The 103,838-nt window shown below is 38.4% G+C and overlaps 1 protein-coding gene and 1 long non-coding RNA gene across 15 annotated transcripts; one reads left to right on the top strand and one right to left on the bottom strand.

Moving 5' to 3' along the window:
• Positions 1–2,473: 2,473 nt before the first annotated feature.
• On the bottom strand, positions 2,474–16,213 carry LOC139960329 (uncharacterized). Of its 4 annotated transcripts, none has more exons than XR_011790471.1 (4): positions 16,199–16,213; positions 4,765–4,971; positions 4,246–4,513; positions 2,475–4,095 (listed from the first exon to the last, which is right to left on the bottom strand). It is a non-coding gene; the product is annotated as an uncharacterized lncRNA (long non-coding RNA). The 4 variants fall into 4 exon arrangements; XR_011790470.1 differs by lacking the exon at positions 16,199–16,213 and adding an exon at positions 15,973–15,987; XR_011790469.1 differs by lacking the exon at positions 16,199–16,213 and adding an exon at positions 15,754–15,768.
• A 25,103-nt stretch (positions 16,214–41,316) lies between these two features.
• Positions 41,317–101,815, top strand: LOC139960104 (uncharacterized). Of its 11 annotated transcripts, none has more exons than XM_071958209.1 (18): positions 41,317–41,633; positions 81,412–81,570; positions 87,172–87,233; positions 87,880–87,941; positions 89,795–89,957; positions 90,846–90,959; positions 92,071–92,157; positions 92,806–92,932; positions 94,646–94,790; positions 96,057–96,286; positions 97,436–97,546; positions 98,565–98,746; positions 99,096–99,373; positions 99,717–99,797; positions 100,043–100,114; positions 100,651–100,710; positions 101,256–101,324; positions 101,746–101,815. In XM_071958209.1, the coding sequence occupies exons 2-15, from the start codon at positions 81,522–81,524 to the stop codon at positions 100,092–100,094; spliced, it is 1,743 nt and encodes a 580-aa protein (XP_071814310.1). In that variant the 5' UTR covers positions 41,317–41,633; positions 81,412–81,521; the 3' UTR covers positions 100,095–100,114; positions 100,651–100,710; positions 101,256–101,324; positions 101,746–101,815. The 11 variants fall into 11 exon arrangements, with proteins under 11 accessions (XP_071814310.1, XP_071814311.1, XP_071814309.1 ...); XM_071958210.1 differs by lacking the exon at positions 41,317–41,633 and adding an exon at positions 62,730–62,750; XM_071958208.1 differs by lacking the exon at positions 41,317–41,633 and adding an exon at positions 68,068–68,205.
• The last annotated feature ends 2,023 nt before the right edge of the window (positions 101,816–103,838 follow it).

Raw genomic sequence — 103,838 nt, 5'->3', positions numbered from 1 at the left:
GAAATTAACAATGTACGGGAGCTTGTAAAATCAGGAATGTGAAAAGCCGAGCCAATGGTATTTTCCGGTGACACCTCGTTTTGTAAATACGATTTCACAACTTTGTCAATTAAGTGAGAAGGGAACTGATTTTTGCCGAGTGTGGACATAAGTCCTTTTAGGTCTAGGTCAAATCCTTTCCAAGATTTGTTGACCTTGTACATTCTATCCACTAACGTTTTAATGAGACCAATTTTGTAAGAATAAGGAATGAAACTGAAAAAAATTGGTTAGTAACCCTGAATACGTGACGTGGGCTTATGATAAATGGAAGTGTTGCAATGACCAATGTTGCTGACAAGCACATCCAAGAAAAGGTAGCGTACTGTCTTTTTGCTTCTCAATAGTGAATTTTATGTTAGGGTGCCGGGTATTGATAAATTGAAGAAATTGATGGCTTCACCCTCATTTTGGAAAAGACAGAAAATATCGCCAACATATCTGCGGTAGTGATAAGGTTTGGATAGGGCAGATGAATCATTCAGAAAGTGTTTCTCCAAATGACCCACGAAGAGATTTGCCAACACCGGTGCTAATGGTGAACCCATTGCCACACCGTCCACTTGATCATAGTAATTACCATTGAATAAAAAATGCGTTTGTGAGGTAGCAAACATGAATAGTTTCTGGAGATCCAGCCTTTCAATACCAATGCCTGGATTGTTATGCATATGGCATCGATTGCAATATCAACAGTTTCAGAAATTTGTTGCATCGTTTTTTGCATCGTTGACTTTTCTTGTGCAGTTGACGGACAATTTTGATAAAGTTTCATTCCTTATCATGTTTTTCATTGCATGAACTTTGTTTTCCTAAACACCTATTCGTGAGCCAATACCGTGAATGATATCCTTTTACTACTACACAAGATCTGGAGATATATGGAGATATGGGTACTACGGTGGACGTAAGTGATTTATCGAGACGTGAATTCCCTACTGACAAAGAACCTGGTTCCGCCCAGTAAATGCCATATATATATATACATATTCATTCACCCAGACATGTGCATATAACATATTTCATCTGAAATATAATTGTTTAATTTTAATTATTTATGATGAACTGAGCAACTCTTCTGAGCTAATTGAAGGCCTTTGCAACACAAGAGGTGATTATGAAAGGGCACGTGCATCAAACACTGCACATTTGTTTTCTCCTGCAACATTGAGATTTTCCAAATTGCAGTGTGGCATGGGTTTACTTCGCATTGACAAGAAATAAAGAAAGAAACACACACATAAATAAATATATATATATACATTTTTATTTCCTAATTTTTATTTATACAGGATACAAGCTTTGATGAATGCGTAGCAAGGAATCTTTCGTACTGTGTCCCAAAATTATTTCAATATCTCAAGTAGACCTATAATGGAATGACCTTTACCTCCACACTACAAACGATATTTTGGTTCACAGTGCTTTAGGACTTTGACCTCTGTTAACGAACACACACACACACAACTTTAGGTACACTGCTATTCAATAACCCCATGGAGGAAATATCGTGTGTGTGTGTGTCTGAATATATTCTCTATACCTACTAAGTACTATATCTATTACAATATGCATTTTCTGAAAATATGAAGGAATAAAAGAACGAGGGATTATACTGTAAAGTAAATTTAGATCTTAGTATACTAAGTAAAGAAAACGAGATACAGTTATTACCTATACCATACAGACAAGAGGTAATCTGTTTATAATTGACTGGGAAAACCATGGAGGTGTTCATGATTTTAACACACACAAATTATTTCGGTTATCGTGCAAACTTTAACATAACGAAAGTAAACTTCGTTATACATAACAAAATAATCATATACTTTGATAAACTAACTTTGCCCAATTTAAAAGATTGCAATACAAAATGTGGTGAAAATCATGAAAACCCCTGGACTAAAAACCCAATCTTTACCCCATTTAGATTTATAAGCGGACAACATGGCCACTAGGCTATGGACACTGATTAAATATCCAAAGGTTCGAAACAGGTACAGAGATCGGAATTCAACTGTAGGCATTTGTCACCAGAAATGAACGACAAAGGCAAATAAATATATATATAATTAAAATTGTAGAGATATAACATCAATAATCCTATATACAATTGTATATACAAGCCAAACACACACAAATAAAGTATATAGAGTAAATAAAGTAATAATGTAACTAGAGTAAATAAAGTAATAATGTAAATAGGGTAAAAATAATAATAATGTAAATAGAGTAAAAAAAGTAATAATGTAAATAGAGTAAATAAAGTAATAATGTAAATAGAGTAAATAAAGTAATAATGTAAATAGAGTAAATAAAGTAATAATGTAAATAGAGAAAGGTATAAGTAAATAAAATATAAAGTAAATAAAGTAAATAGAGTAAATCGAGTAAATCAAGTGAATCGAGTATATATATATATATATATATATATATATATATATATCTATATATATATATCTATATATATATATATATCTATATATATATATATATAATTAAAATTGTATAGATAGTACATAAATAATTCTATATACAATTGTATATACAAGCAACACACACACGCACCCACACACACACATATTGATACAATTCTATATATAATTGTATATACAAACCACACACACACGCATACATATATAAAAATAAATAAAATAAATAATTAAAGTAAATAAACTAATTTAAGTAAATAGAGTAAATATAAATAGAGTTAATATAGAAGATAATGTTAATAAAGTAAATAAAATAAATAAAGTAACAAATATATAAATAAAGTAAATGAAGTGAAATAAATTATATCATGTAAATATAGTAAATAAAATGTAAGTTTATAATGTAAATACAAATATATATAACTGTATATACAAACCACACACACATATACGCACACACACACCCACAAATATATATTAAATTATTAATAAAGTAAATAAACTAATTAAAGTAAATAGAGCAAATATAAATAGAGTAAATATAGTTAATAGGGTAAATGAAATAATAATGTAAATAGAGTAAAGAAAGTTATAATGTAAATAGAGTAAATGAAGTAATGATGTAAATAGAGTAAAAAGAGTATGGTATAAGTAAATAAAATATATAGTAAATAAAGTAAATAAAGTAGATAAAGTAGATAAATTAAATAAAGTAAACATAGGCACATTTGTCACCAGTTTCGAACAATGTGAAATATATATATGTTTTGATGACAAATATATCCTTACTCTATGAGATCTGTATTGAGAAGCCGGATCTCGAAAAGACTCTGTTATATGAAGTTGAACGACAAAGACCAATGAATGTATATATATATATATATATAAATAAAATTGTATAGATAGTACATAAATAATTCTATATACAATTGTATATACAAGCAACACACACGCACACGCACGCACACATATAGATAGAATTCTATATATAATTGTATAATACAAACCACACACACGCATACATATATATATATATAAAAAATAAATAAATAAAGTAAAGAAACTAATTACAGTAAAAAAAGTAAATAAAGTAAACAAAGTAAGCAAAGCAAATAACGTAAATAACATAAATCAAGTAAATCAAGATAATCAAGTAAATAAAGTAAATAAAGTTAATAAGGTAAATATAATAAATAAGGTAAATAGATTAAATTGAGTAAATAGAGTAAAACGAGTAAATATAATAAATGGAGTAAATACGAAGAGAAAAAAATACGAAGTAAAATTCTGATGTGGACATATACCATGAATTTTACGTTAGCAATTTAAGACGTGTAGTATTAAATAATGTGATGTCCTTCGATAAACCGACAAGAGATATGGATATTCCAGCTCTGCTTTCTCATTGATGTAGTAGTTACTCCTTGAAGTATAGTCTATACATCCTCACCCTACACAATTCACAGTGGTAAGTCGATCATATATCTTCGAGGTGGTTGCAGGTATTTTCTTCCAGTTCATCTTCATTGAGAAATTACGAGTTCACAGTGGTGGATTAACGATGGAAGGTCGATCAAATATCTTGGAGGTGGTTGCAGGTATTTTCTTCCAGTTCATCTTCAGGCTGCCGAGAAACGAGATTATATTACTCAAAAATATTGAAGCAAGCTTTGGATATGGGTTCCTCTCGTACATCTATGTTGAAGTATTTTTTAAAGTATTTTAGGACTATTAATCAATGCGTCATTTAGGAACAAATTTATCTGGTACTGACCTAGACTACTTTATACTATGGAGACTGGGTAGTAGATGGCAGAGTTTCTGGTGGCTGCTAGCGGTCACTTCATCTGGCGGAGGCTGCAATCGGTCACTTCATCAAGTGGAGGCTGCAAGCAATCACTGCATCTGGCGGAGACAACAAGCGTTCAGTTCATCGGGCGGAGACTACAACCCTTTCAGTTCATCTGGCGTTGGCTGGTGATTGGTGGCTGGTGCAGGTAATTCGTGGTTGGTGGATGGAGAAATAAACTTCGAACTTGGAACTAGATGAGAACAATCAATCATTTCTATTTAACATAATGCATTTATATGTTATGTAAACACGCATAAAATTCGCACAATAATCTATAGTAAAATCAATTGCAATACAAACACACATAAGTAATAATTATTTTGCTCATGGCAAAAGGCTAGTGGCTGGTGACTAGTGGTCGGTGGATGGTGCCATATTTTATTTTACTTAAAACACTCAACAAAATATATAGTAAATTCATTGAAATACAAACACACATACTTTATTTCTCTTTTGCACGTGCAAAAATGCCGGTGACTTGTAGCTGGCGGCTGGTAGTCGGTGGCAGCTGGAGCTTGATGATGGTGGTATTTGGTGGTTGGTGACGCCTGGAGGAAGGTGGCTGGTGGTCAAAGATGATGGGGCTTGTCGATGGTGGTATTTGGTGGTTGGTGGCTGGGAACGCCTGGAACATCTATATAATATAAACTAGAAACGAACAATTAGGGATTTCTTTAACTAAATGATGTCATACCCAGTCATACCCAAGACACAAATTATTGCAATACAAACACCCATAAGTTATTACTCTTTTGCTTGGTGCAGAAGGCTGGGGAAGGTAGCTGGTGAGTTGTGGAAGGGATGGTTGGTGGTATTAGTGGCTGGGAACGTCTGACACATCTATAAAATATAAACTAGAAACGAACAATCAGGCATTTCTTTAACTAAATGATGCAATATGTTTTTTTTTTAACACTCTTCAAATTGGCATATAAATATTTAAATCATTGCAATACAAATACACATACGTTATTACTCTTTTGCTCGTGGCAAAATTTTCTTTCGCTTTCCTAGATTTATCTGTCCAAGAATCGTTCTGGTCAATGGCAATAACACGCAAATTCTCAATTGAATGATTTTGGAGATTGAAGTGATTTGCAACAGGTTGGTAGATCTTTTTTGTTTTGATCGCCGATCTATGTTGTGTCATTCTCATTCTAAGAGTGGGTTTTGACTCTCCTATGTATTGCAAGTTACAAATATTGCAGTAGATGAGGTAAATGACATTTTTGGATAGGCAGTTAATTTTGTGCCGAATTTGGAACGTGCGTTTGGTTTGGTTGCTCTGAAAGGCCCCGGTCGAATCGACAAGTACGCACGTTTTGCAATTTTGTGTACAGGGCGATGATCCTGTAGTTTCTGTTTTGCTTTCCCCTAATGGGGTGTCATCCCGAAAGGATGCCCGAACTAAGATATCCCGTAGGTTGCTGGGTCTTTTAAAAGCGATGACAGGTAATTCTGGGAATACTGATTTCAGGCGTTCGGTGCCTTGAAGTAGGTGAAAATTCTTCTGAATGCCAGAATATTAGCCAGTGGTGGGAGACCAGGGTGGAATTCAGTAACCAATGGTACCCTTTTGGAACTGGTTTGACGAGTTTTGTACGTCAATGTTTCGGTACGGGGTTTGCTTTTAGCCTTTTTGATGGCATTTTCAATAGTACCCCGAAAATACTGTCTATTTAGGAGGTGTTGTGACAGTTCTTTAGTGCGTGAATCAAAATCGGAATATTTCTGGTACAGTGACGTGGATGGCAACTGCTTGGTAAGAGTTAGTTGTGCTTGTTCGTGGGTTTATTGAACAAGTCTGTTTTGAGTGAACCATTTTGTAGGGTCACGGTGGTGTCCAGAAAGTGAACGCCATGTCCAGAAAAATCAGCAGTGAATTTGATAGTGTGATGAAACGAGTTTTAGATTTGCCTCACCATGGGTCCATATCATAAAGATATCGTCAATGTAACGTAACCACGTGTGTGGTTTCAAGTTTTGTCGAGATAAAAATTCTTTCTCGAGGTTTCCCATAAAGATGTTGGCAAAAGACGGTGCCATTTTGGTACCCATTGCGGTGCCATGAATTTGGAGGTAGTGTTTGTTGCCAAATACCAGATTATTGTAAGTCAAGATAAGTTGCATTAATCAGGCATTTCTTTAACTAAAATGATGCAATATTTTTTTTTAAACACTCTACAAATTGGCATATAAATATTTAAATCATTGCAATACAAATACACATACGTTATTACTCTTTTGCTCGTGGCAAAATTTTCTTTCGCTTTCCTAGATTTTTCTGTCCAGGAATCGTTCTGGTCAATGGCAATAACACGCAAATTCTCAATTGAATGATTTTGGAGATTGAAGTAAATGAAGGTTGCAACAGGTTGGTAGATCTTTTTTGTTTTGATCGCCGATCTATGTTGTGTCATTCTCATTCTAAGAGTGTGTTTTGACTCTCCAATGTATCGTAAGTTACAAATATTGCAGTAGATGAGGTAAATGACATTTTTGGATAGGCAGTTAATTTTGTGCCGAATTTGGAACGTGCGTTTGGTTTGGTTGCTCTGAAAGGCCACGGTCGAATCGACAAGTAAGCACGTTTTGCAATTTTGTGTACAGGGCGATGATCCTGTAGTTTCTGTTTTGCTTTCCCCTAATGGGGTGTCATCCCGAAAGGATGCCCGAACTAAGATATCCCGTAGGTTGCTGGGTCTTTTAAAAGCGATGACAGGTAATTCTGGGAATACTGATTTCAGGCGTTCGGTGCCTTGAAGTAGGTGAAAATTCTTCTGAATGCCAGAATATTAGCCAGTGGTGGGAGACCAGGGTGGAATTCAGTAACCAATGGTACCCTTTTGGAACTGGTTTGACGAGTTTTGTACGTCAATGTTTCGGTACGGGGTTTGCTTTTAGCCTTTTTGATGGCATTTTCAATAGTACCCCGAAAATACTGTCTATTTAGGAGGTGTTGTGACAGTTCTTTAGTGCGTGAATCAAAATCGGAATATTTCTGGTACAGTGACGTGGATGGCAACTGCTTGGTAAGAGTTAGTTGTGCTTGTTCGTGGGTTTATTGAACAAGTCTGTTTTGAGTGAACCATTTTGTAGGGTCACGGTGGTGTCCAGAAAGTGAACGCCATGTCCAGAAAAATCAGCAGTGAATTTGATAGTGTGATGAAACGAGTTTTAGATTTGCCTCACCATGGGTCCATATCATAAAGATATCGTCAATGTAACGTAACCACGTGTGTGGTTTCAAGTTTTGTCGAGATAAAAATTCTTTCTCGAGGTTTCCCATAAAGATGTTGGCAAAAGACGGTGCCATTTTGGTACCCATTGCAGTGCCATGAATTTGGAGGTAGTGTTTGTTGCCAAATACCAGATTATTGTAAGTCAAGATAAGTTGCATTAATCAGGCATTCCTTTAACTAAAATGATGCAATATTTTTTTTTTAAACACTCTACAAATTGGCATATAAATATTTAAATCATTGCAATACAAATACACATACGTTATTACTCTTTTGCTCGTGGCAAAATTTTCTTTCGCTTTCCTAGATTTATTTGTCCAAGAATCGTTCTGGTCAATGGCAATAACACGCAAATTCTCAATTGAATGATTTTGGAGATTGAAGTGATTTGCAACAGGTTGGTAGATCTTTTTTGTTTTGATCGCCGATCTATGTTGTGTCATTCTCATTCTAAGAGTGTGTTTTGACTCTCCAATGTATCGTAAGTTACAAATATTGCAGTAGATGAGGTAAATGACATTTTTGGATAGGCAGTTAATTTTGTGCCGAATTTGGAACGTGCGTTTGGTTTGGTTGCTCTGAAAGGCCACGGTCGAATCGACAAGTAAGCACGTTTTGCAATTTTGTGTACAGGGCGATGATCCTGTAGTTTCTGTTTTGCTTTCCCCTAATGGGGTGTCATCCCGAAAGGATGCCCGAACTAAGATATCCCGTAGGTTGCTGGGTCTTTTAAAAGCGATGACAGGTAATTCTGGGAATACTGATTTCAGGCGTTCGGTGCCTTGAAGTAGGTGAAAATTCTTCTGAATGCCAGAATATTAGCCAGTGGTGAGAGACCAGGGTGGAATTCAGTAACCAATGGTACCCTTTTGGAACTGGTTTGACGAGTTTTGTACGTCAATGTTTCGGTATGGGGTTTGCTTTTAGCCTTTTTGATGGCATTTTCAATAGTACCCCGAAAATACTGTCTATTTAGGAGGTGTTGTGACAGTTCGTTAGTGCGTGAATCAAAATCGGAATATTTCTGGTACAGTGACGTGGATGGCAACTGCTTGGTAAGAGGTAGTTGTGCTTGTTCGTGGGTTTATTGAACAAGTCTGTTTTGAGTGAACCATTTTGTAGGGTCACGGTGGTGTCCAGAAAGTGAACGCCATGTCCAGAAAAATCAGCAGTGAATTTGATAGTGTGATGAAACGAGTTTTAGATTTGCCTCACCATGGGTCCATATCATAAAGATATCGTCAATGTAACGTAACCACGTGTGTGGTTTCAAGTTTTGTCGAGATAAAAATTCTTTCTCGAGGTTTCCCATAAAGATGTTGGCAAAAGACGGTGCCATTTTGGTACCCATTGCGGTGCCATGAATTTGGAGGTAGTGTTTGTTGCCAAATACCAGATTATTGTAAGTCAAGATAAGTTGCATTAATCAGGCATTTCTTTAACTAAAATGATGCAATATTTTTTTTTAAACACTCTACAAATTGGCATATAAATATTTAAATCATTGCAATACAAATACACATACGTTATTACTCTTTTGCTCGTGGCAAAATTTTCTTTCGCTTTCCTAGATTTTTCTGTCCAGGAATCGTTCTGGTCAATGGCAATAACACGCAAATTCTCAATTGAATGATTTTGGAGATTGAAGTGATTTGCAACAGGTTGGTAGATCTTTTTTGTTTTGATCGCCGATCTATGTTGTGTCATTCTCATTCTAAGAGTGTGTTTTGACTCTCCAATGTATCGTAAGTTACAAATATTGCAGTAGATGAGGTAAATGACATTTTTGGATAGGCAGTTAATTTTGTGCCGAATTTGGAACGTGCGTTTGGTTTGGTTGCTCTGAAAGGCCACGGTCGAATCGACAAGTAAGCACGTTTTGCAATTTTGTGTACAGGGCGATGATCCTGTAGTTTCTGTTTTGCTTTCCCCTAATGGGGTGTCATCCCGAAAGGATGCCCGAACTAAGATATCCCGTAGGTTGCTGGGTCTTTTAAAAGCGATGACAGGTAATTCTGGGAATACTGATTTCAGGCGTTCGGTGCCTTGAAGTAGGTGAAAATTCTTCTGAATGCCAGAATATTAGCCAGTGGTGAGAGACCAGGGTGGAATTCAGTAACCAATGGTACCCTTTTGGAACTGGTTTGACGAGTTTTGTACGTCAATGTTTCGGTACGGGGTTTGCTTTTAGCCTTTTTGATGGCATTTTCAATAGTACCCCGAAAATACTGTCTATTTAGGAGGTGTTGTGACAGTTCGTTAGTGCGTGAATCAAAATCGGAATATTTCTGGTACAGTGACGTGGATGGCAACTGCTTGGTAAGAGGTAGTTGTGCTTGTTCGTGGGTTTATTGAACAAGTCTGTTTTGAGTGAACCATTTTGTAGGGTCACGGTGGTGTCCAGAAAGTGAACGCCATGTCCAGAAAAATCAGCAGTGAATTTGATAGTGTGATGAAACGAGTTTTAGATTTGCCTCACCATGGGTCCATATCATAAAGATATCGTCAATGTAACGTAACCACGTGTGTGGTTTCAAGTTTTGTCGAGATAAAAATTCTTTCTCGAGGTTTCCCATAAAGATGTTGGCAAAAGACGGTGCCATTTTGGTACCCATTGCGGTGCCATGAATTTGGAGGTAGTGTTTGTTGCCAAATACCAGATTATTGTAAGTCAAGATAAGTTGCATTAATCAGGCATTTCTTTAACTAAAATGATGCAATATTTTTTTTTAAACACTCTACAAATTGGCATATAAATATTTAAATCATTGCAATACAAATACACATACGTTATTACTCTTTTGCTCGTGGCAAAATTTTCTTTCGCTTTCCTAGATTTTTCTGTCCAGGAATCGTTCTGGTCAATGGCAATAACACGCAAATTCTCAATTGAATGAATTTGGAGATTGAAGTAAATGAAGGTTGCAACAGGTTGGTAGATCTTTTTTGTTTTGATCGCCGATCTATGTTGTGTCATTCTCATTCTAAGAGTGTGTTTTGACTCTCCAATGTATCGTAAGTTACAAATATTGCAGTAGATGAGGTAAATGACATTTTTGGATAGGCAGTTAATTTTGTGCCGAATTTGGAACGTGCGTTTGGTTTGGTTGCTCTGAAAGGCCACGGTCGAATCGACAAGTAAGCACGTTTTGCAATTTTGTGTACAGGGCGATGATCCTGTAGTTTCTGTTTTGCTTTCCCCTAATGGGGTGTCATCCCGAAAGGATGCCCGAACTAAGATATCCCGTAGGTTGCTGGGTCTTTTAAAAGCGATGACAGGTAATTCTGGGAATACTGATTTCAGGCGTTCGGTGCCTTGAAGTAGGTGAAAATTCTTCTGAATGCCAGAATATTAGCCAGTGGTGGGAGACCAGGGTGGAATTCAGTAACCAATGGTACCCTTTTGGAACTGGTTTGACGAGTTTTGTACGTCAATGTTTCGGTACGGGGTTTGCTTTTAGCCTTTTTGATGGCATTTTCAATAGTACCCCGAAAATACTGTCTATTTAGGAGGTGTTGTGACAGTTCTTTAGTGCGTGAATCAAAATCGGAATATTTCTGGTACAGTGACGTGGATGGCAACTGCTTGGTAAGAGTTAGTTGTGCTTGTTCGTGGGTTTATTGAACAAGTCTGTTTTGAGTGAACCATTTTGTAGGGTCACGGTGGTGTCCAGAAAGTGAACGCCATGTCCAGAAAAATCAGCAGTGAATTTGATAGTGTGATGAAACGAGTTTTAGATTTGCCTCACCATGGGTCCATATCATAAAGATATCGTCAATGTAACGTAACCACGTGTGTGGTTTCAAGTTTTGTCGAGATAAAAATTCTTTCTCGAGGTTTCCCATAAAGATGTTGGCAAAAGACGGTGCTATTTTGGTACCCATTGCGGTGCCATGAATTTGGAGGTAGTGTTTGTTGCCAAATACCAGATTATTGTAAGTCAAGATAAGTTGCATTAATCAGGCATTTCTTTAACTAAAATGATGCAATTTTTTTTTTTAAACACTCTACAAATTGGCATATAAATATTTAAATCATTGCAATACAAATACACATACGTTATTACTCTTTTGCTCGTGGCAAAATTTTCTTTCGCTTTCCTAGATTTTTCTGTCCAGGAATCGTTCTGGTCAATGGCAATAACACGCAAATTCTCAATTGAATGAATTTGGAGATTGAAGTAAATGAAGGTTGCAACAGGTTGGTAGATCTTTTTTGTTTTGATCGCCGATCTATGTTGTGTCATTCTCATTCTAAGAGTGTGTTTTGACTCTCCAATGTATCGTAAGTTACAAATATTGCAGTAGATGAGGTAAATGACATTTTTGGATAGGCAGTTAATTTTGTGCCGAATTTGGAACGTGCGTTTGGTTTGGTTGCTCTGAAAGGCCACGGTCGAATCGACAAGTAAGCACGTTTTGCAATTTTGTGTACAGGGCGATGATCCTGTAGTTTCTGTTTTGCTTTCCCCTAATGGGGTGTCATCCCGAAAGGATGCCCGAACTAAGATATCCCGTAGGTTGCTGGGTCTTTTAAAAGCGATGACAGGTAATTCTGGGAATACTGATTTCAGGCGTTTGGTGCCTTGAAGTAGGTGAAAATTCTTCTGAATGCCAGAATATTAGCCAGTGGTGGGAGACCAGGGTGGAATTCAGTAACCAATGGTACCCTTTTGGAACTGGTTTGACGAGTTTTGTACGTCAATGTTTCGGTACGGGGTTTGCTTTTAGCCTTTTTGATGGCATTTTCAATAGTACCCCGAAAATACTGTCTATTTAGGAGGTGTTGTGACAGTTCTTTAGTGCGTGAATCAAAATCGGAATATTTCTGGTACAGTGACGTGGATGGCAACTGCTTGGTAAGAGTTAGTTGTGCTTGTTCGTGGGTTTATTGAACAAGTCTGTTTTGAGTGAACCATTTTGTAGGGTCACGGTGGTGTCCAGAAAGTGAACGCCATGTCCAGAAAAATCAGCAGTGAATTTGATAGTGTGATGAAACGAGTTTTAGATTTGCCTCACCATGGGTCCATATCATAAAGATATCGTCAATGTAACGTAACCACGTGTGTGGTTTCAAGTTTTGTCGAGATAAAAATTCTTTCTCGAGGTTTCCCATAAAGATGTTGGCAAAAGACGGTGCTATTTTGGTACCCATTGCGGTGCCATGAATTTGGAGGTAGTGTTTGTTGCCAAATACCAGATTATTGTAAGTCAAGATAAGTTGCATTAATCAGGCATTTCTTTAACTAAAATGATGCAATATTTTTTTTTAAACACTCTACAAATTGGCATATAAATATTTAAATCATTGCAATACAAATACACATACGTTATTACTCTTTTGCTCGTGGCAAAATTTTCTTTCGCTTTCCTAGATTTTTCTGTCCAGGAATCGTTCTGGTCAATGGCAATAACACGCAAATTCTCAATTGAATGATTTTGGAGATTGAAGTAAATGAAGGTTGCAACAGGTTGGTAGATCTTTTTTGTTTTGATCGCCGATCTATGTTGTGTCATTCTCATTCTAAGAGTGTGTTTTGACTCTCCAATGTATCGTAAGTTACAAATATTGCAGTAGATGAGGTAAATGACATTTTTGGATAGGCAGTTAATTTTGTGCCGAATTTGGAACGTGCGTTTGGTTTGGTTGCTCTGAAAGGCCACGGTCGAATCGACAAGTAAGCACGTTTTGCAATTTTGTGTACAGGGCGATGATCCTGTAGTTTCTGTTTTGCTTTCCCCTAATGGGGTGTCATCCCGAAAGGATGCCCGAACTAAGATATCCCGTAGGTTGCTGGGTCTTTTAAAAGCGATGACAGGTAATTCTGGGAATACTGATTTCAGGCGTTCGGTGCCTTGAAGTAGGTGAAAATTCTTCTGAATGCCAGAATATTAGCCAGTGGTGGGAGACCAGGGTGGAATTCAGTAACCAATGGTACCCTTTTGGAACTGGTTTGACGAGTTTTGTACGTCAATGTTTCGGTACGGGGTTTGCTTTTAGCCTTTTTGATGGCATTTTCAATAGTACCCCGAAAATACTGTCTATTTAGGAGGTGTTGTGACAGTTCTTTAGTGCGTGAATCAAAATCGGAATATTTCTGGTACAGTGACGTGGATGGCAACTGCTTGGTAAGAGTTAGTTGTGCTTGTTCGTGGGTTTATTGAACAAGTCTGTTTTGAGTGAACCATTTTGTAGGGTCACGGTGGTGTCCAGAAAGTGAACGCCATGTCCAGAAAAATCAGCAGTGAATTTGATAGTGTGATGAAACGAGCTTTAGATTTGCCTCACCATGGGTCCATATCATAAAGATATCGTCAATGTAACGTAACCACGTGTGTGGTTTCAAGTTTTGTCGAGATAAAAATTCTTTCTCGAGGTTTCCCATAAAGATGTTGGCAAAAGACGGTGCCATTTTGGTACCCATTGCAGTGCCATGAATTTGGAGGTAGTGTTTGTTGCCAAATACCAGATTATTGTAAGTCAAGATAAGTTGCATTAATCAGGCATTCCTTTAACTAAAATGATGCAATATTTTTTTTTTAAACACTCTACAAATTGGCATATAAATATTTAAATCATTGCAATACAAATACACATACGTTATTACTCTTTTGCTCGTGGCAAAATTTTCTTTCGCTTTCCTAGATTTATCTGTCCAAGAATCGTTCTGGTCAATGGCAATAACACGCAAATTCTCAATTGAATGATTTTGGAGATTGAAGTGATTTGCAACAGGTTGGTAGATCTTTTTTGTTTTGATCGCCGATCTATGTTGTGTCATTCTCATTCTAAGAGTGTGTTTTGACTCTCCAATGTATCGTAAGTTACAAATATTGCAGTAGATGAGGTAAATGACATTTTTGGATAGGCAGTTAATTTTGTGCCGAATTTGGAACGTGCGTTTGGTTTGGTTGCTCTGAAAGGCCACGGTCGAATCGACAAGTAAGCACGTTTTGCAATTTTGTGTACAGGGCGATGATCCTGTAGTTTCTGTTTTGCTTCCCCTAATGGGGTGTCATCCCGAAAGGATGCCCGAACTAAGATATCCCGTAGGTTGCTGGGTCTTTTAAAAGCGATGACAGGTAATTCTGGGAATACTGATTTCAGGCGTTCGGTGCCTTGAAGTAGGTGAAAATTCTTCTGAATGCCAGAATATTAGCCAGTGGTGAGAGACCAGGGTGGAATTCAGTAACCAATGTTACCCTTTTGGAACTGGTTTGACGAGTTTTGTACGTCAATGTTTCGGTACGGGGTTTGCTTTTAGCCTTTTTGATGGCATTTTCAATAGTACCCCGAAAATACTGTCTATTTAGGAGGTGTTGTGACAGTTCTTTAGTGCGTGAATCAAAATCGGAATATTTCTGGTACAGTGACGTGGATGGCAACTGCTTGGTAAGAGGTAGTTGTGCTTGTTCGTGGGTTTATTGAACAAGTCTGTTTTGAGTGAACCATTTTGTAGGGTCACGGTGGTGTCCAGAAAGTGAACGCCATGTCCAGAAAAATCAGCAGTGAATTTGATAGTGTGATGAAACGAGTTTTAGATTTGCCTCACCATGGGTCCATATCATAAAGATATCGTCAATGTAACGTAACCACGTGTGTGGTTTCAAGTTTTGTCGAGATAAAAATTCTTTCTCGAGGTTTCCCATAAAGATGTTGGCAAAAGACGGTGCCATTTTGGTACCCATTGCAGTGCCATGAATTTGGAGGTAGTGTTTGTTGCCAAATACCAGATTATTGTTGGTCAAGATAAGTTGCATTAATCAGTAGAGCTGATATTATTTCACCCATAATTGGGACCCTAAGCAGGTACTCATGCCCCGGGTCAGGGCACACCTGGGAGCAATAGTGGCTAAGGGGCAGCTCCACACTCCCCAGAACCTCAACTTTCCCAAGTCAAGGCCCCACTACTGGATGTAGTTTAGAGTCATACCCAGGACACAAATCATTGCAATACAAATACACAAACGTTATTACTCTTTTGCTCGTGGCAAAAGGCTGGGGGAAGGTAGCCGGTGAGTTGTGGAAGGTGGTATTGCTGGCTGGGAACGTCTGAAACATCTATAAAATATAAACTAGAAACAAACAATCAGGCATTTCTTTAACTAAATGATGCAATATGTTTTTTTAAACACTCTTCAAATTGGCATAAAAATATTTATATCATTGCAATACAAATACACCAACGTTATTACTCTTTTGCTCGTGGCAAAAGGCTGGGGGAAGGTAGCCGGTGAGTTGTGGAAGGTGGTATTGCTGGCTGGGAACGTCTGAAACATCTATAAAATATAAACTAGAAACGAACAATCAGGCATTTCATTAACTAAATGATGCAATATGTTTTTTTTAAACACTCTTCAAATTGGCATATAAATATTTAAATCATTGCAATACAAATACACATACGTTATTACTCTTTTGCTCGTGGCAAAAATCTGGGGGAAGGCAGCCGGTGAGTTGTGGAAGGTGGTATTGCTGGCTGGGAACGTCTGAAACATCTATAAAATATAAACTAGAAACAAACAATCAGGCATTTCATTCACTAAATGATGCAATATTTTTTTTTAAACACTCTTCAAATTGGCATATAAATATTTAAATCATTGCAATACAAATACACAAACGTTATTACTCTTTTGCTCGTGGCAAAAATCTGGGGGAAGGTAGCCGGTGAGTTGTGGAAGGTGGTATTGCTGGCTGGGAACGTCTGACACATCTATAAAATATAAACTAGAAACAAATAATCAGGCATTTCATTAACTAAATGATGCAATATGTTTTTTTAAACACTCTTCAAATTGGCATATAAATATTTAAATCATTGCAATACAAATACACAAACGTTATTACTCTTTTGCTCGTGGCAAAAGGCTGGGGGAAGGTAGCCGGTGAGTTGTGGAAGGTGGTATTGCTGGCTGGGAACGTCTGAAACATCTATAAAATATAAACTAGAAACAAAAAATCAGGCATTTCATTAACTAAATGATGCAGTATGTTTTTTTAAACACTCTTCAAATTGGCATATAAATATTTAAATCATTGCAATACAAATACACAAACGTTATTACTCTTTTGCTCGTGGCAAAAGGCTGGGGGATGGTAGCCGGTGAGTTGTGGAAGGTGGTATTGCTGGCTGGGAACGTCTGAAACATCTATAAAATATAAACTAGAAACGAACAATCAGGCATTTCATTAACTAAATGATGCAATATTTTTTTTTAAACACTCTTCAAATTGGCATATAAATATTTAAATCATTGCAATACAAATACACAAACGTTATTACTCTTTTGCTCGTGGCAAAAGGCTGGGGGAAGGTAGCCGGTGAGTTGTGGAAGGTAGTATTGCTGGCTGGGAACGTCTGAAACATCTATAAAATATAAACTAGAAACAAAAAATCAGGCATTTCATTAACTAAATGATGCAATATGTTTTTTTAAACACTCTTCAAATTGGCATATAAATATTTAAATCATTGCAATACAAATACACAAACGTTATTACTCTTTTGCTCGTGGCAAAAGGCTGGGGGAAGGTAGCCGGTGAGTTGTGGAAGGTGGTATTGCTGGCTGGGAACGTCTGAAACATCTATAAAATATAAACTAGAAACGAACAATCAGGCATTTCTTTAACTAAATGATGCAATATGTTCTTTTTAAACACTCTTCAAATTGGCATATAAATATTTAAATCATTGCAATACAAATACACATACGTTATTACTCTTGCTCGTGGCAAAATTTTCTTTCGCTTTCCTAGATTTATCTGTCCAAGAATCGTTCTGGTCAATGGCAATAACACGCAAATTCTCAATTGAATGATTTTGGAGATTGAAGTGATTTGCAACAGATTGGTAGATCTTTTTTGTTTTGATCGCCGATCTATGTTGTGTCATTCTCATTCTAAGAGTGTGTTTTGACTCTCCAATGTATCGTAAGTTACAAATATTGCAGTAGATGAGGTAAATGACATTTTTGGATAGGCAGTTAATTTTGTGCCGAATTTGGAACGTGCGTTTGGTTTGGTTGCTCTGAAAGGCCACGGTCGAATCGACAAGTAAGCACGTTTTGCAATTTTGTGTACAGGGCGATGATCCTGTAGTTTCTGTTTTGCTTTCCCCTAATGGGGTGTCATCCCGAAAGGATGCCCGAACTAAGATATCCCGTAGGTTGCTGGGTCTTTTAAAAGCGATGACAGGTAATTCTGGGAATACTGATTTCAGGCGTTCGGTAACCAATGGTACCCTTTTGGAACTGGTTTGACGAGTTTTGTACGTCAATGTTTCGGTACGGGGTTTGCTTTTAGCCTTTTTGATGGCATTTTCAATAGTACCCCGAAAATACTGTCTATTTAGGAGGTGTTGTGACAGTTCTTTAGTGCGTGAATCAAAATCGGAATATTTCTGGTACAGTGACGTGGATGGCAACTGCTTGGTAAGAGGTAGTTGTGCTTGTTCGTGGGTTTATTGAACAAGTCTGTTTTGAGTGAACCATTTTGTAGGGTCACGGTGGTGTCCAGAAAGTGAACGCCATGTCCAGAAAAATCAGCAGTGAATTTGATAGTGTGATGAAACGAGTTTTAGATTTGCCTCACCATGGGTCCATATCATAAAGATATCGTCAATGTAACGTAACCACGTGTGTGGTTTCAAGTTTTGTCGAGATAAAAATTCTTTCTCAAGGTTTCCCATAAAGATGTTGGCAAAAGACGGTGCCATTTTGGTACCCATTGCAGTGCCATGAATTTGGAGGTAGTGTTTGTTGCCAAATACCAGATTATTGTTGGTCAAGATAAGTTGCATTAATCAGTAGAGCTGATATTATTTCACCCATAATTGGGACCCTAAGCAGGTACTCATGCCCCGGGTCAGGGCACACCTGGGAGCAATAGTGGCTAAGGGGCAGCTCCACACTCCCCAGAACCTCAACTTTCCCAAGTCAAGGCCCCACTACTGGATGTAGTTTAGAGTCATACCCAGGACACAAATCATTGCAATACAAATACACAAAAGTTATTACTCTTTTGCTCGTGGCAAAAGGCTGGGGGAAGGTAGCCGGTGAGTTGTGGAAGGTGGTATTGCTGGCTGGGAACGTCTGAAACATCTATAAAATATAAACTAGAAACAAACAATCAGGCATTTCATTAACTAAATGATGCAATATTTTTTTTTTAAACACTCTTCAAATTGGCATATAAATATTTAAATCATTGCAATACAAATACACAAACGTTATTACTCTTTTGCTCGTGGCAAAAGGCTGGGGGAAGGTAGCCGGTGAGTTGTGGAAGGTGGTATTGCTGGCTGGGAACGTCTGAAACATCTATAAAATATAAACTAGAAACAAAAAATCAGGCATTTCATTAACTAAATGATGCAGTATGTTTTTTTAAACACTCTTCAAATTGGCATATAAATATTTAAATCATTGCAATACAAATACACAAACGTTATTACTCTTTTGCTCGTGGCAAAAGGCTGGGGGAAGGTAGCCGGTGAGTTGTGGAAGGTGGTATTGCTGGCTGGGAACGTCTGAAACATCTATAAAATATAAACTAGAAACGAACAATCAGGCATTTCATTAACTAAATGATGCAATATTTTTTTTTAAACACTCTTCAAATTGGCATATAAATATTTAAATCATTGCAATACAAATACACAAACGTTATTACTCTTTTGCTCGTGGCAAAAGGCTGGGGGAAGGTAGCCGGTGAGTTGTGGAAGGTGGTATTGCTGGCTGGGAACGTCTGAAACATCTATAAAATATAAACTAGAAACGAACAATCAGGCATTTCTTTAACTAAATGATGCAATATGTTCTTTTTAAACACTCTTCAAATTGGCATATAAATATTTAAATCATTGCAATACAAATACACATACGTTATTACTCTTGCTCGTGGCAAAATTTTCTTTCGCTTTCCTAGATTTATCTGTCCAAGAATCGTTCTGGTCAATGGCAATAACACGCAAATTCTCAATTGAATGATTTTGGAGATTGAAGTGATTTGCAACAGATTGGTAGATCTTTTTTGTTTTGATCGCCGATCTATGTTGTGTCATTCTCATTCTAAGAGTGTGCTTTGACTCTCCAATGTATCGTAAGTTACAAATATTGCAGTAGATGAGGTAAATGACATTTTTGGATAGGCAGTTAATTTTGTGCCGAATTTGGAACGTGCGTTTGGTTTGGTTGCTCTGAAAGGCCACGGTCGAATCGACAAGTAAGCACGTTTTGCAATTTTGTGTACAGGGCGATGATCCTGTAGTTTCTGTTTTGCTTTCCCCTAATGGGGTGTCATCCCGAAAGGATGCCCGAACTAAGATATCCCGTAGGTTGCTGGGTCTTTTAAAAGCGATGACAGGTAATTCTGGGAATACTGATTTCAGGCGTTCGGTAACCAATGGTACCCTTTTGGAACTGGTTTGACGAGTTTTGTACGTCAATGTTTCGGTACGGGGTTTGCTTTTAGCCTTTTTGATGGCATTTTCAATAGTACCCCGAAAATACTGTCTATTTAGGAGGTGTTGTGACAGTTCTTTAGTGCGTGAATCAAAATCGGAATATTTCTGGTACAGTGACGTGGATGGCAACTGCTTGGTAAGAGGTAGTTGTGCTTGTTCGTGGGTTTATTGAACAAGTCTGTTTTGAGTGAACCATTTTGTAGGGTCACGGTGGTGTCCAGAAAGTGAACGCCATGTCCAGAAAAATCAGCAGTGAATTTGATAGTGTGATGAAACGAGTTTTAGATTTGCCTCACCATGGGTCCATATCATAAAGATATCGTCAATGTAACGTAACCACGTGTGTGGTTTCAAGTTTTGTCGAGATAAAAATTCTTTCTCAAGGTTTCCCATAAAGATGTTGGCAAAAGACGGTGCCATTTTGGTACCCATTGCAGTGCCATGAATTTGGAGGTAGTGTTTGTTGCCAAATACCAGATTATTGTTGGTCAAGATAAGTTGCATTAATCAGTAGAGCTGATATTATTTCACCCATAATTGGGACCCTAAGCAGGTACTCATGCCCCGGGTCAGGGCACACCTGGGAGCAATAGTGGCTAAGGGGCAGCTCCACACTCCCCAGAACCTCAACTTTCCCAAGTCAAGGCCCCACTACTGGATGTAGTTTAGAGTCATACCCAGGACACAAATCATTGCAATACAAATACACAAAAGTTATTACTCTTTTGCTCGTGGCAAAAGGCTGGGGGAAGGTAGCCGGTGAGTTGTGGAAGGTGGTATTGCTGGCTGGGAACGTCTGAAACATCTATAAAATATAAACTAGAAACAAACAATCAGGCATTTCATTAACTAAATGATGCAATATTTTTTTTTTAAACACTCTTCAAATTGGCATATAAATATTTAAATCATTGCAATACAAATACACAAACGTTATTACTCTTTTGCTCGTGGCAAAAGGCTGGGGGAAGGTAGCCGGTGAGTTGTGGAAGGTGGTATTGCTGGCTGGGAACGTCTGAAACATCTATAAAATATAAACTAGAAACAAAAAATCAGGCATTTCATTAACTAAATGATGCAGTATGTTTTTTTAAACACTCTTCAAATTGGCATATAAATATTTAAATCATTGCAATACAAATACACAAACGTTATTACTCTTTTGCTCGTGGCAAAAGGCTGGGGGAAGGTAGCCGGTGAGTTGTGGAAGGTGGTATTGCTGGCTGGGAACGTCTGAAACATCTATAAAATATAAACTAGAAACGAACAATCAGGCATTTCATTAACTAAATGATGCAATATTTTTTTTTAAACACTCTTCAAATTGGCATATAAATATTTAAATCATTGCAATACAAATACACAAACGTTATTACTCTTTTGCTCGTGGCAAAAGGCTGGGGGAAGGTAGCCGGTGAGTTGTGGAAGGTGGTATTGCTGGCTGGGAACGTCTGAAACATCTATAAAATATAAACTAGAAACAAAAAATCAGGCATTTCATTAACTAAATGATGCAATATGTTTTTTTAAACACTCTTCAAATTGGCATATAAATATTTAAATCATTGCAATACAAATACACAAACGTTATTACTCTTTTGCTCGTGGCAAAAGGCTGGGGGAAGGTAGCCGGTGAGTTGTGGAAGGTGGTATTGCTGGCTGGGAACGTCTGAAACATCTATAAAATATAAACTAGAAACGAACAATCAGGCATTTCATTAACTAAATGATGCAATATGTTTTTTTAAACACTCTTCAAATTGGCATATAAATATTTAAATCATTGCAATACAAATACACAAACGTTATTACTCTTTTGCTCGTGGCAAAAGGCTGGGGGAAGGTAGCCGGTGAGTTGTGGAAGGTGGTATTGCTGGCTGGGAACGTCTGAAACATCTATAAAATATAAACTAGAAACGAACAATCAGGCATTTCTTTAACTAAATGATGCAATATGTTCTTTTTAAACACTCTTCAAATTGGCATATAAATATTTAAATCATTGCAATACAAATACACATACGTTATTACTCTTTTGCTCGTGGCAAAATTTTCTTTCGCTTTCCTAGATTTATCTGTCCAAGAATCGTTCTGGTCAATGGCAATAACACGCAAATTCTCAATTGAATGATTTTGGAGATTGAAGTGATTTGCAACAGGTTGGTAGATCTTTTTTGTTTTGATCGCCGATCTATGTTGTGTCATTCTCATTCTAAGAGTGTGTTTTGACTCTCCAATGTATCGTAAGTTACAAATATTGCAGTAGATGAGGTAAATGACATTTTTGGATAGGCAGTTAATTTTGTGCCGAATTTGGAACGTGCGTTTGGTTTGGTTGCTCTGAAAGGCCACGGTCGAATCGACAAGTAAGCACGTTTTGCAATTTTGTGTACAGGGCGATGATCCTGTAGTTTCTGTTTTGCTCTCCCCTAATGGGGTGTCATCCCGAAAGGATGCCCGAACTAAGATATCCCGTAGGTTGCTGGGTCTTTTAAAAGCGATGACAGGTAATTCTGGGAATACTGATTTCAGGCGTTCGGTGCCTTGAAGTAGGTGAAAATTCTTCTGAATGCCAGAATATTAGCCAGTGGTGGGAGACCAGGGTGGAATTCAGTAACCAATGGTACCCTTTTGGAACTGGTTTGACGAGTTTTGTACGTCAATGTTTCGGTACGGGGTTTGCTTTTAGCCTTTTTGATGGCATTTTCAATAGTACCCCGAAAATACTGTCTATTTAGGAGGTGTTGTGACAGTTCTTTAGTGCGTGAATCAAAATCGGAATATTTCTGGTACAGTGACGGGATGGCAACTGCTTGGTAAGAGGTAGTTGTGCTTGTTCGTGGGTTTATTGAACAAGTCTGTTTTGAGTGAACCATTTTGTAGGGTCACGGTGGTGTCCAGAAAGTGAACGCCATGTCCAGAAAAATCAGCAGTGAATTTGATAGTGTGATGAAACGAGTTTTAGATTTGCCTCACCATGGGTCCATATCATAAAGATATCGTCAATGTAACGTAACCACGTGTGTGGTTTCAAGTTTTGTCGAGATAAAAATTCTTTCTCGAGGTTTCCCATAAAGATGTTGGCAAAAGACGGTGCCATTTTGGTACCCATTGCAGTGCCATGAATTTGGAGGTAGTGTTTGTTGCCAAATACCAGATTATTGTTGGTCAAGATAAGTTGCATTAATCAGTAGAGCTGATATTATTTCACCCATAATTGGGACCCTAAGCAGGTACTCATGCCCCGGGTCAGGGCACACCTGGGAGCAATAGTGGCTAAGGGGCAGCTCCACACTCCCCAGAACCTCAACTTTCCCAAGTCAAGGCCCCACTACTGGATGTAGTTTAGAGTCATACCCAGGACACAAATCATTGCAATACAAATACACAAACGTTATTACTCTTTTGCTCGTGGCAAAAGGCTGGGGGAAGGTAGCCGGTGAGTTGTGGAAGGTGGTATTGCTGGCTGGGAACGTCTGAAACATCTATAAAATATAAACTAGAAACAAACAATCAGGCATTTCTTTAACTAAATGATGCAATATGTTTTTTTAAACACTCTTCAAATTGGCATATAAATATTTAAATCATTGCAATACAAATACACAAACGTTATTACTCTTTTGCTCGTGGCAAAAGGCTGGGGGAAGGTAGCCGGTGAGTTGTGGAAGGTGGTATTGCTGGCTGGGAACGTCTGAAACATCTATAAAATATAAACTAGAAACAAACAATCAGGCATTTCATTAACTAAATGATGCAATATGTTTTTTTAAACACTCTTCAAATTGGCATATAAATATTTAAATCATTGCAATACAAATACACAAACGTTATTACTCTTTTGCCCGTGGCAAAAGGCTGGGGGAAGGTAGCCGGTGAGTTGTGGAAGGTGGTATTGCTGGCTGGGAACGTCTGAAACATCTATAAAATATAAACTAGAAACGAACAATCAGGCATTTCATTAACTAAATGATGCAATATGTTTTTTTAAACACTCTTCAAATTGGCATATAAATATTTAAATCATTGCAATACAAATACACAAACGTTATTACTCTTTTGCTCGTGGCAAAAGGCTGGGGGAAGGTAGCCGGTGAGTTGTGGAAGGTGGTATTGCTGGCTGGGAACGTCTGAAACATCTATAAAATATAAACTAGAAACGAACAATCAGAAACAACAACAAACGAACAAACGAACAAACGAACAAACAAACGAACAAACTAAATGATGCAATATGTTCTTTTTAAACACTCTTCAAATTGGCATATAAATATTTAAATCATTGCAATACAAATACACATACGTTATTACTCTTTTGCTCGTGGCAAAATTTTCTTTCGCTTTCCTAGATTTATCTGTCCAAGAATCGTTCTGGTCAATGGCAATAACACGCAAATTCTCAATTGAATGATTTTGGAGATTGAAGTGATTTGCAACAGGTTGGTAGATCTTTTTTGTTTTGATCGCCGATCTATGTTGTGTCATTCTCATTCTAAGAGTGTGTTTTGACTCTCCAATGTATCGTAAGTTACAAATATTGCAGTAGATGAGGTAAATGACATTTTTGGATAGGCAGTTAATTTTGTGCCGAATTTGGAACGTGCGTTTGGTTTGGTTGCTCTGAAAGGCCCCGGTCGAATCGACAAGTAAGCACGTTTTGCAATTTTGTGTACAGGGCGATGATCCTGTAGTTTCTGTTTTGCTTTCCCCTAATGGGGTGTCATCCCGAAAGGATGCCCGAACTAAGATATCCCGTAGGTTGCTGGGTCTTTTAAAAGCGATGACAGGTAATTCTGGGAATACTGATTTCAGGCGTTCGGTGCCTTGAAGTAGGTGAAAATTCTTCTGAATGCCAGAATATTAGCCAGTGGTGGGAGACCAGGGTGGAATTCAGTAACCAATGGTACCCTTTTGGAACTGGTTTGACGAGTTTTGTACGTCAATGTTTCGGTACGGGGTTTGCTTTTAGCCTTTTTGATGGCATTTTCAATAGTACCCCGAAAATACTGTCTATTTAGGAGGTGTTGTGACAGTTCTTTAGTGCGTGAATCAAAATCGGAATATTTCTGGTACAGTGACGGGATGGCAACTGCTTGGTAAGAGGTAGTTGTGCTTGTTCGTGGGTTTATTGAACAAGTCTGTTTTGAGTGAACCATTTTGTAGGGTCACGGTGGTGTCCAGAAAGTGAACGCCATGTCCAGAAAAATCAGCAGTGAATTTGATAGTGTGATGAAACGAGTTTTAGATTTGCCTCACCATGGGTCCATATCATAAAGATATCGTCAATGTAACGTAACCACGTGTGTGGTTTCAAGTTTTGTCGAGATAAAAATTCTTTCTCGAGGTTTCCCATAAAGATGTTGGCAAAAGACGGTGCCATTTTGGTACCCATTGCAGTGCCATGAATTTGGAGGTAGTGTTTGTTGCCAAATACCAGATTATTGTTGGTCAAGATAAGTTGCATTAATCAGTAGAGCTGATATTATTTCACCCATAATTGGGACCCTAAGCAGGTACTCATGCCCCGGGTCAGGGCACACCTGGGAGCAATAGTGGCTAAGGGGCAGCTCCACACTCCCCAGAACCTCAACTTTCCCAAGTCAAGGCCCCACTACTGGATGTAGTTTAGAGTCATACCCAGGACACAAATCATTGCAATACAAATACACAAACGTTATTACTCTTTTGCTCGTGGCAAAAGGCTGGGGGAAGGTAGCCGGTGAGTTGTGGAAGGTGGTATTGCTGGCTGGGAACGTCTGAAACATCTATAAAATATAAACTAGAAACAAACAATCAGGCATTTCTTTAACTAAATGATGCAATATGTTTTTTTAAACACTCTTCAAATTGGCATATAAATATTTAAATCATTGCAATACAAATACACAAACGTTATTACTCTTTTGCTCGTGGCAAAAGGCTGGGGGAAGGTAGCCGGTGAGTTGTGGAAGGTGGTATTGCTGGCTGGGAACGTCTGAAACATCTATAAAATATAAACTAGAAACGAACAATCAGGCATTTCTTTAACTAAATGATGCAATATGTTCTTTTTAAACACTCTTCAAATTGGCATATAAATATTTAAATCATTGCAATACAAATACACATACGTTATTACTCTTTTGCTCGTGGCAAAATTTTCTTTCGCTTTCCTAGATTTATCTGTCCAAGAATCGTTCTGGTCAATGGCAATAACACGCAAATTCTCAATTGAATGATTTTGGAGATTGAAGTGATTTGCAACAGGTTGGTAGATCTTTTTTGTTTTGATCGCCGATCTATGTTGTGTCATTCTCATTCTAAGAGTGTGTTTTGACTCTCCAATGTATCGTAAGTTACAAATATTGCAGTAGATGAGGTAAATGACATTTTTGGATAGGCAGTTAATTTTGTGCCGAATTTGGAACGTGCGTTTGGTTTGGTTGCTCTGAAAGGCCCCGGTCGAATCGACAAGTAAGCACGTTTTGCAATTTTGTGTACAGGGCGATGATCCTGTAGTTTCTGTTTTGCTCTCCCCTAATGGGGTGTCATCCCGAAAGGATGCCCGAACTAAGATATCCCGTAGGTTGCTGGGTCTTTTAAAAGCGATGACAGGTAATTCTGGGAATACTGATTTCAGGCGTTCGGTGCCTTGAAGTAGGTGAAAATTCTTCTGAATGCCAGAATATTAGCCAGTGGTGGGAGACCAGGGTGGAATTCAGTAACCAATGGTACCCTTTTGGAACTGGTTTGACGAGTTTTGTACGTCAATGTTTCGGTACGGGGTTTGCTTTTAGCCTTTTTGATGGCATTTTCAATAGTACCCCGAAAATACTGTCTATTTAGGAGGTGTTGTGACAGTTCTTTAGTGCGTGAATCAAAATCGGAATATTTCTGGTACAGTGACGGGATGGCAACTGCTTGGTAAGAGGTAGTTGTGCTTGTTCGTGGGTTTATTGAACAAGTCTGTTTTGAGTGAACCATTTTGTAGGGTCACGGTGGTGTCCAGAAAGTGAACGCCATGTCCAGAAAAATCAGCAGTGAATTTGATAGTGTGATGAAACGAGTTTTAGATTTGCCTCACCATGGGTCCATATCATAAAGATATCGTCAATGTAACGTAACCACGTGTGTGGTTTCAAGTTTTGTCGAGATAAAAATTCTTTCTCGAGGTTTCCCATAAAGATGTTGGCAAAAGACGGTGCCATTTTGGTACCCATTGCAGTGCCATGAATTTGGAGGTAGTGTTTGTTGCCAAATACCAGATTATTGTTGGTCAAGATAAGTTGCATTAATCAGTAGAGCTGATATTATTTCACCCATAATTGGGACCCTAAGCAGGTACTCATGCCCCGGGTCAGGGCACACCTGGGAGCAATAGTGGCTAAGGGGCAGCTCCACACTCCCCAGAACCTCAACTTTCCCAAGTCAAGGCCCCACTACTGGATGTAGTTTAGAGTCATACCCAGGACACAAATCATTGCAATACAAATACACAAACGTTATTACTCTTTTGCTCGTGGCAAAAGGCTGGGGGAAGGTAGCCGGTGAGTTGTGGAAGGTGGTATTGCTGGCTGGGAACGTCTGAAACATCTATAAAATATAAACTAGAAACAAACAATCAGGCATTTCTTTAACTAAATGATGCAATATGTTTTTTTAAACACTCTTCAAATTGGCATATAAATATTTAAATCATTGCAATACAAATACACAAACGTTATTACTCTTTTGCTCGTGGCAAAAGGCTGGGGGAAGGTAGCCGGTGAGTTGTGGAAGGTGGTATTGCTGGCTGGGAACGTCTGAAACATCTATAAAATATAAACTAGAAACAAACAATCAGGCATTTCATTAACTAAATGATGCAATATGTTTTTTTAAACACTCTTCAAATTGGCATATAAATATTTAAATCATTGCAATACAAATACACAAACGTTATTACTCTTTTGCCCGTGGCAAAAGGCTGGGGGAAGGTAGCCGGTGAGTTGTGGAAGGTGGTATTGCTGGCTGGGAACGTCTGAAACATCTATAAAATATAAACTAGAAACGAACAATCAGGCATTTCATTAACTAAATGATGCAATATGTTTTTTTAAACACTCTTCAAATTGGCATATAAATATTTAAATCATTGCAATACAAATACACAAATGTTATTACTCTTTTGCTCGTGGCAAAAGGCTGGGGGAAGGTAGCCGGTGAGTTGTGGAAGGTGGTATTGCTGGCTGGGAACGTCTGAAACATCTATAAAATATAAACTAGAAACGAACAATCAGGCATTTCTTTAACTAAATGATGCAATATGTTCTTTTTAAACACTCTTCAAATTGGCATATAAATATTTAAATCATTGCAATACAAATACACATACGTTATTACTCTTTTGCTCGTGGCAAAATTTTCTTTCGCTTTCCTAGATTTATCTGTCCAAGAATCGTTCTGGTCAATGGCAATAACACGCAAATTCTCAATTGAATGATTTTGGAGATTGAAGTGATTTGCAACAGGTTGGTAGATCTTTTTTGTTTTGATCGCCGATCTATGTTGTGTCATTCTCATTCTAAGAGTGTGTTTTGACTCTCCAATGTATCGTAAGTTACAAATATTGCAGTAGATGAGGTAAATGACATTTTTGGATAGGCAGTTCATTTTGTGCCGAATTTGGAACGTGCGTTTGGTTTGGTTGCTCTGAAAGGCCCCGGTCGAATCGACAAGTAAGCACGTTTTGCAATTTTGTGTACAGGGCGATGATCCTGTAGTTTCTGTTTTGCTCTCCCCTAATGGGGTGTCATCCCGAAAGGATGCCCGAACTAAGATATCCCGTAGGTTGCTGGGTCTTTTAAAAGCGATGACAGGTAATTCTGGGAATACTGATTTCAGGCGTTCGGTGCCTTGAAGTAGGTGAAAATTCTTCTGAATGCCAGAATATTAGCCAGTGGTGGGAGACCAGGGTGGAATTCAGTAACCAATGGTACCCTTTTGGAACTGGTTTGACGAGTTTTGTACGTCAATGTTTCGGTACGGGGTTTGCTTTTAGCCTTTTTGATGGCATTTTCAATAGTACCCCGAAAATACTGTCTATTTAGGAGGTGTTGTGACAGTTCTTTAGTGCGTGAATCAAAATCGGAATATTTCTGGTACAGTGACGGGATGGCAACTGCTTGGTAAGAGGTAGTTGTGCTTGTTCGTGGGTTTATTGAACAAGTCTGTTTTGAGTGAACCATTTTGTAGGGTCACGGTGGTGTCCAGAAAGTGAACGCCATGTCCAGAAAAATCAGCAGTGAATTTGATAGTGTGATGAAACGAGTTTTAGATTTGCCTCACCATGGGTCCATATCATAAAGATATCGTCAATGTAACGTAACCACGTGTGTGGTTTCAAGTTTTGTCGAGATAAAAATTCTTTCTCGAGGTTTCCCATAAAGATGTTGGCAAAAGACGGTGCCATTTTGGTACCCATTGCAGTGCCATGAATTTGGAGGTAGTGTTTGTTGCCAAATACCAGATTATTGTTGGTCAAGATAAGTTGCATTAATCAGTAGAGCTGATATTATTTCACCCATAATTGGGACCCTAAGCAGGTACTCATGCCCCGGGTCAGGGCACACCTGGGAGCAATAGTGGCTAAGGGGCAGCTCCACACTCCCCAGAACCTCAACTTTCCCAAGTCAAGGCCCCACTACTGGATGTAGTTTAGAGTCATACCCAGGACACAAATCATTGCAATACAAATACACAAACGTTATTACTCTTTTGCTCGTGGCAAAAGGCTGGGGGAAGGTAGCCGGTGAGTTGTGGAAGGTGGTATTGCTGGCTGGGAACGTCTGAAACATCTATAAAATATAAACTAGAAACAAACAATCAGGCATTTCTTTAACTAAATGATGCAATATGTTTTTTTAAACACTCTTCAAATTGGCATATAAATATTTAAATCATTGCAATACAAATACACAAACGTTATTACTCTTTTGCTCGTGGCAAAAGGCTGGGGGAAGGTAGCCGGTGAGTTGTGGAAGGTGGTATTGCTGGCTGGGAACGTCTGAAACATCTATAAAATATAAACTAGAAACAAACAATCAGGCATTTCATTAACTAAATGATGCAATATGTTTTTTTAAACACTCTTCAAATTGGCATATAAATATTTAAATCATTGCAATACAAATACACAAACGTTATTACTCTTTTGCCCGTGGCAAAAGGCTGGGGGAAGGTAGCCGGTGAGTTGTGGAAGGTGGTATTGCTGGCTGGGAACGTCTGAAACATCTATAAAATATAAACTAGAAACGAACAATCAGGCATTTCATTAACTAAATGATACAATATGTTTTTTTAAACACTCTTCAAATTGGCATATAAATATTTAAATCATTGCAATACAAATACACAAACGTTATTACTCTTTTGCTCGTGGCAAAAGGCTGGGGGAAGGTAGCCGGTGAGTTGTGGAAGGTGGTATTGCTGGCTGGGAACGTCTGAAACATCTATAAAATATAAACTAGAAACGAACAATCAGGCATTTCTTTAACTAAATGATGCAATATGTTCTTTTTAAACACTCTTCAAATTGGCATATAAATATTTAAATCATTGCAATACAAATACACATACGTTATTACTCTTTTGCTCGTGGCAAAATTTTCTTTCGCTTTCCTAGATTTATCTGTCCAAGAATCGTTCTGGTCAATGGCAATAACACGCAAATTCTCAATTGAATGATTTTGGAGATTGAAGTGATTTGCAACAGGTTGGTAGATCTTTTTTGTTTTGATCGCCGATCTATGTTGTGTCATTCTCATTCTAAGAGTGTGTTTTGACTCTCCAATGTATCGTAAGTTACAAATATTGCAGTAGATGAGGTAAATGACATTTTTGGATAGGCAGTTAATTTTGTGCCGAATTTGGAACGTGCGTTTGGTTTGGTTGCTCTGAAAGGCCCCGGTCGAATCGACAAGTAAGCACGTTTTGCAATTTTGTGTACAGGGCGATGATCCTGTAGTTTCTGTTTTGCTCTCCCCTAATGGGGTGTCATCCCGAAAGGATGCCCGAACTAAGATATCCCGTAGGTTGCTGGGTCTTTTAAAAGCGATGACAGGTAATTCTGGGAATACTGATTTCAGGCGTTCGGTGCCTTGAAGTAGGTGAAAATTCTTCTGAATGCCAGAATATTAGCCAGTGGTGGGAGACCAGGGTGGAATTCAGTAACCAATGGTACCCTTTTGGAACTGGTTTGACGAGTTTTGTACGTCAATGTTTCGGTACGGGGTTTGCTTTTAGCCTTTTTGATGGCATTTTCAATAGTACCCCGAAAATACTGTCTATTTAGGAGGTGTTGTGACAGTTCTTTAGTGCGTGAATCAAAATCGGAATATTTCTGGTACAGTGACGGGATGGCAACTGCTTGGTAAGAGGTAGTTGTGCTTGTTCGTGGGTTTATTGAACAAGTCTGTTTTGAGTGAACCATTTTGTAGGGTCACGGTGGTGTCCAGAAAGTGAACGCCATGTCCAGAAAAATCAGCAGTGAATTTGATAGTGTGATGAAACGAGTTTTAGATTTGCCTCACCATGGGTCCATATCATAAAGATATCGTCAATGTAACGTAACCACGTGTGTGGTTTCAAGTTTTGTCGAGATAAAAATTCTTTCTCGAGGTTTCCCATAAAGATGTTGGCAAAAGACGGTGCCATTTTGGTACCCATTGCAGTGCCATGAATTTGGAGGTAGTGTTTGTTGCCAAATACCAGATTATTGTTGGTCAAGATAAGTTGCATTAATCAGTAGAGCTGATATTATTTCACCCATAATTGGGACCCTAAGCAGGTACTCATGCCCCGGGTCAGGGCACACCTGGGAGCAATAGTGGCTAAGGGGCAGCTCCACACTCCCCAGAACCTCAACTTTCCCAAGTCAAGGCCCCACTACTGGATGTAGTTTAGAGTCATACCCAGGACACAAATCATTGCAATACAAATACACAAACGTTATTACTCTTTTGCTCGTGGCAAAAGGCTGGGGGAAGGTAGCCGGTGAGTTGTGGAAGGTGGTATTGCTGGCTGGGAACGTCTGAAACATCTATAAAATATAAACTAGAAACAAACAATCAGGCATTTCTTTAACTAAATGATGCAATATGTTTTTTTAAACACTCTTCAAATTGGCATATAAATATTTAAATCATTGCAATACAAATACACAAACGTTATTACTCTTTTGCTCGTGGCAAAAGGCTGGGGGAAGGTAGCCGGTGAGTTGTGGAAGGTGGTATTGCTGGCTGGGAACGTCTGAAACATCTATAAAATATAAACTAGAAACAAACAATCAGGCATTTCATTAACTAAATGATGCAATATGTTTTTTTAAACACTCTTCAAATTGGCATATAAATATTTAAATCATTGCAATACAAATACACAAACGTTATTACTCTTTTGCCCGTGGCAAAAGGCTGGGGGAAGGTAGCCGGTGAGTTGTGGAAGGTGGTATTGCTGGCTGGGAACGTCTGAAACATCTATAAAATATAAACTAGAAACGAACAATCAGGCATTTCATTAACTAAATGATGCAATATGTTTTTTTAAACACTCTTCAAATTGGCATATAAATATTTAAATCATTGCAATACAAATACACAAACGTTATTACTCTTTTGCTCGTGGCAAAAGGCTGGGGGAAGGTAGCCGGTGAGTTGTGGAAGGTGGTATTGCTGGCTGGGAACGTCTGAAACATCTATAAAATATAAACTAGAAACGAACAATCAGAAACAACAACAAACGAACAAACGAACAAACGAACAAACGAACAAACAAACGAACAAACTAAATGATGCAATATGTTCTTTTTAAACACTCTTCAAATTGGCATATAAATATTTAAATCATTGCAATACAAATACACATACGTTATTACTCTTTTGCTCGTGGCAAAATTTTCTTTCGCTTTCCTAGATTTATCTGTCCAAGAATCGTTCTGGTCAATGGCAATAACACGCAAATTCTCAATTGAATGATTTTGGAGATTGAAGTGATTTGCAACAGGTTGGTAGATCTTTTTTGTTTTGATCGCCGATCTATGTTGTGTCATTCTCATTCTAAGAGTGTGTTTTGACTCTCCAATGTATCGTAAGTTACAAATATTGCAGTAGATGAGGTAAATGACATTTTTGGATAGGCAGTTAATTTTGTGCCGAATTTGGAACGTGCGTTTGGTTTGGTTGCTCTGAAAGGCCCCGGTCGAATCGACAAGTAAGCACGTTTTGCATTTTTGTGTACAGGGCGATGATCCTGTAGTTTCTGTTTTGCTTTCCCCTAATGGGGTGTCATCCCGAAAGGATGCCCGAACTAAGATATCCCGTAGGTTGCTGGGTCTTTTAAAAGCGATGACAGGTAATTCTGGGAATACTGATTTCAGGCGTTCGGTGCCTTGAAGTAGGTGAAAATTCTTCTGAATGCCAGAATATTAGCCAGTGGTGGGAGACCAGGGTGGAATTCAGTAACCAATGGTACCCTTTTGGAACTGGTTTGACGAGTTTTGTACGTCAATGTTTCGGTACGGGCTTTGCTTTTAGCCTTTTTGATGGCATTTTCAATAGTACCCCGAAAATACTGTCTATTTAGGAGGTGTTGTGACAGTTCTTTAGTGCGTGAATCAAAATCGGAATATTTCTGGTACAGTGACGGGATGGCAACTGCTTGGTAAGAGGTAGTTGTGCTTGTTCGTGGGTTTATTGAACAAGTCTGTTTTGAGTGAACCATTTTGTAGGGTCACGGTGGTGTCCAGAAAGTGAACGCCATGTCCAGAAAAATCAGCAGTGAATTTGATAGTGTGATGAAACGAGTTTTAGATTTGCCTCACCATGGGTCCATATCATAAAGATATCGTCAATGTAACGTAACCACGTGTGTGGTTTCAAGTTTTGTCGAGATAAAAATTCTTTCTCGAGGTTTCCCATAAAGATGTTGGCAAAAGACGGTGCCATTTTGGTACCCATTGCAGTGCCATGAATTTGGAGGTAGTGTTTGTTGCCAAATACCAGATTATTGTTGGTCAAGATAAGTTGCATTAATCAGTAGAGCTGATATTATTTCACCCATAATTGGGACCCTAAGCAGGTACTCATGCCCCGGGTCAGGGCACACCTGGGAGCAATAGTGGCTAAGGGGCAGCTCCACACTCCCCAGAACCTCAACTTTCCCAAGTCAAGGCCCCACTACTGGATGTAGTTTAGAGTCATACCCAGGACACAAATCATTGCAATACAAATACACAAACGTTATTACTCTTTTGCTCGTGGCAAAAGGCTGGGGGAAGGTAGCCGGTGAGTTGTGGAAGGTGGTATTGCTGGCTGGGAACGTCTGAAACATCTATAAAATATAAACTAGAAACAAACAATCAGGCATTTCTTTAACTAAATGATGCAATATGTTTTTTTAAACACTCTTCAAATTGGCATATAAATATTTAAATCATTGCAATACAAATACACAAACGTTATTACTCTTTTGCTCGTGGCAAAAGGCTGGGGGAAGGTAGCCGGTGAGTTGTGGAAGGTGGTATTGCTGGCTGGGAACGTCTGAAACATCTATAAAATATAAACTAGAAACAAACAATCAGGCATTTCATTAACTAAATGATGCAATATGTTTTTTTAAACACTCTTCAAATTGGCATATAAATATTTAAATCATTGCAATACAAATACACAAACGTTATTACTCTTTTGCCCGTGGCAAAAGGCTGGGGGAAGGTAGCCGGTGAGTTGTGGAAGGTGGTATTGCTGGCTGGGAACGTCTGAAACATCTATAAAATATAAACTAGAAACGAACAATCAGGCATTTCATTAACTAAATGATGCAATATGTTTTTTTAAACACTCTTCAAATTGGCATATAAATATTTAAATCATTGCAATACAAATACACAAACGTTATTACTCTTTTGCTCGTGGCAAAAGGCTGGGGGAAGGTAGCCGGTGAGTTGTGGAAGGTGGTATTGCTGGCTGGGAACGTCTGAAACATCTATAAAATATAAACTAGAAACGAACAATCAGAAACAACAACAAACGAACAAACGAACAAACGAACAAACGAACAAACAAACGAACAAACTAAATGATGCAATATGTTCTTTTTAAACACTCTTCAAATTGGCATATAAATATTTAAATCATTGCAATACAAATACACATACGTTATTACTCTTTTGCTCGTGGCAAAATTTTCTTTCGCTTTCCTAGATTTATCTGTCCAAGAATCGTTCTGGTCAATGGCAATAACACGCAAATTCTCAATTGAATGATTTTGGAGATTGAAGTGATTTGCAACAGGTTGGTAGATCTTTTTTGTTTTGATCGCCGATCTATGTTGTGTCATTCTCATTCTAAGAGTGTGTTTTGACTCTCCAATGTATCGTAAGTTACAAATATTGCAGTAGATGAGGTAAATGACATTTTTGGATAGGCAGTTAATTTTGTGCCGAATTTGGAACGTGCGTTTGGTTTGGTTGCTCTGAAAGGCCCCGGTCGAATCGACAAGTAAGCACGTTTTGCATTTTTGTGTACAGGGCGATGATCCTGTAGTTTCTGTTTTGCTTTCCCCTAATGGGGTGTCATCCCGAAAGGATGCCCGAACTAAGATATCCCGTAGGTTGCTGGGTCTTTTAAAAGCGATGACAGGTAATTCTGGGAATACTGATTTCAGGCGTTCGGTGCCTTGAAGTAGGTGAAAATTCTTCTGAATGCCAGAATATTAGCCAGTGGTGGGAGACCAGGGTGGAATTCAGTAACCAATGGTACCCTTTTGGAACTGGTTTGACGAGTTTTGTACGTCAATGTTTCGGTACGGGCTTTGCTTTTAGCCTTTTTGATGGCATTTTCAATAGTACCCCGAAAATACTGTCTATTTAGGAGGTGTTGTGACAGTTCTTTAGTGCGTGAATCAAAATCGGAATATTTCTGGTACAGTGACGGGATGGCAACTGCTTGGTAAGAGGTAGTTGTGCTTGTTCGTGGGTTTATTGAACAAGTCTGTTTTGAGTGAACCATTTTGTAGGGTCACGGTGGTGTCCAGAAAGTGAACGCCATGTCCAGAAAAATCAGCAGTGAATTTGATAGTGTGATGAAACGAGTTTTAGATTTGCCTCACCATGGGTCCATATCATAAAGATATCGTCAATGTAACGTAACCACGTGTGTGGTTTCAAGTTTTGTCGAGATAAAAATTCTTTCTCGAGGTTTCCCATAAAGATGTTGGCAAAAGACGGTGCCATTTTGGTACCCATTGCAGTGCCATGAATTTGGAGGTAGTGTTTGTTGCCAAATACCAGATTATTGTTGGTCAAGATAAGTTGCATTAATCAGTAGAGCTGATATTATTTCACCCATAATTGGGACCCTAAGCAGGTACTCATGCCCCGGGTCAGGGCACACCTGGGAGCAATAGTGGCTAAGGGGCAGCTCCACACTCCCCAGAACCTCAACTTTCCCAAGTCAAGGCCCCACTACTGGATGTAGTTTAGAGTCATACCCAGGACACAAATCATTGCAATACAAATACACAAACGTTATTACTCTTTTGCTCGTGGCAAAAGGCTGGGGGAAGGTAGCCGGTGAGTTGTGGAAGGTGGTATTGCTGGCTGGGAACGTCTGAAACATCTATAAAATATAAACTAGAAACAAACAATCAGGCATTTCTTTAACTAAATGATGCAATATGTTTTTTTAAACACTCTTCAAATTGGCATATAAATATTTAAATCATTGCAATACAAATACACAAACGTTATTACTCTTTTGCTCGTGGCAAAAGGCTGGGGGAAGGTAGCCGGTGAGTTGTGGAAGGTGGTATTGCTGGCTGGGAACGTCTGAAACATCTATAAAATATAAACTAGAAACAAACAATCAGGCATTTCATTAACTAAATGATGCAGTATGTTTTTTTAAACACTCTTCAAATTGGCATATAAATATTTAAATCATTGCAATACAAATACACAAATGTTATTACTCTTTTGCTCGTGGCAAAAGGCTGGGGGAAGGTAGCCGGTGAGTTGTGGAAGGTGGTATTGCTGGCTGGGAACGTCTGAAACATCTATAAAATATAAACTAGAAACAAACAATCAGGCATTTCTTTAACTAAATGATGCAATATGTTCTTTTTAAACACTCTTCAAATTGGCATATAAATATTTAAATCATTGCAATACAAATACACATACGTTATTACTCTTTTGCTCGTGGCAAAATTTTCTTTCGCTTTCCTAGATTTATCTGTCCAAGAATCGTTCTGGTCAATGGCAATAACACGCAAATTCTCAATTGAATGATTTTGGAGATTGAAGTGATTTGCAACAGGTTGGTAGATCTTTTTTGTTTTGATCGCCGATCTATGTTGTGTCATTCTCATTCTAAGAGTGTGTTTTGACTCTCCAATGTATCGTAAGTTACAAATATTGCAGTAGATGAGGTAAATGACATTTTTGGATAGGCAGTTAATTTTGTGCCGAATTTGGAACGTGCGTTTGGTTTGGTTGCTCTGAAAGGCCCCGGTCGAATCGACAAGTAAGCACGTTTTGCAATTTTGTGTACAGGGCGATGATCCTGTAGTTTCTGTTTTGCTCTCCCCTAATGGGGTGTCATCCCGAAAGGATGCCCGAACTAAGATATCCCGTAGGTTGCTGGGTCTTTTAAAAGCGATGACAGGTAATTCTGGGAATACTGATTTCAGGCGTTCGGTGCCTTGAAGTAGGTGAAAATTCTTCTGAATGCCAGAATATTAGCCAGTGGTGGGAGACCAGGGTGGAATTCAGTAACCAATGGTACCCTTTTGGAACTGGTTTGACGAGTTTTGTACGTCAATGTTTCGGTACGGGCTTTGCTTTTAGCCTTTTTGATGGCATTTTCAATAGTACCCCGAAAATACTGTCTATTTAGGAGGTGTTCTGACAGTTCTTTAGTGCGTGAATCAAAATCGGAATATTTCTGGTACAGTGACGGGATGGCAACTGCTTGGTAAGAGGTAGTTGTGCTTGTTCGTGGGTTTATTGAACAAGTCTGTTTTGAGTGAACCATTTTGTAGGGTCACGGTGGTGTCCAGAAAGTGAACGCCATGTCCAGAAAAATCAGCAGTGAATTTGATAGTGTGATGAAACGAGTTTTAGATTTGCCTCACCATGGGTCCATATCATAAAGATATCGTCAATGTAACGTAACCACGTGTGTGGTTTCAAGTTTTGTCGAGATAAAAATTCTTTCTCGAGGTTTCCCATAAAGATGTTGGCAAAAGACGGTGCCATTTTGGTACCCATTGCAGTGCCATGAATTTGGAGGTAGTGTTTGTTGCCAAATACCAGATTATTGTTGGTCAAGATAAGTTGCATTAATCAGTAGAGCTGATATTATTTCACCCATAATTGGGACCCTAAGCAGGTACTCATGCCCCGGGTCAGGGCACACCTGGGAGCAATAGTGGCTAAGGGGCAGCTCCACACTCCCCAGAACCTCAACTTTCCCAAGTCAAGGCCCCACTACTGGATGTAGTTTAGAGTCATACCCAGGACACAAATCATTGCAATACAAATACACAAACGTTATTACTCTTTTGCTCGTGGCAAAAGGCTGGGGGAAGGTAGCCGGTGAGTTGTGGAAGGTGGTATTGCTGGCTGGGAACGTCTGAAACATCTATAAAATATAAACTAGAAACAAACAATCAGGCATTTCTTTAACTAAATGATGCAATATGTTTTTTTAAACACTCTTCAAATTGGCATATAAATATTTAAATCATTGCAATACAAATACACAAACGTTATTACTCTTTTGCTCGTGGCAAAAGGCTGGGGGAAGGTAGCCGGTGAGTTGTGGAAGGTGGTATTGCTGGCTGGGAACGTCTGAAACATCTATAAAATATAAACTAGAAACAAACAATCAGGCATTTCATTAACTAAATGATGCAATATGTTTTTTTAAACACTCTTCAAATTGGCATATAAATATTTAAATCATTGCAATACAAATACACAAACGTTATTACTCTTTTGCCCGTGGCAAAAGGCTGGGGGAAGGTAGCCGGTGAGTTGTGGAAGGTGGTATTGCTGGCTGGGAACGTCTGAAACATCTATAAAATATAAACTAGAAACGAACAATCAGGCATTTCATTAACTAAATGATACAATATGTTTTTTTAAACACTCTTCAAATTGGCATATAAATATTTAAATCATTGCAATACAAATACACAAACGTTATTACTCTTTTGCTCGTGGCAAAAGGCTGGGGGAAGGTAGCCGGTGAGTTGTGGAAGGTGGTATTGCTGGCTGGGAACGTCTGAAACATCTATAAAATATAAACTAGAAACGAACAATCAGGCATTTCTTTAACTAAATGATGCAATATGTTCTTTTTAAACACTCTTCAAATTGGCATATAAATATTTAAATCATTGCAATACAAATACACATACGTTATTACTCTTTTGCTCGTGGCAAAATTTTCTTTCGCTTTCCTAGATTTATCTGTCCAAGAATCGTTCTGGTCAATGGCAATAACACGCAAATTCTCAATTGAATGATTTTGGAGATTGAAGTGATTTGCAACAGGTTGGTAGATCTTTTTTGTTTTGATCGCCGATCTATGTTGTGTCATTCTCATTCTAAGAGTGTGTTTTGACTCTCCAATGTATCGTAAGTTACAAATATTGCAGTAGATGAGGTAAATGACATTTTTGGATAGGCAGTTAATTTTGTGCCGAATTTGGAACGTGCGTTTGGTTTGGTTGCTCTGAAAGGCCCCGGTCGAATCGACAAGTAAGCACGTTTTGCAATTTTGTGTACAGGGCGATGATCCTGTAGTTTCTGTTTTGCTCTCCCCTAATGGGGTGTCATCCCGAAAGGATGCCCGAACTAAGATATCCCGTAGGTTGCTGGGTCTTTTAAAAGCGATGACAGGTAATTCTGGGAATACTGATTTCAGGCGTTCGGTGCCTTGAAGTAGGTGAAAATTCTTCTGAATGCCAGAATATTAGCCAGTGGTGGGAGACCAGGGTGGAATTCAGTAACCAATGGTACCCTTTTGGAACTGGTTTGACGAGTTTTGTACGTCAATGTTTCGGTACGGGGTTTGCTTTTAGCCTTTTTGATGGCATTTTCAATAGTACCCCGAAAATACTGTCTATTTAGGAGGTGTTGTGACAGTTCTTTAGTGCGTGAATCAAAATCGGAATATTTCTGGTACAGTGACGGGATGGCAACTGCTTGGTAAGAGGTAGTTGTGCTTGTTCGTGGGTTTATTGAACAAGTCTGTTTTGAGTGAACCATTTTGTAGGGTCACGGTGGTGTCCAGAAAGTGAACGCCATGTCCAGAAAAATCAGCAGTGAATTTGATAGTGTGATGAAACGAGTTTTAGATTTGCCTCACCATGGGTCCATATCATAAAGATATCGTCAATGTAACGTAACCACGTGTGTGGTTTCAAGTTTTGTCGAGATAAAAATTCTTTCTCGAGGTTTCCCATAAAGATGTTGGCAAAAGACGGTGCCATTTTGGTACCCATTGCAGTGCCATGAATTTGGAGGTAGTGTTTGTTGCCAAATACCAGATTATTGTTGGTCAAGATAAGTTGCATTAATCAGTAGAGCTGATATTATTTCACCCATAATTGGGACCCTAAGCAGGTACTCATGCCCCGGGTCAGGGCACACCTGGGAGCAATAGTGGCTAAGGGGCAGCTCCACACTCCCCAGAACCTCAACTTTCCCAAGTCAAGGCCCCACTACTGGATGTAGTTTAGAGTCATACCCAGGACACAAATCATTGCAATACAAATACACAAACGTTATTACTCTTTTGCTCGTGGCAAAAGGCTGGGGGAAGGTAGCCGGTGAGTTGTGGAAGGTGGTATTGCTGGCTGGGAACGTCTGAAACATCTATAAAATATAAACTAGAAACAAACAATCAGGCATTTCTTTAACTAAATGATGCAATATGTTTTTTTAAACACTCTTCAAATTGGCATATAAATATTTAAATCATTGCAATACAAATACACAAACGTTATTACTCTTTTGCTCGTGGCAAAAGGCTGGGGGAAGGTAGCCGGTGAGTTGTGGAAGGTGGTATTGCTGGCTGGGAACGTCTGAAACATCTATAAAATATAAACTAGAAACAAACAATCAGGCATTTCATTAACTAAATGATGCAATATGTTTTTTTAAACACTCTTCAAATTGGCATATAAATATTTAAATCATTGCAATACAAATACACAAACGTTATTACTCTTTTGCCCGTGGCAAAAGGCTGGGGGAAGGTAGCCGGTGAGTTGTGGAAGGTGGTATTGCTGGCTGGGAACGTCTGAAACATCTATAAAATATAAACTAGAAACGAACAATCAGGCATTTCTTTAACTAAATGATGCAATATGTTCTTTTTAAACACTCTTCAAATTGGCATATAAATATTTAAATCATTGCAATACAAATACACATACGTTATTACTCTTTTGCTCGTGGCAAAATTTTCTTTCGCTTTCCTAGATTTATCTGTCCAAGAATCGTTCTGGTCAATGGCAATAACACGCAAATTCTCAATTGAATGATTTTGGAGACTGAAGTGATTTGCAACAGGTTGGTAGATCTTTTTTGTTTTGATCGCCGATCTATGTTGTGTCATTCTCATTCTAAGAGTGTGTTTTGACTCTCCAATGTATCGTAAGTTACAAATATTGCAGTAGATGAGGTAAATGACATTTTTGGATAGGCAGTTAATTTTGTGCCGAATTTGGAACGTGCGTTTTGTTTGGTTGCTCTGAAAGGCCCCGGTCGAATCGACAAGTAAGCATCTTTTGCAATTTTGTGTACAGGGCGATGATCCTGTAGTTTCTGTTTTGCTTTCCCCTAATGGGGTGTCATCCCGAAAGGATGCCCGAACTAAGATATCCCGTAGGTTGCTGGGTCTTTTAAAAGCGATGACAGGTAATTCTGGGAATACTGATTTCAGGCGTTCGGTGCCTTGAAGTAGGTGAAAATTCTTCTGAATGCCAGAATATTAGCCAGTGGTGGGAGACCAGGGTGGAATTCAGTAACCAATGGTACCCTTTTGGAACTGGTTTGACGAGTTTTGTACGTCAATGTTTCGGTACGGGGTTTGCTTTTAGCCTTTTTGATGGCATTTTCAATAGTACCCCGAAAATACTGTCTATTTAGGAGGTGTTGTGACAGTTCTTTAGTGCGTGAATCAAAATCGGAATATTTCTGGTACAGTGACGGGATGGCAACTGCTTGGTAAGAGGTAGTTGTGCTTGTTCGTGGGTTTATTGAACAAGTCTGTTTTGAGTGAACCATTTTGTAGGGTCACGGTGGTGTCCAGAAAGTGAACGCCATGTCCAGAAAAATCAGCAGTGAATTTGATAGTGTGATGAAACGAGTTTTAGATTTGCCTCACCATGGGTCCATATCATAAAGATATCGTCAATGTAACGTAACCACGTGTGTGGTTTCAAGTTTTGTCGAGATAAAAATTCTTTCTCGAGGTTTCCCATAAAGATGTTGGCAAAAGACGGTGCCATTTTGGTACCCATTGCAGTGCCATGAATTTGGAGGTAGTGTTTGTTGCCAAATACCAGATTATTGTTGGTCAAGATAAGTTGCATTAATCAGTAGAGCTGATATTATTTCACCCATAATTGGGACCCTAAGCAGGTACTCATGCCCCGGGTCAGGGCACACCTGGGAGCAATAGTGGCTAAGGGGCAGCTCCACACTCCCCAGAACCTCAACTTTCCCAAGTCAAGGCCCCACTACTGGATGTAGTTTAGAGTCATACCCAGGACACAAATCATTGCAATACAAATACACAAACGTTATTACTCTTTTGCTCGTGGCAAAAGGCTGGGGGAAGGTAGCCGGTGAGTTGTGGAAGGTGGTATTGCTGGCTGGGAACGTCTGAAACATCTATAAAATATAAACTAGAAACAAACAATCAGGCATTTCTTTAACTAAATGATGCAATATGTTTTTTTAAACACTCTTCAAATTGGCATATAAATATTTAAATCATTGCAATACAAATACACAAACGTTATTACTCTTTTGCTCGTGGCAAAAGGCTGGGGGAAGGTAGCCGGTGAGTTGTGGAAGGTGGTATTGCTGGCTGGGAACGTCTGAAACATCTATAAAATATAAACTAGAAACAAACAATCAGGCATTTCTTTAACTAAATGATGCAATATGTTTTTTTTAAACACTCTTCAAATTGGCATATAAATATTTAAATCATTGCAATACAAATACACAAACGTTATTACTCTTTTGCTCGTGGCAAAAGGCTGGGGGAAGGTAGCCGGTGAGTTGTGGAAGGTGGTATTGCTGGCTGGGAACGTCTGAAACATCTATAAAATATAAACTAGAAACAAACAATCAGGCATTTCATTAACTAAATGATGCAATATGTTTTTTTAAACACTCTTCAAATTGGCATATAAATATTTAAATCATTGCAATACAAATACACAAACGTTATTACTCTTTTGCTTGTGGCAAAAGGCTGGGGGAAGGTAGCCGGTGAGTTGTGGAAGGTGGTATTGCTGGCTGGGAACGTCTGAAACATCTATAAAATATAAACTAGAAACGAACAATCAGGCATTTCATTAACTAAATGATGCAATATGTTTTTTTAAACACTCTTCAAATTGGCATATAAATATTTAAATCATTGCAATACAAATACACAAACGTTATTACTCTTTTGCTCGTGGCAAAAGGCTGGGGGAAGGTAGCCGGTGAGTTGTGGAAGGTGGTATTGCTGGCTGGGAACGTCTGAAACATCTATAAAATATAAACTAGAAACGAACAATCAGGCATTTCTTTAACTAAATGATGCAATATGTTCTTTTTAAACACTCTTCAAATTGGCATATAAATATTTAAATCATTGCAATACAAATACACATACGTTATTACTCTTTTGCTCGTGGCAAAATTTTCTTTCGCTTTCCTATTCTGTCCAAGAATCGTTCTGGTCAATGGCAATAACACGCAAATTCTCAATTGAATGATTTTGGAGATTGAAGTGATTTGCAACAGGTTGGTAGATCTTTTTTGTTTTGATCGCCGATCTATGTTGTGTCATTCTCATTCTAAGAGTGTGTTTTGACTCTCCAATGTATCGTAAGTTACAAATATTGCAGTAGATGAGGTAAATGACATTTTTGGATAGGCAGTTAATTTTGTGCCGAATTTGGAACGTGCGTTTGGTTTGGTTGCTCTGAAAGGCCCCGGTCGAATCGACAAGTAAGCACGTTTTGCAATTTTGTGTACAGGGCGATGATCCTGTAGTTTCTGTTTTGCTTTCCCCTAATGGGGTGTCATCCCGAAAGGATGCCCGAACTAAGATATCCCGTAGGTTGCTGGGTCTTTTAAAAGCGATGACAGGTAATTCTGGGAATACTGATTTCAGGCGTTCGGTGCCTTGAAGTAGGTGAAAATTCTTCTGAATGCCAGAATATTAGCCAGTGGTGGGAGACCAGGGTGGAATTCAGTAACCAATGGTACCCTTTTGGAACTGGTTTGACGAGTTTTGTACGTCAATGTTTCGGTACGGGGTTTGCTTTTAGCCTTTTTGATGGCATTTTCAATAGTACCCCGAAAATACTGTCTATTTAGGAGGTGTTGTGACAGTTCTTTAGTGCGTGAATCAAAATCGGAATATTTCTGGTACAGTGACGGGATGGCAACTGCTTGGTAAGAGGTAGTTGTGCTTGTTCGTGGGTTTATTGAACAAGTCTGTTTTGAGTGAACCATTTTGTAGGGTCACGGTGGTGTCCAGAAAGTGAACGCCATGTCCAGAAAAATCAGCAGTGAATTTGATAGTGTGATGAAACGAGTTTTAGATTTGCCTCACCATGGGTCCATATCATAAAGATATCGTCAATGTAACGTAACCACGTGTGTGGTTTCAAGTTTTGTCGAGATAAAAATTCTTTCTCGAGGTTTCCCATAAAGATGTTGGCAAAAGACGGTGCCATTTTGGTACCCATTGCAGTGCCATGAATTTGGAGGTAGTGTTTGTTGCCAAATACCAGATTATTGTTGGTCAAGATAAGTTGCATTAATCAGTAGAGCTGATATTATTTCACCCATAATTGGGACCCTAAGCAGGTACTCATGCCCCGGGTCAGGGCACACCTGGGAGCAATAGTGGCTAAGGGGCAGCTCCACACTCCCCAGTACCTCAACTTTCCCAAGTCAAGGCCCCACTACTGGATGTAGTTTAGAGTCATACCCAGGACACAAATCATTGCAATACAAATACACAAACGTTATTACTCTTTTGCTCGTGGCAAAAGGCTGGGGGAAGGTAGCCGGTGAGTTGTGGAAGGTGGTATTGCTGGCTGGGAACGTCTGAAACATCTATAAAATATAAACTAGAAACAAACAATCAGGCATTTCTTTAACTAAATGATGCAATATGTTTTTTTAAACACTCTTCAAATTGGCATATAAATATTTAAATCATTGCAATACAAATACACAAACGTTATTACTCTTTTGCTCGTGGCAAAAGGCTGGGGGAAGGTAGCCGGTGAGTTGTGGAAGGTGGTATTGCTGGCTGGGAACGTCTGAAACATCTATAAAATATAAACTAGAAACAAACAATCAGGCATTTCTTTAACTAAATGATGCAATATGTTCTTTTTAAACACTCTTCAAATTGGCATATAAATATTTAAATCATTGCAATACAAATACACATACGTTATTACTCTTTTGCTCGTGGCAAAATTTTCTTTCGCTTTCCTAGATTTATCTGTCCAAGAATCGTTCTGGTCAATGGCAATAACACGCAAATTCTCAATTGAATGATTTTGGAGATTGAAGTGATTTGCAACAGGTTGGTAGATCTTTTTTGTTTTGATCGCCGATCTATGTTGTGTCATTCTCATTCTAAGAGTGTGTTTTGACTCTCCAATGTATCGTAAGTTACAAATATTGCAGTAGATGAGGTAAATGACATTTTTGGATAGGCAGTTAATTTTGTGCCGAATTTGGAACGTGCGTTTGGTTTGGTTGCTCTGAAAGGCCCCGGTCGAATCGACAAGTAAGCACGTTTTGCAATTTTGTGTACAGGGCGATGATCCTGTAGTTTCTGTTTTGCTCTCCCCTAATGGGGTGTCATCCCGAAAGGATGCCCGAACTAAGATATCCCGTAGGTTGCTGGGTCTTTTAAAAGCGATGACAGGTAATTCTGGGAATACTGATTTCAGGCGTTCGGTGCCTTGAAGTAGGTGAAAATTCTTCTGAATGCCAGAATATTAGCCAGTGGTGGGAGACCAGGGTGGAATTCAGTAACCAATGGTACCCTTTTGGAACTGGTTTGACGAGTTTTGTACGTCAATGTTTCGGTACGGGGTTTGCTTTTAGCCTTTTTGATGGCATTTTCAATAGTACCCCGAAAATACTGTCTATTTAGGAGGTGTTGTGACAGTTCTTTAGTGCGTGAATCAAAATCGGAATATTTCTGGTACAGTGACGGGATGGCAACTGCTTGGTAAGAGGTAGTTGTGCTTGTTCGTGGGTTTATTGAACAAGTCTGTTTTGAGTGAACCATTTTGTAGGGTCACGGTGGTGTCCAGAAAGTGAACGCCATGTCCAGAAAAATCAGCAGTGAATTTGATAGTGTGATGAAACGAGTTTTAGATTTGCCTCACCATGGGTCCATATCATAAAGATATCGTCAATGTAACGTAACCACGTGTGTGGTTTCAAGTTTTGTCGAGATAAAAATTCTTTCTCGAGGTTTCCCATAAAGATGTTGGCAAAAGACGGTGCCATTTTGGTACCCATTGCAGTGCCATGAATTTGGAGGTAGTGTTTGTTGCCAAATACCAGATTATTGTTGGTCAAGATAAGTTGCATTAATCAGTAGAGCTGATATTATTTCACCCATAATTGGGACCCTAAGCAGGTACTCATGCCCCGGGTCAGGGCACACCTGGGAGCAATAGTGGCTAAGGGGCAGCTCCACACTCCCCAGAACCTCAACTTTCCCAAGTCAAGGCCCCACTACTGGATGTAGTTTAGAGTCATACCCAGGACACAAATCATTGCAATACAAATACACAAACGTTATTACTCTTTTGCTCGTGGCAAAAGGCTGGGGGAAGGTAGCCGGTGAGTTGTGGAAGGTGGTATTGCTGGCTGGGAACGTCTGAAACATCTATAAAATATAAACTAGAAACAAACAATCAGGCATTTCTTTAACTAAATGATGCAATATGTTTTTTTAAACACTCTTCAAATTGGCATATAAATATTTAAATCATTGCAATACAAATACACAAACGTTATTACTCTTTTGCTCGTGGCAAAAGGCTGGGGGAAGGTAGCCGGTGAGTTGTGGAAGGTGGTATTGCTGGCTGGGAACGTCTGAAACATCTATAAAATATAAACTAGAAACAAACAATCAGGCATTTCATTAACTAAATGATGCAATATGTTTTTTTAAACACTCTTCAAATTGGCATATAAATATTTAAATCATTGCAATACAAATACACAAACGTTATTACTCTTTTGCTTGTGGCAAAAGGCTGGGGGAAGGTAGCCGGTGAGTTGTGGAAGGTGGTATTGCTGGCTGGGAACGTCTGAAACATCTATAAAATATAAACTAGAAACGAACAATCAGGCATTTCATTAACTAAATGATGCAATATGTTTTTTTAAACACTCTTCAAATTGGCATATAAATATTTAAATCATTGCAATACAAATACACAAACGTTATTACTCTTTTGCTCGTGGCAAAAGGCTGGGGGAAGGTAGCCGGTGAGTTGTGGAAGGTGGTATTGCTGGCTGGGAACGTCTGAAACATCTATAAAATATAAACTAGAAACGAACAATCAGGCATTTCTTTAACTAAATGATGCAATATGTTCTTTTTAAACACTCTTCAAATTGGCATATAAATATTTAAATCATTGCAATACAAATACACATACGTTATTACTCTTTTGCTCGTGGCAAAATTTTCTTTCGCTTTCCTAGATTTATCTGTCCAAGAATCGTTCTGGTCAATGGCAATAACACGCAAATTCTCAATTGAATGATTTTGGAGATTGAAGTGATTTGCAACAGGTTGGTAGATCTTTTTTGTTTTGATCGCCGATCTATGTGGTGTCATTCTCATTCTAAGAGTGTGTTTTGACTCTCCAATGTATCGTAAGTTACAAATATTGCAGTAGATGAGGTAAATGACATTTTTGGATAGGCAGTTAATTTTGTGCCGAATTTGGAACGTGCGTTTGGTTTGGTTGCTCTGAAAGGCCCCGGTCGAATCGACAAGTAAGCACGTTTTGCAATTTTGTGTACAGGGCGATGATCCTGTAGTTTCTGTTTTGCTTTCCCCTAATGGGGTGTCATCCCGAAAGGATGCCCGAACTAAGATATCCCGTAGGTTGCTGGGTCTTTTAAAAGCGATGACAGGTAATTCTGGGAATACTGATTTCAGGCGTTCGGTGCCTTGAAGTAGGTGAAAATTCTTCTGAATGCCAGAATATTAGCCAGTGGTGGGAGACCAGGGTGGAATTCAGTAACCAATGGTACCCTTTTGGAACTGGTTTGACGAGTTTTGTACGTCAATGTTTCGGTACGGGGTTTGCTTTTAGCCTTTTTGATGGCATTTTCAATAGTACCCCGAAAATACTGTCTATTTAGGAGGTGTTGTGACAGTTCTTTAGTGCGTGAATCAAAATCGGAATATTTCTGGTACAGTGACGGGATGGCAACTGCTTGGTAAGAGGTAGTTGTGCTTGTTCGTGGGTTTATTGAACAAGTCTGTTTTGAGTGAACCATTTTGTAGGGTCACGGTGGTGTCCAGAAAGTGAACGCCATGTCCAGAAAAATCAGCAGTGAATTTGATAGTGTGATGAAACGAGTTTTAGATTTGCCTCACCATGGGTCCATATCATAAAGATATCGTCAATGTAACGTAACCACGTGTGTGGTTCAAGTTTTGTCGAGATAAAAATTCTTTCTCGAGGTTTCCCATAAAGATGTTGGCAAAAGACTGTGCCATTTTGGTACCCATTGCAGTGCCATGAATTTGGAGGTAGTGTTTGTTGCCAAATACCAGATTATTGTTGGTCAAGATAAGTTGCATTAATCAGTAGAGCTGATATTATTTCACCGATAATTGGGACCCTAAGCAGGTACTCATGCCCCGGGTCAGGGCACACCTGGGAGCAATAGTGGCTAAGGGGCAGCTCCACACTCCCCAGAACCTCAACTTTCCCAAGTCAAGGCCCCACTACTGGATGTAGTTTAGAGTCATACCCAGGACACAAATCATTGCAATACAAATACACAAACATTATTACTCTTTTGCTCGTGGCAAAAGGCTGGGGGAAGGTAGCCGGTGAGTTGTGGAAGGTGGTATTGCTGGCTGGGAACGTCTGAAACATCTATAAAATATAAACTAGAAACAAACAATCAGGCATTTCATTAACTAAATGATGCAATATGTTTTTTTAAACACTCTTCAAATTGGCATATAAATATTTAAATCATTGCAATACAAATACACAAACGTTATTACTCTTTTGCTCGTGGCAAAAGGCTGGGGGAAGGTAGCCGGTGAGTTGTGGAAGGTGGTATTGCTGGCTGGGAACGTCTGAAACATCTATAAAATATAAACTAGAAACGAACAATCAGGCATTTCATTAACTAAATGATGCAATATGTTTTTTTAAACACTTTTCAAATTGGCATATAAATATTTAAATCATTGCAATACAAATACACAAACGTTATTATTTTTTTGCTTGTGGCAAAAGGCTGGGGGAAGGTAGCCGGTGAGTTGTGGAAGGTGGTATTGCTGGCTGGGAACGTCTGAAACATCTATAAAATATAAACTAGAAACAAACAATCAGGCATTTCTTTAACTAAATGATGCAATATGTTCTTTTTAAACACTCTTCAAATTGGCATATAAATATTTAAATCATTGCAATACAAATACACAAACGTTATTACTCTTTTGCTCGTGGCAAAATTTTCTTTCGCTTTCCTAGATTTATCTGTCCAAGAATCGTTCTGGTCAATGGCAATAACACGCAAATTCTCAATTGAATGATTTTGGAGATTGAAGTTATTTGCAACAGGTTGGTAGATCTTTTTTGTTTTGATCGCCGATCTATGTTGTGTCATTCTCATTCTAAGAGTGTGTTTTGACTCTCCAATGTATCGTAAGTTACAAATATTGCAGTAGATGAGGTAAATGACATTTTTGGATAGGCAGTTAATTTTGTGCCGAATTTGGAACGTGCGTTTGGTTTGGTTGCTCTGAAAGGCCCCGGTCGAATCGACAAGTAAGCACGTTTTGCAATTTTGTGTACAGGGCGATGATCCTGTAGTTTCTGTTTTGCTCTCCCCTAATGGGGTGTCATCCCGAAAGGATGCCCGAACTAAGATATCCCGTAGGTTGCTGGGTCTTTTAAAAGCGATGACAGGTAATTCTGGGAATACTGATTTCAGGCGTTCGGTGCCTTGAAGTAGGTGAAATTCTTCTGAATGCCAGAATATTAGCCAGTGGTGGGAGACCAGGGTGGAATTCAGTAACCAATGGTACCCTTTTGGAACTGGTTTGACGAGTTTTGTACGTCAATGTTTCGGTACGGGGTTTGCTTTTAGCCTTTTTGATGGCATTTTCAATAGTACCCCGAAAATACTGTCTATTTAGGAGGTGTTGTGACAGTTCTTTAGTGCGTGAATCAAAATCGGAATATTTCTGGTACAGTGACGGGATGGCAACTGCTTGGTAAGAGGTAGTTGTGCTTGTTCGTGGGTTTATTGAACAAGTCTGTTTTGAGTGAACCATTTTGTAGGGTCACGGTGGTGTCCAGAAAGTGAACGCCATGTCCAGAAAAATCAGCAGTGAATTTGATAGTGTGATGAAACGAGTTTTAGATTTGCCTCACCATGGGTCCATATCATAAAGATATCGTCAATGTAACGTAACCACGTGTGTGGTTTCAAGTTTTGTCGAGATAAAAATTCTTTCTCGAGGTTTCCCATAAAGATGTTGGCAAAAGACGGTGCCATTTTGGTACCCATTGCAGTGCCATGAATTTGGAGGTAGTGTTTGTTGCCAAATACCAGATTATTGTTGGTCAAGATAAGTTGCATTAATCAGTAGAGCTGATATTATTTCACCCATAATTGGGACCCTAAGCAGGTACTCATGCCCCGGGTCAGGGCACACCTGGGAGCAATAGTGGCTAAGGGGCAGCTCCACACTCCCCAGAACCTCAACTTTCCCAAGTCAAGGCCCCACTACTGGATGTAGTTTAGAGTCATACCCAGGACACAAATCATTGCAATACAAATACACAAACGTTATTACTCTTTTGCTCGTGGCAAAAGGCTGGGGGAAGGTAGCCGGTGAGTTGTGGAAGGTGGTATTGCTGGCTGGGAACGTCTGAAACATCTATAAAATATAAACTAGAAACAAACAATCAGGCATTTCTTTAACTAAATGATGCAATATGTTTTTTTAAACACTCTTCAAATTGGCATATAAATATTTAAATCATTGCAATACAAATACACAAACGTTATTACTCTTTTGCTCGTGGCAAAAGGCTGGGGGAAGGTAGCCGGTGAGTTGTGGAAGGTGGTATTGCTGGCTGGGAACGTCTGAAACATCTATAAAATATAAACTAGAAACAAACAATCAGGCATTTCATTAACTAAATGATGCAATATGTTTTTTTAAACACTCTTCAAATTGGCATATAAATATTTAAATCATTGCAATACAAATACACAAACGTTATTACTCTTTTGCCCGTGGCAAAAGGCTGGGGGAAGGTAGCCGGTGAGTTGTGGAAGGTGGTATTGCTGGCTGGGAACGTCTGAAACATCTATAAAATATAAACTAGAAACGAACAATCAGGCATTTCATTAACTAAATGATTAAATATGTTTTTTTAAACACTCTTCAAATTGGCATATAAATATTTAAATCATTGCAATACAAATACACAAACTTTATTACTCTTTTGCTCGTGGCAAAAGGCTGGGGGAAGGTAGCCGGTGAGTTGTGGAAGGTGGTATTGCTGGCTGGGAACGTCTGAAACATCTATAAAATATAAACTAGAAACGAACAATCAGGCATTTCTTTAACTAAATGATGCAATATGTTCTTTTTAAACACTCTTCAATTGGCATATAAATATTTAAATCATTGCAATACAAATACACATACGTTATTACTCTTTTGCTCGTGGCAAAATTTTCTTTCGCTTTCCTAGATTTATCTGTCCAAGAATCGTTCTGGTCAATGGCAATAACACGCAAATTCTCAATTGAATGATTTTGGAGATTGAAGTGATTTGCAACAGGTTGGTAGATCTTTTTTGTTTTGATCGCCGATCTATGTTGTGTCATTCTCATTCTAAGAGTGTGTTTTGACTCTCCAATGTATCGTAAGTTACAAATATTGCAGTAGATGAGGTAAATGACATTTTTGGATAGGCAGTTCATTTTGTGCCGAATTTGGAACGTGCGTTTGGTTTGGTTGCTCTGAAAGGCCCCGGTCGAATCGACAAGTAAGCACGTTTTGCAATTTTGTGTACAGGGCGATGATCCTGTAGTTTCTGTTTTGCTCTCCCCTAATGGGGTGTCATCCCGAAAGGATGCCCGAACTAAGATATCCCGTAGGTTGCTGGGTCTTTTAAAAGCGATGACAGGTAATTCTGGGAATACTGATTTCAGGCGTTCGGTGCCTTGAAGTAGGTGAAAATTCTTCTGAATGCCAGAATATTAGCCAGTGGTGGGAGACCAGGGTGGAATTCAGTAACCAATGGTACCCTTTTGGAACTGGTTTGACGAGTTTTGTACGTCAATGTTTCGGTACGGGGTTTGCTTTTAGCCTTTTTGATGGCATTTTCAATAGTACCCCGAAAATACTGTCTATTTAGGAGGTGTTGTGACAGTTCTTTAGTGCGTGAATCAAAATCGGAATATTTCTGGTACAGTGACGGGATGGCAACTGCTTGGTAAGAGGTAGTTGTGCTTGTTCGTGGGTTTATTGAACAAGTCTGTTTTGAGTGAACCATTTTGTAGGGTCACGGTGGTGTCCAGAAAGTGAACGCCATGTCCAGAAAAATCAGCAGTGAATTTGATAGTGTGATGAAACGAGTTTTAGATTTGCCTCACCATGGGTCCATATCATAAAGATATCGTCAATGTAACGTAACCACGTGTGTGGTTTCAAGTTTTGTCGAGATAAAAATTCTTTCTCGAGGTTTCCCATAAAGATGTTGGCAAAAGACGGTGCCATTTTGGTACCCATTGCAGTGCCATGAATTTGGAGGTAGTGTTTGTTGCCAAATACCAGATTATTGTTGGTCAAGATAAGTTGCATTAATCAGTAGAGCTGATATTATTTCACCCATAATTGGGACCCTAAGCAGGTACTCATGCCCCGGGTCAGGGCACACCTGGGAGCAATAGTGGCTAAGGGGCAGCTCCACACTCCCCAGAACCTCAACTTTCCCAAGTCAAGGCCCCACTACTGGATGTAGTTTAGAGTCATACCCAGGACACAAATCATTGCAATACAAATACACAAACGTTATTACTCTTTTGCTCGTGGCAAAAGGCTGGGGGAAGGTAGCCGGTGAGTTGTGGAAGGTGGTATTGCTGGCTGGGAACGTCTGAAACATCTATAAAATATAAACTAGAAACAAACAATCAGGCATTTCTTTAACTAAATGATGCAATATGTTTTTTTAAACACTCTTCAAATTGGCATATAAATATTTAAATCATTGCAATACAAATACACAAACGTTATTACTCTTTTGCTCGTGGCAAAAGGCTGGGGGAAGGTAGCCGGTGAGTTGTGGAAGGTGGTATTGCTGGCTGGGAACGTCTGAAACATCTATAAAATATAAACTAGAAACGAACAATCAGGCATTTCTTTAACTAAATGATGCAATATGTTCTTTTTAAACACTCTTCAAATTGGCATATAAATATTTAAATCATTGCAATACAAATACACATACGTTATTACTCTTTTGCTCGTGGCAAAATTTTCTTTCGCTTTCCTAGATTTATCTGTCCAAGAATCGTTCTGGTCAATGGCAATAACACGCAAATTCTCAATTGAATGATTTTGGAGATTGAAGTGATTTGCAACAGGTTGGTAGATCTTTTTTGTTTTGATCGCCGATCTATGTTGTGTCATTCTCATTCTAAGAGTGTGTTTTGACTCTCCAATGTATCGTAAGTTACAAATATTGCAGCAGATGAGGTAAATGATATTTTTGGATAGGCAGTTAATTTTGTGCCGAATTTGGAACGTGCGTTTGGTTTGGTTGCTCTGAAAGGCCCCGGTCGAATCGACAAGTAAGCACGTTTTGCAATTTTGTGTACAGGGCGATGATCCTGTAGTTTCTGTTTTGCTCTCCCCTAATGGGGTGTCATCCCGAAAGGATGCCCGAACTAAGATATCCCGTAGGTTGCTGGGTCTTTTAAAAGCGATGACAGGTAATTCTGGGAATACTGATTTCAGGCGTTCGGTGCCTTGAAGTAGGTGAAAATTCTTCTGAATGCCAGAATATTAGCCAGTGGTGGGAGACCAGGGTGGAATTCAGTAACCAATGGTACCCTTTTGGAACTGGTTTGACGAGTTTTGTACGTCAATGTTTCGGTACGGGGTTTGCTTTTAGCCTTTTTGATGGCATTTTCAATAGTACCCCGAAAATACTGTCTATTTAGGAGGTGTTGTGACAGTTCTTTAGTGCGTGAATCAAAATCGGAATATTTCTGGTACAGTGACGGGATGGCAACTGCTTGGTAAGAGGTAGTTGTGCTTGTTCGTGGGTTTATTGAACAAGTCTGTTTTGAGTGAACCATTTTGTAGGGTCACGGTGGTGTCCAGAAAGTGAACGCCATGTCCAGAAAAATCAGCAGTGAATTTGATAGTGTGATGAAACGAGTTTTAGATTTGCCTCACCATGGGTCCATATCATAAAGATATCGTCAATGCAACGTAACCACGTGTGTGGTTTCAAGTTTTGTCGAGATAAAAATTCTTTCTCGAGGTTTCCCATAAAGATGTTGGCAAAAGACGGTGCCATTTTGGTACCCATTGCAGTGCCATGAATTTGGAGGTAGTGTTTGTTGCCAAATACCAGATTATTGTTGGTCAAGATAAGTTGCATTAATCAGTAGAGCTGATATTATTTCACCCATAATTGGGACCCTAAGCAGGTACTCATGCCCCGGGTCAGGGCACACCTGGGAGCAATAGTGGCTAAGGGGCAGCTCCACACTCCCCAGAACCTCAACTTTCCCAAGTCAAGGCCCCACTACTGGATGTAGTTTAGAGTCATACCCAGGACACAAATCATTGCAATACAAATACACAAACGTTATTACTCTTTTGCTCGTGGCAAAAGGCTGGGGGAAGGTAGCCGGTGAGTTGTGGAAGGTGGTATTGCTGGCTGGGAACGTCTGAAACATCTATAAAATATAAACTAGAAACAAACAATCAGGCATTTCATTAACTAAATGATGCAATATGTTTTTTTAAACACTCTTCAAATTGGCATATAAATATTTAAATCATTGCAATACAAATACACAAACGTTATTACTCTTTTGCTCGTGGCAAAAGGCTGGGGGAAGGTAGCCGGTGAGTTGTGGAAGGTGGTATTGCTGGCTGGGAACGTCTGAAACATCTATAAAATATAAACTAGAAACAAACAATCAGGCATTTCATTAACTAAATGATGCAATATGTTTTTTTAAACACTCTTCAAATTGGCATATAAATATTTAAATCATTGCAATACAAATGCACAAACGTTATTACTCTTTTGCTCGTGGCAAAAGGCTGGGGGAAGGTAGCCGGTGAGTTGTGGAAGGTGGTATTGCTGGCTGGGAACGTCTGAAACATCTATAAAATATAAACTAGAAACAAACAATCAGGCATTTCATTAACTAAATGATGCAATATGTTTTTTTAAACACTCTTCAAATTGGCATATAAATATTTAAATCATTGCAATACAAATGCACAAACGTTATTACTCTTTTGCTCGTGGCAAAAGGCTGGGGGAAGGTAGCCGGTGAGTTGTGGAAGGTGGTATTGCTGGCTGGGAACGTCTGAAACATCTATAAAATATAAACTAGAAACGAACAATCAGGCATTTCATTAACTAAATGATGCAATATGTTTTTTTAAACACTCTTCAAATTGGCATATAAATATTTAAATCATTGCAATACAAATACACAAACGTTATTACTCTTTTGCTCGTGGCAAAAGGCTGGGGGAAGGTAGCCGGTGAGTTGTGGAAGGTGGTATTGCTGGCTGGGAACGTCTGAAACATCTATAAAATATAAACTAGAAACGAACAATCAGGCATTTCTTTAACTAAATGATGCAATATGTTCTTTTTAAACACTCTTCAAATTGGCATATAAATATTTAAATCATTGCAATACAAATACACATACGTTATTACTCTTTTGCTCGTGGCAAAATTTTCTTTCGCTTTCCTAGATTTATCTGTCCAAGAATCGTTCTGGTCAATGGCAATAACACGCAAATTCTCAGTTGAATGATTTTGGAGATTGAAGTGATTTGCAACAGGTTGGTAGATCTTTTTTGTTTTGATCGCCGATCTATGTTGTGTCATTCTCATTCTAAGAGTGTGTTTTGACTCTCCAATGTATCGTAAGTTACAAATATTGCAGCAGATGAGGTAAATGACATTTTTGGATAGGCAGTTAATTTTGTGCCGAATTTGGAACGTGCGTTTGGTTTGGTTGCTCTGAAAGGCCCCGGTCGAATCGACAAGTAAGCACGTTTTGCAATTTTGTGTACAGGGCGATGATCCTGTAGTTTCTGTTTTGCTCTCCCCTAATGGGGTGTCATCCCGAAAGGATGCCCGAACTAAGATATCCCGTAGGTTGCTGGGTCTTTTAAAAGCGATGACAGGTAATTCTGGGAATACTGATTTCAGGCGTTCGGTGCCTTGAAGTAGGTGAAAATTCTTCTGAATGCCAGAATATTAGCCAGTGGTGGGAGACCAGGGTGGAATTCAGTAACCAATGGTACCCTTTTGGAACTGGTTTGACGAGTTTTGTACGTCAATGTTTCGGTACGGGGTTTGCTTTTAGCCTTTTTGATGGCATTTTCAATAGTACCCCCGAAAATACTGTCTATTTAGGAGGTGTTGTGACAGTTCTTTAGTGCGTGAATCAAAATCGGAATATTTCTGGTACAGTGACGGGATGGCAACTGCTTGGTAAGAGGTAGTTGTGCTTGTTCGTGGGTTTATTGAACAAGTCTGTTTTGAGTGAACCATTTTGTAGGGTCACGGTGGTGTCCAGAAAGTGAACGCCATGTCCAGAAAAATCAGCAGTGAATTTGATAGTGTGATGAAACGAGTTTTAGATTTGCCTCACCATGGGTCCATATCATAAAGATATCGTCAATGCAACGTAACCACGTGTGTGGTTTCAAGTTTTGTCGAGATAAAAATTCTTTCTCGAGGTTTCCCATAAAGATGTTGGCAAAAGACGGTGCCATTTTGGTACCCATTGCAGTGCCATGAATTTGGAGGTAGTGTTTGTTGCCAAATACCAGATTATTGTTGGTCAAGATAAGTTGCATTAATCAGTAGAGCTGATATTATTTCACCCATAATTGGGACCCTAAGCAGGTACTCATGCCCCGGGTCAGGGCACACCTGGGAGCAATAGTGGCTAAGGGGCAGCTCCACACTCCCCAGAACCTCAACTTTCCCAAGTCAAGGCCCCACTACTGGATGTAGTTTAGAGTCATACCCAGGACACAAATCATTGCAATACAAATACACAAACGTTATTACTCTTTTGCTCGTGGCAAAAGGCTGGGGGAAGGTAGCCGGTGAGTTGTGGAAGGTGGTATTGCTGGCTGGGAACGTCTGAAACATCTATAAAATATAAACTAGAAACAAACAATCAGGCATTTCATTAACTAAATGATGCAATATGTTTTTTTAAACACTCTTCAAATTGGCATATAAATATTTAAATCATTGCAATACAAATACACAAACGTTATTACTCTTTTGCTCGTGGCAAAAGGCTGGGGGAAGGTAGCCGGTGAGTTGTGGAAGGTGGTATTGCTGGCTGGGAACGTCTGAAACATCTATAAAATATAAACTAGAAACAAACAATCAGGCATTTCATTAACTAAATGATGCAATATGTTTTTCTAAACACTCTTCAAATTGGCATATAAATATTTAAATCATTGCAATACAAATGCACAAACGTTATTACTCTTTTGCTCGTGGCAAAAGGCTGGGGGAAGGTAGCCGGTGAGTTGTGGAAGGTGGTATTGCTGGCTGGGAACGTCTGAAACATCTATAAAATATAAACTAGAAACAAACAATCAGGCATTTCATTAACTAAATGATGCAATATGTTTTTTTAAACACTCTTCAAATTGGCATATAAATATTTAAATCATTGCAATACAAATACACAAACGTTATTACTCTTTTGCTCGTGGCAAAAGGCTGGGGGAAGGTAGCCGGTGAGTTGTGGAAGGTGGTATTGCTGGCTGGGAACGTCTGAAACATCTATAAAATATAAACTAGAAACGAACAATCAGGCATTTCATTAACTAAATGATGCAATATGTTTTTTTAAACACTCTTCAAATTGGCATATAAATATTTAAATCATTGCAATACAAATACACAAACGTTATTACTCTTTTGCTCGTGGCAAAAGGCTGGGGGAAGGTAGCCGGTGAGTTGTGGAAGGTGGTATTGCTGGCTGGGAACGTCTGAAACATCTATAAAATATAAACTAGAAATGAACAATCAGGCATTTCTTTAACTAAATGATGCAATATGTTCTTTTTAAACACTCTTCAAATTGGCATATAAATATTTAAATCATTGCAATACAAATACACATACGTTATTACTCTTTTGCTCGTGGCAAAATTTTCTTTCGCTTTCCTAGATTTATCTGTCCAAGAATCGTTCTGGTCAATGGCAATAACACGCAAATTCTCAATTGAATGATTTTGGAGATTGAAGTGATTTGCAACAGGTTGGTAGATCTTTTTTGTTTTGATCGCCGATCTATGTTGTGTCATTCTCATTCTAAGAGTGTGTTTTGACTCTCCAATGTATCGTAAGTTACAAATATTGCAGTAGATGAGGTAAATGACATTTTTGGATAGGCAGTTAATTTTGTGCCGAATTTGGAACGTGCGTTTGGTTTGGTTGCTCTGAAAGGCCCCGGTCGAATCGACAAGTAAGCACGTTTTGCAATTTTGTGTACAGGGCGATGATCCTGTAGTTTCTGTTTTGCTCTCCCCTAATGGGGTGTCATCCCGAAAGGATGCCCGAACTAAGATATCCCGTAGGTTGCTGGGTCTTTTAAAAGCGATGACAGGTAATTCTGGGAATACTGATTTCAGGCGTTCGGTGCCTTGAAGTAGGTGAAAATTCTTCTGAATGCCAGAATATTAGCCAGTGGTGGGAGACCAGGGTGGAATTCAGTAACCAATGGTACCCTTTTGGAACTGGTTTGACGAGTTTTGTACGTCAATGTTTCGGTACGGGGTTTGCTTTTAGCCTTTTTGATGGCATTTTCAATAGTACCCCCGAAAATACTGTCTATTTAGGAGGTGTTGTGACAGTTCTTTAGTGCGTGAATCAAAATCGGAATATTTCTGGTACAGTGACGGGATGGCAACTGCTTGGTAAGAGGTAGTTGTGCTTGTTCGTGGGTTTATTGAACAAGTCTGTTTTGAGTGAACCATTTTGTAGGGTCACGGTGGTGTCCAGAAAGTGAACGCCATGTCCAGAAAAATCAGCAGTGAATTTGATAGTGGGATGAAACGAGTTTTAGATTTGCCTCACCATGGGTCCATATCATAAAGATATCGTCAATGTAACGTAACCACGTGTGTGGTTTCAAGTTTTGTCGAGATAAAAATTCTTTCTCGAGGTTTCCCATAAAGATGTTGGCAAAAGACGGTGCCATTTTGGTACCCATTGCAGTGCCATGAATTTGGAGGTAGTGTTTGTTGCCAAATACCAGATTATTGTTGGTCAAGATAAGTTGCATTAATCAGTAGAGCTGATATTATTTCACCCATAATTGGGACCCTAAGCAGGTACTCATGCCCCGGGTCAGGGCACACCTGGGAGCAATAGTGGCTAAGGGGCAGCTCCACACTCCCCAGAACCTCAACTTTCCCAAGTCAAGGCCCCACTACTGGATGTAGTTTAGAGTCATACCCAGGACACAAATCATTGCAATACAAATACACAAACGTTATTACTCTTTTGCTCGTGGCAAAAGGCTGGGGGAAGGTAGCCGGTGAGTTGTGGAAGGTGGTATTGCTGGCTGGGAACGTCTGAAACATCTATAAAATATAAACTAGAAACAAACAATCAGGCATTTCATTAACTAAATGATGCAATATGTTTTTTTAAACACTCTTCAAATTGGCATATAAATATTTAAATCATTGCAATACAAATACACAAACGTTATTACTCTTTTGCTCGTGGCAAAAGGCTGGGGGAAGGTAGCCGGTGAGTTGTGGAAGGTGGTATTGCTGGCTGGGAACGTCTGAAACATCTATAAAATATAAACTAGAAACGAACAATCAGGCATTTCATTAACTAAATGATGCAATATGTTTTTTTAAACACTCTTCAAATTGGCATATAAATATTTAAATCATTGCAATACAAATACACAAACGTTATTACTCTTTTGCTCGTGGCAAAAGGCTGGGGGAAGGTAGCCGGTGAGTTGTGGAAGGTGGTATTGCTGGCTGGGAACGTCTGAAACATCTATAAAATATAAACTAGAAACGAACAATCAGGCATTTCTTTAACTAAATGATGCAATATGTTCTTTTTAAACACTCTTCAAATTGGCATATAAATATTTAAATCATTGCAATACAAATACACATACGTTATTACTCTTTTGCTCGTGGCAAAATTTTCTTTCGCTTTCCTAGATTTATCTGTCCAAGAATCGTTCTGGTCAATGGCAATAACACGCAAATTCTCAATTGAATGATTTTGGAGATTGAAGTGATTTGCAACAGGTTGGTAGATCTTTTTTGTTTTGATCGCCGATCTATGTTGTGTCATTCTCATTCTAAGAGTGTGTTTTGACTCTCCAATGTATCGTAAGTTACAAATATTGCAGTAGATGAGGTAAATGACATTTTTGGATAGGCAGTTAATTTTGTGCCGAATTTGGAACGTGCGTTTGGTTTGGTTGCTCTGAAAGGCCCCGGTCGAATCGACAAGTAAGCACGTTTTGCAATTTTGTGTACAGGGCGATGATCCTGTAGTTTCTGTTTTGCTTTCCCCTAATGGGGTGTCATCCCGAAAGGATGCCCGAACTAAGATATCCCGTAGGTTGCTGGGTCTTTTAAAAGCGATGACAGGTAATTCTGGGAATACTGATTTCAGGCGTTCGGTGCCTTGAAGTAGGTGAAAATTCTTCTGAATGCCAGAATATTAGCCAGTGGTGGGAGACCAGGGTGGAATTCAGTAACCAATGGTACCCTTTTGGAACTGGTTTGACGAGTTTTGTACGTCAATGTTTCGGTACGGGGTTTGCTTTTAGCCTTTTTGATGGCATTTTCAATAGTACCCCGAAAATACTGTCTATTTAGGAGGTGTTGTGACAGTTCTTTAGTGCGTGAATCAAAATCGGAATATTTCTGGTACAGTGACGGGATGGCAACTGCTTGGTAAGAGGTAGTTGTGCTTGTTCGTGGGTTTATTGAACAAGTCTGTTTTGAGTGAACCATTTTGTAGGGTCACGGTGGTGTCCAGAAAGTGAACGCCATGTCCAGAAAAATCAGCAGTGAATTTGATAGTGTGATGAAACGAGTTTTAGATTTGCCTCACCATGGGTCCATATCATAAAGATATCGTCAATGCAACGTAACCACGTGTGTGGTTTCAAGTTTTGTCGAGATAAAAATTCTTTCTCGAGGTTTCCCATAAAGATGTTGGCAAAAGACGGTGCCATTTTGGTACCCATTGCAGTGCCATGAATTTGGAGGTAGTGTTTGTTGCCAAATACCAGATTATTGTTGGTCAAGATAAGTTGCATTAATCAGTAGAGCTGATATTATTTCACCCATAATTGGGACCCTAAGCAGGTACTCATGCCCCGGGTCAGGGCACACCTGGGAGCAATAGTGGCTAAGGGGCAGCTCCACACTCCCCAGAACCTCAACTTTCCCAAGTCAAGGCCCCACTACTGGATGTAGTTTAGAGTCATACCCAGGACACAAATCATTGCAATACAAATACACAAACGTTATTACTCTTTTGCTCGTGGCAAAAGGCTGGGGGAAGGTAGCCGGTGAGTTGTGGAAGGTGGTATTGCTGGCTGGGAACGTCTGAAACATCTATAAAATATAAACTAGAAACGAACAATCAGGCATTTCTTTAACTAAATGATGCAATATGTTTTTTTTAAACACTCTTCAAATTGGCATATAAATATTTAAATCATTGCAATACAAATACACAAACGTTGTTACTCTTTTGCTCGTGGCAAAATTTTCTTTCGCTTTCCTAGATTTATCTGTCCAAGAATCGTTCTGGTCAATGGCAATAACACGCAAATTCTCAATTGAATGATTTTGGAGATTGAAGTGATTTGCAACAGGTTGGTAGATCTTTTTTGTTTTGATCGCCGATCTATGTTGTGTCATTCTCATTCTAAGAGTGTGTTTTGACTCTCCAATGTATCGTACGTTACAAATATTGCAGTAGATGAGGTAAATGACATTTTTGGATAGGCAGTTAATTTTGTGCCGAATTTGGAACGTGCGTTTGGTTTGGTTGCTCTGAAAGGCCCCGGTCGAATCGACAAGTAAGCACGTTTTGCAATTTTGTGTACAGGGCGATGATCCTGTAGTTTCTGTTTTGCTCTCCCCTAATGGGGTGTCATCCCGAAAGGATGCCCGAACTAAGATATCCCGTAGGTTGCTGGGTCTTTTAAAAGCGATGACAGGTAATTATGGGAATACTGATTTCAGGCGTTCGGTGCCTTGAAGTAGGTGAAAATTCTTCTGAATGCCAGAATATTAGCCAGTGGTGGGAGACCAGGGTGGAATTCAGTAACCAATGGTACCCTTTTGGAACTGGTTTGACGAGTTTTGTACGTCAATGTTTCGGTACGGGGTTTGCTTTTAGCCTTTTTGATGGCATTTTCAATAGTACCCCGAAAATACTGTCTATTTAGGAGGTGTTGTGACAGTTCTTTAGTGCGTGAATCAAAATCGGAATATTTCTGGTACAGTGACGTGGATGGCAACTGCTTGGTATGAGGTAGTTGTGCTTGTTCGTGGGTTTATTGAACAAGTCTGTTTTGAGTGAACCATTTTGTAGGGTCACGGTGGTGTCCAGAAAGTGAATGCCATGTCCAGAAAAATCAGCAATGAATTTGATAGTGTGATGAAACGAGTTTATGCCATCAATGAAGAGTTTTAGATTTCCCTCACCATGGGTCCATATCATAAAGATATCATCAATGTAACGTAACCACGTGTGTGGTTTCAAGTTTTGTCGAGATAAAAATTCTTTCTCGAAGTTTCCCATAAAGATGTTGGCAAAAGACGGTACCATTTTGGTACCCATTGCGGTGCCATGAATTTGGAGGTAGTGTTTGTTGCCAAATACCAGATTATTGTTGGTCAAGGTAAGTTGCATTAATTCGGCCAATTCTTTCTTCGTGGGGGTTTAGCCACGTTTCGGTTTGAATGCTTTTGTGCAGGCCGAAATGCCCTCTTCGTTAGGGATATTTGTGTATGACGAAGACACATCCAAGGAAACTAACAGAGAAGATAAGGGAAGATTTTTTATTTCCCCAATTTTCCGGATGAAATCCGTAGTGTCCTGCACATAGGACGGTAGGGCCGAAATGAGAGGTTGGATGAGGAGATCCACGAATTTGGGAATTTTTTCAGTCGCTGTGCCATTACCCGATTTTATGGGCCTCCCGGGATTGCTTTCTTTGTGAATTTTAGGCAGAAAATAAAAGCGACCAGGTTTTGGGTAGTTTTCCAGGAGGTTTTGGCCTAACTTGCGGTCAATGGAACCGTTAGAGACTATCTTTTGGATGACTCTTTTCACGTTTTGTGTGATTTCTTGAGTAGGATCAGAATCTAGGAGTTTGTAGTGTTGAGTGTTGCCGAGTAGTCTGTTGGCTTCCTCTGTGTAGAATTGAGAATTTATATATATGATACCACTACTACACCGTTGTTTGTTCTACTTCTGTGTAGTTCATAACCTGGTTCCTTTTGTTCTTCCGTCGATCTTTCGTCTTGGTCCTCGTCCGCATTGTCATCGTTCTAGAAGCAAACCAGTAGAATTGTACGTTAAGTTTCTCCTTAATTTTGTTTCGAGTATACCCTAAATTTAAATTGCAATCCTTGTAGGTTTCCTGGTCCCAGCAAACGTATCTAAGAAAGAAAGTCCCATAAAATAAGAAACGTTTAAGAACGTATCGTCAAAATTTTCATCTTCATGGATATATATTGACATTTTGCAACAAAATGAGAAATTTCTTTAATGTAATAAGAGAGGAATTTCAACTTTTCCTACAAAATTACTAACAATTGTCACTCATTGCAACATTTGGAAACAAAAAGACAACTTATGCTCACGTCAGAAACTCATCATTTCCACAATTTGCAGCAAAAAGTGATGATCTCCATTCAACATAGGCCTATTCAACAACATTTTTGATTACGCTTCCATCAGAATGCGATCAGTTCAACATTTTGCAGCAATTATCGAGAAAAGGATCTTAACATTTTGACGGCACCTTTATGTGTTCAGGGCTGTGCCCTCGCTGGGCGGCACTGAGCCCCGCCCAGCACTAAAAATTACCGCCCAGCACTGTCTTAAAAATCGTGAATCCCGCCCAGCACTATTTTCATCTAAAATCCCGACATTGTTAACAATATATTCAACATAAATTGAAAAAAAAAAAAAAAAATGTAAATTGTTAGCAAAACTAGTACTTGTGTGTGCTGAAAAAGCTACACAAGGGCCAGGGTATTTGGCATCTGAGCCTCGCCCAGCACTAAAAATTAACACCCAGCACTGTCTTAAAAATCGTGAATCCCGCCCAGCACTATTTTCATCTAAAATCCCGACATTGTTAACAATATATTCAACATATATTGAAAATATATTAAAAAATGTAGATTGTTAGCAAAACTAGTACTTGTGTGTGCTGAAAAAGCTATGCAAGGGCCAGGGTATTTGGCATCTGAGCCCCGCCCAGCACTAAAAATTACCACCCAGCACTGTCTTAAAAATCGTGAATCCCGCCCAGCACTATTTTCATCTAAAATCCTGTCATTATTAACAATATATTCAACATAAATTGAAATTTAAAAAAAAAATGTAAATTGTTAGCAAAACTAGTACTTGTGTGTGCAAGCTATACAATTGACAGTATTTGGCATCTGAGCCCCGCCCAGCACTAAAATTTACCACCCAGCACTGTCTTAAAAATTGTGAATCCCGCCCAGCACTATTTTCATCTAAAATCCCGACATTGTTAACAATATATTCAACATAAATTGAAAAAATATTAAAAAATGTAGATTGTTAGCAAAACTAGTACTTGTGTGTGCTGAAAAAGCTACGCAAGGGCCAGGGTATTTGGCATGTGAGCCCCGCCCAGCATTAAAAATTACCGCCCAGCACTGTCTTAAAAATCGTGAAACCCGACCAGCACTATTTTCATCTAAAATCCCGTCATTATTAACAATATATTCAACATAAATTGAAATTAAAAAAAAAAAAGTATATTGTTAGCAAAACTAGTACTTGTGTGTGCTGAAAAAGCTACGCAATTGCCAGTATTTGGCATCTGAGCCCCGCCCAGCACTAAAAATTAACGCCCAGCACTGTCTTAAAAATCGTGAATCCTGCCCAGCACTATTTTCATCTAAAATACTGACATTGTTAACAATACATTCAACATAAATTGAAAAATAAAATAAAAAAATGTAAATTGTTAGCAAAACTAGTACTTGTGTGTGCTGAAAAAGCTACGCAAGGGCCAGGGTATTTGGCATCTGAGCCCCGTCCAGCACTAAAAATTACCGCCCAGCACTGTCTTAAAAATCGTGAATCCCGCCCAGCACTATTTTCATCTAAAATCCCGACATTGTTAACAATATATTCAACATAAATTGAAAAAAAAAAAAATGTAAATTGTTAGCAAAACTAGCACTTGTGTATACTGAAAAAGCTAAACAAGTGCCATTATTTGGCATGTGAGCACCTTCATAAATCCAAAAAACACCCCTCCCCTAAGACCCTCCCCCAGGACGGCGATCAGTATACCCGGCACTCAGGAAATCCTGGGCACATCCCTCTGTGTTCATAGGTTACTTTGACTAGATTAATCAACAGTAACTTAAAATTTGGTCATGTCATAACATATATAGACGTATAGCCTACTTAACCGCATGAACAAGTATGGTGAAAGATAACATTTTTTTCTCGTCTTTAATATGAATGGTATCTCAAAACATCAATTAATAGTAGAGCAGCCTAGCTAGAGTTTGCACTACTCTTTTAAAAGAAGGCAATAATCCTAAAATCATTCTTGGTTCATGTGATAAATGCAAAGCATTACTTCTCCAAACATATAAGCAAATATCTCATTTCATTTGGGAGATATGATACAGATTTAATGCTTCTTTACACACAAGGCTAGATAACTAATCAAGTTTACATATATGACATCATAGAGCCACTTGAGATTCATTGTTCTTGTATTGGCCATTAATTATTACATTTGTCATGTTTGTATAAATGATGGTTTTTGTATAAATTTGGGTTGAACAAATGTTGCATCTCAACACAGTCAACAGTTTACCTTGGGATTATTTCGAAAGAAAACCAAAGGGAAAGTATGATTGAAGAGAGTCCAAGACACAGATGGACTAAACACCATGGATGTGTATGCTCTACTAATATATTTCTCCCCTTGCATCTTTACAAACAGTAACCCAGGAATATGTATATATATTAAATGAGCTCGGGTAAAACAAGCTAGCTTCTGTGACTACAACAGGGCCTATTCACACTTAGCATTACCGTTACGTAAAGGCCAAACACGTTGCACTTAAGATATCTGACGTATGCCTTCTGTTTACAAGCATTTGGTGTTATAATTATTTTACAGTTACGCACATGATTAGCAATCTCTTTAAGATGTTTTGCATTCCTCAGCCAAAACAAAAGTAACTTAAATAAGATTACTCACCTTCACTGCAAAGCAGCCTGCATTCCCAACATTTTATGCCAATACTGACATGTTGATTCTCATGTAGAAACCCCACGTCTTCAAGCAGCCCGCATTAGTCTGTAAAAGGTTACACTGCTTCTCTTCCGATCCTAAAGTTTGAAATGAAGTTCCCGCCAAGCGCGTCTGTCGCGTGCCCTGCCTCATTAATATGGATGTTTTCTAGTCTTGTCTTTCATCGAAGTCGGTCAACCATACACCCTAAGCTCTTGGAAGCTCGACGTACCAGTTATCCCTTGTACGTTTTGAAACTGACTCTACTACATCTATTCATATATATGTAGCCTATATAAAACAATAACAATTACCGTATGCATTGTGTAAGTGTAGCTTTAAATATCTTGTTTTAAAAAAATGGGGAACAAAAAAAAAGAAAATTTGGCAAAAAAATATAAAATATCAACAAACAGCTGAAATGAAATCGAATTGAATATTTCAAGATGAACAGTCGACGTTTCGAGATAAAAAGTCTCCTAATTTCGAGGAAGCCGAAACTTAAGTAGAAGTTAAGTAGAAACAAAATGTCCGCTGAATTTGAAGTTTTAAAGTGTCGGCCAGTCCCCTTTCATGTTTAAATACGTCATTGAAACCGGCACTCCTAATTGGTCCAAAGTAGTACCAGTAATTATTATTGGAAAGTATGGTAAATAGCCGCGATGAGACGAGACGGGAAGTAAGGTTGCTAAATGCCGATTATCAGTTCGAAATGAAACAAGGAAAGTTGTGGTGTCTAGTTGAAAAGAGATGTATTTGAAACCGGTAGACATTACTTTGGAGTTAATATTGAGTATGTTTAGAACTTCTCATTAAAAGATAGCATACGGAGAGGCGGTTGTACGTGACTTCGGTCAGCCTACAGATAATGGTATTAGCCTACTATCAAGATACTACACCTTGTTATATGTGACTAGGCCTAGGCCCGTAGTACTACGCCTAGTTAATGACTATAATATATAGGCTTGAGCATAGTTTAAGTACCGTTACATTTTGAAGAAGGTAGGACTAGGCCTAATGTTATGCCCATACTTATTGCGAACTTATGAACTAGTACTAGTATATACTTGCGGTAGGGTTGTTTGCCTACGAAACTAGTGAACTAGACCGGTGTGAAGTTAGATACTTATTCCCCATTCCTCGTTCGACATTCACGAATGAGAAACAGCTGCTACCTGTTCAGTTATACTTATTCGACAATCATGGTATCGACGTAACACCTATGGCAAAATGAAAGCATTCTTACAAGATGTTCAACATTTGGCCGTGGAAAGAGGTTTATCTATGGGTCATATGAACTCGTAATGACAATGTACAAGGGTACCATAATGCATCTTGCCCGGTCCAAAGAGTTCTTGACCAATTGAAATGACCACTACTTCATCAGTTCTTAAATTAATGTAACGGGACCTGAAAAATCACTTTATGCCCTAATCAAGACAAGCACGCCTTGGACCACCTAACCAATGGGTTATATGAACTCTTAAGACAATTGTAGAAGGATACCATAATGCGTCTTGCCTGGTCCAAAGAGTGCTTGACCAATTAAAATGACCAACAATTTTTGGATGAATGTAATAGGATCTGAAAGAAAAACCTTTAGGTCCCAACTACAACAAGCACCCCTTGGACAACCTAACCAATGGGTCATATGAACTCTAAGGACAATGTAGAACAGTACCATAATGCGTCTTGCCCGGTCCAAAGAGTGCTTGGCCATTTAAACTTTACAATAAATCATCACTTTATGAATGTAACAGGACCTGAAAAACTCCTTAAGGCCCTAATCAAAACCAGCACGCCTTGGACCAGCCAACCAACAAAACAAAAGCAACACCTTTGGCCAGGGGCGTAGCGAAGGGGTTTTTGTTGGGGGGGTGTGGAGAATTTGATTTGCCGACGGATCTGGAAGTGGTGACTGAAATGGGAGGGGTCTAAGGGGAGGGGGTGTCCCCCTCCCCTTTGGCAATTTTTTTAGTTTTGAAACATCCTTAGATGCAATCTGGTGCATATTTTAAGTCAAATTTGATTTGCCGACGGATCTGGAAGTGGTGACTGAAATGGGGGAGGTGTCTAAGGGGAGGGGGTGTCCCCCTCCCCTTTGGAAAATTTTTAGTTTTGAAACGTCCTTAGATGCAATCTGGTGTATATTTTAAGTCAAATTTGATTTGCCGACGGATCTGGAAGTGGTGACTGAAATGGGGGAGGGGTCTAATTTTTAGTTTTGAAACGCCCTTAGATGCAATCTGATGTATATTTTAAGTCAAATTTGATTTGCCGACGGATCTGGAAGTGGTGACTGAAATGGGGGAGGGGTCTAAGGGGAGGGGTGCCCCCCTCCCCTTTGGAAAATTTTTAGTTTTGAAACGTCCTTAGATGCAATCTGGTGCATATTTTAAGTCAAATTTGATTTGATTTGAAGTCAAATTTGGCACGGAAGAAGCTCCCGTTCTCCTTTTTCTATTCAGCTTTCCTTCGTTCTTCCCCTTCCGCTCTCTTCACCTTTTCTCCTTTTGCCGACAGACCCAAAATTTGCCGACAGCGACCAAATTATTGGGGGGGTGTGACACCCCCCACACCCCCCCGCTCGCTACGCCCCTGCCTTTGGCACGCAAGTTTAATGCTATAATCGGTGCTTTACAATCATCAGCATACAAAATTTCCTCCCCATTCCGGATAAACACACACGCACTCTTTGGGGGGGGGCGCAACTCCATTTCTCAGAATGAAGTGATTTCTGTAGACTGACAACGCAATGAAAACCACTTCTTTTATTCATTTCACACGTCACATATTTACAGATTTAAAGAACAGAGAAGTTTTCTTGCCTCTCTCCTTGAAGGTGGTTGTGAACGCTGTTACCCCCTTCGTAGATTATGAAAGATTGCACTGCTACATTCTAGAGCTGACAAAGACAATCTCGGGTCAAGCGGAGATAAACTTACTTTAATAGTTTATTTAGTAAAATAGTCTCCAAGTGAAAAAGTTCTACCCAGACATAAATTTTATTCCAACTAAACATCGACCAGAGTTAGTATGAGGTTTTATTAAATTTCTTTTTATTCAGTTTTTTCCTAAATATTAATTATAACTTCAATAATCTAGCAATTTTACTCATGTTTACTCAATTCAATCCATTAAACCAAAGTGCCAGATTTTAGGTCAATTTTGCATTTGTTAAATAAAGTCAAAATTACACTTTCTAATCACAGCTTACAAAATTTTGTATTTAATGTATTAATTCTTCGGTAAATATAAATAAGGCTATATGCTGAGTCAATTATGGAAGAATAGAAGTCAGAAGAAATATTACATGCTTAATATCAACCCCCCCCCCTCCCCATGTATTCTCTGATTGGATTGAAATGTACTTGCAGCAGAGATATTTTCATGCCAAAATTACTTTTGCCAATTACTTTTCATGCCAAAATTACTACAAATCTAGTAGAATTGATACACTTTTACCAATCTATGTGCAAAGATGTTCCATTTCACTATTACTCAATACTTCATTAAAAAAAAAAGGTGAAGGAGCGGAACAAAGACCATGCGTTCTGATTGTAATTGAATGATTCACCCGGGTGTTTTCTAGAAGATTTCGAAAAAGGGCGCTTGAACATTAGGCTAGAACTAATTGATACCAATGTACCAACTGACTGCCCACCATGTCCATGGAATTACCTTAAAAAGGCTGAGAGTTCATGCGTGATTGCTCCCTTGTGTCGAACCATTAAAATAAAGGAGCAGAACAAAGACCATGCGTTCTGATTGTAATTGAATGATTCACCCGGGTGTTTTCTAGAAGATTTCGAAAAAGGGAGCTTGAACATTAGGCTAGAACTAATTGATACCGATGTACCAACTGAATGCCTACCATGTCCATGGAATTACCTTAAAAAGGCTGAGAGTTCATGCCTGATTGCTCCCTTGCGTCGAACCATTAAAATTCTTAAGTGATAGATAACTGAAAGAATCTGCAGCATGTTGATAGTTTAATTGCTTTTTCGCATTTGTATTCCCAAATGAATTAAATATATCGGAAATGGTCACATTTTCCTTCTTTCCTTCTACGAATGTGTCTGACCCACGTTAGGAGAGTTAAGGTGATATTGTTCAGTGTTTGAATGTTACTGCATGTGCCGTTAATGCATGCATGATAGGCCTAGGGATATGGTTTATTACTTTGATTGTTTGTCCGGCTGTAAGCTTCAATCTGAGCTTTTATGACAGTGCATGCCTGCTACAAGCCTGCTACAGCCTTGCTACAGCCCTGAAAAATACTGTCGCTTTAAGCCATTGTGTTCAAATAACTGCCACATTGCAATTTACCCCGTTGATTTGGCTGAAAATTTGTAAGTGATTTATGTAAGTAGTGTTATATGCTGACATATCGATGAATTCAAAAGTCATTTAGAGGTAACCTTCTTAAATTGTAAAAGCTTTCCTACAGAATTTGGCCATATATAGACATGCAGCCATTAATTGGAATACACTTAAAATGAGTTCTCTTTTTTTCATTTTTTGAGGGTCCAAAGTACAATTTGTAATGCTACCGGTTGACACTAAAATGCACGATATACACTATATATGAGTTGGACATTAATTTAAAAAGTGATGATGTAGTGGTCGTTTTAATTGGTCAAGCACTCTTTGGACCGGGCAAGATGCATTATGGTACCCTTGTAAATGTCTTTAGAGTTCATATGACCCATTGGTTAGGTGGTCCAAGGCTTGCTGGTTGTGATTGGGGCCTAAAGGTTTTTTTTCAGGTCTTGTTACATTAATTTAAGAAATTGATGATTTAGTGGTCATTTTAATTGGTCAAGCACTCTTTGGACCAGGCAAGTCGCATTATGGTACTGTTCTACATTGTCATTAGAGTTCATATGACTCATTGGATGGGTGGTCCAAGGCGTGCTGGGTTTGATAAGGGCCTTAAGGAGTTTTTCAGGTCCTGTTACATTCATTTAAAAAAGTATTGACTTAGTGGACATTTAAATTGGTCAAGCACTCTTTGGACCCATCAGTTTGGAGATCCAAGGCGTGCTGCATGGATTTAGGCCCAAAGCTTTTTCGTGGTCCCGTTACACTCATTAAAGAAGTAATGATTTTAGTGGTCATTTAAATTGGTCAAGCACTCTTTGGACTGGGCAAGACACATTATGGTACACTTCTACATTGTCTTAAGAGTTCATATGGCCCATTGGTAAGGTGGTCCAAGGCATTCTGGTCTTGATTAGGGCCCAAATGCTTTTTTCTTAGTGATCCCTTTACATTAACTTAAGAAGTGAAATGTAGTGGTCATTTAAATTGGTCAAGCATTCTTCGGACCGGACAAGACACATTTTAGTGCTCTTCTACATTGTCATATGAGCCATTGATTAGTTGGTTCAAGGCGTTCTGGTTTTGATTAGGACCCAAAGGCTTTTTATTTGCGGTCCTTTTACAATAATTTAAGAAGTGATGATGTAGTGGTCATTTAAATTGGTCAAGCATTCTTTGAACCGGGCAAAACGCATAATGGTACTCTTCTTCAATGTCTTAAGAGTTCATATGGCCCATTGGTAAGGTGATCCAAGGCGTGCTGCATGGATTAGGGCCCAAAGCTTTTTCGTGGTCTTGTTACTCTCATTTAAGAAGTAATGATTTAGTGGTCATTTTAATTGGTCAAGCACTCTTTTGACCGGGCAAGACGTATTGTGGTACTCTTCTACATTGTCTTGAGAGTTCATATGGCCCATTGGTAAGGTGATGTAAGGCGTGCTGCATGGATTAGGGCCCAAAGCTTTTTCGTGGTCCTGTTACACTCATTAAAGAAGTAATGTTTTAGTGGTCAATTAAATCGGTCAAGCATTCTTTGGACTGGCCAAGACGCATTGTGGTACTCTTCTACAATGTCCTTAGAGTTCATTTGAACCATCTGTTTGGTGATCCAAGGCGTGCTGCATGGATAAGGGCCCAAAGCTTTTTCTTGGTCCTGTTACTCTCATTTAAGAAGTAATGATTTAGTGGTCATTTTAATTGGTCAAGCACTCTTTTGACCGGGCAAGACCCATTGTGGTACTCTTCTACATTGTCTTAAGAGTTCATATGGCCCATTGGTAAGGTGGTCCAAGGCATTCTGGTCTTAATTAGGGCCAAAATGCTTTTATTCGTGATCCTGTTACAGTAATTTAAGAAGTGATGATGTACAGTAGTACTGTCATTTAAATTGGTCAAGCATTCTTCGGACCGGGCAAGATGCATTATAGTACTCTTCTACATTGTCATATGACCCATTGATTAGTTGGTTCAAGGCGTTCTGGTTTTGATTAGGACCCAAAGGCTTTTTATTCGCAGTCCTTTTACATTAATTTAAGAAGTGATGATGTAGTGGTCATTAAAATTGGTCAAGCATTCTTTGAACCGGGCAAAACGCATTATGGTACTCTTCTTCAATGTCTTAAGAGTTCATATGGCCCATTGGTAAGGTGATGTAAGGCGTGCTGCATGGATTAGGGCCCAAAGCTTTTTTGTGGTCCTGTTACACTCATTAAAGAAGTAATGATTTAGTGGTCACTTAAATTGGTCAAGCATTCTTTGGACTGGCCAAGACGCATTGTGGTACTCTTCTACAATGTCCTTAGAGTTCATTTGAACCATCGGTTTGGTGATCCAAGGCGTGCTGCATGGATAAGGGCCCAAAGCTTTTTCTTGGTCCTGTTACTCTCATTTAAGAAGTAATGATTTAGTGGTCATTTTAATTGGTCAAGCACTCTTTTGACCGGGCAAGACCCATTGTGGTACTCTTCTACATTGTCTTAAGAGTTCATATGGCCCATTGGTAAGGTGGTCCAAGGCATTCTGGTCTTAATTAGGGCCAAAATGCTTTTATTCGTGATCCTGTTACAGTAATTTAAGAAGTGATGATGTAGTACTGTCATTTAAATTGGTCAAGCATTCTTCGGACCGGGCAAGATGCATTATAGTACTCTTCTACATTGTCATATGACCCATTGATTAGTTGGTTCAAGGCGTTCTGGTTTTGATTAGGACCCAAAGGCTTTTTATTCGCGGTCCTTTTACATTAATTTAAGAAGTGATGATGTAGTGGTCATTTAAATTGGTCTAGCATTCTTTGAACCGTGCAAAACGCATTATGGTACTCTTCTTCAATTGATGTCTTAAGAGTTCATATAGCCCATTGGTAAGGTGATCCAAGGCGTGCTGCATGGATTAGGGCCCAAAGCTTTTTCGTGGTCCTGTTACACTCATTAAAGAAGTAATGATTTAGTGGTCAATTAAATTGGTCAAGCATTCTTTGGACTGGCCAAGACGCATTGTGGTGCTCTCCTACAATGTCCTTAGAGTTCATTTGAATCATTGGTTTGGTGATCCAAGGCGTGCTGCATAGATTAGGTCCCAAAGCTTTTTCGAGGTCCTGTTACTCTCATTTAAGAAGTAATGATGTAGTGGTCAATTAAATTGGTCAAGCACTCTTTTGACCAGGCAAGACGCATTTTGGTACACTTCTACATTGTCTTAAGAGTTCATATGGCCCATTGGTTAGGTGGTCCAAGGCGTTCCGGTTTTGATTAGGGCCCAAATACTTTTTATTTTGTGATCTGACATTACATTAACCTTTAAGTATAGTCAAGTGGGGTAAAAATAACAATTTACTTAAAGTTTGCTCTTAAAATTGATGAGTAAGAGGTATTGTTACGGTTCCAATGTTCAAGTGTGTGGAGTGGGATTCTTTTAAAGAGAATCTAACAAAAATAACTTTTTTGTAAATGGAAATTGTTGTTTTTTGCGAAAAATGTTGTTTTTTTATACCCCCAAAATTTGCTTAATTCGGGGTAAAAAAAAACAATGCCGGGGTAAAAAAAACAATGCTAGTAAACAGCTATTTTCTTCATGAATGTATCTTAAAATCATGTTTGCATATAATTACATCTAAGTATGAGCTACTACCTTTATATGAAAAAGGAAAAAAATTGTAAATTGTCTAAATTCGTAATTGGGTCAGATCCAAAACCTGTCAACCTCAGGGCTAAAATTTAGATGATCATAGTTATCAATTTTGATAGTTTTGTCCAAAAGAAGAACGATTTAAGCTTGCTTGGCAAAAAAATTAAATTTGTATGTTTCTTTGTTTAACGAGTACTGCTTAATTATATCAACAATGCACTTAAACCAGCGTTATGGACGGAAACAGCAATTTGTGCCACTGAACTGCAAGGAATGATGGAATTCACAGGAATCTGCACCTGAATAATTGGTTATGGTACTGATCTCTCCAAAATAGTTTTTGAAAAAATTAAGTAGGGCATCCCTAATTAAGATGCTAATCGAGAAGAAAATCATTAATTCCGTCCATAACGCTACCTGATGTCATTAATCTCCTGGCAATTTTAAAGTTCACTTCAGTGATAAAATTTGCATGTAATCTTCTGAAGGTTATCAATGCCATTAAGGATGAAGTGAAAAATTACCAGATTCCTGCATATTGATATGCTGGGGTTCAATGAAACATCTGTGTTATGGATGGAATTAGGAAAACGTTATGGACGGAATGTGAATGTTATGGATGGAAATTACTTTCTTTGGAAAGACTATGCAGAATGTTTTTTATTAAGTTAAATCAAAGCAATCAAATGTGAATGAATGTTATTTAGGATGGAAAACCTTTTTTTACATGTACATTACAGTATTTTTCTAGGCTTTCAGGTGATGTTTTCCCTAATTTAAAAAAAAAAAGAAAAGAAGAAATTTCTGTAAAAATCCCAAACTTTGAGGATTTTTCATTTCAAAATAAGGCAAAACACCCTCCTGAAATTTTTTGTACAAACAGGGTGGTACTATATCTCTTCCAGAAAAAATTATCAGATTTTTTCAACCTTACGCATTTTGAGTTATTGGCCGTCAAAGATGACCTCTTTTGTACATCGGAGCAGCTTAACAACTTACTTCTTGAGAACAGCTAGAACCCTGAAACTTGTTTAGGGGTAAGAACTTTATACTTATAGTTGAAGTATAAAACCCTGACAGCTCTAACATGGTTACTTTGGTAAAAAATTGGCATCAAAACTCCTACCTCATGCTGAATCGCAGCATGAAATAGCAACTTCAGAGTTGCACAACTTGCAAACATATCATAGGAAAGCATTGTAATCATTATTTTGTAATGTTTGTACCAGACATAATAACCTCTGAAAGAATCAAGTACCCTGAAGCAATGGTTTAGGAGCAATTCATCACTAAAAATAGCACATTTTTTAGTGAAAAGTACAAAAATCGTATATTTTGACACTTTTAAGTGGACCTAACTCCACAAGACAATATTTTTGTAGCCTAATTTTTTATTTACCTATTCTATGGGATAGACTCTATAGGCATCTGTAATAGAAAGGTAGTAGAATGGTTAATTGCTGAGAAATGAGACCTCAAAAGTCAAGAAAATGCCATGGTGGCGACAAATTGCGGAATTTTAAAGTGTGATAAATCGGCTGGAAAGCAATGCAACTGAAATTTTCAGAATATGCTTATTTCATGATGGTCCAATCATACAAAAAATTTGGGCATTTTTGGAGAGGGTGCAGCAACAGCCATTCTTGATTTGACACAGAATGACCCTTATAAATCCAAGTTGTCATCCTTATGCAACGTGGTTTTTGTGTATGAAGGAGACTGGTGGTTGGAAAAGGTGGACCAAATGTCAGTTGACAGTAATGTCTATGTCTCCTTCCTACTGCCTAAAGGCCCTACCAATACTTTCTTCTGGCCATCACCTGAGACAAATATCCCACTAGGAATGATCATGGGGAAACTAGAACAGCCTGTCCTCCTAATTTCAAGTAGCAAAGTGGGAATTGCAACAAAGGTGGTTGAATATATTAGGGACAAGTTTCAAAGAGATTGTGAGCCGTGATGGTGATGAAAAATTTTGACAAATATGAATCAATGTATTTTGTTGAGATTGAAAAGTCTATTTCAAATTTTCATGACTGTTCAACCATACAGGCCTCCCATGTCCACAGTTTTATTTGCATGTGTTGTTTTCTTTCATACAAGCTTTGCAGACTGGTGAAACTTTGATTGCATTGGCATTGTTTGAAGGAGGTGAAGCCACAAAAGTGAAAAAAACAAATGGGAAAAGTACTGACAGCCTCTGCTTATAGTGCTGAAAGCCACCTGATGAGTACCTTCAGCAAGAGTGAAACTTTTCATGTGCTGTAGCAATTCATTTCAGGCTAATTCAATACTTTCCGTCCATAACATTCCGTCCATAACAATTCCTATTTCAGGACTAGCTCTTTCCCTTCTTATAATAAATTCAATTTTATTTGATATTATTACACATATTGGCCATAAGTATTAACTTATAACACACACTTCACAATTCAAGAGTTGATCCTAAATTAGGACAAAACCTTCCGTCCATAACTTTGTACATTCCGTCCATAACACAGAATTTTGGTTTGGGGTAGTGGGTTAATAGAGGTACATTGAAGATTATGAGTGGGAGTATGATAAAGCTAAGGTACCAGGCCTGTGATGAAAAGTACCTGATACTTTGAAATCCTGAACACTTCACAGAGTTTTGACCCACTATGAAGGTTGGTGGATATCGATCATTTTTCTGATTCCGTCCATAACGAACACCTAATTTGCATATTCAGACTAATATTGCACTACCCAATTAATTTTTTTCCGTTAAATGGTAGAGGTATCCCAACTTAGATCAATCATGCATACCTTACCAAATACCAAAAAACTCTCACACTATTTTTGATGGGACTTTATCTCTGTGAATTCCGTCCATAACATTGGCAGAGGTTTTGGATCTGACCCAATTATGGAATGCTCGTGTCATATGTCATGCTCAGCCGTATTCATACTGCACAGTGTGTATATGATGCTACACAAACGTGATGTAATATAGTAGAAACATTAGAGTTGAGCCAATTTCAGTTACTTCTGCCCAATTATTTAACATTTTTGACAAATGACAGACATGAAAACTATTTGCCTAACCTCTAAAATCAACATTATGGAAAAATTTATCCATTCGGGCAAAATAGGGAGTACATTGGAGCCGGAAAGTACTTGTTTTTTTTTTACCCCATTCGCATCAATTTTTGGGGGTAAAAAAAAAACAAGGCCCCCCATGAAGCGTGAATGAAGTTGGAGTAATTCTACCATGGGGGAGTGTAATATCACTAACTGCTATGCTGTAACTGCTGGAATAATCTCCTCATCATATAAGCTGGGTATGCAGGAGAAAGTTTCGGATATGTGGTACAAACTTCAAATTTAGCTACTTTAGCATTCGCTTGATTCGATGAAGCGGTGATTGGCAGCGAAGTGACATACAGTACAGTTGTGTTCCAGAAATTAATAATAAACTAGACACACAGTAGGACTATCACCCAAAATAAATTGGAACTTTGGCTAAATATTCCCCTTCTATAAAAGGGGTTGTTTTTTTTTACCCCAACTGACTATAATACTATAGTGGTCATGTAAATTGGTCAAACATTATTTGGACCAGGCAAGACGCATTATAGTACTCTTCTACAATGTCCTTAGAGTTCATGTTACCCATTGGTTTGGTGATCCAAGGCCTGCTGCATGGATTAGGGCCCAAACTTTTTTGTAGTCCGGTTACACTCTTTAAAGAAGTAATGATTTAGTGGTCATTTAAATTGGTCAAGCACTCTTTGGACCAGGAAAGATGCATTATGGTACTCATTGTCTTAAGAGTTCATATGGCCCATTGGTTAGGTGATCCAAGGCATATGTTCTGGTCTTGATTAGGGCCTAAAGTTTTTCGTGGCCCAGTTACATCCATCTAATAAGTGATGATGTATTGGTCATGTGAATTGGTCAAGCACTCTTTGGACCGGGAAAGACGCATTATGGTACTCTTTTACATTGTCTTAAGAGCTCATATGACCCTTTGGTTAGGTGGTCCAATACGTTCTGGTTTTGATTAAGGCCCAAAGTTTTTCATGGCCCTGTTACATCCATCTAATTAGTGATGGTTTATTGGTCATGTGAATTGGTCTAGCACTGTTTGGACTGGGGAAGACGCATTATGGTAATTTTCTTCGTCTTCAGAGTTCATATGACCCATTGATAAAACCTCATTATCTTTGGAAAAATACACTAAAATGTACATTTTCGACAAAAAAAACCTTGATTATCTCGTACGGAAGCAAAAGGCTTTCCATATATATATCGAATCCATTATGGAAAAAGTAACATGTGTACTACAGTTACTTATTCGCGAATGTCGAACAGGGGCACGTAGAATATCTTCTAACTTCACACCGGTGTGAACTTGCACTAGTAGTACTTGCGGTAGGGGTGCATGCCTACAATTTACAAAAGTAGGCATACCATTCCACGGGCAACAGGTAGCGTTAACCGCCCTAGACCTACCATAATATTAACTAGTTATATCAAAAATATTATTAATAATACAATAGTATTAACTAATTATTTTAACTTTTAATAATATTAACTAAAATTCTTGAGAAAGCTATTCATGCCCAAGTTTATGGTCATCTTCAAAACAATGGACTTCTAAGTTCGGCAAAATCTTGATTCAGACAACAACATTCTACTCTTGCTGGTATTGGCTTTACTGACAATATTCTTCATAATGTGGGCAAGGGTCAGATCACTGGTGCTGTTTTTTTTTACCTAAAAAAGGCCTTTGATACAGTCAACCATTGCATTATTCTGCATAAAGATCTTATTATGGGGTACAGGAACATGAGGTGGCCTGGTTCTCTAATTATTTGTCAAATGAAGAACAAACTAAATTATTGATGGGGTTAAATCCAATGCAAGACCTGTTACAATTGGTGTACCCCAGGGATCCATATAAGGTCCACTTTTATTTATCAGTTTTATTAATGACCTTCCTACTGTAGGTTCGAATTGTAAGGTTTTCTTTATTCTAATGATACTGCCATCATGTATAGTTCAAAAAATGAATTAGATATTGAAAGGCCGTCATAACTATGAACCTGGAAGCTGTTTCTGATTGAATGAACACTAATAAGCTGACACATAATGCTTCTAAAACCGAGGTTATGACATTTGGATCTTTTCAAATTATAAAAAATGTTAATCCCCTCAATGTAAAGCTTGATAATGATATTCTTGAAAATGTGTATGTATTCAAATACCTTGGAATGTGGTTTCTTAAATTGGAAAAACATATTGACAAAATTACTGCAAAAATATCACAGAAACTGGGTATTCTAAAAAGACTTAGTTGGTGTGTTGACCAGCATACACGTAGTACTCTGTACAATGCTCTAATTGTACCCCATATTGATTATTGTTCTGCCGTTTGGATTATGGCAACAAACAAATTGGTTGACCGGGTTCAGATTCTTCAAAATCGTGCAGCTAGATTAGGGTGTGGGCATGTTACAGATATTTTTGCTGAATTGAAGTTGCTGAATGTCCGGTCAACGTTCATGAATATTTTAATGTATAGATGTGTCCAAGGCCTGGCTCCAGATTACCTTACTGATAATACTATTCTACTGAGATGTAGCCATTCGTACAGAACTAGATCTAGCTGCTCTAATAATGTTTTATATGCTCCTGGTAGATCTGGGAATGGTAAAAGGTACTTTAAGCTTTCTGGTTGTAGGTTGTGGAAGAGTCTTCCTCCAAATTTGAAATGCTTGCCAAATGATAACATTTTAAACACAATATTATGAAAACTTATATATTTTGTTTAGATGTCTGATATTTGTTTGTCTACCTTTTTGCCGTCCTTTTCGTGCTTTTGGATGTTTACTGTTTTTGTAAATTATGTATTTTGTATCGAGGGCTCCTCTGGAAAGCAGTGCTTCTGCATGGCTACCCTCATTAAAGATGACAATAATTAAAAAAAAAAATACTTAATATGCATCGCTAAAATGCTAAACAATGGCTTAAACAAGTTTGTTACAAATACTAGGCCGATATCAATATTTTCTTTCATATACAGTATGTTATCACCAAGAAGAAATGTAAAATCCCCAAAGATGCGGTACTTGTGGATAAAGAGGATGAAGCAGAGATCAACGAAGATGCTCTTGTACTGTACCTCTCATTGAAATGGAGCCAAACACAGCCATCATAGTGTTGAAGAGCGATGGAATGTGGGGTAAGTGACAGTTTAGCTCCAGTCTATCCAAAATACTCTGTTGACATGAATATAATCAGCAGTGTTGTGAAATGTGTGCATACAAGTTTGGGGGATCTTTTGACGAGTTTTCCTCAAGCACACTAAGTCGACCTTTTTTCATTGGAAGGATTTCCCCGGTCCCTTCAAATATAACATTTGAGGTGTCCCTGCCACATTTGGCAGGTCAAACTGCAGATTTCCCCTCGGTTGACAGGAGAGTAATCTTACTTTTGAAAGACGTTTCAAGTTTGCTGTTAACTTGGATGAATCTTAAACAATCTTTAACTATCAAACAGGTGGCCCGCACAATTATGGGTTGAAGGGAATCACCTCTTGAAAATTGTAAGTGAATTTCGTATGGTCTTTGGGTATCCCCGGCGAGAATTTCAAACACACCAGGACTTGGAAGTACAATACTCATATTACAAAAACTAATTACGTAAGTTCTGTAGGCCTATAATTTATGTTATGTTTACAGCTATGATAATGAACCTCTTATATTTATTTCAAATTTCAAGAATACTGAATGTATTTTGTTTTCCACACCTAATTTAAAACACCTTGATCTAGGCAGTTCTTCAGAAAAGTGCAGGTAGTCGCCGTTTTTAATAGCCAAATGCAGTGCCAACATATCTGAATGCAAAATGCAGGATATCTTTGGTAAACGTACAGTGGTCGCTAACATGATGGTAGTAGACAGCGATGTAGCCAGGAATTTGAAAGGGGTAACATTTTGCGATTGATTTGGAGGAGGGGATGTCCCCCTCCCCTTTGAGATTTTTTTGAACAATTGAAGGTCCTTAGATGTGATCTGGTGCAATGTTTTGCCAGTTTCATCATTATCATATGATATCATATTATCGCAGTGTATTAGCAGTGTAATAAATATTTATAGGAAAAGCTTATCACGTACGATTGCTAGCTTAGCTTCATAACATGCTGTTCGTGCAACAACTTAGGATGAGAACGAACGTTGTCGACGTCGTTGTGCATACGGTTTGTGACACTCCATCGAGTGCGGTTAGGTAGGTGATATGTATTTTATTACGCAGTGGCCAACTGTAGGCTTGTTATAGGCTATAGGCTAAATTTAGCTAACTGCATCTGCCAAACTGAGTGAATTTTCGACACTGAAAGGGGGGTGGGGAGCAGTCGATTCCCCCTGGCTACGTCCCTGGTAGTATTTGGGTAAGTATTTTTTTGATCATATCATGATTTCATATGAATTTGATGTTTACAATGTAACATGTTTGTAAACATGGATTATTGAGACTTGTTTCCGGTATAAATTCCCAATTGATACAAAATTTACATGGTCAACCCATATTAAGGATATTCTGCTCAGGTTGAGTATCTGCAGCATGTTTCAATTTTCCTGCTTAAAGGCATGATTGCATATTGTAATGAACTTGAAAGCATTTCAATGTACACATACAGAAGTAATTGAGATATTCCCTACCAAAGGGACTGTATACGCCGTCCTCGGTGGTGAGCGCAAGGAAGAGTGGGCATGCGGGAACACAGGAAATGAGGCTGTCGACAGGAGATATTAAAGTTTACCCGTTTATTTACGATCTATATACTTGTCAAGATGATGCACAGTGGTCGTGCATTACAGAGGCAATTGGTAAATTACGAAACCAAGTTTTAACACATGCTCAGAAGTCGATGAAGTTAAATACAACACAGTACATTACTAATGTCGGCGGAATGGTGAACGGCGGCACAGTAGACGGAATGGTGAACGGCGGCACAGTTGACGGAATGGAGAAAGGCGGCGCAGTTGACGGAATGGTGAACGGCGGCGCGGTTGACGGAATGGTGAATAGGGGCGCAGTCGGCGGAATGGTGAACAGCGGTGCAGTCGGCGGAATGGTGAACGTCGGCGCAGTCGGGGGAATGGTGAACGGCGGCCCAGTCCGCGGAATGGTGAAAGGCGGCGCAGTTGACGGAATGGTGAAGAGCGACAAAGTTGACGGAATGGAGAACGGCGGCGCAGTTGACGGAATGGTGAACGGCGGCGCAGTCAGCGGAATGGTGAACGGCGGCAAAGTTGATGGAATGGAGAACAGCGGCAAAGTTGACGGAATGGAGAACGGCGGCGCAGTTGGCGGAATGGTGAACGGCGGCGCAGTTGACGGAATGGTGAAAAGCGGCGCAGTCCGCGGAATGGTGAACAGTGGCGCAGTCGATCGGTGGAATGGAGAAAGGCAGCGCAGTTGACGGAATGGTGTACGGCGCAGTTGGCGGAATGGTGAACAGCGGCGCAGATGAACCAAAATTTTGAACCTGGTCTTCTAGGTTATTTTACTTGTCGTCCTATCCGACCTCCTGGGCTGGTCCACCACTGTTTGCGCCAATAGATGACTCGTTCGTCTCCTAACTCATGGTCAGAATCGTTCCACTCCTCCTAGTGCGAGCAGGGAACAAACCCCTGGTCCGAGCATGGAATCCACCCCTGGTGCGATCCCGCAGTTGCTTTTAAACAGAAACTACTTCCTATACCTACAACGTGTGAACTTACACTTAACCATATTAGAAACATAAACCACGCCCAGTCTACAATCACCAACCAATAAAGTACGATTAAATACGACATGCGTGCTGGTTAAGATTTACCCAGACCTAACATTTTTGGCCCCTGGAACGTAACCTAGACGTCCTACTCAGTGACCTCTAAAATCGGGCAACATGAGAGAGTTCCCCCTTAACAGTCGTTCATAAATCAAGCAAGTGACAGTACCCCCTTATAAGATAAGATCTAACAAACAATTCCCTCAAAAGCGTCCAATAATGTAAAGAATCGACCCAAGTTAATCATTTGATTGGAGAAAATACATGTTAATGCTAAGGACACAAGGAGCTTTGACATGTCGTTACAGTACGTATGCAGCTACTGAAGTGAGCTGTATGATGTCAGATTGTAGTTAGCAGTCCCCGAATTAACATTTAAAATGCTTGTTTGGTTGTGAAAAGTACTTTCATTTAGGTAAAAGTTGAGCTTTTGACCTCGTTGCAAGAGTAATTATCTGACTAAAAGGTCTGTCTGTGTGTTGAAGGGGTGACCAACGGCTCTACTGGCGAATGCGGTGTATCACTACTGGGAACAATGTAGATCACCAAGGTTGATATCAGTTAGTGTGTGATTACATTAAAGCGATACTAATCCCACTTAAAGTAGCTGTGCAACTTTATATAATCACACATTTATTAAAACAAAATATTAATACACTTGATATATATTTTTTATCCTTAAATCTCCTTCATTCAGTGGGACTCAACCTAGAGATCACTAAAAGAAAATATGCCATTGGTATTAATGTCAATGCATTTGATATCCTTGCAGACCCACACACACCAACTGCAGTCATATAAATAAAGCTTCATACAATACACTGTTCTACATTTGATTGCAGATCAATTAACTTCCAGACAAACTTAATTAGTAATTCTTTACCACAAGTCATATGTATATATTTAATGTACCACTGCAGGCAGTGAATGTTTGACAGTGCTGTATTTATGTGATTAGCAAGGTTCTTGCACTCCTATGGACCTGATTACAAGCCTTGATTTCTTTTGACCTCAGATGACCTTTGACCTTCACATGAAAATAGTATGTTGTACTTAAAGGACTCCTGTATTGAGTGTAATGTGGGGGCAATACTTGTGACCTTTAATTATGTAAAATAACACACATGACATATCCAAGTTTTCAGACCAGTTGAACTCCAGTTACATATCGATTCATATGAAATCTATAACAGGATCCTGGTACTTAAAGTGGATTACTATTGATAGATACATTTTAGTAATTGTTTCAGGAAGCTTTTTTTGTGAAAGAAGGGTTCATAGAAGCCAGGGGCCCTCCGCAACCGTGCCCCAGAGGCTGGGTTTTGCTTTGCTGACTGTTTTCAGAGCAACATATTTAGCTGTAATCCAGTACGTACATGTACACTTCAAAAGAATATATATACAGTAGCCTACTATCTTAGAGAAGAGTACTGGATGTAATCTGCTAGTATGTGGGATGAAATAACAACCCTTATGACAATGACTAATGAATGTAAATTTCAGCAAGTTAAGATAATTTGTGAAAGATTTGGTTCCAGCTTTGTACAGAACAATTGGACAGGTTTTGGCTTTGATGTTAATCGTAGCTAATGCATTCATGCTGCTGTGTGTATATTAGACGGTAGAGGCGATCTAGGAGCTTGTCCAGTAGTCCCCATCTTGGCCTCTTTTGAAAAATAGTAAAACATTTTTAAAGAATTAATTTATGTGTTCCCACCCTAGGAAGTGGAACATTATTTAGTATTTTGTAAGAATTTGACAAATATATTTATAATAATGTTCAACGATCGTAGCAACGAAATGAGCCTATTAAACCGTTTTACAGATTCTCCTTCGGCCGCGAAATATGTCATACATTACGTGATTGGTGCATTTAGTAAACAAACCATGATGCACGGTCCAACCGACGAATCAGAGACGTCGTTTTAACAAGCTTCTGTACGCCGATTTTCCATGTCAGGTGGTACACGCGGGATGCTTTACCTGCACAGTCATGTCAACGATTACGATGGCAGATCGTGAAAGTTGCTCGAAAAATTCTTGTTTTGCTCACTGTTATGGTGTTTCTGCAAGTTTAAAACCTTTCACAGTGACAACATATGGAACTGATTACTGAAAAGTGTTACACTTTGGAAAGATCTAGTGTAAGGTGACCATATTTTTCTGACTGGAATCAGGGACATTTATTGCGTGACTGATGGGGCAGGGGTCGATTAATGCATGTTGAGAGCTCCATAGGCTGTTTGACACAAAAGGTAGATACAACCAGAGAGCAATCATGCATGTTGGAAATTAACATTGATGCAACATCAAAAATCAAAAATCCCTTTTTATAAAGCTACTGTACATACGGTGGGGTGTACATTTGAGTTAATGCATACTTCATCTTAATAATATAGTGAGAAAGAATGTAAATATTAACATGACATACCATTAAATATCCAACATGACAAACAATAAATTCATGACAGCTGCTGGCCAAAACTGGTCACAGATCTGGCTATAAGTTGTGTTTAAATTTGGTTTTCACAATTTGACCAGAAATGACATTTTGACCTTCACTACAAGCAATATAGGATTTGTACTGACAAATACAAGATCTGTCACAATTTGACTTCTTGAGATACTGTACATTACATTATTGTGTTTTCAAGGTTTCCAGAAGTTGACTCCTGTTAACTATAAATGACATTTGACCCCACCTAAAGCATACTCAATGTGATTCACCTACATACCAAATATGAGATCTGGGAGTCCAATTTCTCCTCCTATTGTGTTAAGAAGTTGCAAGCTTCACAAAGACACACACACATATATATACACACATGTCGTACGCCAACAAAGGTTACGATTATCAACAAAACAAAAACGGTCATTTTAAACATTTATGCACAGAACATCTCTTATTGGCACATATATCTGGGTGTTCAGTCTTCCTTTATTCAGTTCTTATGATGTATTCATGCATTATTAATATGATTATTGTCTATACTTTTATCCATCCAGCAAATATGGATAAACGTTCATGCTCGTATCAATATGGAGAAAGTGACAATGGGGATAGAGAGGTACGTTCATATTTAGTTGCATAAAATGATTAATGAAAAAGGCTCATTTTCCAACTTAGTCAAGATATTTTCAATATTTTTTACTTTCTAGAAAAAATACAGCCATAGTGCTTTAATTGTGTCCAGGATTGTTGTCGTTTGAGTGTTTGCCGTCATCAAGCGAGGATTTGGACACATTACCCCCAAAAAATATGACCCAGCATCACTTTACTGAGGTATACTGTGGAATGCAACACATGCTGCTTGGAAAACTGCACTAATTATGGGAAATGTTTTTAGGTGGGAAGATGCTTCTAAAGGTCAAAAATTGTCTGTAAGTTTTGCCCTGCCCATGAAACAAAATGAGATAGTATGCAAAAGAAGGCCTATATACTTTCATTTTACAGCGGGCTATCTTGCAATTATTTTTGATCTGCAGTGGTCGAGCAACGTACAGTACCTGTTCAGGGACATCCCTTCCAATTATTGCAACAAATGAGGTCCACCACGAACCAAATTGTATTACCCCCAGTTTCATAACCTTTATCGTCAATTACAAACCTTAGATTGCAAGACACCTATGTAAACATTGAATTTGTACGTGCAAATGGTATGGCACTAAGAATGTATTTATTGAATAAAATTAACCTTGTTTTGTTTTAACCAGGCATTCAACATCCTGAACAGCATACGGGGTGGGATGGATAGCCAGACAGAACTGTTCAGCAGGTAATAATACATATTTAATATAGTAATGTCAGGAATAATATAATCCTAAGCCCTGAAGGAATATGTAACAAAAATTATTGATGTAAATTTGCTTGAAAAAGTATGTTGTAGACTTTGTAGTAGAAGAAAATCCCCGCCCACCCCCCACCCCCTCCTCAATCAGAATGCTTATAATGGTATGTATGGTACTTCCTTGTCTGCATGGAATGGATACTCCTGGAATGAAGACAATGTCAACTATGGTGAGGTTTTTATACAGATTGTCCACTGTTGATGACCATTAACCGAGACCTGGTCAGGCACAAGAAAAACAATACTGTGGTTCTTGTACCCCATATGTATACTAGTCCATCCCAAAATATATTACAACTATTTTGGGTTACTTTTTTTTCTCGAGGTTTTCATCAATTGACCAGATATGACAGGATTAGATATATAGGCACCATAAAAATGTTGTTGTAGCCTATTTGTGATATCAACATATGTGACATTATAAAAATACTGTCAATACTCACTTTCCCTATTGTTTTGGAGTCAAATGATCAATTATACAATCAAGATTTGATAAAAAAAATCACTTCTGATACTCGTAGGTGCTCAACATTTGCGAGCGAATTTACATCATCAAATTCGTCGGCTCTTTCAACACACCTGGGGACAGCGCTGTCAGCCATAGTGTCCTTAGTAGTTATATATTTATGGCACTTGTTATTGTAGGTACATTATTGTATATATCAGAATCATTGGTCAAAACATTTAGTACTGTACTACTGTACTGTTAATGTTGCACATTAATTGCAGAATTTAGCATTTGGAGGAGGGGGGTAAGAGATTGGTCTCAGGCATGGTTAGTCAAATTAAAGGTGTCAGGATCTTTTCAGACTAAACACAAACACAATATACAATGGAAAATTCATGGTTCGGCTGAAAAAGGCCCTATGAGCCATGTAATTTTAAAGGTCTCATAGGGAGTACCACCGAATCCTGCCAGACAATGCACCTGTGGCACTATAGCTCTGTATGGCCACAAAAGATCAAAACCTTGTAAATGTTTGCCCCCCTCCCCCTCCCCCACCACCAAAACCATCCCTTCACTGCAAATTGTCACCTGCAGGGGCTGTTGCTTGCAATATTAGATCAATTGGCCTAGTTCAGTTATCATTGGTGTTAAGGCATCATCACTGTATGGAGCTCATCATCAAATTCGTCGGCTCTTTCAACACACCTGGGGACAGTGCTGTCAGCCATAGTGTCCTTAGTAGTTATATATTTATGGCACTTGTTATTGTAGGTACATTATTGTATATGTCAGAGTCATTGGTCAAAACATTTAGTACTGTACTACTGTACTGTTAATGCTGCACATTAATTGCTGAATCTAGCATTTAAAGGAGGGGGGTAAGAGATTGGTCTCAGGCATGGTTAGTCAAATTAAAGGTGTCAGGATCTTTTCAGACTAAACACAAAATACAATGGAAAATTCATGGTTCGGCTGAAAAAGGCCCTATGAGCCATGTAATTTTAAAGGTCTCATAGGGAGTATCACTGAATCCTGCCAGGCAATGCACCTGTGGCACTATAGCTCTGTATGGCCACAAAAGATCAAAACCTTGTAAATGTTTGCCCCCCCTCCCCCTCCCCCACCACCAAAACCATCCCTTCACTGCAAATTGTCACCTGCAGGGGCTGTTGCTTGCAATATTAGATCAATTGGCCTAGTTCAGTTATCATTGGTGTTAAGGCATCATCACTGTATGTAGCTCAGTGTTTCATGTCAATATGATGAAATCTTCCCTGCTACTGTAAGTAAGCATTTTAATGCATCACAAACTTCTGTTTTTGTTTTTTGAAAGTAACAATGATGAACTGGAAGAAGATGATGGACATGAGGAATATGGCGATGAGGAATATGGAGATGAGGAAGATGAAGAGGAGGTAGATGAAGAGGAGGTAGATGAAGTCTTGGATGATCAATGGGAAGGAAAGGTTAAACCTGCTGCATTGCATAAGAAAAGTGTAAGAAATCCACACAAAGATCTGCTGTATAGGCCTAAACAAAAGCTTGCTATAATTTAAGACAGTTTCTGTGACTATGCAATTGCATAATCTGCTAAAGTCGCAAAATGATCTCGAACTAGAATTGGACCTGCTCTGCTTGCCTCCTTCTTAGCTGTTTTTGCACTAAGGATGTATCTTTGAGAACCTATATGTTGGTTTGAAACAACACTGTGTTGTTCATTGACCACTTGATTCTATAAGCATGAAAGATAATGTGAGTCATCAAGTATTAACTTTTTTTTTGTGTTAGCACACTTCATTTTAGGCCAACTGCAGCAGACCTTTCACCCTTGCAGAAGTGCTGCTCAATTTAGGGAACTATTCCAAAATTTGGTTGATATTTTCAAAATGTCTTACATTGACTTTTTTAGAGGGGCCTATAAATATCACTGTCAAATTAATAAGGATATTAAGGATGCCAGAAGACAGGGGTGACAAGCAAACTCACTTTAAATTATCAATCACAGATATGTCCTTAAGTGCACTAGTTTCCATCGTTTGCATGCAGCAACACAATTCAGATAGACTGTGATGGTAAATATTCAGAACTTGTACAGTGCAAAGAAGCTAATAAATAAAAGTCAGACCTATTCTCCAGCAGTCTGGTATTGGTCATCCAGATTAATTGTTTGGCTTTAATTACAGGTTTAGTAATGATAAATCTACCCAAAGATGAATGTTAATAATTTTAATAAGATCAGCAAAGAAACAATTCTCAGTTTGCCAATTTGACCTTTCATAAAAAAAAAAAAAAACTTAAAGTAACACACATGCATTGGACAATAAACTGTTAACAATTATTAACTCTTATGTGAAATGTTTTTCTCTTCTGATATGAAATTTCAGGGCAGGATTATTCGAAAATGTCCACTCTGCCAGAGTGACCAAGTTAGACTCGGTGACCACCTGCGAGTGACGCATAAAATTCCTCTGTTGGCAAGGAGAAAAATACTTTATGAGGTAAAGAAAAGTAAGTTAAGGCTGCATATACTTACAGTATGTATCAACATGAAATTTGCATGGGTGATGAAGGCTTCAGTAGTTACCCGATTGAAACGGCAGTTAATTACTAAACAAATGATGTTCTGACAGTTATGAAGCTGTGCCTAAACAACTTGAATTTAATTTACACATGCTATGATGTTGTCTTCTTGCACAATAGCTTTCCACTATAATTCTTGAATATCAAGATGTCCCTCTGTTACAAAGGTTTACACAGAGCTATGTAAATTGAGGTAAAAAGCACAATTTGTTTTTTAATATTTCGTTATTACTATAAGATACTAGGAACTTGAAGGAATTGAGTGGTTGATGCATAACAATATTCTTAGCTGATTACTAAATGAATCTATATAAAGCTTTAATGAAATGATAATCACTATAAAAACATTTGTAAGGATACACTGCGACAGGTGTTATAGTTCAATGTCACAGGTGTTACTTCTCTGAATAAAAACAGAATTGTCATTAACAATATGATTTTAATTATTGATGTATGGATACATAGTTGGCTTTTCCCAGTGACATAACCAGAGGAGGGGGGGGGGGGGGGATGCAGGAGAGTGGTATCCCTCAGTCAAATGACTAGCTCTCCATCCCATGAAATTGTTGGACAAAACACATATTAGGCAAAAGAGGGAAAAAATGAGTACAGTGTTAGCACTGAGTCACCCATGCTGTAAAGCTGTGAAGGCACTAAATAACACATGTTACATTGGGGAAAAAAGTATAAAAAAAATCAATCCATTAATATTAACTGAAGAATCAATCAAAGAAGCCTTATTCAGTTTTTGCTGATAAAATGGGGAAAGACCGAAGGTTTTTTAATTGCATATGTTGGTTTTATTAATCATTGTTTAAAGCTGAATATTAATTTTTTTTTAAATATTTTCATCAAGAACCTAGCTGTAAGCTAACTTAGCTAAAATGTTTCTACACACAAGCAAATAATCTGCATATATTAATCCTTAAAGAATTTTGGCAGTTGATAAAGTACATAATTATTGAAAGGACACTTCATTGTCCTAACCACTTGCTCAATGTTATTCCAATCCATTTTCTTTCTTTCCAGAATGGCCTGATGCACTCATATATCCATAAATCCATCATGATCTTTTATTGGCTTTGCAGGGTTCCTATCTCACATGCAGAAAAGCAGGTGAGGAGGGCCAGGGATTGCCCTGTAAAAGGTTGTCCTGCCAGAGGCCTCAAAAGAGTTGATGGGCACCTTGTCCACATGCACAAGATAAGTTTACACAATATCAATGTTCATGAAATCGCCATGACAGTTTTACGTAGCAGTTTCTGAATTGAAGCAGATCTGTTTAATTTGAAATTACTGATCATGTTCAATTACTCAGCATATCTAAGTTTCAACCAAGGATAGATATCAGATGTATGTTTATGGACCCATCATATCATCACATCACCATCAAAAGCTGCTTGCAAGCTCATTTGCGCTGTACCTTTTGTATGGATCCAGGGTGCGTGCATGATCCTTGTGTTCACACCACAATTCCTGATCAGTCTTGAGGGTTAGATCCTGATTACAAAGTCAAGTGGGAAACGAGCACTTACGGCTTCATAACACTTTGCACATATTTGTTGCTGGTGAAAGGGCAAAAGTAAAGAACACAGAACTTGCAGCAATACATTAATTAAACTAGCTTACACAGTACCAGATACCAAATGCTGCCTCTATCTGTTCACATTACAAGACATGCCCACTTTGTAAAAAAAAATCCTGCATATGAGCCTGTATCATCATTATCATAGTCATTGATGATCATCATTGTGTCTTTTGCAGAGGACTTCTAAATGTTACCAGTCGTTACTGGACACTGCGAAATGGTCGAAACCAAATGTGATAGAGAGCCAGAAGAAAAGTGGAAAAAATAGCTGCACTGATGATGAGGATCTCGATCCCTGCCTTGGTAAGTCTCAGTTGAGCTTTTGGCGTTAGATCTAACTTTTAAATCACCAAAATGCCAGTATAGTAAAGTCATGCACCTTACATTGTGACAGGTTTTAAGGCCTATCTGATAAATTGAATGAGGGAAAAAAATGCTGTCTGTCATCATCACTGCTTAAATGATATTTTCTTCAAAATGTTAAATGGGCACATAATCTGGCAATGAGGAAGTGGTACTTTATGTAGGATATATGTCATACAACATAATGACCAAGACATTTATTTTTTATCAAATAAGCCACAGAATTGGCAACGTTTCAGACAATAATCATATGATACCCATTTTACAATTTTTATGCTGAAACTTCATGAGTTACCAAAATTTTAACCAACAAAATAATTCCATATGTAGAAATTCATTTATGGAAAAATTAATTACGTAGATTAATTTGCAGTTTATAGTTATTCAGTGGTGGCGCCAGGATTTACTTGAAAGGAGGGAGTGGGACATTCTACATGACTGGAGAACCAAGTATAAAGTCATTGAGAGATAAATATTGGTCTATCCTTCATTTCGCTTATTTTTTATAGGTTTGTATGCATGTACCATTATACTGATGCGTGTGTGTTATGTGATTCACATTTATAGCATCATTAAAATGTTACATTCATTTGAAAAGTTAAGTTAAAATAAGATGTAGTGATATTTTTTCATGTTTATTTTACAGCATTGTACATGATGGTTCTGTAGCTCTTAATGATATACTTAAAAGTTAAGATATAGATAAATGTTAACTCCAGATTTACTAGTAGTCTAGTTTGCAGGACCTGGCATCATGCAGCTAAACTAATATAACAACTGTCCTGCTGGTATATAATCTCATATTGAAAATGTGAATTATTTGGTAAGTCACATCATCTTGTAGCTGTATCAAATGTACATCATCCTTTTGATACATCTGTTAAATCCCATTTGTTAATTTTCTGACTTACACCAATGCGTCTACTTGCACGTGATCATTTCTTCCAGTAACCTCCATTAGAAACCATTTCATTTCCACTCAATGCATGATGAGATCAATTTGATATATCTTATTATATCCCATTTCTAACTTGCACCATTTCGTCTAATTTCACGTGATCATTTCTTCCAGTAACCTCCATTAGAAACCATTTCATTTCTACTAAATGCATGATGAGATCAATTCAACACTCACTCACTTCAGTTTATGCAATCTCTGATCATTTTCAAACATAATCTTCATCTTCTAAACCATTATCATGTCTTCATTGTTTGAGTTTGTGCATAAGAGCCATGCCCAACCCCATGCTGATGAACCACTTTGGTTACTGTGTCTAAGACACAGTAGGCAAGGGCATATGAACTGCTGCACCATAACCAGTAACACATGCCAAAACTAGAAGGATCAGCAATCTTGTTAACACTTGCCAAAACAGTTGTGCTAACATTGCCCATGTTATGACTAGCAGATCAAAGGTGGCACAATGTAATAGCAAAAAGCCCTCATCATGCTACCCATCCCTACCCCTCCAGAAATGCCTCCCTCCATTGGCACAATTAACTGCTGATCCTCCTAGCCCATGGGTTTGATTTGTTATTGTACTCTCAGACTCTGATTCCCAAAGGATGGTAAGTATGTAAGTAGGGTCATACTGAAGGTGGCTTATTAGTTTTGATACATCAATACATGCATTATATTTTATGATATTTCAGAGCAATTTAAAAAATATGAGACAGCAAAACACAGGGGGACACCTGCTGCAAAGAAAGCATTGCAGCATTTCAGGCAGCTACAGATTCTCATGGAAAGGCTGCACTTGTCTATTAGACAGTTGATGCTGCCAAGCACTGCCCAAAAGTAAGTTTATGTGTTACATACTCAGGTCCAGTTTTAACATACTGTATAACCCGAGGGGCCCTGCCCCCCCCCTCCTCCATCGAACCTAAGAATTAATTAATCTACGTCTCGTATCCTGTGGCATGAGTTACGGCTACTATCAGGAAGACATAGCAAACCTGATTATTTCATTGTTGCCATAGCAATCGCTAAACCTTGTACCCCTACAGTGCTTTTTGATACGCTATTGCCATGTACAGTTTCTTAAATAAGGACAAGGCCACATAGCCTGCTTTTACAACTAATACAGCAGTGCAAATAATTGTCAGTTGACGGTTATTTGTCCTATTGATGCAAATGCCCACCCCCCCCCCCCATTATTCCCCATTATTTATTGGGTTGGCAATTTTAAGTAAACTTGTGCTACTTAACCGATAAATATTGCACCATACTACAAGGTTTCTAAAATCCAACATTTCTCAAAAGACACCCCTCACAACCATAGCAATAGGGAATAAATCAAATAGGGCGCTATATAAGAACCCCATATTTTCGCCACACAACCAGCACTGGGAAATAACCTACTGTTAAGTATTGCATGAAAGAAGCTTTCTAAATTCTCAAAAAGGTAGTGGCACCCATCCCACACAACCAAACCTGAATACTGCATGGGATATTACAGATAAATATTACACCATATTACATCTCAGAACTTTCTAAGATCTAAAAACTTCTCAAATAGTGAGCAGACACCATCCCAGATTTCCTTAACATAACTGGTGTTGGGGAATGTTGCTGGTGGGAGCTTCTGCGATGGTGCAGCCTCTAGCCTTCTATCGATATATCTATTCATCTGTCAACATTTGTTCAAAGTGATCCTGTGTGCACGTGCAATGATAGATTTTTTGCACAATGACCATTGGGGGATGGGCTATTAGGAGTGATGAAAATAAACATGAAATCACACATTTTTCTAATGGCATATTGATATTTGAAGAAAAGCTAATTATTTTTTTCATAAAAAGGGTAGATGACTGGTATGAAAAGTTGGTATTATTTTCCTAAAACTTATTAACAATAATAATAAAGTGGAGAGGAAGTTCAAGAAAGATTGTAATTTTTTCATGTCATGTCCTTGTTTGCGTGGAATTGCCCATTACTTGATATATCTAGGATGCTTCTACAGCATGTGCAATACCAGCTTTTCTGCAGCCTTCTTGGCACAAAACTGAAAAACTAATTACCCTTTTCTTTCATTCAAATACACCTTTGTTCTTATTCCTTCAGAACTGTAGAACTCCTAAATGATGATGGCAAGCAGCCAAAAACCATCCAATGCTACTTGCTATCTTTAAAAAAACTGGCTAATTTTTTAGCTGTCAACACCAGCGCCGCAAGCACCAACGGTGTTACAGTGGCATCTGCTGACCGCATGGTGCGTGCAGTAGATGATTTTGTGTCATCAATGAGGCCGGAGGCATTACGGAGAGAAAAATTTCTTCGATCCCAAATTGCAGGTAACCAATAAACCTTTCCATTTCCATATGTAACATATGCTCCCTCATAGGATACATATGCACAATGAGATTTCTGTGTAACTGACTCTGACATCTAGCAATAAATGGAATACAATACAACCATTAAGAGTAAACGTTTTAACATTAATGCAAGGATAAAAATGAGTGGTAACTAAAAGTAAAATTGTAAACAAGAGACATACTTTAATTAACAAATTTGGAGACTCGCATGACACACTCAACCCTCTCAGCCATCCCACGTTTACCATACCCACAGAGGCATGATCCCATCTGCTGGGACTCATGGCATACATCGAACATCTATTGTATTGACTATGCATGACACAGATGCACCTACTGCTTGAAAGGGGGGGGGGGGCATATTAATTCTCATGGCTCTGACAACATAATGTAATCACATCTGTTAATGGCATCCTTTAAAAAGACCCTACAAACAAAGAACATAATCATCAAGATTAAATTGAAAAGTATACTAGTTTGACATCACATGTGTAGCTGACATAGTAGAAGTATACAACACGGTAAGTACCAATTGTACATTGATCACCTTTTACATAATTTCTACAACATTCCTAACAGACAACAAAATAAGTAAATATGAAAACAAACAACACATTTACCACATGTTTGAGAATTTTTACCAAAAAATATGTGTCATATTTGGGTCCATTATGATTTCAATTACTTGTAATTTTGGCATTTATAAGTATTGTGGATAAACTTTCAAGTTTTATGTGACATGTGTCTATGAATGCTCACAAGCCTGTTTGTATCAGCCATAAATAATAGAAGCAAACATGCATGATAGTTTCCTGTAAGTTATTACAGTCAATTGTAATGAGAAGTACATGACCTAACTTTGGTCATTCAGTATTACATTCTCTCTAAGATGAAGGGACAATAAGAGGTGTTTTATTGACAGTGAAACAAAGTTGGTGTATACATAGTTCTGTCTGATGAAAGGATTGTCAATTCACACAAGACAAGGAACAGAAATATTTTAATTTTTTTTTATCATTCTTTTCTGTTCATGACAGTTCTAAAATAGTATGGGTTCATCATAATTCAAACTATTTCTCATCTCTGTTTGGAATTGAAAATATGATTGTCATTATTTTAACATTCAAGGAATCCTTCTATCACAAGAAGCAATCAAAAAATTCAAAAAGGCTTCAGCAGAAGAGGTGAATGGTCTATTGAGTAAGTTCATTTTTGTCAACTTAAATAAAAAATATCCAGGTGAGATATAATATATATAGTGAAAAGTGTGTTATAACCAGTAACACATGCCGAAACTAGAAGGATCAGCAATCTTGTTAATAAGGGGTTAATCAACGGTCTAGCATGCGTTACTCACAGGATTAATGCACGATCGGGGGATAATGCAAGCGATGCAAGAGGGCGGAGCCCGAGTGCATCCAGCGATAGCATTAACACCCGGAGTGCATTAATCATGTGAGAAACGCATGCTAGACCGTTGATTCACCCCATTCATTCATACACTACCATTTGTGTGGAGGAAAAAATCATAAAACAAAACATTTTTGGTTACATATAACCAAAGATTTATTAAAGTGATGCCCTGTAATTTTACCGTGCATTACTCACAGGATTAACCACAGTCAGCTGACCTGAATGAACCAATAGGATTTAGGAATCTTTACTAAGTATGAATGAACACTTGTTTAGTCGACAATAAGTATCATACACAATGCCACTATCACCCCCTCCCCAACATGCTAGCTACACTTACCAGCAAGCTGGCCTTTCAACCTTATCTTTCATGAAATGCAAAACAGGACAAAAAAGTATTTCATTAATCCACAGTTTATTAAGTAATTTGTAATTTCAAGACCATAGTCTATTTTCAATTCTCTTAGGTATCCATCAAAATAATTCAGAAACTATAGCTTCTCTTCTGCATTCAGTCTTCAAAGCTATGGGTGCAAATCACACTTACAGCTCGATCTAGCAGAAGAGAGCGAGTATACTACAATAACTTGTTTCTGCCACATCCTGACCTACCATGACCTGCTCTGTAAGCTTATCGAAGTTGGGGGACATATTTTCACAATGTTTTTATTAATTTCTTCATAAATCTATTTTGAAAAGTTCAATTTAAAAACAAATTAGCTCCTGCTGTATTGTCTCCAAGTGACCTCAAATAGAAATAACTTTAAACAACAAGTGCAATTCATATAATTATACTATACCTTTTTGTCATCCTCAAACAAAGTATGCATTTACTTTTTTTCAGGTCTCTGTACGACAAGTTCCCTTGATTGGGCAAAAATTAGGAGGTATAGGAACCTCATCATTGCCAACATTCTACTCCATGGTGGCTGCAGAAGTGGTGTGGTCACCAACATGACTCTAGGCGAATTTGGAGAGGCAGAAGATTTGTTGATGGGCCAACTGGAATCATTTTGGGTTATAAAGGTTTGAATCATTTGAATGTTCCATGCTCAAATGTAAAGTTAACAGTTTACTTATTATTTTAAATTTAGTTACATGCTTCATTTTTGTTGGGATCACTGCACCTTCTTAAGCCTATTAATTGGTCTTTCCATGTTATTTCAGATCGAGGGCTATGAGCACAGACCTCATAACATGTCATGTATGTTACTTGTAAACACCTTGCATATAGGTATGAATGTGGGTTGCTCGGTAGCCAGATAGGCTGTAGGAATGTTTTCAATAGTCCCCATGTAATATGCATCACATTTGATCATATGCAAAAACAACTAGAGGTTTTTCAAATTTCGGATATTATGCTTCTTTATGATAGGTCTCACAGCATAAAACATCTGCAACTTATGGGCCTGCACAAGTCGTTCTTCCAAATGAACTATACAATTGGTGCAGAGCGTACATCACAAATTTCAGGTTGCAGACACCCAATGCTTCCTCGATGGACCACCCCTCAACCCCCCTGTTTATCGGTGTGAACGGCAAGGCAGTGCTACGTGTAGCACAGGATGTTGAAAGGATAGGGGCGTCATTGGGTGTGCAACATCTCACACCAGTCAACATCAGAAAAACATCAGAAAAACAATTGCAACCTGGGTATATACCAATCTTGATTTGTTTTTTGTGCTACTTTTACTTTCTGAGATTCTTAAGATTTTTTCCTCGCAACTTTACAAATTTAATATTCCTTCATTCTAATGATACATTTACACATATTGCATAACTCTCAAAAATGCTCCATTGTTTGAGTGGCATGGTCACAAGAAAAACTGATTAAATGACTGAAGTGTCAGAAACCAGCTGATCGAAACAGACCATATATATTGATCCAGGCATGATTCCGAATCCTATCGCACGAAATGTCAGTACCACCTTCTCAAAAATAGTGCGACAAAATTGTCAAATTATACATAAAATGTAGTGATTGTTTCTTTCTCAGTCTTGTGCATCCCAGTCTGCATCGAACCGTGCCCTCATCTCCCAGCACATGGCCCACCATGAAAATACACAGGCCACTTATGCAGTGTTAGCTCAGTGGTTAACACCGGTGCCTTTCAATCATAAGGTCCCTGGTTCGAGTCACTCCCAGATTAATGTATGTCGTCCAGTTACAGAGTTGTTGACAATTAACAATTCATAATCATGGACGTTAAATATGAATGTGAGAGACTGACTTCGGTCAGCTTGCGGCATTGATAAGCTAATTAGGCTTCTTCGCGAGTTCCTGCTTGCAGGAGGATCTAATATACATACATACATACTTATTATAGAGCTGCCAACTCAGCCGTCGATGCTTGCAGGGCATCTCATATCATAGGAGGTCTGCTTGATGATGGGGTATGTTCTTAAAGTTTAACAATATTTAGTGAAATCATGTCACTTCTCTTGTCACTCTGAAATCAGGATAGGATTCAAACTCTTGAGGCAGGGACATGGATGCTACATGAAAGTTATCATTCACTACTTGCAATGATGTTGCCACCCAGGTATTGTATTTGTAAACAATCCAGCAAACATAACCTTTTTGCCTTTCCTTAATGTCCAGGACGTAATGTTTGTTATCTTTCTGAAGGACTTTGAAGGCTCCACAATAAGACCGCTGTAGTGGTGGTTTTACAGAGTTGTTGCATATCCAAATGTGTATGCAGGTTGTCAAACTGTCTAGCTGTTGAATTTTGCTTGAGTTGGCCCAGGACAGTGACATTGCTAACTTCCCAATTAAGTAATTAACTCATGACATAGGATGAATCCAGACCGCATCAAAGGATGAATATGTGTGCTCTCTGTTGTCAATATGAATATGCAACTGCGGGTCAAAACAAAGTAAATAATCAGTATATTTGGCATTCAGATCATTTTCTGCTTTTTTCTAGTCATGTGCTCCAGGGGATGAAAACAGACGACAAATGGTTGTTGGCAATGCATCTTCTGCGGTGAGTGTCATTGCTACTTCAAGTTCATAAGCTCTGAAGTCTTAAAAGTTCTGCAGACTTTTACCACATTTCATGTCAGAATATACAACTGCAGGTCAAAACAAGCAAACTATCATTATTTGGCATGCAGACCATTTTCATTTTCTGTTTTTTTTTTCTAGTCATGTGCTCCAGAAGAATCACATGTTATGAATGCACCTTCTGAGGTGAGTGTCATTGCTTCTTCAAATTCATAAGCTCTGAAGTCTTAATATAACCTCTGCAGATTTTTACCACATTTCATGTCGAATTGTACATATTGTACATGCAACTAATGCAACTTGAAGCCTTCTTTCTTCACTACATTAAGAGGAGTTTGCCATGAAGAGCCCGACCCCTATATTATATAATCAATATCATATTCAATAATACAACAGATGCATTTTTGACAGTTACCATTGAAACATGATTACATAGACAACACTATTACTTTACAATGAACTTATGTAAGCTTATGATCATTCTGTACTTTCTTCCACTCATTGCATTAAAACATTACATTTCAGTTAAAGAGTTATGAAGAATCTGCACAAGAGGAAGTGGAAGATAGCCACTGTGATAACAATGATGATGATGTAAGTACAAGAATTAATCCTCTAAATAAAATGTTATATTTGGGGTGACACCAGTATAACACCCAACTGCAGTATACCAGAGCAAGAGAAGATATTTATAACATGGAATTACTACCCTGTTTATACTGACCTGCATTATGCATGTATCGACAAAAATAAATGCCAAAGATGCAGCAAATGCTAATTGAAGCATATTGACTAAATAAAGCCTCCCCACTTGTTTTGATCTGGTTTATATTGTTGAAGAAAATCAAACTTTAACTTTCCTTCATTACAACATTCCTCAGAAATGTATTAAATAGTATACTTCTTTTAGAGACAGTCAGAACCCGTCAAAATATTGATTCTATACTTAATTCTTCATAAATGTTAAATATATTTTGCAACTCATGTATTTGTAATTTTGATATCTCTCAATTAGCCATATGTCCCACCAAAAGCATTCAAAATGGCCACATCTACTTCTTTTCAACCACAGAACAAAAAAGGACCCTGCTTGTCTAACATAATGGTGAGTTGTTGTTTTTTTTTATGCAAATAATAAACCACAAATAAATGTGGATGAATTATAGTTAAATTATGTTTTGTGTCTTAGTCATCGTGTATGTACCGTATATCAAATGAACATAGTGTGGTAGGTTATAGGTAGGTTTGGGACTCAATTCAATTAATCCAAACACCATGTATGAGATGTGTCCAACTTGACCTCTTTTTGTTGGTTCTTGCAGTCCAGAAGGTACAGTACTTCCATACACCAAGTATGACACCTATACTTCCTAAGATAGTTTAGTGTTTGACCACTGGTGACCTCAGATGACCTTTGAAAAGTTTGATAAATGTTTGCTTATGTCCGCTACTGCCTACACATGCTTAGTGTTCAGTGAAGAGTCATCTGTTTAGATATTTACATTTTTCACCAAATTTATAATATAAAAAGGTTGGAGTGATTTCCTTCTATTTGTGTTATATGAAGTAAGGGTGCATGTTATTTTCTTCAATCCAGGTGGTTAAAAAGTCAAATCGGGCATTTTTTACAAAACAAATTGTAGACAGCCTTATGGGACGTTATACCGAATTGATAAGAAGTCATCCGGAAATCCGAATTAAAGATATTGTGAGTATTTAAATATACAATTAATCCACCCTTCATTTTAGAAGAAGTTAGATTTTAGCCCCTCTTACATAAGTATAAAATATAATGGCTATAGCAATAAAATCAAGGAGTCAAACAGAATTGGCATTTTGGCAATATACTAGAAAACAATGTACTACAGGTACAATTTCAGGAAAAAACAGGCTTAAAATAAAATGTCGGGTAAAACATAAAGCCAGTCCTAGAGAAAACTCTGACCACGCAACATAGATGAAGCATGCAGTTCCAATAACACCCCCCCCCCCCTCCATCCCACCTTACCAGAATATGAATACAGAGGTTTCTTATTTATCTTGGCTCATGTAGTAGTTGCTGGAATAGATGTAAGTGCAGCCATGTCTTAACTCCATTCTGGAGGTATAAATGAATGAGTTTTGGCTATATACTGTTGGCTAGGAGTTGGAGGGATTGAGCAAATTTCATATTGACTATAAACATGGTATAGCAATAAGTCTTAACCCCCTCCCCCCACTAGAAAATATAAAACAAATATCAACATGAAAACAAGAAACAACATATAGGTGATTTGGATGTAAATACAAATACCATAATAGTAAAATGGACAACGAAAGTAAAGAAGGAGTGAATGAATTTGCAGCCCTTCTCCACAGCTGCTTTGATAAACGGTTGACAATTTATTATGCAGTTTAAGTCATTCTTCACCTATGATGGTTAAATAAGTGTCAATATTGAAAGTTACACCACTGATTATGAAATTGACCATATACAAATAGCTTAAGATTGACCGTTTGGTGAATAAGCACCATTATTAAGGATCTTTCATTTTGTTACAATTTCCGTATTGTTTTTTTTGCTTTTATTCAGGCACTAAAGATTTATGATGCTGATGAAGCTCTTCAGAAAAAATTTACCTTCCAACAAGTGTATGATAGGATCCGTCACTCTAGGAATGAAAAGTAATTGTTTTGTTTTATAAGTGATATAAATGCCACTTTCAAATCGACATACTGTACCACTTTAAATTGGAATATACTAGTTTAATTTGATATATCACCAAGGTAAATCAACATATACCAATTTAATCTACACATATCTAACAATTTAAAGTTAGTCTGTATAGGACCCAAATTGTAGCATGCTATAATTGCTGGAAATTATAAAAAAAAAAAGTAATTTCCTGGAGGTCTTTACTCTCTGAATTGTTCTCAGTTACAAGTGAGATCAATTTCCTCAATAGTGTTATAAAATTAGTAACATAATGGTTACCAATGGTTACCAATTTGAATATTTGGGGCAAATACAGTATACCTTTAAATCGCTATATATATGTAAAATTTCATCGGTATAAGTCAATTTAATCCGGCATATTCCGATTTAATTCTACATATAGTTAGTATAGC

Source organism: Apostichopus japonicus, chromosome 19 (genome assembly GCF_037975245.1).
Source record: "Apostichopus japonicus isolate 1M-3 chromosome 19, ASM3797524v1, whole genome shotgun sequence".
NCBI classification, from domain to species: domain Eukaryota; kingdom Metazoa; phylum Echinodermata; class Holothuroidea; order Aspidochirotida; family Stichopodidae; genus Apostichopus; species Apostichopus japonicus.
Note: the sequence above shows the minus strand (reverse complement) of the source record. Positions and strands in the feature narration are given on the sequence as shown.

Bases quoted from the DNA above. Each gene is read 5' to 3' on its own strand.
- LOC139960104 (XM_071958200.1), top strand. From the start codon at position 86,991: ATGTCGTACGCCAACAAAGGTTACGATTATCAACAAAACAAAAACGGT. The intron at 87,234-87,879 runs GTACGTTCATAT...TGTTTTAACCAG, and splicing joins GTGACAATGGGGATAGAGAG to GCATTCAACATCCTGAACAG. The intron at 99,374-99,716 runs GTATATACCAAT...TTTCTTTCTCAG, and splicing joins GAAAAACAATTGCAACCTGG to TCTTGTGCATCCCAGTCTGC.